General features: G+C 43.0%; 1 protein-coding gene across 1 annotated transcript; it reads right to left on the reverse strand.

Annotated features, from left to right (window-relative positions):
- Positions 1-934: 934 nt before the first annotated feature.
- IL15 (interleukin 15) lies at positions 935-73,004 on the reverse strand. The gene is made up of 7 exons (XM_074993274.1): positions 72,706-73,004; positions 53,646-53,775; positions 8,686-8,795; positions 4,152-4,245; positions 3,530-3,571; positions 2,085-2,249; positions 935-1,257 (listed from the first exon to the last, which is right to left on the reverse strand). The coding sequence occupies exons 2-7, from the start codon at positions 53,706-53,708 to the stop codon at positions 1,150-1,152; spliced, it is 582 nt and encodes a 193-aa protein (XP_074849375.1). The 5' UTR covers positions 53,709-53,775; positions 72,706-73,004; the 3' UTR covers positions 935-1,149.
- Between the last annotated feature and the right edge of the window lie 71,175 nt (positions 73,005-144,179).

A 144,179-nucleotide genomic window follows, 5' to 3' on the forward strand; every position in this document is an offset into this window, starting at 1 on the left:
CCCCCTACAGTCCAGGGAAGGGAGGGGGGCAGTCCAGGCATGGCGAAACAGCTGGCACTTTCCTCTCTGTAGCTGGTTGCCGCATGGTTTCGTCCCATACCTTTTACCTTCCCACCAGCAGCCCAGAAAGGAAGGGTAATGGCCCAGGCATGGTGTAGCAGCTTGAACTATCCTCTCTGTGGCTGTGTCCCTGGCTCTCTGAGTCATTGTGTGATCTCCCACATCCCCATAGTTAGGCCAGTGAAAATTTCCCTTCCCCCAGCAGCCCAGGGAGAGTAGTGGGAGTGGTTCAGGCATGACAGTGCAGCTTGTGTCCATGTGGAGCAACTTGAAGGATCAGAGCCCTATTTATTACACTCAGAGTTACATGCTCTTCTGCTTCCCACAGTTTTACACATGGGCTGACTGCTACCTGGACTTGCAGCAGGGAACTCAGAGTGCTCCAGAGATTAAAGCATCAGACTGTACAGGATGAACTTAAAAGGCAGACGTGGTAGTTGCGGACTATAACATATTCAGATCCTCTGTACAAAGGAATACTCCAAACACAGTGGATTATATACATATTCTCAATTACAGTAGGCCCCTGACTTATGCAGAGGCTGTGTTCTTGCACAACCCTGTGTAAGTCAAATTTTGTGCTACTCAGGAGATCTAGGAAACTGACCAGTGCTGCTCACAGGAGACAGGACACTGACCAGCGCTGCAGCACTGGTCAGTTTCCTGGCTTCCCTAAGTGGCGGGCAGCCCAGAGCCAGGTGATAGCTCCCCATCCCTCTGAGTCTTGCTAAATCGAGATACACGCAACTTGAGTGTGTGCATCTCAGGGAACTACTGTACACCAGTTTAGCTTTCCTGGAAAATAAAATAATTGTAGTACAAGTTTTTATGCTTTTTAAGTAGCCGTCAAATATTGGGACATAGAAAGCAAATATGTATCTAAAATGTTTATAAAATATACATAATTTTAAAACAAAATAACAAAATAGGCTGCAGTACAGTTCAGATTATTCTTGGCTGAATTTTGTTTTTTCTGTCTTAAAAAGTTCTTAAAGTAGCCAACTAGTCTGGGTGCTTGAAGATGCCAGCAAAGTTTATGGAGTTGCCATTAAGCACTTTCAAAAAGGAGGTTGATTTAAGAAAGTGGGGTCAATATTTCAGCTTGCGTTGTGCAAACGCTTCAAAATTCTTTATAAATTCACTAAAACTGCTTTCTTCATACTCTTCACATTGTTTGCACACTATTTTACTCATGCTCTGCAAAAAAAAGGAAACAAAAGAATAGAAAAATGACAAGTCTTTGAACAATGATTGGTTTGATATTGAATTGATTTTGATAGACAAATCTTAGTACTTTCCTCTTACACAAAATCCCACTGCAGACAATTGCCTCAGGAGCCCTGCTGGAAGCTGCCACAGGATTTAAGTGGCCAGATTTTTAAACAAGGGCTTGCAGAGCTGCCAGTGACTTCAATAGAACATGAAGATGTTCAGTCTGTTTGTTTAAATGTCTAAGGCTACGTCTACACGAGCCCCAAACTTCGAAATGGCCACGCAAATGGCCATTTCGAAGTTTACTAATGAAGCTGATGGGAATAAGGGGACTTTGAAGTAGGCAGGGTCCTTTCGAAAAGGAGCCCCATCGGGACGAGACGCGCGGCGGCAAGGCGGGTCAATTTTGAAGTGCCGCGGCCGCCCGCATGCTAATGAAGCACTGAATATGCATTTCAGCGCTTCATTAGTAAACTTCGAAAAGGCCATTTGCATGGCCATTTCGAAGTTTGGGCCTCGTGTAGACACGGCCTAAATGTGGTCCCCTCTATGACTTTCAGATTGAAAATGTCAGCCATAGGGTACCAGTTTACACTTACAAACACACACTTGATACACTCTCTCTAAGTATTTGTATTGCTAACATTTCAGAAAACTTTACTTTTAGAAGAGCTAAATTATGTACTAAATAAATGAGTGGGTGGGTGACTCCGGGTCATACTGCCGTCATGCATATCTGACAGCAAAATTTATCTCAAGCCATTAAATACAATTTTACCGTCCTTTTTCTAAATACTGTAGATGGCACTTACCAAACTGTTCTGTAGACTTTTATTCTTTAATAAACTTTCTTTTACATTTGCCAGCACATTGTACACATACTGTTGGATTTTACATCCTTTTCTGATTTTACATTCATGGAAAATCACGTTCAGCTCTAAGAAAAAGCATTCCATCACTTGCACTTCACATTCATCCTACAAATGAAAAATATCAATGGCTTTATAATCAGAAGCGTAAAGAAATAGGTACATGTGGGATATTAATTTGCAAACCATCAGCTGATTTTGATCTATTGTGTATTTGTTTTGCCATGCAAATGTTTGTCAATATCATCCTGGTCATGAGATTTAACGTGTAACCTGGGTAAATTACAGTTAAAGGTCGGCTAGAACATAACCTGCTTGTTGAAGAATGTAAACACCAAGGTAGGAAGGGGAATTAATTAGGACAGTGGTTCTCAACCTGTGGTCCACAGATCCCTGGGGATCCGCAAGGGTATTGCAGGGGATCCGTGAAAGAAATAAAAGGTATATAAAAATCATCATAGAAAATAAGTTTTAAATAAATTGCAAACCTACACTCAATTATTATTTTAAATTAAGTATATTCCAATAATGTTACTAATTGCTGTTCAAACATCTATGTTGTGGCTTCCTTTTTCATTTAATGAAATGTATATAGTGGCTAGAATTGGCTTTGATGGGGTGTGGTGAATGGTTCGGGGGGATTACTGGGGGTCCACACTACTGAAAAGGTTGGGAACCCCTGAATTAGGATATAATTTGGGGTATAATTAAGAATAACGGGATGAAGCTAGTATTAACGATGCTTTGCTTTTATAGCAATTTGCATCCACACATCTCAAAGCAATTTGTTAAAAGGGAGTATCACTATCCCTGTTTTATAGTTGGAGAAAGAGAGATGGACTCATTTTTGCCTCAGCTCACACAGCAGGTCAGCAATAAAGCCAGGAACAGAACCCAGGTGTTCTGACTCCCAAAGCCATGCCTCATTCGCCAAACTACACTGCCTGGATTATTTGAAAATGAGATTGGTTACATGACCTCTTTGTTTGTGATGTAAACTGTATCCCCCTAACTGAAATAATATAGTGTGTAAGGTAATTATCCCTAGCTTTGCCTTTCCCCCAGTTAGATGCTAGCTGAAGATGGATGTCTATGCAGTTTATATCTTAACACTGTTTTAAAATGCTTTAGCAGAACACACAATGTTGGAAAATCCTGTCTCCTTTTGACAAAAAAGAAAGCTTTTTTTTTGTTGATAAAAATAATTGTCATTTTTTAACTGACTAACTTTTATAGCCAATGATTCAATAGGCATATTTGCTTATTACTTTTAATGCAAATTAAGCTTTCATCAAATGAAACATTAATTGCCTTTAGGTGGTTATTTTAGAAGAAATAACGATAAAATCCTTCAGCCAGTCTAGGTTAAATTTACAAAATGTACTTACAGGCATTTCTGAATATGCAGCATATAAACTGGCATCAATGCTCTAAAAGAAAACAGATTTGGATTTAGAAACAAAAATTCATGAGATTAGGGATAATAAAATCAATCCTACCACACTGCAGGAGAGTGGCCTAGATTGGTGCTCAAAAGGTCAATCCTACAAGGTGCTGGAGGTGGCTGAAGTCAGTGAATGTTGCTGAGATTCCCCAGCACCTGGAAGTGAAGGACATTCCTGGCTCTGAGTTCCAGCAGTACTTTTCAGAAGAAAGCTACTTTTTAATTCTTCTTTTCAGAAAAAAAAACCAACAACAACAACAACAACAACAAAAAACACCTTTCTTATCTTATCTGACTAAGAACTAATGCTTCACAGATTAAAAATGCATTGAAGGAAATAAAAATTGAAAAAGAAAACACTTAATCTGAGGGGCTGTAATGCAACTGTCCCAGGTGGTTATTGTTATCTACCCCCCTGCTTATTTTTATGTCTACGGCATTACATGAGCCCTCTTTACCTCCCTTCTCCCCCTCAGATACCTACTGTTTAAGCACTGGGCTAGAGAACCAACTCCAGGCCTTTTCCTACTCAAAAGGTTGTACAAAACAATTATTTATGAACTTACTTCCTGTTTGCCTTTAATAATACGCAAGTCATCTATAACTGCCTGCCAGGTTCTGTTTTCAGCTTCTGTTCTTGGTAAATATGCACTGATACAGCTAAAACAAAACAAGCATAAAAACAATTAGGATATTTAGTAACATGCAACATGTTTTCTGCACATAAATAATATAAATAAGAGTGGCTGGTAGAAGAATGGTATCATATTACATATACACCGTGGCTGTGTCTACGCTGAGCCCTAGTGCAGACAGTATGATGCAAATAAGCAGTCTCAAAAATGCAAAATGACAGGTCATTTGTATATCTGTGTGGCTAATGTGCACATTCATAAGGGTAATTTGGATATTCACAGCTGAAACCAAGAGGTGTAGATGTGGTTCTGCCAGCAAAATCCCCGTTTGTCAGCAGCCCTTATGCCTGATTTTTTCCAGGCATAAAGGGTTGCTGACAAAGGGGGTTTTTGCCAGCAGAACCGCATCTACACAGTTTGATTTCAGCAGTGAATATGCAAATTAGCATCATGAATATGCGCATGAGACAACGATATGCAAATGATCATTATTTTGCATTTTCAAGACTGCTTATTTGTATCAAACTGTCCACACTAGGGCTCAGCGTAGGCACAGCCATGGTGTTTAGCCAGCACAGACATGTCCACACAGCCTCTGCAGTACCGGCAACCCTTTCTGGTGGCACTGAACTCTCACATGGCTGTGGTAATGAGCTTTAGGAGTATTTGCAATCCTGAGCAGCTTACTTTGCATTCCTCTGCCAGCAGCAGCAGCAGTGCTGAGCAGAGCTACATGTAGACCTAGCCATAATGAATAATGTTTGGGGGACAGAAGGAAGAAATATGTCTTTGGCTGATAGACTTTTACATAAATGGCAGCTGGGTTAATCTGCTCAATGGTTTGAAATAGTCAAATATAATCACAGAGCTTGATCAGTGGGCAGGTAAAGCAGTCACAGGCATATAAGTACATACATAACCGTAGTGGGGCAGTATAGCCACCCCACTACCCAAAAGGGGAGGACCCCTTCTAGGAACCATTTTATAGAGAGGACCCCTCCGGGCAGCCATTTTGTACAGAGCCTGGCCCTTCCCCATCACCTGACCAGAAGTCAGAAGGTGGGGCCAGGCCTATAAAAGCCTGGGTTGAGGACTCAGTTGAAAGCAAGTCTCCAGAGGAGTTAGAAGATGCTCTGGGCTCTCTTCCTAGGAGACTGAGGACTTAGAATGGACCGAGTCTTTAAAGGAGTCAGAGGACAGTCCTGGGCTCCTTGTGTGGGTGTATGAAGGCTAGCTCAGTGATGCTAAGGCCTGGATTTGGCCACTTGGGCCCCCTGCTGGTCCTGACACCCTGTGGACCCCAGTGGGACCCTGAGGATGGACTGGAGTACCTGCCTTAGCCTGCACCTTGAGGCAGTGGGAGAACTGGCTTCAGCCTGCACCCTGAGACAGTAGAATCATTTGGCCATGTAGGCCTGGATTTGGGCTAGCTGGACCTGATCCCCTGTGAGCCCTGAGATGTCGGATGGACTTTAGGTATGTGCCGGGTGGGAGACCGGGAGTGGCCCGGGGGGGTAAGAGTATCATTAAAGGTCCACAAATTGGCATGTTGTAGTCTAGATTTCCCCACTGACCCATGCTGCAGAGTGTGCTGCTGCGACCTGGGCCAGGATATGGTGCAACAGGTGGGCCTGTTCCCCCTGCTCCCCACCCACTTTCTGGGTGGCAGTCTCCCCCCTCTCTGCCAGTATGGGCAAAGTAGCTGGTGTCTGTGTGCTGTCCTGCCCACAGCTATGGTCTGGGCTGCTGTGAGACTATTGTGTGCTAGGGCCTGGGCCTCCTGAACTGTTGTGGGTGTTTGCTGCCATACCTTGCTCTAGGGCTTGGGCTCCATTTGATGTGTGTGGCCCCACCCTGAGCTAGAGCCAGGGGTCACCTAAAAACTGTTGTTTACTGCCTGGGCTCCTTTTGATGGGGGGGCGAGCCCATCCTGAGGTAGGGCTGGAGGCCACCTAAAGACTGTTGTTTCCTGCCCTGTCTTGCTCCAGGGCTTGGGCTTTTGTGGACTTGCTGCCCTGCGCTGAGCTAGGGCTGGGGCCAACCAAAGACTGTGGGTTTGCCACCCCACCTTGAGCTAGAGCTAGGCCCTGACTGGAGCTAATTTCCCCCAGTGCCTGACTGAGGTGAGGCAGGAGGCTTGTGAATTGTTGTCTCTCACCTATCTGAGGCAAGGTGGGAACCTCGCCCCCTGCCCCCCCACCAAATGCGTGACTTGGGCATTGTTGGACTTTCATGGCAGTGGGGTGGGATGGCCACCCCTGACCTGGAAGGTGAGGAGCCCTTCTGGGAGCCCTAAACCAGCTACAATAGCCCATTTGTTCAATTTTTTTACCTCCATATGCCCCTTATTCTGTGCCCCTCTAATTTATCACATGGTTACCACTCCTATAGGTAAACAACCTTTGGTGAGAGTACTGTGAGTGAATGCAAAGCTGTATAATTTGCCTTTGTCACACACCTTTGTTTTACCTGGAGTCCACCAGCACTATATTTAATACTCCAAATGCCCAATAGCTCAAATAGCTGACAAAAAAATTAAGACCCTTTTCCAAAACATGTTTCATATGTGTATCTACATCATCCACATACACTGACCTTAGTCTGAGGAGCAAGGTGGGTAACCACCTGGGGACATGCCAAGCAGATGTTGGTCTGGTCACATGCCCATGGACATTCAAAGTATCCTCGGTTTGGGTGCCAGTGGTGGAACACTTTTATACCTGGTTGGTTTTTTTTTTATAAGAGGCACCCACATGTCCCACTGGTGTGTGTGGTTTTTTAACTAAAGCTGCGGAGTGCCTCTGAACATCAGGCCCTTAGGGCTTGATCCATAATCCAAAATTGAGATTCTTGTAACTCCTGCTCAGATACCTCAGGGTAAGGCGGCAGCTAAGTTTTTGCTGATAAAGTCCCTTAAACAGTTGGGCTGGATCTACACTTGCCCCCACATTTGAAGGGGACATGGTAATCAGGGTGATTACTCGTGAACTGTTGCAGGAAATAGGCAGCACTTCATTAGGCTGATTCGCGCCCCCGGCAACTCTGCAGTGTCAAACTTCAAAGTTCTGGCATGCATGTAGCTGTAGGCACTTCAGAGTCCCTTTATTCCCCCAAAATTGTGTGTGAGATTAAAAAAAAAAAAACTGGAGGAGTAAAGGGACTCTGAAGTACCTGCAGCTACACGCATGCCAGCACTTCAAAGTCTGACACTGATGCTGCCACAGGGGAGAATTAGAGTCATGAAGTGCTGCCTATTCCCCATAGCACTTCACTAGTGATCTCCCATCACCCTGATAACTATGCCCCCTTTGAAGCTGGGGGCAAGTGTAGACAAGCCCTTGTTGGGCTCAAATGTGAGAGAGCAAGACAATGACTCTAGTGATGTGGGCATTCACCCGGGAGACCCACATTCTGTTCTCCTTTCTAAAACTGCAAGCATTTTACACAAAGTGGAACAGCAACAACAGTTTGGGAGCTCTCCCCTGGAGTACCCAGGGGTTATGACATTCAGCTAAGAGGTGGCAGAGCTGGGTTCAGGTACCTGCTATAAAGTAGATAGAACAGGGACTTGAGCCCAGGTCTTCCACATCCCAGATTCACCTATGGGGGTTAAATGCATGTGGAGGGTGACAATGGCACCACCACCATCATCTGCTGCTGCTGTGAATCCTGTTCCTAGGCACCTAACTCTCTCCAAGCAGTGTGTAGGTACCAAGTCTCCCTCATCCCTAACTTGAAGCTGTGCATTCTACTATGTGACAGAGTGCTGAAAAATTCAACATTGCAATGCTGAGTCTAATGGCTTGTCCACCTAGCCAGTGATTGTGCAGCAAATGAGTATACAGTGGCCTAGCTTGCCATGCATGTAACATCCCAGTGGATGCAACACTTCAAAGGCTAGCACATCAAGCTGCACCCCAGCATTTTCACCGCACATTCCTGTGCAGCTAACTGTGTGTACTGGAGACTGTTACCCTGCCTTGCCACATACGCACTCGCCATGTAATACAACCCCTTAGTTCTCTTTGTGAATCTAAAGTCTCAAGTTCAGCACCCCAAACTCGCTTGATGTTTTGGAACATGTAAGCCTCATTCATAGCCACGACCACTTTGGCGTTTTATTTTTAGCGTGGAGGGAATGGGGAAGAGTGGGCCAAGCAGGCAGGAGCAACAATGTCTTTGAGCCTGTGGCAAAGGGGAGGAAACCACTTATGGATCCTGAGGAAAGAATCCAGCTTCATTCCTGTCGGGGAAGGCCAAAACAGCTTTGACTAGCAACTTGACTGAAAGAAGGATTTCAGTGGGGCAGAGCATTGGGTGGTGACCGAGCAATAGCAAGTGTGAGGAGGGTGTGCCATAGAACCTAAGGGGGTACCCACCTTTGTAAAGTGAAAGGAGATAACTGGGAGAAAAATATTACACAAATAAAAATAATTCGTTACTAGTTTTGTTTAAAAATAATTACCAAAGAACGAAGATGGTTATTCCAGTTGCATTATTTGAAACACTAAGAAAATGTCTCCTCAGAATAAGATACTGCTGGTAGTGGAGATGAATACGTCTCAGGTGTGTTTTCTGAAAGATACAATCCAGGAAGCAATAAGTTGTGTGGCACAATTTGACTTCACAGGATATTTTTAGTACAGATTTAATTACTCCATTAGGCAAGGCATCTAGTCACGACCATATTGTACATAGTGGATAGTTTGTACAGATCACACCACTCTAGCAGATGCGAGGGGCACAGCATAAGAAACAGGATTTTGTTCTGGATCATGGGCTTCTAGCTTTTTCCATAGTATGGATCACATTTGAATACAGATATTGCAGTAGAGACTACTTGTTTTTTTGATTCTGACTTTTTTGCAGACCACTTCTTTTCCACCCCTTTGTATTGCATAATATCCCTGCAGCAAATAAATGTGGGGAAAAAAAATTAGCAAAGGGATTTTAAAAGGGCTTTAAAATCTTTACCTTTTAATACAGTTTAGCAGTTGTGAAGAAGAATCGGGTGCCAGCTGGCCCTGGATTGCCACCCAGAGCTCCATAATTCAGAATTTGGAAACTGTAGTTAAATACTATTTCAAAATCAATCTCATGTAACTTGTTATAATTCTTTTATGGGAATGCACCAGCCAGGGATCGGGCCCTATATTTTATTGCTAATAGTAGTTATTTACCTCACCAGGTAATCATGAGGATAACTTATATTTGTAAAATTCTTTAAACACACAACCATGTTATGTAAGAATTAGTAATAGTTTTATTTCCAAGCTACAAAGGCTACGTAACTTCCAATTGTCTTAGTGGAAAACAATTCCAGGTTCCCAGAAGGCAATTATGTAAAATATCCATGCACAGATAATTTAATTGAAAAAAAGAACACAACAAATACTTCTACATGTTTTTGATTTGTTTAAATGGTTCAATATGGAAACAAATTACCACTGTGATTTATCTTAAACAAGCTTAATCACAGTGACTGGAAATCTGAGAACAAGAAGTCTTGTGGCACCTTATAAACTAAGAGATTTTCAAGCATAAGCGTTTGTGGGAAAAGACCTGCTTCATCAGATGCATGAGTGGGGGGAGGGTTTCAGAGGGGTATTTAAAGAATGGGGTCCCAGAAAAAGGGAGGGCCAGAGCTGACAAGGTCTATTCAGCAAGGTGGAAATGGCCCATTATCAATAGTAGGTATCAAAAGAGGAAAAAAGAATTTATAAGCCTTCAGTGAAAGTTGTATGCCAAAATATCATGTAACAAATTATCTGTCCACCACGCTTGTAGACTATAAGCTTAAAATCCTTTCAACTAGGACAGACCTTCTGTCATTACAACAGCTAAGCTGATGTGCTCAGTTGAAATGCAGTAGCCTGTCTATAGTTAAGGTTGCAATCAGTTTCTGCTAAACTTTGACTAAGAAATCAGTTTGACCCAAAAATGGTTACGTTTACTGTAAAGGCAAAAGAAAACACTTTGGTATAAATTTGAAGACAACTTCTCATTATTTTTCACTTACATGTCATAATATTAGCCAGTCCAAATCTGTAATTTTTGACTGAAGTTTTTGTCCATGTCTATTTCTCCTTCCAAACTATTTAAAAAATTAAAAACAATGTTTTCTGGTCTCCTCTGCTCTTTCTAACAAAATCATACTTTCACAATTTTAAGCAGTGGTAGGCTTTGATGTTGACGTGTCTAAGAGGCAGTATTATTCAAGGTCTAAAATTAAAAGAAAAAGGTGGAGGGGAAGTCAGAAATTGCCATGATTAGAAAACAGCAATAATGAAATTCCAAGAATTGGAAAACCACTCATAGATATGGGGGAAATGGTCATTGTTGACATCTCACCCATTTAAGACAACTTTTCAAAAGGAAATTTATTTTGCCTGCATTCCACACCAGAGACATTTTGTCCTTATGGGAGTACAAGTCATTGTCCAAATGAGGTAACCGAGCAACAGAAAACTGACTTAGAAAAGATGATGGAGGACCTGGGCCCTGCCAGTATAGAGCAACCATGCAATCTTCTAAACCTGCATCAGAGCCACTAAATCACAGGGCAGTCATACAGGTTGTTTCAGTTCCCTGTAATATAGGCATAGTGCTTAGCAGTGTTCCCTGTAACCTGTGCACTCCTGTGTTTGCTTGAGAGTGACTCGGATGTAGCCAGGCTAACTAGCAGAGCACCCACAGCTAGGTACTGTTTCTCCTAGTGGTGAACATTTGCACATGCCTCAGTGCACAAAAATTTATACAGCACATGGATGGAAAAAATCTCCATGTGGATGGAAAAGATTAGAGGGACCATTGCTGCTTACTCAAACTTCAACATGCTATGAGATCTGTAGATGACAAAGCAATCAGTACAGGGTAAATCTCGTAAGCAGATATTGGGATAGGGAGATATGGTCACCCTATGCATAACATGGGACAGGGAGATATGGTGGGGGGGAAGGCAGCTCCTCCCAGTTCCACTGAGCCTGAGGGAGCTGGCAAGTAGGCAGCAGCCACCAGTGCTCCTCCCAGCTCCCTGAGGCTTGGAGTCAGAAAGCAGGCGGCAGCCACACTCCGGGCCCCAACCTACCCTTAATTTTGCAGGGCCTGCTGCTGGCTCCCTCAGGTGTGGCTGTAGAACATGTGTACATGCTCTCCAGCCAGCAGCTGTGGCTGTGCCAGCAGGGGACCGAATACTGGACAACAAACCGTTTTTAAAAAATAAATGGGGAGGCCTTCCTGGTGCCTGAAATACAGGGCTGTTCCGCCCAAAATGGGATGGATGGTCACCTTTCATGTGCACTTCAGTAGTTCTGCTGCATTCATGGCACATAAAATTTCCATGCATGTTTATGTTAAAGTCACAGACCTAGGCCCTGAACTGGGAAACACTCTGTGTAACACCCTACGTAACTTGACTCACATCGGTAGTTACACTGAAGGGCCTCTGCAGGGGTTAGCAGTGAATTAATTACCTTTCTGCATTTAACACGGCACTTAACAACACGGGAGGCTTGAGCTTGATAGTAGTATCAATAATAAAGTAATGACAAAAAAATCCTTAGTTAAGGAAGACAAATCATAATGAATAATCCCATTGAAAAATCATAGTCATCTAGAAGAAAACATAACAAATTCCAGGTAAGGAAAACATATTAAAAATGCCTAACAATCTATGACTCAGAGTTATTGATGTTGAGCAACCACAGTCTCATAAAATCTAATCATTTGTTATGTGGTCAACATATCTGGACAGTGGGGCCAACAGCCACCAGTAGGCCCCTAAGGCAAAGTGTGCAAGGGGTGATACTCTGGGCAGAAAAGGTGATGCCTTGGGCAATCAGCTCTTAGTGCCATCTTGACTGACATGAGTGCCAAGCTCTCAGAGCTGGTCAGAGCAGCACTCCAGCAGCAACTCAGAGGGGCCTGGGACTCTGGTTGCTGCCACAACAGCAATGGTGATGGGACAGGGGCTTCAGCACCCTTTGGATGGTCAGGCCCAAGGCAACAGCCCTATTTGCACCCCTCCGCCCTGTCACCAGGCTTGTATCTGGACTAAATCAACATTTCTTTGCTTCCAAATCCTTGAGTTTTGTAAGCATAGTTGACAACTGCACTAGTGTCACGTGACATCCTTAACTGATTTTTGAAATAGAGTTTGGTTTGGAGTACATAGTGATTTTTCTAATTCCTCTAAAAAATCAGAGGGGGGCAGAGGAGAGAAGCTCCATGCACACCTTCATGTCTATTTCGTAGTGTCATCAGGCTTTCATAAATGCACAGAGTATCCCATTAGAAAGGGTATCTTTTAACATCTCATCCAATGCAGGATCATTTTGTATACAAAGGTATTAAATATTTATCTGAACTGTTCTTCAACATGAGTAGTGGCAGCTCAGCTACACAGTTTGATAAAACACTTCTTTGGCTTGAAATTATTGTTGCAATTTAAAAAAAATGCTTTGCTACTTTCAGGTTTTCATTTGTTTCTCCTAAACCAGTAGGTAATTCTTTTGCGTTATCTTTCTACTGAATTATCTCAATTTTGGATGAAATAAAAATAGGACTCCACAAGTAAAGCAAAGGAATAAATGATATTTAAATATTTGTCTTTCACCATGCTGCACTTACTGGTAACTACATAAAGTACCAGTGTCTAAATGTTTACAACAAAATCAACCCGCTAGTTAGTAAAAGCTGATGCTGCCAAAAACATTTCTGAAATGTAACATGAGCAAACTATTTATTTAAATTGCTTTCCAATTGGGAAGTTAAAGTGAAACACACAAAATTACTGCCAGAGTAAAATCTAAGACATAGTAGTAGGCTTTCTTCACTAGGTTTCTAATCATAATCCCATATAAGTCAGTCAATAACAAAATTTCCCCTCAAACTTTAATAGTGTAAGCCATAATTTTGCTAACTTTGTAGTCATAAAGACTTGAAGTAAATTAGACAGAAGAGGGATTATACCTATATACACCATTAATGTTTTACATTAGGGAAGCTACAGAAACTTAAGGTTAGAAATTTGTCTATCAAGCCATATATTCAGCCTACTCATATTAACTTTCAAATGCACGTCAAAGATGCCGTGGCCCAAATTCTTAAACATATTTAGGCATTGCAGTGCTCAATGACAGATAACTGATGTAAGGCTCTAAATCTTATTTTTAAAAGGATTTATGATCAAATATCCTGTGGACCATGGGTGGCATTTTTGTATCCATATGCTACTGTTTATATCCAAGAGAAATTTCAGTGCACTATCCTGTGATAAAGACATTCCCTTTGGAACAGTTAATGTGAGGAATATTACGTGTTGATCTACATACAATGGCCATGTCTACATGGGAAGCATCTGACAGATGCCACTGTCTGAGACATTTCCCGGCAGGACCTCTAGCAACAGTTGTCCCCCCTCCACACACACACAGACAGAGCAATCCACTCTCTCAACAGAGATCAGCCAGACTGCCTGGCCCTTTCTTGACAGAATGGCTGACTGGAAACTCTTCAAACAGGGCTGCCCGGTGAACTGTAAGCCCTGTCTGTTGACAAAAGGGCCCCAGGGCATCTACACGGCTGTTTTGTTGACAAAACACTGTCAAGAGGTGTTATACCTCTCCCTGTTCAGGTGTAGTGATGCCAGCATATGTTCTGGGTTTTATTGACAAACTGTCGTCAAAGCACATTTTGCATTTAGATGCACTGTGGGTTTATTCCAACAAAAGCCCAGTTTTGCTGGGAAAAGCTCCTTGTGTAGATGTGGCCAACAGGATTAGGTTCCTAGTCTCCTGTAGCAGACAGCCATCTACTGAGTAAATTTTGGGCTTCTAAGTTTCAATTTGAATGTCAAGGCTGTTCCCTCACTTGACCGTGGGGGGGAGGGGCAAGAAATCTTAATACGTTGCTTCTATAGGCTTCTGCTTAAGAGCTTCCAAAGGTCACAGATTCCCCGACCCTGGAAGGTTCTGCCACCACCCAAGTGAGAGAACGCCCCCACTTAAAACCCCGGAATAGACACTTGAGATGTCTCCTGTGAGGTGACCCCAAAGCTGTTAACCCCTGCTTAGGAGAGAGCTTGAAAACAAAAAAGAGGAAAAGTTAAGCTGCAATCTAATTAAGCTGTTTTCAGTTGTATGCATGGATACACACAGACTCTTCTCTAGGACACAATGAAATCATTGCCTTTAAAAGTGAGTTATTCACAGATCAAAAGACCAAGTACACAAATATGAGGGTTGCTCAGTGTTACAGAGCAACTGAGAAAGGAAAAAAAAAAACTTCCTTAAGATTCAGTTTGGAAGTTGCAGTGTACAGGGAGGGTACATCAGCCAATCACCAAACCCCAAATGAAAAATAACCTGATTGCATCTGACTAAACACTTCCTTTCTACTTACATATCTGTTGTGGCCTGAATATTCACTGGATGCATCAAGCCCTGCTTACGCGTAAAACCTCTTTCTCCTCTGACCACATAAGAGACCCCCCCCCTCAAGCAGGTAACTGGTTCAGGTCAAATGATACCTCTCTTTCCATTAGCTCACCTGGCTGCTTGCCAACAGAGACCCCACTTTTTCTGGGCTTAATGTAAAATAACAAGATTAGATTCCTCCTTGTCTCCTGCAGCAGACAGCCATCCATCGAGTAAATTCTGGGCTCCTAAGTTTCTGTTTGGACTTCAAACCCTTGCCTAAAAAAGGCTGGAAAGAGGCCTTGAAATGGAATAGGAACAAGAGGGACTGTAGCACACAAAGCAAGCATATGATATACAGTATTGTCTTTTCTGTCTTGCTGAAGGCAAGCCTCTCTGTGCTGAATAGTTTCTGGGAAACATCCTGGAGGTGATGAATGTGTAGCTAGGCCTTATCCAAAAGAAATGTTGAAGATGGAGAAGCATTTTCATGTATTGCTATTCCAGTTCTAAAATCAAGGAAATTACTTCATGTGGATAATCTATCTGGATAACCTTTGTGAATAAAATAGCTGGATGATCTGACTGCACTTTCACTGATCCACGTGATGCCAAATTGCAGGTTGCTGAATTCTTACCTAGGCTACTGGTTATCACCCACAAAAGGTGTGGTCTGCGGATGGGAAAGTAGACACCTGGCACTAGCCTCTATTTACAGTCCACTCTGCCTCCTTGGGACCAGGAGGCTGGAGTTTCTGGATTTTTCTTGCATCCTTTTCTCACTTACATGGTGCACATTAGTCTTTACCACTTCATCTGGTCCATGGCACAGGTTTGTAGTCTTTGTGTTCTATCCCTTTTCTTGTCAAACGTCTCTTGACAGTCTTTCTATGCTGTCCTCTTCCACCCAGGCTTTTTTGTATATCCTTCTTCTTCCACTCTTATCAATGTCCACCCCATCTGTCACTGAGAGTCTCAAGTTCATTTTCCCTCCTATTTTCTTCAGTGAATACTTTGCTTGCCCACCATTCACAGGAGACTATTTTCTACTATCTGTACCTTTCTTCCATTTTCAGAAGACCCGCCATTTCCAAACCATAGAAAAGGGCGGAACTTGGACTCTCACTCACACCACACACACACCCTCTCACTTTCCTTTTCAATTTGTTACGTAATTTCTGGCTCCGCTGTACTCTTACTACCTTATCACTGCACCCCACCTCAACCCATGCACACTGGGGTTTTCATTTGAGTTCTCCAGATCTCCTCTCTCAACAGTAACACAAAGCATACTTCCCAAGTACACAAACTGTCTTCTGATTCAGCATCTCTCCTAAACTTCAATTAAGAGGTCGTCTTCCACCTTCCCTACTTGCCTAACTTCAGTTCTACCAGCACTTACACCAATTCCCCTTTGATCATCTATCCCTTTTGACTGACTGCAGCATACATTAGTTTTCTCTCTCCACAGGTTGGTTTCCTGTTAATTAAGCACATAACTAGAACAAAGTGAAGAGGCCTTGGCATACTGCCTTGTCTCAGTCCTACCATCAACTCAAACTCCATGAAATTCAGTGTATTGTTGATGTCTTAGCTGCTGAGCTGAGAGTCCTCTGTCATCTCCAACATCTCAAAACTTCAAACACAAGTTCCCATGGAACGAAGTCATATGCTTTCTCCAGATCAATAAATGGTACATAAGTTTTCTATGACCGCTTTCAAACAAAATGCACACTGGTTATCTACAAGTTTTATTGTAAACCAGCAGAACCTCCTGTGGAAAACTACATTCTACCGAGTTTATGCTGATTATTTATGAGTAGTAAATACAGGCAGACCTCTAAAAGAGTAATTCCAGTAATCAGTGTAGCAAAGCTCCTTTTGAGATTGATTGTCCAGCCAGTGGTTGTGGCATGATTGTTTGTGATGACTATTTACGAACTGAATTGTCAACAGTTCCCAACCTAATTTGCTCTTGCAAAATGTGTCCACAAAAGTATGACACTGCATTTTTTGAAGCCTATTTAAGAATTTTGCCCAAAGGTTTCTGAAGGCATCTGGATCACACCAAACAATTATTAAACATGAGAATTTGCAATGTAAAATGTAATATTTCCTTTGAGCTTTTTCTCAAAGTCTTAGGGTTTGCACTACCATTTTATCTGCCCTTTCTTTATACTTAGTTGAAGGCCTGAGAGAAAGTTTGGGCTCACATCCACTAAGTTTTTTAAAATCTTACACTGGGACAGGAAAGTAATATTTAAAGTCAGACCTAATGGAAATACAGATAAATTACAAAACCACGTAGCAAACTTTTCTTCTAGCTCACTTCTTCCCAGGGCCAGACTTGCATTGAGGCGACATCTACACTAGAGTTTTGCCAACAAAACCCACAAAGCTTCCAGATTCCCAGGGCATTCTGTCAACAGCTGTGCCCTGCTCCTCACAAGGAATAACGCCTCTGACAGAGATTGGTTGACAGAAAGCTGATCTGGACATTCCAGGGGGTCTGGGGATCTCAATCTTTTTGTCCAGTTATTTCACTTTGTTAGAATCCAAACTGCCCAAAGAGGAAGGATCTTTTTCTGACTTCATACTTATAGCTTCTTGGTGAAAACAAGCTCCTCCTTTGAAGGACTTTTCTTTCATTCTCCATTTCCAGTCATGAGGCTTTTTCAATCAGTCATTTAGTCACAGGGTTATGCACAATGCAGTTGTTGGCTGCTATAGTATAATGGGCTACAGATAATTGAAAACAATGCAAGTAACCTCTTATTAGTTCTTATGAAGTTTAAATATCCCATATAATTTTATACATTTATCACTTATCTACACTTGGGGCTCTCAAACTTCATTGTACTGTAACCCTTTCAGGAAATGAAACTTACCACACATCTCCAAGACGAGGGCGGGGGCAAAGCATGACTTTGCCCAAGCACCAGCACCCCAAGTGGCAAACCCCACCACCTTGGGCAGAGGGGGAAAGCCCCATGACTTCAGTCCCAGGCGATTGGAGTTACCAGAGGTCACAGTGAATTCTCCACAGTGAATTTTTGAATCGAGATTGGCTGTTTCCCTAAAAGATACATACATACTAAGAATTACTTTGGGGAAGTTTTATGCTATGGTCCACAGGAGATCAGACTGCATGATTACAATTGCTTCTTCCAATCTATGAATCACTGACTAGATGCTCATTTCCTGTACTTAGCATGAGTCTCAAGACTATTCCTGAATCCTTTCTCCACACAAAGCACTTTTATGCTGTCTGTCTTTCCACCCTCTTTCATTGGAATTGATTGCCTCGTGTTGCACCAAGCCATGTCTTACTGTTCAAATCCCTGCCTAAGGGATTTGTACTACTTCTGTAAAACCCTGTAATGATAATCTTCCACAGATCCTTTTAAAATTCATGAGTTTCAAACTGCTTTGAAACTGAACTTTCCACTCTCTTATCTTGTCTCAATCATCACTGAACTGCACTGTCTGCCCAAATAGAGTGTAGGCTCCTGGGGTCATGGGACATGTCTTCTACAATACGTATTGTTTAATACCCAGCATAATGACTGGGTTCAACAAAGAAGTGGCACAAAGAGGAACACGAGAGAAACTGGTACTCTAGGAGGGAGTGCTATAAATGAAAATGATGACAAAGAAGGCATGAAAGAGGTTAAATGTGTTCTAACGTTGAGTAAAAAGATGGTATATGTTTTCTAATTGCTAGTCAAAAGAAATCCAAAATGAGATTTCAGACGTATCTTATTTTCCTACCACTGATTACAATTCACTGATAGCTTTGGTGCTAAATGCTATCCTGAAGCAGGGGTGATAAAATATTTTACTACATCTTACCACCATAAGTCTTTCTATATTTAAGAAAAGTCTTAATGATCTTAAAAAAAAACTGATGTTTTTTCAGAAGTCTTCCTCTGAAGCAAGCTTGCCTGAGCCCCAAGCCATGAAGCACATGTTAACTTTTTAAGCAGGTGTGTAGTGCTAACATCGAGCACATACTTAAGTTCTCTAGTAACAAAGAGGAAGCCGTGCTAGTCTATACACTAGCAAAACAAAAAGCAGTCAAGTAGCACTTTAAAGAGTAGAAAAATGGTTTATTAGGTGAGCTTTCGTGGGACAGACCCACTTCTTCAGACCATAGCCAGACCAGAACAGACTCAATATTTAAGGCACAGAGAACCAAAAACTTTCTGAGAACTTTGAGTCACTATAGGGGCTTGTCTGCATACTTGGCTCAATCTAATTCTTGACCTTCCCCCCCCACCCCGCCACTCTCTGATTTGCTCACCTTGATTATCTTTTTCTGATTTGTCCTCCTTGCTTACTGTTTTTGGTTCTCTGTGCCCTAAATATTGAATCTGTTCTGGTCTGGCTATGGTCTGAAGAAGTGGGTCTGTCCCACAAAAGCTCACCTAATAAACCATTTTGCTAGTCTTTAAAGTGCTACTTGACTGCTTTTTTTGTTTTGATACTTAAGTTCTGTGCTGGATCAGGGTCTTATTTACTATTACTGCCTATTTACAAAGAGCTTGAAATGACAGGCTGTTAAGGCTAATCCCACTCTGACACTGAGTGCAGAAAGAGACCTTAAAAATACCTTGCCTCTATAGGGTGCTGCTTAAACACTTCCCAGGGTCACAGATTCCCTGACATTGGGAAGTAGCTGCCACCACCAAGTGGTGTTTAAAAAAAGAAAAACCTTGATGTCCCCCTAGTGTAACCCTTCAAGCTCTTAAACCTCCCTTAGGAGAGAGCTTGAAAACAAAGGCGAAGAAATTAAGCTACGCTCTGATAGCTGATCTTTCAGTCCTAAGCATGCATTTACACAAACCCTTCTCTAGGACACAGGAATCAAATCATTGCCTTAAAAAGATCTTAACAAAATAAAAGACTAAAATATAGAAATAAAGTACACTCAATTGCTTGGATTAAAAAGGTGGGGGGGGGGGTAGATAAAAGCACAGAGAATCACTTCCCTTGGATTCAATTTAGAAGTTACAATATACACCCAACTTATGAGGAGGGTGCGCTCTTGGCAACCTCACATAAGCTGAATTTTCATGCAACTTGGGGATCCAGGAAACTGACCACCACAGCAGCACTGATCAATTTCCTGTCCCCTGTGAGCCCAGGGAGCTGGGGCCTGGCTTGCAGCTTGCAGGAGACCAGTTTCCTGTCTTCTGTGAGCTGCAGGGAGCTGTGAGGCAGGCTCCAGCTCCCCCACATTCACAGACAGGAAACTGAAGAGTACGCCTTCCAGTGGCTCCTGGCTCCCTCGAGCAGAGGGAAGCTGGGAAATGTAATGTACCAGCACTGGCTGGTTTCCTGGCTCCCAAAATGAGGTGAGGAGCCAGGAAATTGACCAGCTGCCTGGTTTCTGGGGAATGGGAAACCTTTCCTGTTGGCAACCAAGAGTCAGGCTGCCACCCCTGACAGGAGCAGCTTTCCCACTCCTGTCAAGGATGGCAACCTGTCAATGGCGGCAGCCAAGAGTCTGGAGCTGCAGCTGTGAAACCCCAAGATCACCGTATAGTGTTCAGCCAGCCTGGTAAGTCTGGCATCAAACCCAAAGTAAACAATCATCTGATCACATCTGACTAACATTCCCTTTATACTTACCTATCTATGCCGAGATCTCCTTGAGGCCTTCATATTTATTGAACTCCTTAAGCCAGCCCCAACCCCGCCCCCACCAGCTTAAACATCTCTCTCTCTTCCAGCCAGACAAAAGAAAAGCCTCTTCAACAGAACTGCTTCAGTTCGAAAGATCCCTCTCTTCCCATTGTCTCACCTGGCTACTTGCCAACAGAGAACCTACTCTCTAGCTGTGTCTACATGTGCCCCCTACTTTCAGATGGCATGTTAATGAGGCACTTCAGAAGATGCTAATAAGGTGGTGACATGAATATGCAGTGCCTCATTAGTATAACGGCAGCTGCACACAATTCAAAAGTACTGCTTTCAGAATGTCACCATCCATGGGACGGCGGGGTCTTAAAGCCCCTTTTTCCTATATTTGGTTTTAGGGAGAAGGGGGCCTTTTGAAGGCCCCCCCCAACTTCAAAAGCCCCATCTACATGGGCAGTATGCTAATAAACTGCATATTCATGTCAGCACCTCATTAGCATCTTCCAAAGTGCCTCGTTAATATGCCCCCTCTGAAAGTATGGGGCATGTGTAGACACAGCTTCTGGGTTTAACCCTTTACAGGCATTCATTCAAAATACAGGCATAGTCTAACCCATGAATTTTGAACAGAAATACCTCTATTTAGAGATAGTAGCACTCAGGCCTTAGAATCCAGTAGTTCAGAACCCTACAGGGTTGACAGGTCTCTTGCTTTTTCCATTAATATAAAGCTCCCCTTTCTAGCTGTGATACCATCAAATCAATTTATGGCCGCACATCTATACACATAGTACTGAACGTTGCCCATTATAATCCCATACCAATGTAACTTTGCATCTGCATATTGGTAATTGTGATTTATACATGAAATAAGGAAAAATTTCTTTCTCAGGTTCTTTTAAAAATGGTGATCTGAAGCCAAGTAGAGGAGTGGGCTGTGAGATAAAATCATGATGTAGGTCATGGGTGTCCAACCTTTTGGCTTGCCTGGGCCGTATTGAGTGAAGATAGTCTTGGGCCGCATACAAAATATATAATATAGTTAATGTATATAAATCACATAATAATGTTAAAAGTTTATGATCTTGTGGGGCCACATTACTAGATGTCCAGGGCCGCAGGTTGGACGCGCCTGATGTAGGTGGATTAGCTGACCAAATATAAGGCTGTCTACACTACAAAAATAACTTTGAAGTTGCTTACTTTGTAGTAAGCAACTTCAAAGTAGAGAGTCTACATACACCCTACTTCGAAGTTAAACTTTGAAGTAGGGCACTACTCCATTCCTGGGCTCCCTCCTTCAAAGTTAGGGTAAATGTGTGTAGCCTGACTACTTCGATGTAGTGCCCCACTTAGATGTTAACTTCAAAGTTAGTTCTTAGTGTAGATGCACCCAATGTGTAATGAACAAAGGTACATAGATTATAACCTCTTTGGGGAAGAACTGTCCTTGTTATATGTTTGTACTGTGCCTAGCATGATGAGACATGATGACCTCTAGACACTACCTTAATACAAATACATAATGCTGATAGTTTTCACAGGTTTTATTACTATATTATGGGCTTATTAGGACATAAAAGCACACCTGTTGTTCTTCCCCTTCATTCCCCAGCTGGACCCATGACAAGGAGGCTCAGAATGTTCTCTAGTTCCCTGGGCTAGTTGGCCAACATGGAAAGAAGCATTTCCTCTCACCACTATCTCATGCATGGTTCTACTCATCACTATAACAAGGCAAGGCCACTGGCCCAGATACTGTACTGTAGACTCTTCTACCATACTGCCAGAGCAAAGCAGCCTGGAATCACCATCTCTCTACTGCAAGATCATCTAAACATGGTGCACAGTCAACGGTGGCACCCATACAACCTCTCCATACTACTCCTTCAGAGGTGGGCAGGAGGGGCTCCTTTGCAGCCAGCAGATCCTGCTTTAACTAACATTTACAGGGCTAACATGGGGGGCACAGCCAGGCTATGATAAGTAGAGTATAAAAAGGGCCTTGTGCCACGTTTGCACAACATCCTGAGGTATCCTAATCGGTGATCTGTCTCGATGACTTCCATGTTTTCACTACAATAGGTTTACCTACAAGGAAAAGCATTCCAAAGGGGGTCTCACGATTGAGCAGCTAGTATTTTTGTTGTCTAGTCCCAATAGTATGTCTATGGAGAAGCACCCTATGCTTTTGGTTTCAGCACTTTCAGTATCAGTTACTATTTTTGTCTATATTTTGGCCTACAGCCAAATAGTACATTTCCCTCTGTATTGCAGTTTGTCCAACATGTCTCATGAGTCAATAGACTCAATGCAGAGTTCTTATCAAATAACTGGAAACACTACTGTTTGCAGAGTATGAGCTCATTACTTTCTTTCTGTAGGTAAGGACGTTTCATTTGTTTTATTTTCTAAATTCCTCCTGAAGTGTGTTTGTAAGATGGGAAGAACAATCCTACAGAGCAAGTCTACTGAATCAGTTATGTGTAAACATAAAAATTTTTAGTTTTGCAGATATGTAAAAAAGCCTGACATAAGGTTCTCTAGCTTCTCTCGCTCACCAATATAGTTTGTAATTTGTCTTTTTGAATAGTCATCCTATAGACACATACCTCACCGAAAACAAATTCCCATGAAACTGCAACTACTCAAAATAAATGATTACGTAAACAGGTGGAGCCTCTGAAAATATTGATTTCTACTTTGGTCTAAATTATTGGTCATAATAAATACTTCTATTACAGTAAACTCTTTCGTACCTTGCAGCCCTGCTGGATGTTTAAATAGTCTGGATAATAGAGAGGTGTACCTACCAAGTGTAAAGTTAGGCAAATGTATCCAAAATAAGCCTGTCTCATTGACTTTGTAAATCTGCTCCCAGGATAAATCCTAGTCTTGAACAATTTTCATTAACATTTCTCTATATTCACAAGCAGCATCATGATCTGCTGACTTTTGTTCTCCAGAGCTGTGTCTACACGTGCACGCTACTTCGAAGTAGCGGCACTAACTTCGAAATAGCGCCCGTCGCGGCTACACGCGTCAGGTGCTATTTCAAAGTTAACTTTGACGTTAGGCGGCGAGACGTCTAAGTCGCTAACCTCATGAGGGGATCGGAATAGCGCCCTACTTCGACGTTCAATGTCGAAGTAGGGACCGTGTAGACGATCCGCGTCCCGCAACGTCGAAATTGTGGGGTCCTCCATGGCAGCCATCAGCTGGGGGGTTGAGAGACGCTGTCTCTCCAGCCCGTGTGGGGCTCTATGGTCACCGTGTGCAGCAGCCCTTAGCCCAGGGCTTCTGGCTGCTGCTGCTGCAGCGGGGGATTCATGCTGCATGCACAGGGTCTGCAACTCGTTGTCGGCTCTGTGTATCTTGTGCTGTTTAGTGCAAGTGTGTCTGGGAGGGGCCCTTTAAGGGAGCGGCTGGCTGTTGAGTCTGCCCTGTGACCCTGTCTGCAGCTGTGCCTGGCACCCTTATTTCGATGTGTGCTACTGTGGCGTGTAGACGTTCCCTCGCTGCACCTATTTCGATGTGGTGCTGCACAACGTCGATGTTGAACATCGACGTTGGCAGCCCTGGAGGACGTGTAGACGTTATTCATCGAAATAGGCTACTTCGATGTAGGCTTCACGTGTAGACGTAGCCCAGATGTGTCAAGCTTTCTAATCCCCTGTAGAGTTTGGAAGCAGCCTTCAGAGAGAACACTTGGTTCATCAAGCTCCATCTTTTTCTTTATTTAAAAAAATTAGCTTTTTCTACTTTCACAGGCCCAGATACAGGAGCGCCTTCTAAACACTTCATCACAAACCATTCAAGTTACTCAAGCTTAGGTTTAATCAAAGTCAAGCTTCATGTAAAAGCTGTTGCTTTAGTGGACTCTGAACTTGTATAAAGGCTCATTAAACTACATTTCTGCGTATTGATATCACAAATGGTTGACTATTTTATCTTACTGAGATTTTTTTCTCCCCTCTCTAGATGACTGGCAATGTCTATTTTCTGTTGTATCATTTCTTTTTCATAGTTTGAGGTCTAGAACTTGCCATATTTAATGGATGGAAGGATTCAGTGCTATAAATCAATGTCAATAATACTAGAACCAGAATACAAATGGCAGATTTAAAAAGCAGAAGAAACCTACAATGCCAGGATAGTGCCCGGTGGCAGACTGACAAACTATGGCTAGGAAATTGCAATATTGGCTGCTGGTTGAACTCTGTTTTGATGCTGGTAGATGAAGTAATGAAATGTATCTTATGGCTAAAATGCTGGTTATTTGAGAATTCCAGATGATAGAATGCTGGTTTAAAACAGAGATGGTCATGTTGGTCTATACTCCAGCAAACCAAAGCAGCAGAAATGCAGCACTTTAAAAGACTAACAAAATGATTTATTTGGTGATGAGCTTTTGTGGTACAGACCCCACTTCAGATCAATTTAAGTGGCTAAAACAGAGTTTACTGCACTAGTGCAAACAGAAGTGGGAAGAAGTCCATTCTTATCTTGTTCAGGAAGGGTACAATTCAATATGACATTAATGCTTGGGATTAAATGTAAGGTATCTGCTTTCCTAAATTTGAAAATAAATCTATTTTCTTAAAGTAGTCTTGGGAAAGATCATTTGAGCTGATTAAATACTTTGGGGCTGAGTAGATGTCATAGATTGTCTGTCTGACTGCTTTCCATAAATAAAATCTGCTTGAACTGTATGTAGCAATGGCTTAATTTCAGTCACTAATTTTATTGCTAGTGTGTTTAGCATAAATATCAATGTCTCTATTTAAAACTGATATACAGAAGATTTCATCCCCAACTATGATACCCTGTTTTGTGTAGCAGTAGCATCATGCAAAGGTCCTGGGAAATTCCCATTTATTTTTTTCAGTAGCTTACCCAATGAAGGGATTTTCCCACTGGAAATTTTGGTGTGTGTTTTTTTTCCCCCTAGAATTATGCTGCTTACAGCACTTTCAATCTGAGTTTTAGGTCCCTTTCCCTAATTGATCTTCAGACAAGAATACAGCTGCATCTGTTCTATTTGCATATTGAGGTATGCACATTAGCTTACAGGTCTTCAAAGTTCATTTAGTAATTCTTAATTTTTGCTTTATGCCCTCTTTGGTTTTAATTTGACAAATAGCTTTCTTATGAGCTTTCCTTTAAACCAAAGCCAAAATCTTGTCTGTTTTATCGTCCTTTTCAAATAAAGCTCTCATAACTAGCTTTATTTGTCACTCAGCTTTCATTCAGCAGTATACTGAGTTCTTCCCTTAAATTTGTTAGTATACTATATAATTTTCCTGCAATTTAGTAACGCCTCCAGTCTTTCGACTTCACATTCAAGGAAGGCAATTCTTGCCAATAGTCTTTTAAATTGTTCTTCATTTCCAATAACTTAGCTTGGAATTGAGATAGAAGCATCAAATGTATATCCCAAAAAGTTTAAAGGACAGATTCTGGAATATGTAAAGTTAAATTTGCAGCTTTGTGTTTGTCCTGTACAAGTTTCATATAATCTCCCTTTTTTCATTTGTTTCTCTCCTATAATTTGTACATTGAATATGTCTAGAGGCATAACAAAATTGTTTCCCAAAATTAATGGTTTAATTGATTTGTTTGTGATGGATCCTGAGGCAACACTCTGCCAAGTGAAGTAATCAGCAACAAGGGCTGGATTCAATATCTAGGGGTTCCCAACAGAACTGGCTCAAACCCCCAACCACTAATCTGGGAAAACTTACCACCACCATGGGGCATGTCAACAAGGTAAGACTTCTGACTTGGAAGTTGTAGTGGTTACACTGCTACTGGCTGCTCAAAGAGCCTTATGAAGGTAATATCGTCATTCATAAAAATACACCTGTGCATTCTGCACTTGCTCAGGCTTTCGGTAGATGCCTGTAAAGTAGACTTAACTCAGCCCTCACCAAATACTTCAGGAATAATTGTTATAAAGATGCAAAGGAGGACATCTGACAATCCTAAAAACATTCTTTAGCCTGTGAACTGGCTTGTGCCATCCACTCATAGTCCAGCAATATCCTAGGACAGACCTCAAATATTCCTCCCAATATCAACATTTTAATAAGTGAGCCAGTGTAGACTAACTTCCAGATCCTGCAAACACATAAGCACTTAACTTTTTACACATGAGTGCTTCCATGACTTCAGGTGGACTACTCATGTATGTAAAGTTACACATAAGCATGAACAGAAATGGGGCCTGAGTTTTTAGCCATATCATCAAATTATTAAAAAAATCACAATTCTAAACTAGAAACTCATTCTTTCAACAACCTTTCTAAAACATGGGTATATTTTTATTTCATATTATCTTTAATGTGAAGTTTAAAAACATAAGCAATATTTTAAAGTTCAGCTCTGTTCTTCTCTCCTAGCTTTAAACATGAGATCTGCTGCACCCACAAGTGAAGAATTGTGGCAAGCCATGTTCGTTGCCAGAAGATACAGATGTAAATTGTTTGGGGGTACAGAATAACAACTGGATTCCCGTAAATAGTTCTGAGGGCTTGTGAAATATCATAGGGTAGGTCTATACAGCAAAGTTATTTCAAAATAAAAGCCATATATCCTAGCGTCTACACAACACAACCACTATTTCAAAACTTTGAAATATTGGTTGGATTGTTTCGAAATTGGTAAATCGCATTCTATGAGGAATAGTGCCTATTTTGAAATAGCTATTTCAAAACAGGTGCTATTAAGATAGGGAATAGAGCTTATTTTGAAACAAACCATAGTGGACAAGTCTACATGTGAGGGTTTTTTTCAAAAAAGCCAGGTCTCTTTTGAAAAGCCCCACAGAGCATCTACACACAATGCGTCCTTTCAATGTGAAATGAAATCTGTTTTCTGATTTGGAATAAAAATTCCTGCAGACAGAAATTAACATTTTTCATTTAGGTAAAATCAAACTTCATCAGTTCCACTTCCTTTCTTTACAAAAATGCAGCAGGTGGCAGTGCTGATTCTGAGGCTGCTTTCGTGCTGAAATTCCTGATGAGGTTTACCCTTTACATAACACCAGTGGCATAAAGGGGCACAAATCTACCTGTATTAGGAGGGATGCCCTACATAGCAAAACAGCTGTGCATTGACCCATCTCCCAGGCTTAGTACATAAGGCAAGTTGGGGTAGGTTGTGGAAAAGCAAGAGGAAGGAGAGGGCATGGCTACAGGCTCTTCTACCCCATTAGTGGACCCTAGCGGGCTGCCAGTAGCCAGCATACCTTATAGCAGCGCTAAGTTGCCCTGGAGCTGGATGGGCCCCTGGCATGCCTAGGAATTGGGTGGCTCAAAGATGAAGCAACTCAGATATGGGACCAGTAAACCAATATTTATTTCTTCCACAGGTCTGCCTCGCTAGTGTTAGAGGCTGCCAGGCTTCTGATCTGGAAGGGATCATGGGGTATTAACACTACCAGAGTCAGATTTTTCATTCCACTCAGCACAAAGGGCAGCAATTAGCCTTTCCCTATCTTGTGTCAGTGATCCCTTCTAAAGGGGGTTTTAAGGACTATACCTACCGGGCACTATAAATGCATGTTCCATTCAGTACATGATGCCGTAAGTAATAACAAATATTAACAGTATTTACTTGCCTTATAAAAATAGGATAAATGTCACTGGTTATGGTAAGTCAGTCAACAGTCATGCATAGGCCGGACAGTGATGCTGCCTAGAGTACACATCCACAAGATTGCTAACCACAAAAGATCGTCATCTTTCTCAAAGCTTCCCATAAAATGGACAGTCACTTAGGCTGCATCTACACTACAGTTCTGGTTCAAAAGAACATCTTTCAAAAGAGAACATCGACGGATGCTCTTTGGAAACAGAGCATCCACACACACACCAGCGGGGATCAAAGGTTCAGTCCCTTCTTTCAAAAGGCCCCTAGAACAATTTTGAAAGAGTCCCCACGTGCCAGCCTGCTCTTTCGAAAGAGCAGGGGCAGGAAGTACTACGGGCAGGGTCACATGGCGGATGAGCCCTTCTGGGGCCACCGTCCCCTTAAAGGGCCCCCCCGCACCTCAGCCTGCACATGCCAATGGCCAGCAACCCTGTCCCCAGGCAGAGCGAGAGAGAGTGAGCAAGAGGCATCGGAAGTGGCATCCCAGTCCCCCCGGGCAGCACCCCCTCCATTGCAGCCGTGGCCAGCACCCTGGCCACTGTGCTGCAGCAGCTCCAGGTAGCCACCCTCCTGAAAGCCATCCTCAGGGTGCAATGCCCCTAGCTGGTCCACTGGGTCATCTGCTGCCTGTGGAGCTTCCCCACAAGCAGTGGCTGGTGGGACTGGCTGGTGCTGGAGGACTGGGGCAATGACCGGTGGCTACAGAACTTCAGGATGACCAAGGGGGAGTTCTTTCGAAACTAATTTCAAAAGAGCGCCATGTTAGTGTAGATGCTCCGCGGCTTCTGTTGAAAGAACTCGGTCTTCCGATCCTAATTTCGAATGTACTTGCTAGTGTAGACGCACCCTTGCAGTTCATGACACGATCAGTCAGATCAAACCTAAACAACAGTCCAATTTGTAATAGCAAGCTCAGGGAACATGAGTTTAAAACTTGTATGCATCTAATGAAGTGGGTCTTTGCCTGTGAAAACTGATGCTGCAATAAATCTGTTAGACTATAAGGTGCCATAGGACTTCTCATTGTTTTTAAGTTTAAAACTGATTTCACGTTCATAAGAAATGTAAACTTAGCAGTTTGAGTCATCTTTTCCAGCTTCTTATCTCTGATTGACAGAGCATGAAGGATAAAGACTTATTGAAACAATTCTGGTGCACATTGCATGTACCAATAAAATAAATGAAGGTTCTAGCCTACAACTATACATATAAAATCATATAAAAATAGAGACAGGTGTTCTCCTCTTTCATGTTATGGACAATACTTAAACCCTGGTACTTGATTTGTCAGTTTTTATTGCAATTTTTGGGACCTCTGTACTTAGATGTCTGCACTGGAAATGCCATTGATCTGATGCTGTTGGTCTGTCCCACAAAAGCTCATCATCAAATAAATAAATGTGTTAGTCTTTAAAGCGCTACATTACTGCTATTTTGTTAGAATACAAGCTAACATGACTACCTTGTACTCTGAGTGGAGCATAGGTCATCTGCAAGTCTCCTCCACTTCACTTGGGGGGACTAAACTTCTAGCTGACTCCAGGAGTACCCCCACTCGTTTTCCTTCAGTCTCAGTAGATCTTCGCCAGGTTGTCCAAGGTATTCCTTTTTTACGTTTTCCTTGTGGGTTCCAAGTGAGAGCTTGAAGGACTTGCTGGAACCTCAGCGTGTTGCCTAGCCATCCCCACTTTCTTCTCTTGAATTGAACATCAAGTGGATTTTGTCCTGCTCTGTTCCAAAGCTCCTCGTTTGACAGCCTTGCCATTTAAAATGAAGGACCTACCTCAGGCATCTGTTTATGAATGAGGTCGCTTGTGATTTTTGAAGACTACTTTTGTACGCCAGGTCTCACTTCCATACAAAAGCACGTTTCACATTTGAGTTGAAGATCTGCAGTTTTGTCTTTGCAGATATTATTTATGACTGCCATATGGGATGAAGCAGCTGTTACTTTCCCTGTCCTGGCATTGATAACCTTGTCTGCTCCTCTGTCTCTGACGATAATACTCCCCAAGTAGGTGAACTGCTCCACATCTTCCAGGTCATGCGTTCCCAATGTGGTGGTGGTGGTGGTGGTGTTGAACTAGCTGATCCTCATTGTCTTGGTCTTTCCCTTCTTAATGCTCAGTCCAGTCACTGAGGCAGTTTTATGTAGTATTGCAACCTTTTATTCCATGCGTTCACGTTGTTGTGATAGGAGGGTGATATTGTCAGCAAAATGGATGTCCTCTAGCAGCTTAAAAGGTCCACTGAAATGCCCCATTGATGGCCATCTGTTGTCCTGCTCTAATCTAGTTCATTGTGATCGAGAACAGGAAAGGCACCCTTGTCACACTCCTGAGAGTATTCTGAAGGATTCTGTCAAGACACCATTGTGAACAACTGTGCATGTCAAGGGTTTGTACATTGAACATGTTATGAACAAAGCAGTAAGATTTCTTTGAACCACATGCAGTGGGGCTGACAGGCAGAGGCAAGGTGGAAGCGGGGCCCAGCTCCTTATCCAAGAAGAAGGGGAGCAAGGGTGGAAGGGGCATGCCTTAGGGCAGACAATCCTGTCCTCCATGCACCCTCAGAGCCATGTGCAAAGCAGCAGTGAAGCATTTCAAAGGGTCTCACAGCTCTGGCTGCTGCCTCTGAGCTCCAGGCCCCTTTGCAATGCTGGGCTCTGAGGCTACTGTCCCCTGTGCTTCCCCACCCCTCCATCAGCATGCCTGGCCACATGAGACACTACACATTATATAATGTACTTCCCAAATCTATTAGAATTTTGTCAGTTTTCAGCTCCTCCAGTTCTAGAAAAAGATTCCCCAAGTGTTGCTAAAGTCATTAAACTACATGAAACCTCTACAAGTATTCACCCAATCCAAAGCTATATGTGTTGGAGAAGTATGGTGTATTGGATTATACAATAACCTGTACAGAGCGCAGACAGATATCAAGTTTCAAGTAGTTTAGCATCAAAGCCACAAACTCATCAAATTTTGCATAGTTTCTGATCAAAATAAGTCTATTTCTTTCCCAAGGATTCTTATCCCACAAATAACTCCAGGCTTTAGGAAGCAGTGGTTTGTGGCCTCTTCATGCCCTGCAGCAGCAACCTAGCTCACTGCCCTACACGGGGAATTGCGACTGTGTCCAGAAAATTAAGCTCTTTCTACTTTCAATCCAATATATATTGAACTCTCGCAGATGGCAAACTCCATAAGCTGGAATGATTTTAGTTAGCTGGATGACCACTTATCCTGGGTGTGGCCAAGCTTCCCGTGGTCCCACAAGGTTTGTTTAAATCCATCTGTCTTGGCTCTCAGTGTTCTGTGCTGCTATTTAGCTGTAATTTACTCCTAGATAGCTGTGTCTACACGTGCACGCTACTTGGAAGTAGCGGCACTAACTTCAAAATAGCGCCCGTCGCGGCTACACGTGTCGGGCGCTATTTCGAAGTTAACTTCGATGTTAGGCGGCGAGACGTCGAAGTCGCTAACCTCATGAGGGGATCGGAATAGCGCCCTACTTCGACGTTGAACGTCGAAGTAGGGACCGTGTAGACGATCCGCGTCCCGCAACGTCGAAATTGCCGGGTCCTCCATGGCGGCCATCAGCTGGGGGGTTGAGAGATGCTCTCTCTCCAGCCCCTGCGGGGCTCTATGGTCACCGTGGGCAGCAGCCCTTAGCCCAGGGCTTCTGGCTGCTGCTGCGGCAGCTGGGGATCCATGCTGCAGGCACAGGGTCTGCAACCAGTTGTCAGCTCTGTGGATCTTGTGTTGTTTAGTGCAACTGTGTCTGGGAGGGGCCCTTTAAGGGAGCGGCTTGCTGTTGAGTCCGCCCTGTGACCCTGTCTGCAGCTGTGCCTGGCACCCTTATTTCGATGTGTGCTACTTTGGCGTGTAGACGTACCCTCGCAGCGCCTATTTCGATGTGGTGCCGCGCAACGTCGAAGTTGAACATCGACGTTGCCAGCCCTGGAGGACGTGTAGACGTTATTCATCGAAATAGCCTATTTCAATGTTGGCTTCACATGTAGACGTAGCCGATATCTCCTAGGAGCCCAATAAGCACTGAAAATTTTACTAATGTGCTACAAAATATTGACCTCCCATGGTCCAGCAAATTCTCCTCATCCAATTCCAATCAGGTCCTGAGGGTGCTGGACAAGAGAGGTTCAAACTGTATTTTTAAGGGTCTATGCTTCCTCTCTGTGTATCATTCGGCAGTACGAAAGACTCCACTGGGTCTTGCATGGTGTGAAATACTGTAAAATAGCAAATCCCAGGGCCCATAGCAGGATGGAGGAAACCTATGGTAAACTAGAAAGGAAAGAGTTGCCCCAAACTGAGCTAAGGTTGCTAACAAACTCTGACAAGTTCATTTAATGTTAGAAAAGGTTTACAATGCTCTACTTTATTATATGCCTTTATATTTCAATGTTACCTTCTGCAGAGAATACACAGAGGCTGCAAAATATAACAATCACTAACTGAAATCTATTATTTATAACTTGTTTTCTTTATTCTCTGCTTTGCTAATTAGCTGCATTTACGGCTATTTAATGGGAATAAATGTACGTATTTAAGCATTTACTACTTCCTACATTGCAAATAATATTCAGTGATATTTTAAAAATAGAAAAATAACAATTAAGACAACCTAGTTAACAAAAACAAGCTATCCACAGAAAACCAATTACAAAACAATCAAAGTGAAATAGTTTAATGCATCTTTAATAAAACCCTACCCAAAGTATATGGAATGTATATGGATAACCAGGTATTTTCAAAAAGTATGTTCTAAATTCACAGCAGAATATTGTGTGTCTAATCTATAGTGGCACAGATGATGCAATATATGGATTTAAAAAGACATAACAACCTACCATGCTGCAACAGAAGGGATGTTTTTCTGACTCTCCTACCTGCATTTGTGTGTCATCCCTGGGTCTTCAAAAGCTAAGCAGAAGTCAAAAAAGGCAGACATGAAGGTTAGTGTCAATAGGACAGCAGAAGTTAATCTGGCAAGTTTTGGAAGTTTTTGCAATGCTGTGCTGTTTGCTACACACTCCCAGTCTTACATTTCGAAGGTCACATTCTATTCACATTCGCTCTGCCTTAATCAGATTATTTGCTGAATCAGGGAGGAGTCATTTCTAAATTAGTGTTAAAGTTTTACAAATACACCACCCCATGCCATATAGACCAGCTTTTCTTAAGGTGGACTGATTTCTGGGCATTTGTTTGATTTATTTACCTGGCTTAGATTGCTGATTAACAGGTCAAATCTAGCCAATAAACCTAACTGAAGTGATATATCTGAGGCTATTAAACTATTTTTTTTTTAAAAATACACATATAAAGTATGTGATCTGGGTGGAATTTTTTTCTGTTAAAAATCAACTGCATTTGGCATTCTGGGTGCATATCCCATGAGCCTTTGCAGCAGAGGTGGGAGAATTCTGGAATTTTTTTCATTCTGTAGGGTGGGATGCCTATGAGAAGGTGGGTGTAAGCCAGTGGAATTGTGACCTTAGGGTCAAATTCAAAACCTGTCATGATTCCACTCTCCCTGTCCCATGATTCCTCTCCTTCAGGGCAAGCTAGAGCCATTTCCAAATAGCTGTCAGCCAGCATATACCCACCTCTGTGCTCTGTGCTGCATGTCTGGCAATTGTGAAGACACGGCAGCTGTTCTAAACTTTTTGTGAACACTCAGAGCCAAGTAACTAATGCTGCACCAATGAGTGGATGAAGTGGCTGCAACAGCAGGTTTTTTTGGCAGCAGCAAAAGACAGAGGAAGGTACCAGGCAATTGTTATGACATGAGCTCTTGAAGCAGCTTCACACAGTGCACAACCTCTTTGGAGCTCAGAAACCAGTGTCTACTGGGGGGCGGGGTGGAAATCAGCCCAAAAACTTGGTATAACCAATAGTGGCAACAGAACTGCGGAGTGGTGAAGGCAATCTATTTTTTTAATTTTTGTTTTTTAGATCTGTGCTTTGCAAACCCCAGCGCTGCAGCAACAGAGCACTAACATACAGTGGCCTGGACCCACTGAGAAACAGGTCACCACTGCCCTCGGGAAGCTGGCCAACTCTGAATACTATTAGCCTGTAGCCAATAAATTGGGCATAGGGAAACTGCTGGGGCCACTGTCATGCATGTGTGGTGCACTAGATTACAAAGCTCTGTAATACTCAGGAAGTTACTGATGGTTGTGTGTTCATGGGGCTCCCTAGGGCTATGTCTACTTGGTGGGTGTTATTTTGGGATATATGACTTGCCCTGTCTTTCTTATTGTTCTTCTGGTGCTGAACGTTGGAGCTCAAACTGATCAGGGACATTAGATGGCTCAAAAGAGCCAGGTTTCCCCACACAATTATTCTTGCTGCCCTGAGCTAGCGTCATGGCCTGTAGGATCATGGCTTTTGGGGCACAGTGAGAAACTTGCTGGTATTCCCAGTGCCCTGTATTATCCAGGGGCTGAAGAACATGTCTGGGTCTTGTTTGAGGGCACTAGATTGTTGGCATTCCCACAAACAATATGCACTTCAGCAGAGCATTCTGCTTCTGCATTGCCCTCAGGAGTTTCTCTGCATCATCTCCTTGTTTTTCTCTGAAGTCTTTTGTCAAGGTGATTTTTGGCCTCTGGCCACTTCAGTGTTCTTGCTGGACAGCTTCTGGTCAGAGCTGTAAATAGGGATTTTTGCACCTGGAGCAAAATACTTGTGCCCCCTTTCCTCCAAATTAAAAAATGCATCATAGTATTCACTAGAGACATGTGCCTCCCTGATTCCTGAGACTTCATCAAACTCCCTCCTGCTCCTGTCCACATCCCTGGTCCACCCCCCACCCCCGCCACTATCCTCTGGCTCTCTGAACCCCCTGCCACCTTTCTGCCCCTCACTGCAGCAGATGGTGCCACTGCCCAGCCCTTTGGTCAGTGTTCTCCCCTCCCCTGCAGGCTGAGGCCCTGGAGCTGGGGTGGGCAGAGCTCAGTGCTACCCAGGCTGGCTCCAGACAGGCACAGCAGGGTGCTGGAGAAGGATTCTCCCCACCTGCACTGTCCACATGCACATGCACACACCTTGTGGGCAGGAGCTGTGGCTCAGCCTGGTTCCAGATGCACATGGAGGCGGCAGCACCAGCAGCATGGGAAGGGGATGCCCAGCCTGCCCCTCCTCCCTTCCCAAAGCAGGAGGCAGAGCCCTGCAGCCTGGGAGAGGGGATTAACCCTTAGCTCTCAGAAGCTGCCCGCCAGGGCAGGGGCCAGCACAGACAATCTGGAGAGGGAGCAGGAGGGGCTTTGCAACTTACTGGAACTGTGCCCCTGATTTTGCTGTGCCCTGCTTGCCCTGCCCTCATGGCAGTGCTGCTGCTTGTCCTTATTGATCTCTGACTGCAAACACAGTCTGTAGTTTTCTTTTGGTTTTGAGGGGTTTGCAATGAGGTCTGAGAATGTTATCCTGGAAGCTCAATTTCTTTCTTCCTCTGCCAGTTAGCTGTTTACAAAGCTTTGTCCTTATGGGTCTGGCCTCAATGGGTGCCATGACTGGGGATGTAGGGGGAAACACCCAAAAGTTGTTAGCTATAATCTGAAGAAGACATGACAGCATTTTTAACATATATTTCTGATTTCCCCTCCCTGAGATATTTTTTCCAGGCTGTGGGGAGACCTCAGAGATGGTAAGTTGTGTGTGCATGTGAAGGTCTAAATAGTGATTTGTGTTCATGTATGGTTGGATGAGCGGTTGCGCCTTCAAGGATGTGGAGGGCTGGGAATTCTGCTCCCAGATTTAATTTACATCATAGACTGCAAAGCTAACCTTATATGGTGTCTGAGGGCTCAGCCATGGGGTGGGAGATATCTGGGAGCAAGTTGGATATTAATCCTTTCTCCATTCCCTTTCGGCTGTCCTGACTCTGAAGGCTGTTTCACAAGGTGTGTGGCAGAGAATGGCCTTTCTCAAAAAGGCAAAGGGTAGATCAGTGACATTTTTGGCCAGGATGGCTCCACCATAAGTGCTGCAGGGTTGAAAGGAAATTGTGAGCTGTGTCAGGGGCAGTGACTGAGCAGCTATACTACAATATGTTGGAACCAAACCAAGGCATTTCTTCCACTTAGATTCTGCTTCATCTCCCTTGCAGATGTGCTGAAGCACAGGGGAAAAGAGACTTTGGTTCTGCACTGGCTAGTTGAAGCCTTAACTGCTCCCAGTATTTTTCTGCATAAGCCCATGAAAAGTGAGTTGTGCTGCTATATTATCCTTTTGGGTAAACAATTTTTCTTTGAATCTTTGTTACAAGGCATATATAGTTAATCCCTCACTCTGGGTTGCACCCATAAGTAACATGAGTCACTCTGGCTCTTCTCATTTCAGTGCCTCATCATGCCTTGCCACTAACTTCCATGTGAGTCCCTCACAAACAGCATGCTGGCAGGCTGCAGCTGTGCAGAAACAGTCAGCCATGCATCAGTCACACTCTGGTTCCACAGCCTTGATTTTTTTCACTTGCAGGGTGACCCCAGCACTCCCAGTACTGGATTTTTCCACACAATGTGTGTTCTGCACTGTAGTGCCTGGACAGTCCACATATATTAGCTGTTGCCCCTTTAAAGAAGTCTGTATACAAGAGTGTGCCACCCTAAATGGAGCAACTCACGCAGTTCACATAGCCAGCTTCATTTCGACTATAGGAGAAAGCAAGTTTATTAACTACAAGGAGACAGGTTTTGCGAGACAACAAGTATAAGGCAATAATGTCAAACAGTTGCTAGAGGAAACAACAATAAAACCCTTAAACTAGACTTAGCTCAAGGTGAGGTTCTTTACCATATGTACTCAGACACATCACTGACCAAATTTTCAGGCCAGGATCTGCTGCCTACATACAAAGGGTGCTTCTTTAGGCCTTATAAATGAATGAGAGAGAGAGAGATGGATAGAGACATACCTTTGGTTTTGCTCCCCACTTTATAGTATAATCCCCCTTGGAAATACATTTTTCTTAGGCTTAATCCTAGACAAAGTTCCATCCTGCTGTAAGGATGGAAACAAGGAGGGCTTGGGGTGAAAGGAGTTCTATGTTCGCTAAGAGCCACACATTGGTTCGCATACCTTTCCTTGCCAAGGAATGGCCAATTGTCAGGCCCATCAACTTTGTTGCCTGGTTCGAGGCAATTTGTCTTTAAAAAAAAAAATGTTTGCCCAGACTTGTCTTGTAAACACATTTCAGATTCTACTTATAGCTTTAGATAAAATGTGGCTACAAGCATTTCACTGTGATACTGACCATGAGTTGTTAACACTCAAATAATACCTCGCAAGGCATGTTTTGTACAATATTAATACAACAGTATATCCGGTGGGGTGGGGTGGGGGTGAATGTAGGGGTGCATTCCATCACAGTATCTCATCAGGAACATGTTGCCTTTCTACTTCTACAGACATGTAGTGCCCATGACAATCACATGCAAAGTGAGAATACTAGCAAAGCTTATTTTTGCTCTAACCACTGTCTCAATAGACTAGTTTGCAGAACTGAATGCTTTAATTACTTAATTATGCCATGGGAAGGGAGAAGACACAGAGGTTGTGGTTGCATCATGCTCCTGGCTGACATTTTGAGCAGATGAACAAGGGTGGGGCTGTTAACCAATCAGGACAGATGTTGGGAGGGAGAAGGAAAAATACATAAGTTTGCACAGGCTTGTAAGCAGCCAGTGGCTGGGATTTTAGCATGAGACACAAGCTGATTGCTTGGCTGCTCCAGTTGCCTCTTTGAAAAGTTGTCTAGCGGTGGGTGAATTAAGGAAGTGGCACATCACGAGCTGGGGAAGGGAGAGAGGAATGGACTAGAGACTTGAATCATATCTGCCAAAAATAACTGTGACCATTCAGTACCCAAAAAAGAAGTTAGCTCAGCAGTACACCATAATAATAAATTGAAAAGACAGGTGCTTAGATTGCAAGGATTTCTCCTGAATTTCTGTGGAGAGCTCTTCATTGCCTTCCTTGTGGTCCTCTTCCAATGACTCTTGCTGCTCAGCCCAGGAAGGAGGGATCAGAGACCAGAAAGACCTTTGGTTTCAGTTGTTTTATAACTGAAATTCTGTTCAGCTCTGCAAAAAAATGGACAGGTTCTATGTCCATTTCCTAACTGTTTCCTGGCATGCACGTTTTTTATTGCTTGCTATATATGCCTGACCCAAGAGCTTGCTGCACAGCTCTTCCATAGAAGGCAATGTGATGTAGGATTTCAGCATGGCTCCAGGAGGTCTGCTTGACGCATTGTGGGAGTCACTAAACCAGTAGCAAGCACTACAGAGTGCTCTTCACCCAGGCAATATACACTAAGTTTTTAGCGACTTTAACCTGGGTGAGCATGACTAAAGCTGGACAACTTTCACTATATAGTGTGTGTGGCTTGAAAAATGAAGTCAGGCTTAGAGCATGCAATGGATGCATAGGAAAAGCCATTGAAGGTACCACAAATGATAGAGGAGAAGGCATTTCTGAACAGTTGACCACTTAACTTTTAAAACCAAATTTATTTATTATCACTGTTACAGTTAGTCTCAGTTATCCAAGACTTTGACTTGTTAAACAGGACCCACCCCTTCCAAAATGGCAAGACAATCCAAAATGGACAGATCAAAAAAGCAGGGCAGGTGAACCCAAGTATGAAGAAATCAAAGGTGACTTCTCTGAGTGTGCCAAAAGAGCCAAGAATATTGGGGTGAATAATTTTATTCAACAACCTGGGCATTTCACACTAAAGAATGGAGAGCTCTGTTACCAGTACAATGATATTATGAAACCGAAGAGACCCTTAACACATGATACTTTAAAGGTTATTAAGGACATGGGAAAATATGAATTACTGAAATTTGCTCATGAAAGTTAAAGAACAGCAAAACAGGCTAAGGCACAAAAATGCTCGTCAGCTCCAGATCTTCAGTGTGCCCATCCCAAATAAAGTATGTCACCAAGTGGGCATAGATTTGTGTTCTTTGCCCAAAAATCCTGAGTGCTACATGTGTACTTGTGTTGTAGGAAACTATTTCTCCAAGTGGCTAGAGGCAAAGCCTCTAAGGAATAAGAATGCTGAAGTAGCAGCACTTTCCTTTATGAGCTGGCTTGCAGATTTGGTTGCACCAAATTAGAAATTAATGACCAAGAGCATGAGTTTGGTAACAAAGTTTCAAAAAAATTACATCTTTAGCAGAAATAAAGCAAAGGGTCACCATTGCTTACCACCCATAGGCAAATGGCCTTGTAGCATGTGCAAATGGAACAATTCAGGGTGTCATGCTAATAGTGTTGGAAGGCGAACAGAAGGAATGGCCAAAGGTGCTACGGAGAGTCCTGTTTGCATTCTGGACATCACTGCTTAAGTCAACAGGTGTTTCACCTTATGAACTTACGTAGGCCAGGAAGCCTGGGCTGCCCATACACTGCCTAGACAATGATGAAAGTGAACATTGAAATGAGATTTCTGTTGATCTTGATTTAATGGAGTGCACTTTAGATGCCAGTGATATCCAGGATCACTTGATATCAAGCAGGTACAAAAAATTGCAAAGGAGGCGGCTGCTGAGAAGGCCGTTAAGGCACAAGCAAGACAAAAACAGATTACGAAGAATGCCATAAGCAGCAAGAAGGCTTCAAAACTGGTCAAAGTGCTCCCCTACAATGTGTGAAGGGCAGAGAGGAAGGGAGATAAAGGCCAGCTACCCTACTTGGGGCCTTATACAGTCATGGGGGAGGGGGGTGGAAATCAAAGGGTTTGTATACCTTAGCAAATGAAAAAGGAAATACACTGCAGAAAGAGCCTCCAAACTCACCACCACCAACAAACCCTGCAGGCCCTGATGTATCATGCAGTGAGAGCCATGATGACATGTCTGTCACTCCCAGGCCTGGAACTACCCATGAAAAAAACATTGAATCCTGCAGACTTCAGAATTTTCTTGCAGATGTCAGAATTATGGGTGAGAGTCAGGCCAATAAGCCCTTCATTCCCACCTCAGCTACTTGGTAAAAAGCTGCAAATTCCAATGGCACAACCAAAGAGCTATGGAAGAAATTAGCAAAGTTGAGTCCACTATATAATAGACAAGATTATTGGTGATAGCAGGGCTATCAGCATTGTCTAAAGATTACTACACTACAATCGGGGCTGCTGCTGTGAATGTGATGGATATCAGAAGCTTTTGAAGCCTTGGTCAATCTTCCTGCGAAGGAGTACTTGCTCCAGAGCCAGACGAAGTAAGACACGTCTGGGGTACAGATGTTGACCTCTTTGCACCTGCCACAGTTCTTCCAACTCCCATAGCTGTCTGTTACCAGCCATCAGGAGCGTTGAGGAAGAACTGGTATTTTTACAGACCAGCAAAGGGGAACATTGACAGATTTGACACAATCGTGTATGCAGAAAAGGAGCCTTGCATTTATTTCTCCAGTTCTGGGACTTGTTTTGAACAGGTGCTAGAAGCTACCGGTATCTAATCTCCTCTCTCTTTTTCTGCACTGTCCTATGAAATAAATGAAAAGAAGGAATCAGAATCCTAGAAGACTAGGATTGGAGGGGACCTTGAGAGGACATCGAGTCCAGCCCCCTACCCCAATGGCAGGACCAAGTACTGTCTAAACCATCCCTGATAGATATTTATCTAACCTGTTCTTAAATATCTCCAGCGATGGAGATTCCACAACCTCCCTTGGCAATTTATTCCACTGTTTGACCACCCTGACAGTTAGGAACTTTCTCCTAATGTCCAACCTAAACCTCCCTTGCTGCAGTTTGAGCCCATTGCCTCTTGCTCTAGCCTCAGAGGCCAAGAAGAACAAGTTTCTCCCTCTTCCTTATGACACCCTTTTAGATACCTGAAAACCGCTATCATGTCTCCCCTCAATCTTCTTTTTCCAAACTGAACAAGCCCAATTCTTTCAGCCTTTCTTCATAGGTCATATTCTCTAGACCTTTAATTATTCTTGTCGCTCTTTTCTGGACCCTCTCTAATTTCTCCACATCTTTCTTGAACTGCAGTGCCCAGAACTGGACACTCTAGTCTAGCTGAGGCCTAACCAGCGCAGAGCGGAAGAATGACTTCTCGTGTCTTGTTCACAACACACCCTGTTAATGCGTCCCAGAATCATGTTTGCCTTTTTTGCAACAGCATCACACTGTCGGCTCATATTTAGCTTGTGGTCCACTATAACCCCTAGATCCCTTTCTGCTGTAGTCATTCCTAGGCAGTCTCTCCCCATTCCGTATGTGTGAAACTGATTGATTGTTCCTTCCTAAGTAGAGCACTCTGCATTTGTCCTTATGAAACTTCATCCTGTTTACTTCAGACCATTTCTCCAATTTATCCAGATCATTCTGAATTATGACTCTATCCTCCAAAGCAGTTGCAACCCTTCCCAGCTTGGTATCATCTGCAAACTTAAGCGTACTTTCTATGCCAATATCTAAATCACTGATGGAAAATATTGAACAGAACTGGTCCTAACATAGACCCCTGTGGAACCCCACTTGTTATACTTTTTCAGCAGGATTGAGAACCATTAAGAACTACTCTCTGGGTATGGTTATCCAGCCAGTTATGCACCCACCTTATAGCAGCCTCATCTAAATTGTATTTGCCAAGTTTTTTATAAGACTATCATGCGAGACCATATCAAATACTTGACTAAAGTCTACATATACCACATCTACCGCTTCTCCCCTATCCACAAGGCTCATTATCCTATCAAAGAAAGCTATCAGATTAGTCTGACATGATTTGTTCTTTACAAATCTATGCTGGCTGTTCCCTATCACTGTTCACAGGAAGAGTGTGAACAGTCATTTCTTTGTGTGTTTTATTTTTCTTAACTTTAGTGATTCTCACCAAACAAGCATGATGAACTATATAGTGAAAGCTACCCAGGCACAGCTTGCTATGTAGCGATTTGTGCCCAGGTAAGCTGCATGATATAATGCCGGGTGTCTTCAGTCATGAGGCACTATATACTGCAGCTTATCTGTAGTGCTCTGTAACTGCCACACGTATACTGCAAAGGCTGCAGGAGTAGTATCACTGAAACGCTGATGTATTGGAATTCAGGAGCAAAGAGGATGATGCTAGTGCAATGCTAACACTGCTAACACTTGGAAATAACAGTGCCAAACTTCTTATTGCAGATACAAATTGAGTATCTCTCTACTGTCTGAAATCTATTTCATTCTTTTGTTTTTTCTCTGGTAGATGTGGAAAATCTTTTGGAAAAGACTCGGGGATTATGAGTACTATATATAAACTATGAGCATAGATAGACTATTAATAGACTGAGTTAAATTATATTACTTGGTTAAATACATAATAAACCATAGAATTGCAAGACTGGAAAGGACCTTGACAGATCATCTTGTCCAGTATTTTTAAAGTATGTTCTGTGGAACACTGGTGTTCTATGAACAAGTTTTAGATATGCTGCGAGTTTCTGACATTTTTTTGATCTCGTACACTCAAGGTGTATGGTAGCATACATTTTCTGTTAAAACCAGATACAATATTACCTTGTCTTTGTTATACCTGATTTGTTTCTGCTGTATATGTTGCCTGGTGTTTGTGTTTTGTGTTCTGACAGCAACTTTAAGAAAACTTTCATAGGTATTCCATGATCTCAAAAAAGAAAAAAGTTTAAGAAACACTGATCTAGTCCAATCCCCTGGGCTAAGTTTACACTGACCCCTTTCAAAAGGGGCATGCAAAATAGCCGATCAGAAATGCAAATGAGGCACTGATTGCATATGATTCCTTTCAAAAGAACTCCCTCTACATGTCCGTTTTGGCTTTCAAAAACAGCACTTCCAGACCAGCGAATGGCCTCTATTATGCAAATGAGGTGTTGGATATGCAAACCAGTGCCTCATTTACATTTTCAGCAGCCATTTTTGAATATCCCTTTTGAAAGGGAGGGATCAGTGTAGACATAGCCCTGCAGTGTAGCAGGACTAAACCCTATCTAGGCCCCTAATAGATGCCTAACTCAGAAGAGGGTAAGTGCTGGCCTGTAGCCTGGATCCAGTCCACCAGGGTTAGTCACTAGTGGGCCCCCACCCCTATATTCACCTCTGCCTCTGCAGGTATCAGGTGATCACTGATCTTGCAGGAGCAGGTGGCAGTTGTCTTCCTGGGAATACCGGTGGTGGGCTGCAGCTTTTTTACTGCCCGCTCCTGGTCTAACTGGTTCTTAGAAACCTCTAGGCCATGGCTACACTAGCCCCCACCTTTTGAAAGGGGGATGCTAATCAGCCACTTTGGCAGATGCTAATGAGGCGCTGCTATGACTGTGCAGCACCTCATTAGCATGATGATGGCCATGTGCATCTTGAAAGTGCTGCTTTCAAAATGCACACCACCGGTGTAAATGGGGGGGCCTTTCAAAAAGACACCATGCCCCCCCCCCAGATTGAAGCCCCCTCTTCCCAAAACCAACAGGAAGAAGGGGCTTTTGAAATCTGGCGTGGCCTTTTCAAAAGGCTCCTGTCTACATCGGCGGCATGCGTTTTGAGACATGCACAGACACAATTATGCTAATGAGGCATTGCATATTCATAGTGCCTCACTAGCATCCCCCTTTCGAAAGGGGGGAGGCTAGTGTAGCCACAGCCCTAGTGATGGAGATTTCATAATTTCCCTGGATAATCTTGTTCCACTGCTTCACCACTTCTACAGTTACAAAGTAGTTTCTGTATCAGAGGGGTAGCCGTGTTAGTCTGGATCTGTAGAGCAACGAAGGGTCCTGTGGCACCTTATAGACTAACAGAAAAGTTTAGAGCATGAGCTTTCGTGAGTTAACTCACTTCTGAAGTAGTGAGTTAACTCACGAAAGCTCATGCTCTAAACTTTTCTGTTAGTCTATAAGGTGCCACAGGACCCTTCGTTGCTCTAAAGTAGTTTCTGACATTTAAGCAGCATCTCTGGTTGCAATTTAAAACTTCTTACTACTTGTCCTAGTCTCAGTAGATAAGGAGAACAATCTATCACCTCCTTATAACAGCCTTTTAAATACTTAAATTTCTGTCCACCTCAGTCTTCTCTCCTCCAGAGTAAATAAACCCATGTTTTTAATATTTCCGCATAGGTCACATTTTTCTCTCTTTTTCTCATGGGTCACAATTTCCTAGACCTTCAATCACTTCTGTTGCTCTTCTCAGGACTTTCTCCAATTTGTCTACATCGTTTCCAATGGTGATTGGTGTGGTCTCCAGAACTGGATATGGTACACCAGGTGAGGTCTTACTGGTGCTGAGCAAAGTGGAAGACTGACTTCTCATGTCTTGCTCGCACCCATCCTGCTAACACTGCTTGGTTTTTGTGAAGCTACAAACTAACACGGCCGTCCCTCTGAGGCTACTCAGTGTATGATGTTCACTTTTTTTGGTAACCTTGCTGACTCTCATTCAGTCAGTGACCCACCTTCGGATCCTTTTCTGCATAGTCCTCCCTAGACAGTCATTTCCCTATTTTGTATTTGTGCAATTGATTATTCCTTCATAAGTGTAGTACTCACATTTATCCTTCTTGGATTTCATCCTTTGTATTTCAGACCATTTCTCCAGTTTATCAAGATCATTTTGAATTCTAAACTGGGGCTTTAAGGATGTAATGTGGATGTATATATGATGAACAGTGACAAATATAATCTAATCTCAAAAAAGTACATTGGCATTGGAAAAGATTCAGAAAACAGCAACAAAAATGATTAGTGGTTTGGAACAGGTGCCATGTGAAGAAAGATTAAAAAGACTGGGACTTTTCATCTTAGAAAAGAGGAAAACTAAGGGGGTCGGGGGGACAGTGATAGAGATCTGTAAAATCATGGCTGGCCAGTTAAGCTGGATATACAGCTGCTTCACATCTTCAAAGCAGTGCAAAGCAGTATAGTGTAGTAGTTAACCTGGCTTTAAATTTGCAATTGATTTTATTGGCTTAGAGGGTGATTTTTTTTTCCAGAGATAGAAGTTGTGTGAATGGAAGGGCAATGTTCAGCACAATCTCCAGCTCCCACTTTAAGGGATAACCCAATCCCCAATGTTTCTGATTTAATTTCCCCAGCTTGGTGTGTAGCAGAGTTGATTCAGAAGAGTCAGGGGAAGTTGTCTTTCAAGCACTGAAGCACAAGTTAATATGCATCTATGGAACTGCTGAACAGCAGTTATAGCTGGGCCAAGTAAAATGTGCAGTCACCCTCATATCTTTGAGCCATTACAACCAGCAGAATTGTTGCATAAAAATTAGCTCTAGAGAGCGGATGTCAATGGGCTTAGTTGCTTCTCATGGGTTATCCCTCCTAAGTGTTATCCCTTCTCATGTATTAGCCCTGTTATATGAGCTGTTGAACGGACCTTCCCCATAGCTTACAACACCAATATTGTAGGCAAACTGTTAAGAATGTAAACTTAAGTTTCACCCTAATCTTTTCCAAAATCCCCTATGCATGAAACGTTAATCAAGCTTAACTATTGGGAATGTTTGAGGAATTTGTTTAATTTATTATTGCATTCATTTGAGACAGAAAATCCTTTCAGACCCCAGTGTTGACTTTAAGCTTACTGACAGATGTTGAGAGCAATTTTCTGTTGAAATGTCACCTTATTTCTTTATCGCTGTTCAATGTTTAGGTCCGCAGACTTTAACATACTTACATATGTATAACAGTATGGGGTTTTACCTTATCTACCTATAGGATCTAGAAAATTCATTCATTCTTTAGCTCAAAGAGAAAATGCTGTAAATTTGGGGAAGTTACAGAATATTTTCCACAAGTGAATCCCAGCTTTAAAGTGTGGAAGTGTAATTCAGCCGCAAGTGTAGAGTCCACAATCAGGGCCTCCATAATAAATAGAGCATATTTTCAAAACTTTCTTTTAAAAATATTGAAACCATTTATAAATTATAATCAGATATTGGAATTAAAATGGGAAAATAATCAGTATTGGGAGCAGTGAGCATGTTGCCATTGAATCTTAGTACAACTGAGCCCTCATTTCTGCAACTCATAAGCCCTACCACAATACAAATACTGTAGTACGCAACTGTAATATAAAATATGGTAATACCATTTATTAGACTGCTTTTTAAAGGGCTTGGGTGATTTTTTTCAAGGTGACTTGCCTTCTAAGTCACTTAATTGCTTTTGAAATTTGCCATTCTTCATCTTTAGAGTGGCACTTCAAGTATTTCTGTCTGTTTTGTTCGGCTGATTTCTGGGATTAGCTAATGACTGAATAATCAATGAATATATTTGTCCAGGGAATAACACCTACAGTAGCTGTGTTAGAGCTCTATCTGCTTTTTAAAGGGATTTAATATTTTAAATGAGAGGAAAGAGAATCCGTAACTGACAACCAGAGATACTGATATCTAACAGCAGCCTAACACAGCCCTTTATCACATTTGCCATTTAATGCAGGGTCTAATATGTGGCAACTTGCATAGGTAAGAACCTTCTCAGCATTGCCAAAATGCAGACTATATATAGAAACCACATCAAATGAGCACACAGAGGCAAAAACATCCAAAATGGTGAAAACCACTCTGGGGATATGAAATTGTAGAACTTGTGTGGAAAAAGTGTATGTTCAGATTTCTCCAACAGATGCCAGTCTTTAAAGGACACAAGACACCATTTCATTTAAACAAATTCCAGGCTGCAGAAAGATTGGCATATCTCTTGTGAATGATCAATAGTTTCTGGCAATTGATGTGTACTGTATGTAAATACTAGAAAAAGAACAACACATTACTCAAATGACATACACGACAGGGTTATATGCAGGATTAACACGTCCACATTATTACAAGATTTCTACAAATCCAGTACTGCAGTTCAGTTTTTAATGAATTGTTTGAAAAAGGATCATCATCAACAACCATGGGCTCGGCGCCTGTTGGCGTCTTATGCCTCTCTCACTATTTCCTTCCATCTGTCCCTGTCCAGTGCGGAGTGGCTTAGTTTCTGTAGCGTAGGTCCGCACCAATCTACTGTATCGTCTACCCATTCTCTGTGGGGTCTGCCTCTCCCTATTCAAGCCAAATACCAAGGTATTGACTTTTTGTTTGTCATTCATTCTGCAGATATGCCCAAATAGCTGTAACTTGTGCTGTATAACTTTCTACAGTAACAGCAATGAAGGGTCCTGTGGCACCTTATAGACTAACAGAAAAGTTTTGAGCATGAGCTTTCGTGAGCACAGGCTCACTTCATCAGATGCTGGTCTTGGAAATCTGCAGGGCCAGGTATAAATAAGCCATTTATTTACTTATTTATACCTGGCCCTGCAGATTTCCAAGACCAGCATCTGATGAAGTGAGTCTGTGCTCACGAAAGCTCATGCTCAAAACTTTTTTGTTAGTCTATAAGGTGCCACAGGACCCTTCGTTGCTGTTACAGATCCAGACTAACACGGCTACCCCTCCGATACTTTCTACAGTAGTTTCTCTTTCAGCTGTATCTTGCTATATAATTCCTTGTTGTGACCGCCTGCATCCATCCTATTCTCAGGGTCTTTCTAGAACAACTCCTCTCGAATGCCAATATCCTTCTCTTTGAATCTTTCATTATTACCCATGTTTCACATCTGTACAAATGCTGCTGAATACACACATTCTCAATGCACTCAGCTTCCTTCGTAAACTAATCACTTTGCTTTTCCAGATCTTATCCATTGCCTCCTAACTTGCTGTTGCTTTTGCTGTTCTAGTCGCTATTTCCTTCTTACAGTTTTGATCATACTTCCTGTTGCTCCCCAGATACATGAACTTCTCTACATTCTCTAGCTTGATCCCACCTACACTGATCTTCCTATTTTTATCTCCAAATAACGTTGTTTTCGTTTTATCAAATTTCATAATCAGTCTGTACTACTTTCCTTCTTTTAGCACCTGCACCATTCTCACTAGCTTCTCTTCATCTTCCTCGATAACTGTATCTGCAAACCTCAAGTTGTTTTAAGAACGGAACTTTCTTATAACTAATCCTCTCCCTCTTATGTCATTAAGAATGCACATTAACTTACAAAGCCCAGGGCATAACACCCACTCATTTACTGGGTCAGCCAGCCCCATTAATTTTCAAAAGTAGGAAATTTATTTTAAATTTTGTTTTGCTAATCTATCTTTTGGATAAACATATGACAAGTTCAAGTATTTGGGGCTCCTACAGCTGGGTATCATCTAAGCCAGGAAACATGGAATAAGTCACTGACAGATGACATATGATCATTTAACAGCAATCCCACTGTTTAAGGGTTCCAAGGCAGCAATAATTCCATTCTCCTCTCTCTAAAGCAGCGCCCACAACAACCCACAGTCATCACCTTTTTGCTAGGTAAAGACCAATCTCTCATCAATATACCAATTAGCAGTCTGCAGCAATGTTTGCTTGTCAAACTATCAAACCCTTTTAAGATGCATGAGCACAGAGGCAAAACAAGCTCTGCATTTACATTGCCATGCCCTTCTCAACCTTGGTTGTTATTTCATCTTTGTACAAGAAGGGACTGAGGACTGATGATTAGGTAAGAAGGGGTAGAGTTTACTTTTTGTTAATGTGGCATAGAATCCCAAAATGCTACCAACTTATTTTCTGGAACAGATCAATTTGAACTACCTACTGTAAATCACAAAATAAGTAGGGGATTATATAAAATGCTAGTCCATACAACTCAAATTAAGTTGGCAATCTCATGAGCAACAGGACTGTGATGTGGAAATTTCTGTGAGGATTAATATGATTCAGTCATTAATTTTCATAACTATTTTGGTCATTTCTCCCTGGATTGCGTTAATGTCATGATGAAAACTGGAGTTCATGGAATATTTCAGATGGCTTTAGAATTAAGTCTTCAGTAGCCTCAAAGTTCTCTTCTGGAAGTCTTAAAGTTTAAATGAGTGTCAGAAAATTCTAGAACCAGCATAATTATGACAGGATACTAAATCGGAGCTGAAGCGAGGGTTGGGGACAGAGGGGGCAAATTTATATTTAATTATGGCTACATCTACACTAGCATTCCTCTTTCAAAATAAAGAGGCAGAAGGGTTCTTTCGAAGATAGGGATTACTTTCAAAAGAACTGCATCTACACTGCTCTTTCAAAAGAAGCTCTTTTGAAAACATGCAAATGAGGTGCCAGATATGTAAATCTGTGCCCCATTTGGATTTTTGATTTCCTTCATTTGCATGCCTCTTTTGAAAGAGGCATGCTTGTGTAGACGTAACCTCTGTGAGAGAGAATAATTGAAGAAAGTCTTTTTGCAAGAAACAAAATGACCAGACTCGCAGGTTCAAAGATAAGGTCTATTAAATATACCATTTTACATTTATTTAGTATCTTAAATCAAAAAGTCTGTGGAAGAAATTTTCAACCATCTAATTATCTCACCAGTACCTCTTGAAAGGGGATAGGAGATAGCTAAATGATCTTGCTACTGAAATGTAGCTCTGTCTGTGGGGAAAATAGCACTGGTTACAAAGCACAATATTGTTACATGGCAGGCTAGGGATACAAACCAAAGTAAACTGCCAAATCTTTGGTCCCTTCTCTGGCTGCTGCAAGACTGGCCCATATGGAAGGCAGAATGTAGTTACTGGATACTAAACAGGAGTTTGGTCAGAACATTAAGGCTCCTAGTTCTCCTCTTGCAAAATTTATCATGAGATGTTGAAAATGCAAAAGTAGGTCAAACACATTGTTTTATGATGCAACAGAGTAACTACTTTTCACAGCAGTGCACAGTGTAATAATATCCCTGGATCAAATAGGCAAAGAGAAAAAAAAATCAACTGCTGAATCATTAACATCCTCCTATTTGCATCCCTTTGTTTTTCCCTGGAAGTCACTCATCCAAATACAATTGGACCTCCCTGGTCCAGCACCCTTGGGGTCCAGCCAGTCCCCAGTGCAGCAGTTTGCCTGACTAGGGGAAATCAATGCTGGTCTTTCTGCTGTTGGCCTCTGGATTCTCTTGGGAGAAGTGAGGGGGCTGCCAGCCTTTCAGTTGCCAGGCTCCCCTCTGGCTGGTGGACCCTGCTGCCAGGCTCCCTTCCTGGCCACTGACCCCCACTGCTAGCCCCTGCCACCAGAAATCACTCTTGGCACTGGCCATGCTCCCTGCTGCCAGGCTGCAGGCCCAGTTCTGCTCCTGGCCTTGGCTGTTAGATCTCCCAGCCACTGGCCTGCCAGCACAGCTCCACCCCTGGTTCAGCTGCGCTCCCAGGCCCCAGCCTGGCTCCACTCCTGGCCACCAGACTGCCAACCCAGCTCTGCTCCTGGCCCTGCTGCACTCCTGGCTTCTGGTCTGCCTCCACTTCTGGCCACTGATCTAGCTCTGCTCCCAGTCACACGCATCTGTGCCACCTGACTCCCTGCTTTCAGCTGCTGAGGGCTCTCTGATCCAGCAATGTCCACGGTCCTGCCAGGCCTGGACCAGAGAGTTTCCACTGTATCTACAATGTCTAACATAGTTTGCTTGGAAACTGTGTGGCTTCAGACCAGACATTGCGTGCAGCATTTCTCAATGGTGTTAAGGTTATCTAATCATTTCCATGTCCCTGTTTTCACTTGTTTATAACTTGAACAAAACTAAACCTTCAAAGTTTTTCCATGATTTCAGACTGTCCCATGTCGAGTTTTTGGGGAGGTACAAAGGGAAGAGGGAGTTTAAATAAACAAAGCCATTTTCAACAATGAGGTCAATGGGAAAAATAGCAAATAAAATTCCCACAGTGTTTTGAACTGTTCTAGCATCTCAGTGGTTTGAAATAAGAACTTTGACATCTGGGAAAAGAATAGTTCTGAGGTCAGTGGTTCACTGTCCTCATGAAAATTCATCCCACTTTTACCAAGTTAAAAGCATGCAGTATTGCCACTTCTTTGCATGTGCAATAGAAATGTCACTTCTGAGAGTTCACATTCATACTGCATCATTCTGAAATAATGACTCACTGTTTGTATGTCCACGAAGCACTCAAGTAAAATGGTAACAGAGAGGAAGCTGTGCTAGTCTATACACTATCAAAACAAAAAACAGTCAAATAGCACTTTAAAGACTAGCAAAATAGTTTATTAGGTGAGCTTTCGTGGAACAGACCCACTTCTTCAGACCATAGCCAGACCAGAACAGACTCAATATTTAAGGCACAGAGAACCAAAAACAGCAAGCAAGGAGGACAAATCAGAAAAAGATAATCAAGGCGAGCAAATCAGAGAGTGTAGGGGTAGGGGGGAAGGTCAAGAATTAGACTGAGCCAAGTATGCAGACGAGCCCCTATAGTGACTCAGAAAGTTCCCATCATGATTTAAACCATGTTCATGTGCCGAATTTGAATATAAAAGCCAGCTCGGCTGCTTCTCTTTCCAGAACGGTGCGACAATTCCTCTTCAGTAACACACATACCTTTAGGTCATTGACAGAATGCCCCATTCCATTAAAATGTTGACTAACTGGTTTGTGGATCTGGAGTGTTTTGATGTCTGTTTTGTGCCTGTTGACCCTTTGTCTAAGGGAGTTAGAAGTCTGTCCAATATACAAAGCATCTGGGCATTGTTGGCACATGATGGCATATATGATGTTACTAGAGGAGCATGAGAAAGTGTCCATGATTCTGTGAGTAACCTGGTTAGGTCCAGTGATGGTATTTCCAGAGAAGATATGTGGACAAAGCTGGCAGCGGGCTTTATTGCAGGGAAAGGTTCCAGGACTGGTATTCCTGGGGTATAGACTGTGGCTGTTAGTGAGGATCCTCATGAGGCTGGGAGGTTGCCTGCTCTCTCCTACAGACATGTCACCCAGGGCCTTCTGGAGTATAGCATCCTGATTAAGAATAGGTTGTAGGCCTTTAATAATTCATTGCAGTGGTCTGAGTTGGGGGCTGTAGGTGATGACCAGTGGTGTTCTGTTCTTGGCTTTTTTGGGCCGATCTTGGAGTAGCTGGTCTCTGGGTATTCGTCTGGCCCTGTCGATTTGTTTTTTTACTTCTCCTGGTGGGTAATTCAGGTTTATGAATATTTGGTAAAGTTCTTGTAGTTTTTGGTCTCTGTCAGTTGGATCAGAGCAAATGCGATTGTACCTAAGAGCTTGACTGTAAACAATGGATCTAGTCACGTGTGCAGGATGGAAACTAGAAGGGTGTAGATAAGTATAGTGATCAGTAGGTTTTCGGTACAGTGTGGTACTGATCAGGCCATCCTTGATTAGTACTGTAGTGTCCAGGAAATGTATCTCTTGCATGTTGTAATCGAGGCATAAATTGATGGTGGGGTGTAGATTGTTAAAGTCTCTGTGGAATTCTTCTAGAGCCTCTGTACCATGGGTCCAAATCATAAAGATGTCATCAATGTGTCTTAAGTAGAGGAGTGGTAATAGGGGACGAGAGCTGAGGAATCGTTGTTCCAGGTCAGCCATAAATATATTAGCATATTGTGGGGCCATGCGGGTGCCCATAGCAGTTCCACTAATCTGGAGGTATAAATTGTCCCCAAAACAGAAGTGATTGTGTGTGAGAACAAAGTAACAGAGGTCAGACACCAGATTGGCTGTGGTGGCATCAGGGATGGTATTCCTGATTGCTTGTAATCCGTCTTTATGTGGAATATTAGTGTACAGAGCCTCTACATCCATTGTGGCAAGGATGGCGTTATCAGGAACTTTTCTGATGTTTTGTAATTTCCTCAGGAAGTCGGTGGTATCTTGGATATAGCTGGGACCATAGGGTTTGAGGAGAGAGTCCACGTAACTGGATAGTCTGGTGGTAAGGGTGCCAATACCTGAAATGATAGGGCGTCCAGGGTTTCCAGGTTTGTGGATTTTTGGAAGTAAATAGAATAATCCAGGCTGCGGCTCAGATGGTGTGTCTGAGTGAAAGAGGTCCCGAGTAGCAGCAGGGAGTTCCTTCAGTAGTTGTAATTTCCTTTGGAATTCCAAAGTGGGATCAGCGGAGAGAGGTCTGTAAAATGCGGTGTTGGAGAGTTGTCTGGCTGCCTCCTGTTCATAGTCTGACTTATTCAGGATGACAACAGCACCCCCTTTGTCAGCTGGTTTGATTATGATGTCTGGGTTATTTTTGAGACTCTGGACAGCATGGCGTTCAGCATAGTTGAGATTGTGTCTCATTTGGCATTGTTTGTGTATAATGTCAGCCTGAGCACGGTTGCGGAAGCACTGTACGTAGAAGTCCAGACTTTCACTGCGACCCTCAGGAGGAGTCCACATAGAGTTCTTCTTCTTTTGTTGTTGGTAGGGGGGTCAAGAGAGTCGGAGTAAAATGGTTTCTAACTTCAACTGCTCTTTTTCCCTCTATTGAAGACTCTTTGGCCAAGGATAAGCAACCTCCTTATCTCGAGGTTTATTAATAACAAACCAGTGAATGAGAGGAATAAAACTGAAAACAGATATTACTGTGCTAAACAAAGAGCAGTACTAACCATTAAATAAACTAAGAACATTCAGCACTCTTTGAACCATTCTTGTGTAAATGGGTAATAGGTAGTGACAAAACATAAGAGAACCAATTTTCTCATCTGAAACAAAATCAGGGTTAATTTAAAGTTCTGAATTTAGAATCTCATACAAGTGTCCCATTTGGAACTGCTAAAGTGCTTCCCAGTTTTATACCATTTTGGAAGATGATAGTATATAGGTAAACTCAACAAATGTGACTTACCTGAGTTCCTAGACAGTGCCATGCTCCATCAGAGTTCCACTGTGGCCATGCAAGCACCAGCATGATGCCTGCTGGGACATCACTCAAATCAGAAGCGGAGTAGCTACATTAGAAAAGCTCATCTGAGCCCCTAGAGGTGGGGGTGGGGGGAAAAAACAGTAAGTTTAATGCTGGGCTAAACTCCATCCAGAACATTAAAACCATTGTGGGTATTCAGAACAGCCAGTTAAAAATACGGAAATTTTGTAGTTTGGCTGTGCAAGTCATCTTTAAACTTCCCTACTGTTGGAAAAACATGAAGGCCGTGGCTACACTAGCACCCCGCCTTTCGAAAGGGGGATGCTAATAAGGCGCTACCATGCATATGCAGTGCCTCATTAGCATAAAGGCAGCCATGCGCATTTTGGAAGTTCCACTTTTGAAACACGCGCCGCTGGAGTAGACAGGGGGCCTTTCAAAAAGACCCCCTGGATTTCAAGAGCCCCTTCTTCTCATTTGGTTTTGGGAAGAAGGGGCTTTTGAAATCTGGGGGTCTTTTCAAAAGGCTCCCCCCATCTACACTGGCAGCACGCCTTTCAAAAGCAGGACTTTCAAAATGCACACAGCTGCCATTATACTAATGAGGCACTGCATATTCATGGCAGCGCCTCATTAGCCTCTGCTGAAGTGGCTCATTAGCATCCCTGTTTTCAAAGGAGGGTGTTAGGTTCGCCACAGCAGCAGGGTATTGATTGACTTGGTTACGTGGATAACAGCAGCCCCCACTGTAGGTTTGCCCACTCCAGACTGCTTGCTCACTGGCCGGTAGCTGGCTGGAGCTGCAAACTTTCACACAGCTATTGCCACTCGCTTCTGAGGTGTCAGAGCAGGGCTCATTTTGCTATTACTGTTCTTCAGGATAGGGGGAAAACAATTCACAAAGTTCTGTGAAAGTGGCCTTACACATGTGGCTGTTTTGTTGCCACCACTGATCATCTCTTACCCACAGAACAATGCGGTCCCACCAGTCTCAGCTTGTTTCGCAGCACCAGAACTAGCGTGCCATGGTGTACAAAGCATCATGTGCAGCCACTATCTCCCTGTTCCGCCTCTCCCGTGTTTCACATTCATCTATGTCTGTGTCCTCCTCAGTCTTCATCACTCTGAAGACAGCTTAGGCTTTGCACATACCACAGCATAATACGTGTGGTGCTCATAACAGTGTGAGGTTGGACGAGTTCCATGATAGCTTTGCGGTGGCACCTGCACTGATACCTGGTGAAAAAAGGACCCCAAAACACTTTTTGCCATTGCTTTTTCAAAGGGAGGGGGAGGAGATAAGTACACTGTAGGAGGCTGACGACACACCAGAATCACCTGTGGTACTATCAAACACGGGGAGCTTAACCCACAATGCAAGGGGGCAGTAGGAACTGTGGGATAAGTCGAAGCGGCCAGCCCTAATGAGGATGCACTCCATTGACTTCATGTGCCTGTACGAACATACCCTCTGTTTTATAAAATCAGGTACTAAATAATTGACCTTAATCTCCTACTATAGATGTACCCTAGAACTATTAATGTCAATAGAGGCTCATGCTTGATGCAGTGGCAGAAGCATTTCCCTAACAATTTTGAAACGTTGCTTTTTGTGTGCACACACATCTGCATTGTGCAATTGTAGGAAAATTCTTGCTATAATCACTCTATCATGAAAGAAGCTAAACACAGAGTGAATTAAATAATTATGACACAGGAGCAGATAGGCCATGTCGTTCTTAAGAAGTGACCCATCATTTTTTCCACCAGCTTTATTTAATCAGTTCTTCTGTAGCTGTTTGGCAATATAGCAGCTGCCCAGCCAGTATCTCCTAGGCTGTGTCTACACTTGCATTCCTCTTTCAAAAGAGGAATGCAAATGATGGAAATTGAAAATGCACATGAGGCAGTGGTTTACATATCTTGTGCTTCATTTGCATAACCTTTTCGGAAGAGATTCTTTTGAAAGAAAGCAAGCAGTGTAGATGGGGCTCTTTCAAAAATAAACCCCATTTTTGAAAGAACCCTTCTTCTTGAAACAAAATAGGAAGACAGGTTCTTTTGAAGATGGGGTTTATTTCTGAAAGTCCTATCTACACTGCTTGCTTCCTTTCTTTCAAAAGAATCTCTTCTGAAAGAAGGTTATGCAAATGAAGCACAAGATACGTAAACCAGTGCCTCATTTGTATTTTCTATTTTCCCCCATTTGCATTCCTCTTTTGAAAGAGGAATGCAAGTGTAGCCACAGCCCTACGGTCTTCTTAACAGCCAATTCCCTTTTGTACTTCATTTTTCTCAACTAAAAACAGTGAAATAACAAGTACATTTAATTTGTTTTAAAGTCAGCTTTTGTTTCTTTCACTCTTGGGTTCCTATGCACATGTCAAAGAGTTTGGGAGAATGTTTATTTGTTTAAAATATTTGTTGACATTTTAATTTAAACATTGATGGAATAGTGGTCTTGAAATTTGTAAATGTCCATTTTCTAAAAACTAAACTATGAGAAGTATTTCGTCTGAATGCAGGACCATAAGCACAGTGGAGCGAGCAGGGCAGCTGATCAAGGTGCAAAACAGTGTAGGGGTGCTCTGTCCATGCCCTACTATGCAGGGCTGCTCATCCCTTAAGGGAGTCTGACCATCTATATGAAAACATCTATGGGGCAGTCACATGCCACTTGAGCCTTTAAATAATGTCCTCACACTATCGATGGTTATGTGTCACCTCTGAATGAAACAGCAATATGATGGGGGGGAAAAATAGCAGGCAGCACATCTCTGCCTGCTTGCTTCAGGCACTAAGATGCCTGCTTATGGCTCTGATGGAGAGTTCCTTTATCTTGTACCAGCTGTTTTTTTTATGGTTAGGCTTAATCACAAAGTCAAAACTACTGCAACAAGGGTGCAATGGGAAATGCCCCCATCCCATGAGAGCAAACTTAACAAGCATTCCTACACTGAGTCAGTGACACCTGCATAGTATACTGCACCTGGAGAAAAGGAGCTTAATAAGTTGAACGTGGCCAGAGAAGAGTGGGGAAAATTGGCCCAGTGGCCCAGTCCAGAAATTCACCATTTTCTTTGAGGCCAGAGGATGTAGTTTTCCTATGTACTTTTCAAAAGAACTTGTATAACCAAACACAAATAACAATCCATCACCTTAATAATTTGTTCTTAACCATAAGATCTACAAAAACAAAGGACTCAATAGTCTAAGACCTAAAGCTTGCGTTAAACTCAGTGTTTATACAATTAATAGGTAGCCACAACAACTCTAGCAAACAATTACTATGATTATACCACATACCAAAATACTGATTAAAGCATTATATCAGTGCTATTGTTTGGCTTGAACTGGAGTACGACTGGGTTCTGAATGGGGCTTTTGCAATGCACTTCAATGGGAGCAGGCCCAGGGAAAGCAATGCACCTAAAGATGCCTAACCCTTTTTATAGTAAACTTCTGTAGTCTTGTGCTTATAAATTGGCCAAGCTTTTACTATTTGGATGAAAAATTCCATGCTGAGTGAATGCCTCACGCTGACTTACTTTTAAAAAAAAAAGTTCCATCAAAAAATATTCAGTCATTTCCAAGAACAAAATTAGGCAAAAATGCATTGTTTGGCAAAGTTTAAAGTCTTCAGAAGTTTCACTGAGATTCCATAGCAGCTCCTATTTCTCAGCAAGGATTTGAAATTTAACTGCATGGAAAACTTGCATAGATTTGGCAAAGTTGTAAGCCTTTGAAAATTTTAATTTCCACGTGCTCAGTAAAGTAAGTTTGTTAAAGCTTGCAACTGAAATTCCCCAAAGATTCCATCCCAAGTTCCAGGGCTGAACAAGAATTTGCACGTAGTATTTCTGTCTGGACGTTAAGGGTGCTGTGGTGCCAGGAACTGGAATGCTGAGAAAGCAGACCGTCTCCTGCGCTCTCACTGAATTCTCATCAAACAGCCAGCATGGGGGAGAAGGACCTGAGTATTGACAAATGATTAATGTAGGAGCTGGGCAGGAGACTAAGGCTGCATCTACACTATGAGATAAATTTGAATGTAAGGCAGTCAGCTCGATTGTACCACATGACTGTCTTTCCTGTAAATACCATTAGCTCGATATTGGGAGCCCTAATATCGAGGCTACAATGTCGCCGTTACCTGAGGGGGTAGAGCGTCAAGCTTCAATTCAGAAGTTCAATTAAAGGCCAGCGTGGAAGCGCCGCGTCTTATAATCAAATTTACTAGCCTCCAGAGGTGTCCTGTATGGAACCCATAATGGCCCTCAGTGCTCCGCTCTGGCCACTGCTCTCCAGTTTGAGGTAACAACAGGAAGACCGTGAACTTCAAAGCGGGAGCAGCAAGCCTGTGGCTGTGGGCTCATGTTAGTATGAGAAGTTGCGAAATGCCTTTCTTTCTTTGCTATTAGCACTGTGAGCACATCTGCCCATTACAAATAGCCCCTGCAGGGAGTTTGTGGTTCTGTCTCTACACTTGTTTTTTTCTTCACTGCCTGGTGCCAGCCGCTGACCCACTGCGTCATGTGGCAACAAGGCTGTTTGTCAGGGTCATGCTTGCATAAGATGTCGAGAAACTTCTCCAGTGTTTTACATCTGTGCATGAATCCTCTGCTCTCCCCTACCAATACCACAGAGTCAGGGTCTTTCCTGCACTCAGCCACATCACATGGGTAGCCCCGACCCAGTAAAAGGATGTGTCTGCTGTTTGGTGCTGACCATGCTGCCAGGCACTGTGTCCTAGCTTGTGCGTGGTTAGGGCTCCAAGGGTGGGAAAGATACTCGAGGACTTGCAGTCACCTGGGGGAAGTCTCCCTGGGAAGTCTTTTCCCGGTGGCTGAGATACTCAGAGGACCACTTCAACTGGTTCCCCACATCCATAGCAAGGGACCACTGGGGCTTGCAGCCGCTGAGGAGAAGTCTCCCCCCAGCAGCAAAGATAGTTGGGTGGGGGGACTACTTCATCTACTTCAACATTCCAGCTGCAGCACCCCCCTAAATCCCACCAAAGTTTTTTTGGCAGCTTGCTGTCCATTGTGGACACCTGCAGGGTTGATATTTTGGTTATAACATCCTTTTGCTAACATCTCCTATTTGTCTTTATGCTTTGACCCCCTCAGAAACACAGGGGGCAGGGGCTAGTTGAAATTCCTGTTTCCATTATAAGTTCAGTGTTTGATATTTCCCTGCCACCCCCGTGTTGGCAGTGTCTGTGTAGTGAAGGGGAAAGTCAAAAATTCTGTTTCCCTGGACTTTTTTTATCCTCCTCCTTCCAACTTTGAGAATACAGTCCCAGCCCCTCTATTATTTTCAGGGATCACATGCAATGATGGCAGGTGGGACACTCAGTGGATGGCCATTTGAGAACACAGTCATTGCAGCCTTACAGTGCACCAGAAAGCCAAAGACTCACCCCTCAGCAACAATCTTTTCTGAAAAACTTGCCTAACTTCTCTTTCTTCAAGCTTTTTGTGGTCCCTGTATTATTTTCAAAAAAGTCAAATCTTTTTTCCTAGAGTTTTCTATCCTTTCTTCTAACTTTGAGAATACAGTCAGGATCCCTGTGTTACTTTCAGGGATCAGATGCAAGGGGGGAGGGGAAGAGGGACACTCAGTGGGTGGCCAGTTGAGAATTCAGCTACAGAAGAAAGACATTTCCATAAACTTTTTTGCTGTCTGTGTGGATGCCCTACTTTTCCTTCCTTTCAACAGGAAAAATGGGGATTTGCTTAGCTCTGGAGGGGAATGAGGAAAATGCAATGTGGGAAGATGATGTCCAAAGACCAGCGAGCATACCCAGAATGCTACAGGGATGAGGGAACCATGGGATAGGTTCCCACAATGCATTACTGCAACACTTGATTTTTGCCAATTGAGTGTGGCAGCAATGAGTTGACTCTGAGGAGCATGTGGGGAAGGGATGATGGTCAAATTCAAATTATTAATTCCAGAATTACAAAATCAATATTAATAAAGTTGAATTTCTCATAGTGTAGACAGTGCGAGACAGGAATTTGGGATGGGGAAGGAGAACAAGACAGGAACTGGCAGTGGGAGACGAGCTGGGAACTGAGGCAGGATGGATGAGATAGAGGGCAAAGGGGGACCAGGCTTTGGCGGGAAGAAGCTGAAGGGTTTGTAACCACAAGAGCACTTATTTTCCTTTCTTGCCATTTCTCCATTCAGGGTAGGAAAAGGGCTATAAAGCTCTCCCAGACTCATGCCTTTCCATGTAGCTGTCACGCAACTTGGTATCTCTTCTGTCTGCTGAAACACATGTGCATCTTTTCTTGTGGCTGGCCAACACTCTGTTACATATACCAGGATGGATGGAAATACAGTATATCCTGTATATTTTAACTTCATAAGCATACTTTAATCACAGGCAAATGGGGGTTCACTCCTGCCAATTGGACCAAACAGCTTTGATATGATGCTCAGGATAACTTAATGAGGAACCAAAGGCAGCAGCCAAGTTGTTTCACTCTTCTAAGATTGCTGTCTGTAGTATCATTTATGGTAGGTGGTCCTCCCTTAGTTATCAAAGCTTCAGCCTTATAAACTTTCAACCCACCTGTTAAAAACTGTACTATTTAAAGTTGCAAACGGTAGACTGTAGCTTTGCAAGTCCTGTAACACCTTAGAAACTAACAAAGTTATCAGATTTTTCATCTGAGGAAGTGGGTTTTGCCTACAAAGCTCATGACCTAATAAATTTATTAGTCTGTAAGGTGCTAAAGGCCTGCTTGTTATTCAAAGTTGGCTTACAGGAACTCTCAATCTTCTGCACATACCAATAAACCACCAGAGAACAGCCAAGAACTGCAGGTGTCTATAATTCTATGTATAAATAAATTTAAAATCATATAAAAATGTGAGGGGTCTGGGTTGAGGCTGGAGATGAAAAGTTTGGGGTGCAAGAGGGGCTTGAGCATAGTATTGGAGGAGGAAGATGCAGGATGGGTCTGGGAATGAGGGGTTTACAGTGCAGGAGGGTGCTCAAAGCTACAGCAGAGGACTGGGGTGCTGGGTGGGGTGAGCACTCTGGCTAGGGCTGAGGATGAGGAGTCTGAGGTGCAGCAGGCAGGCTGTCCCAGGACTGGTGCCAGAGAGGACTCACACCAGCAGCAGAACTTCTTCTCCCCTGGTAGCACACTCAACCCACACCACTGTCATGCACGGGTTCCTAGGGTCCCTCTCAGGTCCATAAGCCCCCTCACCTCCCCTGTGGTGGGCACTGGGGGGTTGTCATCACATGTGCATCCCTGCTGCTTCTGCTCACTGTAGCCTCACGGGGGTTGGGGATAGGCGTTCCCCTTGCCCAGCACAGGGAGAAGTGGTGACTGGGAGTGGGGGGCGGTCATTTGTGTTGATGGAGGGTCATTCTGGAAAAGGCAAGGGTCTGACCATCTAAGGCAGGAGAAGAGAGTTTGGGTCAGCCTGTCCTGGTAGGGGGAGTGGGGCTTACTGGTGGGTGGGTGGCCCCTGAAACCCTGCTGCAGCAATTGATGCTGGGAACCAGCAAAGTGGAGCATCACCCAGAGCTGCATACAGGTGGCAGCTGCACACTTCCCAAGGTGCATGCAAGGATGCTCAGAGGCAGTGTGTGGAGGCAGGGCCCAAGGAGAGAGCTGGCCCCAAACATTGGTGGCAGGGCACCATGGGCCCATATAACTCACCGCCCCTATGAACAGCATATTCCAAATCTGCTATTTTAGGATATCATCTAGCACAACTTCAAACAAAGAAGCTGTAACCGTATTCGATTTTGTCTATTGTAGTCAATCTATCATGCATCTGTAAAGCCAATGGAGCCTGGTCATTGGCAGGTGAAGCTGAGCCTGTGACCTTAGGGACTAAAGCCATGTACCTCAGCAGAGTGAAATAGAAGCCAGCTTGGTCTCAGCTACAGTGGTATAATAGATTTCTTTCTCCTTTGTCAGTGGCCTCAGTGCCTCTGGACTACACATACCCTGGAGAAGATGGACTTATCCTTCTGGAACTCCTCCATTCCACAAAACTCCACCCAATAAGTCTCTCAGTGTGTGACTGTCCACCTTCTGGAAATCCAGAAAGACCACAGCCACTGCCTTGTTTTCCCTCTGAGCTTACACATGGGGATTTGTAGACCAAATACAGCATCAGTTGTGCTCCTTCCCAGCACAAATCCACACCGACCCTTCCAAATTTCAATTGTTCCATATAGATGCTCTTTAACAATCTTCTCCTATGCTTGTATAGTTTTTGATGTCAACTTAATTGGGTGATAATTAACACATTGTGTAATATTTTCTTCATGTTTAAAAATAGTCACCACAAAACTTTAATGCCATTCATTTGGCATTCTTTCCCAAGAATGTCATTGAAGAGTCACTTGACAGCTTCCTTTCCCAATGACTTCAGCCACTTCATTGGTACGTCATCATGCTCAAGTGCTTTCTCCTTTTCTATTTTCTTAAGTGCCTCCAAAACCTCTTCTTCCTGCATGCAGTCTGTCACATCCCAGTTCACTTTACATGTTCTTAATTCCTCCTTCGAATTCACACCATTTGTTCAAATAAAGACTAGATTTGGTTGAGACACCATTTGTTTGCAATATTCTGTTCTCATGTCTTATCTGAGCAAATTAATTCACACCCTTCATCATTTTTGCTTTGGCCTTAGCAAGTTCATAGATGATCTTGTCTCCCTGATAGCCTCCCAGTCAGTTAACCTACACAGCAAAGTTTTTTTTTTTTTTTGAAACAACAGCCATTATTTTGAAATAATTTTGTGAGCATCTACACTACGCACATACTATTTCAAAATAAATTCAAAATAGTGGGCACGTTATTTCGAATTTCATAACCTCATCTTAGGATGTATAATGCTTATTTTAAAATAGGTATTTTGAAACAGGCACTGTTAAGACAAGGAATAGAGCTATTTCGAAATAAGCCATCATGGCATCCAATGGCACTATTTCGGCACTAACGCCATCCGTGTAGACGGGACCTTTCGAAAGGACCCCTCTGACTTCAAAAGCCCCATCTTCCTAAAACCAAATAGGCAGAGGGTGCTTTCAAAGTCAGGGAGGTCCTTTCAAAATACCCGTCTACACGGGAGCATGCATGCCAAAAGTGGCACTTTCAAATCACGTGCAGCTGCCAGTATAGTGATGAGTGGCTGCACATTCATGTCAGTGCCTTATTAGCATCTTCCAAACTCCCTCATTAACATGGCCCCTCCAAAGCGGGGGGACATGTTCAGACACAGCCATCTAGACATGCTATTTTGAAATAGCTGGGTGCTACTTTGAAATGCATTCTTGTGTTTAGCTGTGTTATTAGCTTGTGTTTAGCTGTATTATTTCAAAATAAGTTATTTTTGCAATAGCTATTCTGGAATGGATTATTTCAAAATAATACTGCTATGTAGATATAGTCTTACAGAGCTCTTGGCGGCCAAATTTTTGGCTTAGCAACACTTCTTCCGGACTCCTTTTTTGTTTCTATAGGTGCCATCTTCAAACCACTGGCCTACAATCTTAATGGTTACATTTTTCTTCTCAATGGATTATTTAAATTTGATTTATTTCCTTTTTTATGTACCTATCCAGACAGGCTGAGACCTGGTGGAAGGCAACAATCAGATGCAGCATTAAGCAAGTATTCCCAGCTCTTGCAACCTCTTTCTGTACGGTGGAAATAGAAGAGAAGATCCTTCACCCCTCACTCTTCTATTCTGCAAAGTAAATAAGCTCAAATCCCTCAATATATCCTCATATGTCATGTGCTCCAACCCGCTAATTATTTGGTTTCCTCCACTGGACCTGTTCCAATGCATCTGCATCCTTTCTATACTGGGGTCGGTGGGCAGAACTGGACACACTACTCCAGATGTGGCCCCATCATGCTGAAAAAAGAGGAAAAATAACTTCTCTACATCTGCTGGAAATGCTCCTCCTAATGCATCCCAATATGTCACTAGTCTTCTTGGCTCCAAGGGCACACTGTTGACTCATATCCAGCTTCACATCCACCGTAATCCCCAGGTCCTTTTCTGTTGCACTACTACTTATCCCCAGCCTGTAACAATGCTTCTGGCTTTCTTCTGGCCCAAGTGCAGGACTCTACACTTGGCCTTGTTGAGCCTCATCAGATTTCTTTTGGCCCAATCCTGCAATTTATCTAGGTCACCCTGGACCCTATTCCTACCCTCCAACATATCTACCTCTCCCTCTAGCTTAGCATCATCCACAAATTTGCTGAGGATGCAATCCATCCTTTCATTCAGGTCATTAATAAAGAGATATATTGGACAATGCCATCCCTAGAATCTACCCTTGGTGCACTCCAATTGCAACTGACTGCAAACCAAACCTTGAGCCATTGATCACTATCCATTGGGCCTGACCATCTAGCCAGCTTTCTATCCATTTAAGTCCATTTATCTAATACCTACTTCCTTAAATTGTGGGTAAGAACATTGTGGGAGACTGTATCAAAAGCTTTACTAAAGTCAAGGTATATCACATCCATTGACTTCTTGATGTCCACACAGCCATTTACCTAATTGTAGAAGCTAATCAGATTGGTCAGTCATGACTTGCCCTTGATGAATCCATGTTGACTATTCCTGATCACTTTCCCTCCTCCATGAGCTTCAAAATGGATTTCTTGAGGATCCCCTCCACAATTTTTACAGGGACTGAGGTAAGGCTGACCAGTCTATAGTTTCCTGGGTTGTCCTTCTTTCCTTTTTTAAAGATGGGCACTACATTTGCTTTTTTCCAGTCATCTGGGACCTCTCCTGATCTCCATGAGTTTTTAAACATAATGGCCAAAGGCTCCGAAATGACATTTACCAACTCCCTCAGTACCCTTGGCTGCACATCTATTTCTCCTACTAGTTCCTTCCTGTTTGTGAGCAGTAGATCAAGCTGCATCTGGCCCATGGTCAGTTCCGTCAGCACTTGTACCAATAAGTTATTCTCAACATTCTCCAAAAACTTCCTGTATTGTCTCTGAGACTCCTGTTTGCTCCACCTCGTGAGAGATTAATAATCATTGTAATGCCTAAGGGAGAGACATGCAGCTAACTGGCCAATGTTATCATTCTGCAGTTTTCTGAAATTACCAGCTCACTGAGTTCATGCTCAATTTCTCATCACATTAAGTAAAGAACAGGCCAATTACTGTGTCTCATTATTTGAAATACAAAACACATGTAAAGTAAGGGCCTGAGACTTTCTCATTATTCCTTCACATAACTACTCTTCTCTAGTGTGCTGTTTTCAGAAACTCTCAGAAACTCTTCAACTATATCACATTTTGCAAATGGAAATGTTGGCTTGACAGCTTCTACAGATTGTGACTGCTGGAGAAAGATTCAGATTGGGCAGCAGCTGTACAATCTTCCCCACACTGCCCCCATTAATGTGCCACAACCTGAGTGCAAGTAAAAGTGCAAGGCATAGATTTACCAAGCTCACTGAGTTCTTACCTCTCTACTGTGACTGCAGCAAGGGGGAAGTTAGTGCCATTTATGATGCTCAAAAATAGATGGTGGCCACCAAACTTTTTGATATATTATAATGCCTAAAAATGAAACTAGTGGTAAACACAACTCCAGGTACTTCTTTATTTAAGCATCTTTCCAAAGAAATAAAGAATTAAAATTCTTAACGCAATGTATACACCACCTTTTCCTGTCTGTTAGAGGTATTTTTACAATGAAGCCTTTTAAACATCATTCTTCATTGGGAGGAAAAAAAACTATTTTCCAGCATTGCCACTGTAGATAACAATTTAATGGCTACACTGTAAATTGTGATTTATGTGGCCTGTAATGGAAACAATCTCTAAGGCTGCGTCTACACGTGCACGCTACTTCGAAGTAGCGGCAGTAACTTCGAAATAGCGCCCGTCACGTCTACACGTGTTGAGCGCTATTTCGAAGTTGAAATCGACGTTAGGCGGCGAGACGTCGAAGTCGCTAACCCCATGAGCGGATGGGAATAGCGCCCTACTTCGACGTTCAACATCGAAGTAGGGACGTGTAGACGATCCGCGTCCCGCAACATCGAAATAGCGGGGTCCTCCATGGCGGCCATCAGCTGGGGGGTTGAGAGATACTCTCTCTCCAGCCCTTGCGGGGCTCTGTGGTCACCGTGGGCAGCAGCCCTTAGCCCAGGGCTTCTGGCTGCTGCTGCTGCAGCTGGGGGTCCGTGCTGCATATACAGGGTCTGCAACTAGTTGTTGGCTCTGTGTATCTTGCACTGTTTAATGAAAGTGTGTCTGGGAGGGGCCCTTTAAGGGAGCGACTTGCTGTTGAGTCCGCCCCGTGACCCTGTCTGCAGCTGTGCCTGGCTCCCTTATTTCGATGTGTGCTACTTTGGCGTGTAGACGTTCCCTCGCTGTGCCTATTTCGATGTTGGGCTGAGCAACGTCGAAGTTGAACATCGACGTTGCCAGCCCTGGAGGACGTGTAGACGTTATTCATCGAAATAGCCTATTTCGATGTCGCAACATCGAAATAAGCTATTTCGAAGTTGGGTGCACGTGTAGACGTAGCCCAAGTGATTATCCTATGCTGCCTTTGAAAACATATCTCTCTATTGCAACATGACATATCATACAATGAATGGCAATGGTGCACAGATTTTATTATTATCTACCTATCAGCAAGGATGACAGTTTAATTATACAGTACCTCTTCTTCTGCCAAATAACTGACATCCAAATATTAATGCTGGTTTTCGTCAACTTCTTAGGGGAAAAAAATCACTTAAACTTTATCCCCTCATCGTCCACATTAGCACTTTACTTAATGACCAGAAGACTGAGACTTCATTTGAGGATTTCTATTACACGTCATGTAAGTTACAATCTGAATGGGCTCTGCCATATGATGAACTGGAGGAAAAGCCCTCCAGACCAGACCATAATTGCAGACATACCCACTTAGCTTAGATGATCAGCAGACAGTCCTTGTTTGCTGAAGTAATCAATTTTGGCTGGTTTCAGGTTAAAATTCATTTGAATCTTGAATGAAGAGACAATGAAATGTTACACTTCCTGTAAAGGGCAGGCTGAACTGAGTGCAGTGTTCCCTAATGGGAACAGAGGGTCGATCTAATGTTTAATTCACTCACTAAGTGGCAGAAGGCAGGGTGGAAGTAATGTCAAATCCATGTGAAAGAAAGAGTGCTTGGGGCACTTCTTACCTGGTGCTGCAGACACTGCTAGAAGAGTTCTAGACGCTATTTGATTCTCCCCTTCTAGTGTTTAAAGACAGAGATAATCTGACTCAACTGAGGCTGGGTCTACACTAACCTTGAATATCGATAGCTGCTACCCAATTTTAAATATGTCAGCTGTGTACCAAAAATAGATTTTGCAGCCGTTGATATTTGTTCCTGTCCTCACTGCAGAATGCTGAAAGGAGCACTCCTCCCTTTGGCGTTCCTTAATCCTTGAAGCTCACAAGAAGTTCCAGGGTTGACATTGACCCCAGAACGTGCCATTTCATGCATGCCTCTTCTGGAGCAGAAGATACAAATGAGGCGCAGATTAAAATACCTCATGTCTCACCAGCATATTCCCGCGAGATCTTGCTTCCGGAAGATCCCCTTCCAGAAGCAAAGCTGCCATGTATGTGGAGAGGCTGAAGGATTTGGGCTTATTTAGTTTGCAGAAGAGAAGAGTGATAGGGGATTTGATAGCAACCTTCAACTATCTGAAGGGGGTGCGCTGTAAAGAGAATGCCATGGAGATGGGGCTGCTTTGGAAGGAAACGGGGGTCCTTCTGAAGGAAATCCCCCTTCCAGAAGACCCTGCTTCCACAAACAGGATGGAGAGAGGCTGTTCTCGGTAATGACAGATGGCAGAACAAGGAGCAATGGTCTCAAGTTACAGTGGTGGAGGTGGAGGTTGGATATTAAGAAAACTATTTCACTAGAGGGTGGTGAAGCACTGGAATGCATTACCTAGAGAGGTGATGAAATCGCCACCCCTAGACGTTTTAAAGTCCCAGCTTGACAAAGTCCTGGCTGGGATGATTTGGTTAGGGCTGACCTCCTGAAGTCTCTTCCAGCCGTCTGATTCTATGATTTGTTTCTGTTAGAATAGATAAGCAGGCTTCTATTCCAATCCAAGCACTGTGCATCTTTTCCTTTCTCCCAGACAAATCAATTGTTCCTGTTCTTGCCAGCTAACATTTTCACCCTCAGCACTAATTATGGCAGGCCTATTGCTAACTGTTGGACAACTTAGTCGAAGTCCAACTATGTTGTTTTAAAATAACATTGTGCATACTAGTGGAACTTCCACCTAACCAAAGTTAGTAGATGAAGAATTTGTCCAACATAGAATGTCACAGTAACAGGTGTTTTTAAGAGACCTGGTGAAATATTGTTGCTACAAAGGAGGCTGCATAACTAATTTTACAGATAAGATGCATTGCATGAGACTCGACGATCAGTTAGTGGAAATTTATCTGGAGTGAAAGACTCATATACAAATTAAACTTCCCCTTCCACTCACTAGCCATCTAGTTTTGTGAAAAGCATATATATGCTTACAAAATGTCTTAGGGGTTTGAACTTTTCTGTGCTGTGTTACTTACAACTGTTTGGCAGCCAAATAACTAATATTTTCTAGTAGTCTGAGTCCACGATTGTTACCAACTAATGACTTAGCTGGAGTAAAATGTGATAAATAGCCCCTTTTGTTTAAGGCTATATTTGGCTGCCAATATACAAGCTCAGACAAAAAATTCATTCAGCAGCTAGTTTTAGATGTAATTTGAGCAGCTATTCCTTCCTTAAGACTGCTGAAAATAAGATAACCTCTCAATTTCCACATTTTAATACAGCAAGTGAGTGCCCTGGTTCTGATGACCCCGCTCTCTATTGGCACAGCCCTCCAGGTTGGAAATCCATGTGTTGCAGAAAGAACAGAGTCTGTCCAGTTCAGGGAGCCTACAGACAGAAGGGGGAAGAAGTGAGCAAGGAGCCCAACCCCAGGCAGGAAAGAGAGGCACTGCTGATTCCTCTGGGGCACTGTTTCCAAAATAAAGTGACAGTCCTGAAAACATGTGCCTAGTTGTAACCATGTGAGTAGTCCCATTGACTTCATGGGCTAGTCTTATGTTCACAGTGACATATAGGCTTAAGTGTTGGCATGATTGGACCCCGACACAAGAAGTATGCCTTAAAATTTTGGAAGAAATGTCTTTCATATCTCGCTAATTTTTTAAAACCCTACACTAAGTCCTCCAGGCAGTCCAAAGGGTGCTTTCCTTGTGTTATATAACTGATTCATTTGCATATGAATCACGCTTGTAGTACTAGCGGAGTCGCTTATGCTTGTGATTTTGACTGCACCCAGAGCCAATCTAGCAGTGACGCAAGAAGCCGTAGCCTTCCCACAAATTTCATCTCTGCCTTGGGCAAAACCTCCTCTGAAGGGGCTGCTTTCCCCCCCGCCCTGCCTTCTAAGGCAGAGTGGCTGACCAGGCATGCAGGAGGAAGTAATCAGGATTCTTCCCATTACCATCACTGTCACAGGAGGGAGGGGAGAGAAACAGGGATCACAAAAAGCCCAGCAGCTCAGGATGACACTTTGCCTCCCTTTAGCATTTCTTGTGATCAGGGAGGCAACTCCCCTGCTGCTCCTCTCTCTATGCCTAGCAACACCTGGCCAGGGAAAGAAGGGGGAGTAAATAGACCCCACGGCAGCTCACCTAGGCCTGGGAGAGTAGGAGGATGTTTCCTAGAAGCTTCAGGAGGAGTAGAGAGGAGGGAGCAAGGCAGAAGTGGGGTAAGAATGCCTGAAGCAGGGACCATCACCTGAATACATTTGGGAGCACTGTTGACAATGCTAATTGTCACATACACACGCACACAATGGGGATGAAAAGGAAGAATTCAAAAATCCAGACAGCCCAAAACATAACTTGAAGAATAATTTCCAGAGAGGCGGAGGTGACTCACTTACGGTTTTTTACCGTCTGAGGCTGGCAATACTGGGATTGTGCCTTTTGGTTTACTCTATAAAATAATGAACATGCTATTTGTAATGTGTTTTTGTTTTTTAAATAAAGATTCTGCTCTTGTAAATGTTAGAATACTGCCCATTCTCAGGAATAGACCTGACTTGTAACAGCTGAAGGCAAGAGAAGCTTCATGTTACAACAAACACAATTCTGATGCAGTGTCTACAGAAACCAAGTATAATATCATTGCCAATTACATGAATACAAAAAGGGAAAATATTACATTAACTCATACAAATAAGGATGTTTTAAGTGGATGAAAACTAAACACACACCCACATTAATGTGTTTGGGCAGTCTCTGCTTCTTGGCTTTTTGTCCAGTAGTATGTTTGTTAATCTCTGCTAACGGAGCCATAATTTCTCTAAACTGACACTTGGTAAGATGACTTCACCTACATGTCTGGCACAAAAAATGGAGATTCTTATGAGTCTTATTTAAAACTGATCTATGTTGGATCCAGGCCGTACGGCTGTCTTGCTAATTTCTCCACTAAGCCAGCTGAGTTTAGAAGATTTCAGAAAATGGAAGAACATGCTCTGCCATAACAAATAAAATCATTCACTGATGTCAAAAACTGATGCAGCTATAGTAGAGAAGAAGACTGATATTATCACTTCAAAAATTTCAGCAGCAGATTTGAGAATTACTGATTTGAAAAATATAAGTGAAAAATATTAATTTATTATTGCCTTGTATGACTAATGACATCTTTTAGGCCAATATCCTCCACCATTGCATTTACAAATATCCAGAAAGCCATTCTTGTTAAGACTTCTAACTTCAGGGCCACGCCCCCATTTCTATTTCAGCCCAGCAGGCAGCAAGAGTAAAAGTAAAGTCACAAGTTCTTGTGGCTGAAAGAGCCATAGGAAATAGGTGTTTTGACCTGTATGTACTCTTCAGTCTCTCTGTATCCTGGACTCTCCAACAACATGACCAGCCTTGCCATGCATTACCCTCTCTGAAATGCTAAACATCCATATTCCCCATATAAATATATATGAGAAACAGTAACTTAGATGCATTTTGAAACACCTGTTGGCGTGGGAGGGTTTTGTTCAGTGCAGATCCTATTTCCTTTTCCAAGTTTTCGTTCTCCACACCACGTAGCAGAGGAAAGCAATTGATGCTTACAGAACAAATTGAAGATATAGAACTGCTTTAGATGTTGCGGTGGCAGGGTTCTAAAGTTTGGCCCAAAAGTAATTGATGAATACCTTCAAGATGTACTTGCATATCTCACAAAACTAGACTACTGTCAACTGAAGAAAAATAAGACCTCTCCATGTGGAAGTTATTTACAATGCACTGCTACTACACAAAGTCTGACCATTTTATGCTCAATACTTTAGAGAAATGCTAGTGAACTTGTCAGTCGCACAATGTTGAACATTAGAAATCCCATTTGAATCCCAACAAGCTATGATTTTCCCCACAAAGCATGAAATTTGCTTACAATTATTAGTTTAGTCTGTGTACTTAAGATGTCATTAATAATCCCATAAATTACCCCAGCCATCTTAAGATCTAGCCAAAACATTTGTCTTAACAACCTGCCTTCCGAGTGAATTCCTTAGGTGACTTTACTGCAATGCAAAGAATATTTACTTGCATTAAATTCAGTTGCACTATAGTATAGAGTGTCTCCGTATTTTAGGACAGAATGAAAGGGGATCACATTTGTATTTATTGCACCTGTCTTGTATTCAGGGAAGCCAACAGCTTTGCTGGGGCCCTGTGCAAGCTAGAGGGATGGTGTGGTCCTGGAAGGGGTGGAACTAGGGGCAGCCAGCCCTCAGCATTGCCTGGGCCATGGTGTGCCACTCCATGCCCTCATCCCCAGTCCTCAGTGCTGCCTGGAGCATGCACCTTGATGCTATGGCAGCAATTTAAAGGGCCCAATGCTCTGGGCACTAGCAATGCTGCTGTTGCAGCAGTGGTGGCTGGGAGCCCGGGCCCTTTTTGAATTGCTGAGCCCCAGGGAAGTTGGCCCCTGCCCCCCATTGGCAAGCTTGCTTGCATGAGGCAAATAAATGGACAAATGTAAATACAGGGAAACATGTAAATAATGGTCAAAGGGACTGATACGGTGCTGATCATTATGATCAGGTATTCAAATATCACAAGCTGGTTATCCTAACAAGGAACTATGAGGATACAGTCCATCAAATGTGATGTTGTAATCCATCTTAAAATATCTTAAAAGAAACAGGCCTAGGTAGACAGGCTGATACAAAAGGAGAGATTCCTTCAAAGACACTGTCTGGGCACGTGAATTTTTTTCCTTTGGATTTTATCCAGGTAATTTTGCAGGCATAAACCAGATGATCCAGGCCTTGTGTCTAATTTACATGGAGAGTACAACAGGAATTTTTTTAAAGGGCCAAATTACTAATGGAGTTGCCCTCTCTACCATGTTGTCTCACTAAGCACTCGGTACTATAGGAGAATCCATTAGCATTTCTCAGCACCCTCGGTGAGATTTCACTGAGGTTACAGGATCATGTGTTACATGCATTTTGATGTCTAACTACACCTTCTCATTAACTGTTAAGTCAAACCCCTGAGTTAGAGAGATGCCATTTACCAAAGTCATGCTTCTATCTCTCTTTAATCTATCATTGTTCAAAGGGACCCCTAGGAATACTGAGACTTTCTTTTCTCCACCTCACACCATTTACTTGGTGTATTTTCTCTTTGGTTACATTTACTGGCTGCAGTTGATGTTCGCAGTCTGCTTCAAGGCTTTCACAAGGCAGCAAGGTTGAGATTTTTTAACAGGAAAAGGTGACTGGAAAATTATAAAATATCAGTGGAGCAATCAGGGGCTGGAGACTATTGCTGGAAGAAAGTTCATTAAATTACACACCCACAGCTATTCAAAGTTTATCAGAACACAGCCCTTCAGTTACATACAGAGCTAAGTTACCCTGGGGAAACCAGTCAGAAACACAAGAATGGTGCCTATTGTTAAAGTCTGTAAAATACTCACAAGGCTGGGAAGTTTTCTGCCGAGAATTCCTCGGTGTGCAGAGCTCCCACTTGTGACAGCAGCTCACTTTTCCCCCGCTGCAGCTGAGTCCTGTTTCACTTTCGTTTGTTATGAAACTAACCAGGGCTATTTCAGTCTCAGCAGGATTCTCTTACTCCAGCAGGAAATTCTTGCTTCTAACCACTAGCAAGGGTCAAACTGTTAGGTTTGCAAAGAAAAGCAAGCAGAGGGGAAAGAGACAAATACTTGACGGCTGGGAGGTGAACAAAACACTCGCTGTCCAGGGCTGTCCCTGCTATTCACCCAGCTGGTCAATCCAGAAAGGGGAAGGAAAAGGTGCCACCCATCTATATAGAGTCACCTCCCCCTGCACAAAGTGTGTCCCTTCCAGTGAGAGCGTGGAGAATTGGAAGCTATTGTTTTAACTGTTTAAATTCTACCAGAACCAGACTACTCAAAAGCAGAGGAAGCTGGTCAACAATGCAAGGAAACCAAACAAATCATACTGAGATCCATATTTTAAAGTGGATTTTTTACAGGCTACAGAACAGCAATGGTGAAAGTGAGAAATAAATAAAATGAAAAAGTGGGAAAAAAAAAAAAAAGATCTACCAGCTGCAGACAGGGCTCTGGGAATTTCTCATCATAACAGGCTTCTTCAGTCTCTTCCTGGTCGCTGTGCCTCAATTAGGAGATGTTTTGGCAAAGCAACTGCCACATGAGGAAAAAGTTGGCCCAGAGCAAAAGAGGATCCCCTTGAAAAGTTAGAGCAAGGCAGAGACGTAGTGCCCCTGTCCTTCCAACTAAGGTGGCACCAGGCAGACAAGGCAGAGGTGACAAGTTTTGTGCATCTATATGATCTATGCACATTCAATTATCTCATTTGCAAACAATGTGGATGTAACCCTGCATTTCAGCTTTAAAATGAGTATAAAGCTAGTGCTAGTGAAATGCAGTAGCCTGCAGAGATGTAGTGTGGGAAATTCTCTGTTTATCTCCAGAGTAGCTGGAAGCCCTACTGCGTTTAGGGTCTCAACTGAAAACCTGAGTAGGTTTCAGCAGGAGACTTCCAGGGGAAATGTGCTGGAAGTCATCATTTGCTCTGAGCCTTGCAGGTATCATCTAATAAGTGAAGGTTTAAGGGGAGGAGGGGAAGGCCTTGTTTAGTTATTTACTAAAATCTGTAGTAAAAACATTCATTCTGTAAAAGCAAGTTGTGAGCAGTTAGCCGTAATTATGATCTGTCCTAGCCGTCCAATTTTAATTCTGTCAGTTTGTGGACCTTCAGCTTCACCTCTTTGATTTAAGCCCAAATATTAACTAGCATCTAGCAGAAGTAGGCAGTTATCTTCTTTGTGATGAAAGAACTGTCATATCAGAGACCTAGCTTCTTCTCTGTCTCTGCCTGGAATGACCATGGACACTCTCTCAGGTGCTCCCTTTATAAAATTTAGAAAACAATACATGTCTGTTTCCCAGGATAGGGATATACATCCTTGGCCACTAATAATTGTTCTACATGACACACAAATAGTAGCGCCAGTAGAAAATCAAAAAGCAGAACTCAGACCTCATTGTCTCCTAGAAATTCATGCCCAGCTTCTGCAGTCTGTGTAAGCAGTATCTGTGTTTCTCCAGAAGAAAGTCTGTATTGGGCTCTTGCTCATGTTTGTTTCAGTTAAGAGCAAGCTTGCCAACTGGGGGTTGAGGAGCAAAAGGGGTAACTGCCCGGCTACAATAGGGGAAAGAGTCAAGTTCTTGACGGCTGGGAGGTCAACAAAACACTCGCTGTCCAGGGCTGTCCCTGCTATTCACCCAGCTGGTCAATCCAGAAAGGGGAAGGAAAAGGTGCCACCCATCTATACAGAGTCACCTCCCCCTGCACAAAGTGTGTCCCTTCCAGTGAGAGCGTGGAGCTGCAATGGCAAGAGTGCGGGGCCCTTGAAATCACCGCCGGAACCCTGTCTGGCACATTCCAGGCAGTGCTGAAGGACAGGCGGCAGTGGCTACCTCCAGCCTTGCCCCCTTCCACCTGAGTCCCAACTATACATACAAAAAAATGGGGGACTTATTTAGCTATAACCACTCGAGCGACATCTTGGTGTCATTGTGGATAGTTCTCTGAAAGCATCCACTCTATGTGCTGCAGCAGTCAAAAAAGCAAATGGAATGTTGGAATTCATTAAAAAAGGGCAGAGAATAAAACAGAGACTGCCTCTATATAAATCCATGGTATGGTCACATCTTGAATACTGTGTGCAGATGTGGTCACCTCATCTCAAATAACATATCCTGGCATTGGAAAGGGTTCAGAAAAGGTCAACAAAAATTATTAGAGGTTTGGAACGGATGCCATATGAAGAGAGATTAAAAAAGACTGGGGCTTTTCAATTTAGAAAAGAGGAGACTAAGCAGGGATATGATAGAGGTCTGTAAAATCATGACATGGTAGAAAGTGAACAAGGAAAAGTTATTTACTTGTTCCCATAACATAAGCACTAGGGAGGATCACCTAATGAAATTGATAGGTAGCAGGTTTAAAGCAAAGTATTTCTTCCCTCAGCACACAGTCAACCTGTGGAACTCCTTGCCAGAGGATGTTATGAAGACTGGGAAGTAAGCAGGGTTCAAAAAAGAACTAGACAAATTAATGGAGAAGAGGTCCATCAATACTTATTAGACAGGATGGGTTGGAATGAAGTCTCTAGCCTCTGTTTGTCAGAGGCTGGAAACGGGTAATAGGGAGGGACCCACTGTTCCCTGTAAGCTGAGCACTTGGGTGGTTGTCCAGGAGAGATTCAGGTGCCATCCAGCTGATTGTCAGAGTGCCCACAGCATGTATTTCTATTGGTGGAGCACATATCCACCTGCCTCGGTGCATATACTTTTTTCTTTCACTCATGGACAATAAAAAATAGAGGGAACATTGGAAGGATCACTTGATGATTTCCTCTTCTGTTCACCCCCTCTGGAGCACCTGACATTGACCACTGTCAGAAGACAGAATAATGGGCTGTATAGACCTTTGGGCTGACCCAGTTTGACTGTTATGTTCTTGTTATAAAACCATACCTAAAATGCATTAGTAATATGTCAAAATTTTGCAGGTATCAGACAATATTATTCCCGCAACATTAAATTCTCAGCAATTGGCTTAATGATATGAAAATGTGCTTCTTAGTTACACAAAGGTCATTTTACAACACTACTAGCCATGGCAAGGTGCTTATTTAGAGTATAAATTATTTTGCTGGTACATTGATTACCAGCAAAATATCCCCGTTTAATTTATGCTAGTCTAATTTCCAGTGGATACAGACTATTTGGCAAGATAATTACAATTACTCTCACTAATGAGCAACTAAATTACAATTTAGTAATTTAAGTGCAGTAACAAAAAGTAACTTACAATGTGCATATGTGAAAGTATAAGTATTAATGTAATTTTAAAATATAAATGTGATTACTGACATAATAATATGAGCACACCAATTCAAAGTACCTTCTCCTTCCTCGCAGTTGTGCGACCACAAGAACAAATCAGGTTTTATTTGCGCTTCAGTTCCACAGAATCCAACGTCATTTTTGTCACAGAATGATGGGGTGGCAGGGTGGGGCCAGGAGAGGGCAGGCAGGAGTAAAAAGAGAGCCGAGACAAAGCTGGCAACCAAAGTAGGAACAGCTGAGGAGTAGGCTGCCCTAAATCAATCAGGTCCAGCTCATCCTACTCAGGAGCTACCTTTATAAGCTCTTCTCCACTCAGGGCAAGGGGAAGGTGGTGAAGGAGAGTTTGGGAGACGAGTGAGGAGAAGGAAGGAGGCTGAGAGAAACAGCTGAGGTCACAAAGGAGGAGAGGAGCCTTAGCAACCCAGGGGGGCTGTGTTGCCCCAACCCAGGGAGGGCCTGGAGTCCCACCAGAGACTTGGAGGAACTGGTCAGCTGAAGGAGCCAAACTGAGGAAGAGACTGGCTGCCATGACTACCACTCAAGGAAGGGGATATCAGGCAGAAGTGTCTGGGGGAAGTGGCCCAGGGAGAGAAGCTACAGGGGCCAGGGCGAAGTAAGCCAGCCCTCCCAGGTAGCGGCTGTCCAGCGTCCCTGGGCTGGAACCCAGAGCGAGTGGGTGGGGAGCAGGTTTCCCCCCAGACTGCCCCCTGCCCCAACAAGGGTAACGTGGTGCATACGGTGGGGCCAGTAGACTAAACAGAGGGCGTGGGGCCAAGGAATGAGTCTGACCACACCACGCTGGGTACAAGATTGGGCCCTAAAGCATTCCTAATATGAAAAAAGTACAGTCAGCATCTACAGCAGCCATGTTTTGCATATACGAACCATACAATCATGTGGGACAGCAGAGAGAACAGGAATACTGCTTGGTGTTTACAGGCTCCATATACAATGGGGTGCTGGTCCCTGACTTGGGTTCCTGGGCACTACCATAGTACAAATAATAAATAAACACAGAATACCAACAAGATGGGGTCATTCTCAGGGGTGCTCAAGAGTGGGAGTCACCTTGTTCCCCTGACCCTACCTCCAGCAAGAAAGACACATGCTCTCCCACACCACCAGCGTGTTAGTCACCCAGACAATGTGATCTGGTCTACACCAGTCCTTATATTGGCTTGCAGGTTAACGACAGGTGCACCCGGTCCCCCGTCTCCTTTGAATCATTTCCCTTGTAGTGTCCTGGTCCTTATCCACTGAACACTTATAGTAATACCAGGTCCGTTGTCCTCAAAGGAACGCTCTGAACACTTGATTCAGCTTAGTATCAGCTCCTTATGGAGTTCTACATCATGAAGATACATTTATAGTGAACAGTATCAAACATATCAGAGAGGTAGCCACGTTAGGTCTGTATCTTTGAGAACAACAAGAAGTCCTGGAGCACCTTATAGACTAGCCGATGTTTTGGAGCATAAGCTTTCATAGGCAAAGACCCGCTTAGCTGTGTTCATCTGTATCTGCAAAAACAAGGAGAAGTCCTGTGGTACCTTATACACTAACAGATATATTGGAGCATAAGCTTTTGTGCATCAGATCATCAGACAACGTGGATCTTTGCCCACAAAAGCTTATGCTCCAAAAAATCTGTTAGTCTATAAGGTGCCACAGGACTTCTCATTATTTCTTGTGAAAACAATCATACATTTATTATCAAAGGTCAAGGTTCAAGAGGTACAGAATAAGGCTAAAGTAAACTGAAGGGTTACATGTAAAACAAAATCAACGAACACTATCTAATGGCTAAACTTAACAGATTATGTTGGTTGGTGGTTACCTGTCTTGAACAGCCTTACCCATCCAAAACCTTTTACAGCACATCCAGCCAAAGCTGATTGCAATCCCGTTTTCATAGCTGTATATATGCTGTTTGTTACTGTGAAGGCGCAGGATAAATGGTGCTCTCTTGTCAGCCACTTATAGTCTAGGAAATCTTTGAAGTGCATACCCAGATAAAGCTCTTTTCCCATCACTGTTCTTTTCTTCCTCTTAAATCTCGCAACTATTCACCTGCACTTAACCCAGACTGATGATTGTGCATGAGCCAATATTGAGTTTATATTTCAAAAGGTACAGTAAATGCTTTCATATCCAGGAGCCCCAGGACTGGTAGGTTGCCAGATATTCAAAGATTCTGGATAACAGAGTGATATACCTAGCAATGCATACCACTAAAGAAAAACAGGATTAGGTATTAAGAAACAGACAAAAATGTATGCAGAGTGTTTATTTACCAACAACAGTAGTATTGTACACCATAAACTTATACAGTATTAGCTGTATTTATTTGTATTTACTTTCAGTGTACTGTACTTATGGAAAAAATGTAAACAGAAGTTACACACTTCATGCAATAACAATGGTTCTGCAAGATGTGTGCCCCTGTGGGTGCTCCACGGTAGGTATTGGGCTTACCCAGCACCACAGCATGAAGAATTTCTTAGCAGCACTCAGTGGGGCTGTGCATGCATAATCCCAGCATGTGCCATTCGCACTGCTAGGATCACATGCGCAGCTCCGCTCTCTCTCAGTCGCTTCATTGATGCCTTAACTATGTATGTTGCCCTGAGTAGAGGGGAGGTGTGTGATGTGGAGTGCCCATGGGGCCACACATCTCACAGAACCATTGTTACTGCACAAAGTGAGTAACTTCTCTTTCTTCTTCAAGGGCTGTCCCAGTGGGTGCTCTATGGTAGGTGACTGTAGAGCACTACCCCCTAGTCAGATGGTGGGTTTTGATTCGGTGTGACTGAAGACAGAACTGCATTAGGTACTGCCATATCTTTGTCTGAGTGAGACTGTATTGCATAGTGTGCCTGGAGCATCTGGTTACAGGACCAAGTAACTGCATGATATATGTCCTCTAATGGCACTCCCTTTAGGAAGGCTGTCTATGTCACTACTGACCTCATAGCATGTGCTCTTGGAGCTACTGGAACGGGTTTATTTCAAATAGAATAGCATTGCACTGTGCACAGAGATAGGCCTCAATGTACATTGGGTTGAAAGAGGCAATCCCTCTGGTCTTTCAGCAATGGGTAAGAATAGTCTTTGCAATTTCCTAAACAACCTTATCCTGTCTATATAGAAGGATAGGGCCCTTTTGACGTCTGGTGGGTGCAGTTTGGCTTCCATATGGGAAGCGTGAGGCTTGGGGTAAAAGGTAGGAAGGATATAGGTCCGTTGATGTGGAATTGAGAGGGTACTTTTGGCGGAAGGGAGGGAGGAGGTCGTAGGATCATTTCGTGTTTGTGGAAAACTGTGTATGGTGGAGACTCAGTCAAAGCAACTGTTTTGCTCACTCTTTGAGCTGATGTTATCACCACTAGAAACAGGGTTTTCATCATTAACAAAGCTAGTGAGCATGTAGCCATTGACTTGAATGCTGGTCCTATTAAGGTATGAAGGATCAGTTCCAAACCCCAAGGTGGAGGTACAGGTTTGCATGGAGGCGTGATATTTTGTAGGCCTTTTCAGAATCTCTTTACAATTGGATGGTTGAATACCGAAAAGCCTACTACCATTGGATGGAAGGCTGTAATCACCAATAGGTGGATTTGGAGTGAAGACAGTGATAGCTAAGTATCTTTCAGGTAAAGAATGTAGTCAAGGATCATGTGCAACAGGGCTTTTGTGGGTTGTACACCCCCTTGAGAACACCAGGACAAGAAGTGATTCCAGTTGGAGAGGAAAGTTTTGCGTGTTGTTTCTCGTCTGCTTTGAAACAGTGCATCTCTCACTTGTGGGGAGTAGTGGTGTTCATCTTCTGAGAGCCACACAGAAACAGGGCCACCAGATGTAGGGTATGTGGTCTGGGGTGAAGCATGGCATCCCCATTCTTAAAAAGTAGGTCTGGAAGACTGGGAAGCAGGTAAGGAGGACGAAGAGATAGACGAGAACCTAAGGGGAACCAGATCTGCCTGGGCCATGCTGGAGCTATGCAGATGATTTGTGTTCCATCTGTCTGGGTTTTCCTGAGGACTCCAGCAATCAGAAGAATGGGTGGGAAGGCATATAGGAGGTAAGTATTCCAAGAGACAAGAAAGGCCCTCTAATTCCCCAGAGATTAGTGGCCCTTGTTGAGTGCATTTGGAGTTCTCTGGTGTTGTGAAGAGATCTACAGCTGGGTGATCCCATATCTGTTTGGGGGATTAACACATCTACACAATCTGAAATGTGACACCGGGCATAATGGCAGCACTTACATTTTATGATGTTGTTCAGAGCCGTGTGAAACCAGCTTTCCCTTCATACCTGACATAACATTCTTTGGTGAACCAAGCTGTACACACTTGAATGAGTGGGTGGGGAGGGAGGGGCCTGGGTCCAACAAAGTTCAGGGCTGAGTCTTTCCCCCAGCCCTGCCTGCTGCCCCCGGGCAATTTAAAAGGGGCTGGAGGCCTGTGGTGGATTAACTGTTCTGGGGAACTGGGTTATTAGATTTTGTGGGACCCCTAGGTTCTGGGATGGGGCCAAAACTAAGGGGTTCATTGTGCAGGTTGGGGCTGCTAGGAAGCAGAGATTGGACAGGAGGTAGGGTCAGGGCCATCCTGATGGGGAGCAGGGCCTGGGCAACTCCCCTGACCCCCATGTACTGCAAGCCTCTCCCCTCCCCTGCTCCTTCCCCATCCCACTGGGGCTGGGGATTACCTGGGGCAAGTGGCAGGGTGGTGGCAGCAGCAGGGAGTTGTTTCTTTTTGGTCCCTCCCCCGCACTCACCACTTGGGTAGCGCAAGCAGCAGTGTGCTCCACTCCGCCACTCCATGTCCCCCTGGCCAGCTGAGCCCTGTCTCTCTGCAGGCAGGAGGGAGAAGAGTCCACTTCCTGCTGCCCTGGAGAAGCAGGGCTCAGTGGGCTGGGAGGGCACAGCACGGCACAGCAGAGTGGAGCAGGCTGATACAGTTTGTTCTATGGGTGGGGCAGCTCTGGGTAGGGCGCAGGAGTAGGCTGGGAGTGTGGGTGCAGGGTCTGGGCAGGAAGTAGGGTGTAGGAGTGTGCTGGAGTGGGCATGAGGGCTGGGGCTTCAGGTGCTTACCTTGAGCAGCTCTAGGGGGAGCACCCGTAGCTGTTGGCAACCCTGTGTTTACAGGCATCACCTCCTACCAGCCCCATTGGCTGCAATTCCCAGCCAATGGGAGCGGTGTGGGGGCGGAGCTAGCAGGTGAGCTCCACTAGCAGCAAAAGATGCGGCTCCAGCTGGGGAAGAGAGAACAGCAGCATGCAGCATGACGAACAGAGGCTAGGGACACCATTCCTTACCCATCCCAACTAATAGCCATTAATGGACCTAACCTCCATGAATTTATCTAGCTCTTTTTTAAACCCTACTATAGCCCTAGTGTTCACAGCCTCTTCTGGCAAGGAGTTCCACATTTTGACTGTGCGCTGTGTGAAGAAGAATTTCCTTTTATTCATTCTAAACCTGCTGCCTACTAATTTCATTTGGCATCTCCTAATTCCTATATTATGGCAACAAGTAAATATTTTTTCCTTGTTCACTTTCTCCGCGCCACTCATAAATTTATACACTTCCATCATATCCCCCATTAGTATACTGTTCTCTAAGCTGAAAAGTCCTAGTCTCTTTAGTCTCTCTTCACACGGGACCCTTTCCAAACCCATAATCATTTTAGCCACCCTTTTCTAAGCCTTTTCTAGTGCCGATATATCTTTTTGAGATGAGGTGACCACATCTGTATGCAGTATTCAAGATGTGGACTTACCAGGGTTTTATATAAAGGCAATAAGATATTTTCCATTTTATTCTCTATCCCTTTGTAAATGATTCCTAACACCCTGTTTGCTTTTCTGACTCCCGCTGCCTGGATGTTTTCAGAGAATTATCTATGATGACTCCAAGATCTCTTTCCTGATCATCTGTAGTTAAATTAGCCCCCCCACCCCCCATCATCATACTGTATGCATAGCTGGGGTTGTTTTTTCCAATGTGTTTTACTTTACTTTTATCTGCATTAAATTTTGTTGCCCAATCACTCAATGCTGCAGTCAGAGGCGCTGAGCCAATGGAAAATGATCAGCCTATCCCATCTTAAATGGTGAGAGAGGAAGATGTATTTTCAGAAGGTAGGAAAGGAATACTCGTGTGTAAACATTTGAAAACCTTGGCGGTGCTCATATTGCCCAGTAGCAAATTGCTTTTCCCCGGAAGTAAGGGGGAAGGAAGAAATTATGATTAAATCACAGTTCTGTCACAGATTTGTTCCTGGATGGTGCAGGCACTATCTCTTACTACAGGCTGACAGTAAACTAAGCCTAGCCTTTTACCTGACTTTCTATGTAAATTGTAATATTCAAAATCTCATATAAACAATGGTATTGGTAGTTGCCTGGGGCCAGTTATAGCACAGTAGCAAAAACAATCTATAAACATTGAATGGCTGTAGAGCAGGTTTGGATTTATAACTTGCAATACTTTTAAATGTATAGATTTACATTTATTGCAAATATATTTCAGATGTGAACATTTGCCCTAAGAGACACGAGCTAACTCCCACTTTATAGTCAGTATAGTATTTCATAAACTATGTTGCCTTCAGAATTAAGTGATAATGAATCTTATGTTACAGACTCTTAAAACTGGTTATTAAAAGCTTTGGTATCTTAAAAATGCTATTTAATTGTCTAGACACATCTAGCAGGACATTAATATTCTGACTTTCTGAAGTATGCATGATAATCCTGGCAAATTGCAATTTATCGAACATTACCATTAAACATGAGCAAGCTTCACTTGAGCTAGATTGTTTGAGCAAATGAAAACTGTCTATCATCACAGGCTGAAGACATACAATTGCTAAATTGCTAGAGTCACAGTAATAGAGTAATGGGAGATTACCGGATCATTTCTAGGGTAAATGGCAATATAAACAATAAAATAGGAATGTTTTGCCATTTGTGAAACATAGTAAGTACAGCTTGAACCTCTCTAGCCCAGCATTCTCTCGTCCAGCAACATCCGTAATCCAGCATAATTTTAGTTAGCTAGATGATCACTTACCATGAGTGTGGCCAAGTTTTTCATGGTTCCGTAATGGTGTTTACAGCCACTAGTCCTGGCTGTCAGTGTTCTGTGCTATTATTTTGCTGTAATTTACCCTGCACGTCTTCTAAGAGCCCAGTAAGCAGTGAAGTGTTGGTAATGCTGCTAGACAACACTGACCTCCTGTGGTCCAGCAAATTCTCTCATTCAGCACCCATCAGGTCTTGAGGGTGCTAGATTAGAGAGGTTCAACCTGTACTGTAGATAACTGCTACCTAACGCCCAAATCCTGCAGTCAACTCACCCAGTGACCTCTTGCACTGACACAGATGCCTACTGACCTCAAGTAAGACTCTGCAATTAGTTGGTTCTTGTCACAATTCAATAAATTAGACTTCTTTATGTTCTGATTCTACAAAAAGAAACTCTTAGTCATGTGCTGAATTCTATGCCTCTCCAGCAAGTTTAATTCAAGTGAATTCTCTCAAGTTAGCCTACTGAGAGCAAAATGGAAAAACTGTAAAGAACTTTCAAGATGCTATGTCCACAGGATGTTCACACATGCTCGTGTATGGTACTAAGACTTCTGAGTGTATGGTCTATTGTTCTTTGTGGTGTGGTAGACTTAGCTAGTCTAACAACTGGGCGTGTGGAGAGGAATTGGGAAGGCATGGAAGACTAATGGCACTCAGGCAGCGCTTATGTCTTTCGACACTGAAGACTGGTCGTATTAACAGCAGATGAGTTGCAATCACTTGAGCTATAGCTAATGCCTCTGATGAGTCAGCCAACTTGAGTTAGAACCACCAGCAGACTAGAGTAAAGGTACCTTATGTGTGGATGGGACTCCAGTTAGGAGTAACACTCAAACTGTAACAATAGCGATCATTTTTCTCCATCACAACAAACTCCCTACCAGGGCGAGAGGGGTGGGGGGAGGATACTAACCTACTAATAACTTTGATCTCAATAGTCTGTGCTGAAATTTTTCATACTGTGCATCTCCCTTAAGGATAAAAATATTTTGGAAAGTTCCAGCAAACTTGGTTCAACTTTTCAGCTATTTTCTAGCATGAGATCAGTAGAAATATGTTCTGCTTTTCAAACAAGAAAACTTCCCTTTCTTTGAGACACACTAACGCCTGAGCAGTTTGGACCTGAAATTTGGCTTTTTATGCCAGTGCTATACCTTCTGATATTCCTGTGAAAAACAGCCCGAATATAGCTGTGTTATAAACCTCTGAGAAATCTCAATTCACATATGATCAGTGCTTGTGATGGACTGTGCTCTGGGAAGGAATGACACCCTGCCAGAATAACAGATGCAACATCTGTCACAATGATCAACATGCCCACAGCCCATCCTCTGGGGGGGGTCTGCAGCAGCCACTCAACAGTCCTGTAGATGGGATGGTCTCCCATACTGATTAGCCATAGGATACAGGGAGAGCTGGAGAATTACCGGAGGTCTGGCATAGAGCAGAAGTAGGGCTTGGATCCCCTGCACTCACCGTGGCAGCCAGAGATGCAGGAAAGAAAGCAATACAGCAGCCTTGTCCACCGTGCTGCCAAGCACTTCACTATGTCAATTCTGTCCAAGTCTATGGGAACTGCAGATAATTAGCATTTATGAGTGATACTAATCAGTTATATAACAGCCTAAATAGTGATTGACATGCCTAAGTTTGAAAAGTTTGGCCAAAGCTTTTAATTGCGGGTTCTTACTCAGGGACATTTTCCGCTGAAGCTATATCAGATTTAGGCTACTCAGTAACATAGACACCTTAAAAATATCCTCAAACTACTTTCGAAAAGTGACCTTAGGCACTGAGGAGCCTAAGGCCCACTGCCTTTGAACAAGAGTCTCTTAATGGCCAGATTTTAAGAGGTTAAAAGGTTTTAACTCCCATGAAAATCAATAGGAATTAGATGTCTGGACAGCTTGAAGGATCTGAGCCTCAGCACCCAAAAAGCAAGAAGGAATCTGGAGGGATATTCAAAAGCATTTAGGCACCGAAATCACTTTGGAACAGGAGACTAGGCTCAGACCAACTGTGCACTTCTGAAAAATTTATCCTCAGAGTATATTATTGTTCTATTTCCATCTCACCTGCCACCAGGAAATACTGGAAAGTTCTGACATAACATTTGTCTTGCTTCGTGTCCTGCCTGATTTTCAGACCAAAAAGCTCTGAACCTCCAAACCTGAGCGGTGTTTGTAAGTACCTAATTTTAAACTAATACTGGTTGAACCTTGCTAGTCCAAAACTCTTGAGACCTGACCAGTGCTGAACTGGACAATTTGCTAGACCATAGGAGATCAACCATGGCCTGGGGGAGGCCTCTTTGTGGCTGCCTGGGGGTCCTAGATACCAGAGTCAGGGCTCCACAGCTGCCTCCAGCTGTGGTCCCAGCCTAGGACAGTGAGGGATTCAGACAAAGGGACTGGGAGGGCAAGGATTTGCAGTGCCAGACTGGAGAGATTCAACCTGCAGACAGTTATATCTATTTTTCTTTTTTAAATATGTGCGTAGGTGCCACTTTTCCTTGTTTCCCTCCTACTCAGAACTCTTATCTGGCTTTTCCCACCATAAAATCTCCATTCTCCCTCACTAACACTATAGCAGATTGCCAAGCAGAGGTTAATCCCCTTGAAGACCTGAGTTAGCATTTGTTCCATTTGTCACTTAGTAGGGATCTTTAGGAAAGTAAACCAGCCACCATCACCTACACCAGGCTGAGCATGTTACCCTTTTCAGATTAAAAGATAATTTTATGTATGCATAAACCATTTTAGTTTAATTTAGCAGCAGCCTTTGGTACACCTATGTGGAATATTTTTAAGTGACCAATGTCAAGCAGACTACTTGCTACAGAATGATTAACTTAGCTGCATGTGTTCTCTGCACCATAGTAACATGATGGAACATTCCTGTGATTTCCTTTAACTTAGACAGTTACTTTTCAAAAATAGTTATCGGGTTAAAATTGTACAGAAACACTGGAATGGCTAACTTACTGAAAACATATACATTACAGCTAATATGTGGTAATTATTACCTAACTTGTGGTAGGGATAGGTGAAAGGAAAAGTTTTATTATTGCTGATCGGTTTGGGTATTGTATCAACTCATAAAATGCTTTATAACTTTTTGAATAGTTGTACTTGGTAATAGCTCTAATAATATTATATCTGCAACTGGTTTTTCGTATATGTTTGCAAATTTCATTGTTAATAACAACCCTAATATGGTATTCATTGGCCTGTTAATTACATCTTCATTTAGAAACCCCTGCTTCCAATTAGCTTTAATGACAACATCAGAGTCATTTGTCTGTTCTGCCATTTTTACACAACACTTCCCTATTTAAACTACCTGCTGTTCTATCTTAATTAAATGTAATGACAGCAGCAGTGGTTTATAGGGGACTTTTTAACCTCATTTGATGTCAGACCATTTATAGCCACTTGAACCAAGCACTAAAAATGTTCAAATTTATCCAATTACCTTGAAAGGTAGCAGATTTCACTTAATTCATTTGATTTTAATAAAGGCAAAAACCCTGGTGAAAGATCAAACTATTTTATCTGGGAAAGTACATGGAAGTGTAAGTTTTCTAAACATGCTGCAGAGGTGGAAAAAAATCAGCAATATGGAGAAGAAAGAGTTTGTCATTCTATTATTAAATATCAGGTGATCAGAAAGAAGGAAAGAAAAGGAATTAGTGTAATTAAGGGCTCAGTTGTACTATTTTAACAGAGCATGAGGTAGGGGACAATTCAGCTGTCTTGTCTGAGCAATGCCAGGAGGTTGACAATTAGGGTTTGCCAACAAATTAACAAGCATGAACTCTTCAAGTGTTACAACAGCCTGAACATGGAATTATAAACATTGAGCATGCTAGCCTGTCTGCCACACAGGCAAGCTTGCTTTGTGAGAGATGGCCCATTACAACAGAAATCTTCTCCCCTCCAAGTTCAAATAGGAGGGCTTGGAGATATTGGGGGCTTAGGGCAGGAAGCTGGGGATGAGGTATGTAAGTCTCGGTGCCCGTTTGGCCTGAGTGATCAGTCAAAGCCAGGGCCTCAGAGAACTGTTTCCATTAAGAGGATAAATTGGCAGAGTAGATACAATGAGCAAGCAGTTTCCTTGCTCAGAAACTCCTCAGTCTGCCACTCCAGCAAGCTCTGTGAGCAAGAAGCCCTGTCTTTCTCCTTCTCCCAGGGCCACAGTCGCAGGTCTCCTCCAGAATTTTTGCTTCTAACATACCCTGGCTGCAAACTCAGTATTGTAGCCCCTGTGCTTGCAATCAGAGAAACCCTTCAGCCCCTACAGCTTAGCTTTAACCTGTTATGTATCTACCCTCTGTAGATATCTCTAATAAATAAAGGAGCTTAGCTGCTCCTTCCATTGAATAATAAAGAGCATTTGGCACATCCATTGATCTTCCTAGATTGTCTTCAGAGTAAGGACTCACTGGGTTGCAGCCCTTAGCACCTTTCAGAATAACAGTATTGTGGCCGAGCAAAGCGAATGAAGTTACGGGCTGCATTGGACTAACTTCTGTACTATTGACTTCACTATGTAGATAAAGCATCTAAGGCCACATCTACAGGAGGGGACAAGTTCTAATTAAGATATCCACGCAGTGTGCAGCGGCAGTTAGTAAAGCAAATAGGATGTTAGGAATTATTAAAAAAGGGATCGATAATAAGACAAAAGATATCATACTTCCCCTATATAAAACTATGGTATGCCCACATCTTGAGTACTGCGTGCAGATGTGGTCTCCTCACCTCAAAAAAGATATATTGGCATTAGAAAAGGTTCAGAAAAGGGCGACTAAGATGATTAGGGGCTTGGAAAGGGTCCCATATGGGGAGAGGCTAGAGAGACTGGGACTTTTCAGTTTGGAAAAGAGGCGATTGAGGGGCGATATGATAGAGGTATATAAAATCATGAATGGTGTGGAGAAAGTGAATATAGAAAAATTATTTACCTTTTCCCATAATACAAGAACTAGGGGACACCAAATGAAATTGATGGGTAGTAGGTTCAAAACTAATAAAAGGAAATTTTTCTTCACACAGCGCACAGTCAACCTGTGGAACTCCTTGCCCGAGGAGGCTCTGAAGGCCAGGACTCTATTAGGGTTTAAAAAAGAGCTTGATAAATTTTTGCAGGTTAGGTCCATAAATGGCTATTAGCCAGGGATAAAGTATGGTGCCCTAGCCTTCAGAACAAGGGCAGGAGATGGATGGCAGGAGATAAATCACTTGATCATTGTCTTCTGTTCTCCTTCTCTGGGGCACCTGGCATTGGCCACCATCGGCAGATGGGATGCTGGGCTGGATGGACCTTTGGTCTGACCCAGTATGGCCATTCTTATGTTCTTATGTAAGATATGGAACTCCAGCTATGTTAATTGAATAGTTGGAGTGCTCAATTTGAGGCACCCAGTTTTGAAAAAACTGGACTAAGTTTTAGTCCAAGGGAGGGATAAAAGCTGGGATAAAAGACAGCTAAAATACATGATGACTATTTTCCTAAAAGCAATGAGCTAGAATTCAGGATTTCCTGTTCTCCAGCCCAATATTTACACAGTAGATACTTGGTTATCTGGCATCCCTGTAGAAGAGGGGTTGCTGTATAGTCACATTTTCCATTTAGTCAAGCAGGGCCACTGGTAGGGTGCCATCCAATTCCCGAAGGCCGGGAGGCTGCCTTGGTGCTGCTAGCTGAACATGGTGCTGAACATGGAATTATAAACATTGGGCATGCTAGCCTGTCTACCACACAGGCAAGCTTGCCTTGTGAGAGATGGCCCATTGCAACAGAAATCTTCTCCCCTCCAAATTCAAGTGGGAGAGCTTGAAGATATTGGGGGCTTAGGGCAGCAGGCTGGGGATGAGGGTGTGCAGGAGTCAGGGTTGGGGGTTGAGGAGGGGCTCAGGCAGGAGGGGAGGGGTGAAGGAGTCAAGAGCAAGGGGCTGAGAGTCACGTGGGGAACCCTGTGGCAACCAGCCCAGCTGGAAAGCCAGCCCCCGGCAAGGCAAGTGTCCCGAGTGCTGGGTAACAGAGTGCCAGATAACAGGGCTTTTACTGTACATCCTAACAAATCATCTTCTGTAAATATTTTTTTAAACATCTTGTACAACAGGGTGGATGAGTAATGACTATTGTTGCAATCGAAACAGAAAGTCTGTGAGGAAGTTTCACAGCATCAAGTGATCAAAAGCCTAATGAGGAAATTTTTCTCTTAAAATTTGCACTGTAAATTTAGATTCCAGTAAGGTATTCACCCTTCTGGGTAGAATTTTCAATGATATTAGGAGGAACTTAATAGAAACAATGTGTGGCTCGGAAAAGAGAGTTTTGCCTATGGAGCTAATATTTTATGACTACAGAGTCCTATTTAATTCCTACGTTAATATGGGTGTGAAGGGACACACCTTCTGATTGGTGCGGAGAACTCTAAGAGCTCTTCTAGGCCTCTTCCATGCTACTGAGATGCACCTGCAAGGCTTGTGCAGCCTGGTGGAAGAGGAGCTGAAAAAGGTGAACTTAGCACAGGAAGAAGGCTGTCCTACTGAGGTGAAGTAGCTATAAGATATCTGAGGCTTTCCCGATAATATATCCCCAGAAGAGGGGTAGAGAGTAAACCCTCCGAAGGGGCAAAAGATTCTGAGAGGCTGAGTCTTTTTAAATGAATATACTGGGGCTGTCTGAAAGACTGGTCCTCTTTCCAGAGAGATTCCCATCTCTTGCAAGAGGAAGGAAGAAGGGAGAGCTTCATGGTTAGGTCAGAGAGCTCCCCTGAGGTGCTGATAACAGGGAACTGAGGCTAAAGAGTGGCCAGTGGGATGTTGGGGGGGGGAGGAATCCCAGGGAGTTCCATCCCCAACCACAGTGGAGCTTGCTTTAGGAAGCTTTGAGAAACACGTGGGCATTATTTTTCTTTTTACTTTCCAAAAAAATCTAAATTAAAGGATTTCTCAGTCTCAAATGACCTATTTAGAACCAGATTGTTCCCAGATGCTTTATGGGCGGCCACATTTGGCTTTCAGTCCCTTGACTGTTCCTTTTTAGTGCCAAAGTTTGAGGGGGAGGAGGGATCCCACAAGACAGCTGAGCAGAACTGACTAGACACACACAAGAGAGAATGGGGTATCATCATCATATGAGATATTGCAATAGTTCTGTTCCATTTGCACAGCTAACAGTTTTAGGAAACAAAATGTGTTAGGCCCTTCATTTTTTGATTTTATTTCATTTAGTTTCTTGGAATTTTTAGTGTTCACTACAAAATTTAAAAAGTAGTGCAAAAATTGACTTCCCAATTTTCTGAGTAAATATAATTTTCTCTGTTTTTGTTCTCTTAAAAGTTTCAGCCCTATCTACATTCTAAAATGTAGCTGGATATACTTTTTGGTTTTAAGCCATTTTTGCATGAATAGTTCATTAACTCCTCATTTGTTTTCAACGCTAATTAGCTTGCTATCTGTAAGACTGGTTTGGAGTGTTGGGGGCATGGTTTAGGCTTTTCTCTGCAGCTCCTGTTCATAGCAGATGCATTATGCACCAAGGCCCAGGGAACCTGGATGGAGGGGCTTCAGCCAACCTGGCCAGAGAGATGACTTTAGCTAAAAAAATATTTGGCACTGTTTAAAAATAAACATTAAAAGGTTGCTAAAGGTTTGAGCCAAAAAGGGTTTATTAACCTCATAAATAACTAGAAATCATTGAAAAGAAAGAAAATACTTCTTGCATTTTGAGAGAATTAGAGCACAGAACACAAGAAGGAACGTAAGTAACACAGCTTTCTGATTTCTTATAAACATTACCAGTCATTACACTCCCTCTTTCATGGAACCGGTGCTCACATCATGCATGATAAGACTATTATTCCAACCTTAATGCAAACTTCCCCTGTTCTATCCTTGAGGAATATTGCAATATCTGATCGTGCAGCAATTTTGATTGTTTTTCAGTGCATAGCTTCTCAGCAGGCTCCCTCTCAGTGGAAAGTAAATTGACTTTACTACAGGATGAGGAATGCCTGGCCTTTGTCAAAGCTTGTTTCTTTCCCCCCGGCCCCCCTCAGGAATCAATAAACTCGTAGCTTCATCTAGAGCTAAAGTAAGGGAGGGTCTAAAGGAAATATCTGTGCAGCAGAGTGATGTTCTGATGGCTTACAAGAAAGCCCGGTAGGAACAAATCAGAGTTAGAGGCTTTGAGGCTAACAACTTGAAGCTAGTATTGTGGGTCCTCAGCCCTATGTTATGATTTATGGTGAACACTAGCAAAAATGACTGAAGCAGATTATACAGGAGAAAAGTTACATTTGTTTGGGTGAGCAGGATTTTTATTCCCAAGGTTTCTTGGCAAGATGAGAAAGTTATCTCGATGGTTTATTTACTGCTTATGATAGACATTGGAGCCTACTACTATCATTTCCATCTGCACCAGGCAAGGTCACATTATCACCAAAGTTATAAATTGAGAACCCCAGTCTCCTGTTCTCTTTACTCTCCCTAGAGATAGGCCACATGGCAGCCATATAGAAGTCTAATTTGGGAAAACCAATCTTCTCTACTTTTCCAGGGTGGCAATAGATGACATTAATGCAATCCATGTTCTCTATTGTACCAATAAGGCACAGTGTAGAAGCCTAATCCCCATAATAGTGAGAACTTATTTGTCATGCCCCCATGCTTTATGAAAATTGACTTATGGGTATGCACAATTCAAAGATGTTTTAGACAAAATACCTCATGTAACATATCAGTTTTAAAGCTACAGTCTGCTGAATGTGCGTATCTTATTTTATGCATGTATCATTCTTGTATGTGATGTTAGAAATATGAAGTGTAGATCTTTTTATAATTCTAAAGGTGCTAATGAAAGCCATTATTGATGCTCTGGAAACTTAATGGCTTTATGATCCAGTCAACAATCCGTGAATAGTTCTGGTTTTCCTGTAAACCTTGATTATAGTTTGTTGTGCCAAGACAGGTGATCAGGCCACCTGATGCTGAGCCCCATTTTGGATCTTGCACTTTCTCACTTGAAGTGAGAAGCTTGAACTGAGCGCAAAGAAATCCTGCCTTGGTCAAAAGGTATATAAGGGGTAGGGCATAAAACAATAGAGGCAGTCACCAGAAGCCAGGAGACCCTCTACCTCCGAGACTTACAATGTAAGATGCCTGATGGAAACACCTGAGATTGAACAGAAGGAAGACAGGGCCAAGATAGGAGGGTAAGAATTTGCATATAATAAGTTTTACTGCATTGGGATTACCTGTCATTTTTTGTTTGTTTTTAATCTACTTTGATCACACTGTTTTCACTTACAACCACTTAAATCCCACTTTTTATACTTAATAAAAACACTTCCGTTTATTCTGAGTGTAAATAATTGTTACCTGAGGGGAAGCAACCTGTTTCATTGATAAAGAGGGCTGACCTTATAAGCTTTCTCAGTTTAAAACTTTTTCAAAGAGTAAGATGGATTTATTTGGGGTTTTAGTGCTCTTTGGGGCTGTATTCCTAGATGCTGAGCCCTTACAACTGAGCTGTGGGGGGACGAGAACACCATTGCTGTGCCTTGGCTGGAGGGAGACCAGAGCTTCTGACCGAACAGGACAGCGTGGTGGGGAGGTCCAGAGGGCTGGAAGGCGGGCATCAGTGGCATGGTCAGTACAGCAGGGGACAGTCCTAAGGGGACTTCTGTGATCCAGCCTATCGCAGCATGCATATGGGAAAAGAGACAACACACCTATATGTCTTTTTTTTAATCAATGAAGCACTGGAGTGGGGTACTGAAGCTTATGGCTAAGGGGATAACTCCATTCCTAGCACTCTGTCTTGACAATCTTCCCTTTAAAAAAATCTCTGCATTGTGATAAGCACAGGCTAATTTCATTATTGATTTCTGGCTTTAAAGTAGCTATCCACATTCCTTAATAAATCCCAAGGGTGATTCTTTTCTTCTCTAGTTTTTATGTATTTGGCATCCTGACTTATCCTGCATATTATATGTTATACCATAAAAGTTCTATCAGAGGAAATCTAATAAAAGAACTGAGATATTGATAAATATTGAGGCGCTAATCCCAAATTTAAATTACATCCAAGAATGCTTTTCCCAACCTTTACTGCTTCATAGGGGAATGTTTCCTAACCTGATCATCCTTGTCCTGTATTTCCACCTTTAGTGATAATAGTAGTCTTCAATATAAGATGAGAAGTCTAGTTTCCACTTTGAAACATTTGTTCAGTTTACTAGTAAATGCATATCCTGGCCAATCTTTGAAGATTTAAACTTAAGATATAGGGCCAGCTAGCAATACTGCTTTGATCTTACTCACAGTTAGATCAGTGTCAGCTATGCTGTAGTTCTGTAATCAGTCTGCTAGAAAAAGTTACCATAAAAACCACATGCTGTGCTTGTTTGTTATGATTCACTAGTAGCTATCCTTCCTTTTATTGTGTAATTTGTGCCAAAGCATGACAAACTGTTTTGGGAAGTGTATTTTATATGGTACATGCAAAACTGAATAATAATTTTCAGCTTAATTATCATAATAATTAGCATGACATATTGTAAAACATGCCTTCAGTCTTAAATACCAAAGGAAACATTTACTCGTAAAAATTCATGCATATAATAAAGCCCTGATCCAAAAGTGTCACTATAACTTTACCTGAAAAAGCTACAGCAGTGAGCATGTCATCAGGATTGCACATTTGTAATTATGGCACTAGAAATAGCATCAAAAAACACACATGGCATCAGCTTCCCTTTCTGGTGACCCAAGGCTGTTTATCTGCCCTCTCTTATTCATTGCACTAAATTTGCTTTTGTTATTTCGAAATAACTTTGCGAGCATCGACACTATACATGCACTATCTTGAAATAAATTTTGAAGTAGCAGGTGAATTATTTTGAAATTCATTAACTTTATTGCAGGAGGAATAACTGTGATTTTGAAATAGGCACTGTTAAGACATGGAATAGCACTATTTCAAAATAATCCATAATATCATCCAATGGCACTATTTCAAAATAGGCACTATGTTTCCAGACATGCTATTTTGAAATGCATTCTTGTGTGTAGCTGTGTTGTTTCAAAATAAGCTATTCCAGAATGGCTTGTTTCAAAATAACACTGCTGTGTAGACCTAGCTTTGGAGTGCATGACATCTGTGTGCATGGCTCAGCCTAAGACTATATAATTCTGCATATTGTGATATCTTTGACGATGGATCAGAGTAATACATTGTCAGCATGAGGCAGTCTGATACACGTCTCAAAAGAATGTACTGCCCCAAAATAGATTTGTTTTAGTCGTGCACCAAATGAACCTCTCTATTGAAAGCCATTCCTCTTAGAAAAAGAAAGCAAAAAACTTTTAAATATGCCAGAATAAAGAGGGGGGATTTACTTTATGTATTTTAGACAGTTCATATCGTCTTCCACTGACATTTGCATCAAAGAAGCAAGAGGCGAAAAATGCCTTTTCAGTCACGGGACACTCATATCACAGGATTGTCCCCTACAGTTTATTTCCTATTGCTTTGTTCTGTCTGGTTTGAAATGTCTCCAAAGACTGCTCCAAAGTGTCTTAACTGTTGTTATCATTAACAATTTCCCCCTTAATGTTCAGGAAAATAAAGCATGTAATGTTTCATAGCCATAGGCCCATGCAAAACAACCCAAGAAAGCTTCTTTGACTCTCACAAAACAGATGCTGCCAGCCATGAAAAAAACAAAACAAAACAAAAAAAAGCCTTCATTGTGTTTCAATGACATTTACAAAAATACAATCAGAACAAAATCCTTTTGCAGCCCAGTGCAAATACTTAGCAACTAGTGTACAACCAAAAGTTACCCCAGTAAATCAGATACTTGTACTTTTGCAAGTTTCAATTATTGATGCAAAATGGAATTGGAAATCCTTGAGTTATCTGACTGGGATTTCTTCCATAGTCTCCCTGTCTGGCAAATTTTTCACAGTCACTTAGTGATTCAATTGTATTTCTTTCTTTGCCAAATTCTAAAGCTCTCTCCTTCTCTCTCATGTGGCAAACCTAGTTTATTGCATACGAATAGTGTTGATACACTTCATGGAGAACTGAGTTTAATTAGAGTATTTCATTGTTCTTTCAGTCTATGATATGTTATAGACTATCTACTGATTCTGCACTGCTGAATTAGGAAGAATAGTTCTCAATGATGTACTGCAGATTGTAGTTTAACTCTCCAAATAAAGTGTGTTATAGGTTCAACTTTTCTTGTCCACCACTCACGGGACCTGTCCAGTGCTGGACAAGAGAACTTGCCAGACCACCAGAGGTCAATATTGTCGAGCACATTACCAACACTTCCACTGCTTACTGGGCTCTTAGAAGACATTTGGGGTAAATTAGAGCTAAATAACAGCACAGATCACTGAGAGCCAGGACTGGTGGCTGTAAATCTTTATGAGACCACAGGAAACTTGGCCACACCCATGATAAGTGACTGTCCAGCTAACTAAAATCATGCCGGACTATGAATGCTGCTGGACAATAGAGTGCTGGAAAAGAGAGGTTCGATCTGCACTACATTTTGCTTATCTTTATTGTAAGATGCTTTGGGGTAATTTATGGACAGGAAAAAACACTTGCACATCACATTTGAGTTGTTGCTCAGATGATAAGCAGGCAGTTTATACAATTAAAAATTACTACAAAGCAGAAAAAAACTAATGCAATTCTCATAAAACATGCATCAGCATTTCCTGAACTGGGCTCCTCTGCAAAACACAGTGGCCGTTTCTACACAGGCCACTTCCTTCAGAAGTGGCATGCTAATACACGGAGTGAAAGATGCTAATGAAGCATGGATGAAAATTCCCCATGCCTCATTAGCGTAACATCACGTGATTTGGAGTCCAGAAGACCGTTCCTCCAGACTCCAAAACGTCGTGCAGAAGTGCAGCCCCAGGGGGGCTTCCAGAAGGAAGTCCTTCTTCCGGAGTCCCCTTCTTCCCAAAAATTTCCAACTGCTGGTAGAAAATACAGGACAATCTGTCCCTTTTCTAAAATAAGTAGGGACACATTTTTGGCATCCCAAATGCAGGGCCATCTCACCAAAAACGGGGCAGAGGGTCACCCTAGTGAGTGAAGTAGCTGGGCCACATATGGGGGGTGGGGATCAGCACACTGCTGTGTTCCCTAGGACAGAGAATGTTGCTGAACAACCTCTGGGGTGTGATATTGGAAGTTCAGTCAGGACCAGATCTGGATGGGATTCATGGAGAACAGCAGAGGCTGGATAGGAAGCTGACACAGAGGGGCATCCCCAGGCAGGACTGACAACTTTTCAATAGCAGAAAACTGAACACTCTAGCTGCCCCCTTGAGAGGCCATGCCCCATCCCACTTCCCTGAGGCCCTGCCCCTGCTCACTACATTCCCCCTCAGTGGTTCACTCAGGCCTGACCACTCACTCATTTTCACTGAGCTGTGGCTGGGTGTTGGTGGTAGGGCTCTAACTGGGGGGGTGCAGGCTCTGGTGTAGGGCCAGAAAAGAGGGACTCAGAGTGCAGGAGGGGACCCCAGCCTGGAGCAGGTGATTGGGGTTCAGAGGGGGCGTGAGGACTCTGAGGTGGGGCTGGTTAAGAGGGGTTTGGGTGTGGGCTTACTGTGGACAGCTCCCAATAAGTGGTGCAGTGAGACTAAAGCACGTTCTTTGCCTGACCTGGGTCCATCCTGCACCCAGGAAGTGGCCAGCAGGTCTGGCACCTAGACAGGAGGAGATGTTAGCAAGCTCCTCACACTGTTCTTGCCCAGAAGCACCCCATATACACACACACCCTCGAGCTTCCATTGGCTAGGAACCAGCCAAAACAGGGGTCGTTAATCAAAATAGCAAGAAGAGCCGTTTCTTCTAACTCTGTAAAAAACTCCGTAATTCAAGAGCCACAATGCATGTGAACACAAGGCAGGCCTTAATAAATAATATCAAACCGTACTTTTTGTCACCCCTTTTGTAACAGCGCACACACAATGATTTGAAATGCGATACATGTTTACTGCAGGACATTCACAAACATTTTACGTGTTCTATGTCCTTACACTTTACGTGTGTGTTTGTATGACTGTCTTCCTGACTTTCACTCCCAAACCTTTTCTCTCTCTCTCTGGAGGACACTGGGGGAGTTATCCAACATTTCGAGATCCCATATCACTTACTGTTTAGATATGAGTTGTTCATTTTGGGGCTTTTAGATGTTCCCTGTTTATCAAAAATAATCGGGAGGGGTTTTTTTTCACACTTTGTAATCACAGAGTCAGGAGCCACAAAGAAGTCTTTAAAGTGCTGCGTGCGGTTGCAGACCCCTGAGCCAGCGGAAGTGCAGAGCTAGTGATCACGACAGGGGCAGCGCATGGAGCTCCATGGCATCCCTGCCTAGGAACCAGACTTGTTGAACACTTAGACCCTGCAGCACCGCCAAGTGGACTTTTCATGGGCTCATCAACAATGCTTATCAGAGCAGCCAGGGTCCCATTAAAAAAAAAATGGAAATGAGGTCACCCTGCAAGCCTTTGCACTATATTCAGTATTGGCCCTCTGCCAGAGGCTCTCTTGCACTTCTGCTTCACTCTGTCTCTAATTTAAGATGAACCAATTTCAGTTCAGATGACTCAAATGAGTCAGTTTAGGCTGCTTTTGATTTCCATGGGTCATTAAAAGGAGGGAAAGGGGGGATTCAATCACTAGATCAATATGTCTGAAGACAGGACATTGGATGTGGCAAGCCACCATTCTGAGGTGGTGCTGAGCATCCTCTGTCTCTGCTTGTTTCTGGCTGGTGCTTGTTTCTGGCTGGTTCCCACTCACATGCTCAGGATCTAACCGATTATCATGTATGGAGTCAGGAATGAAGCAACGACCTTAGGGAAGTGGAGGGGGAGTTCACCTTTCTCTACAACATGTGTCTGTGGTGTGGGTCACTTGCTAAGATTATCTGGGTAGCTCATTTAATCATTCTTCCTAACATGTGGGGAGAGGAGGGGGTTTGTAGCACTGATGCACCTTGGTCCTTACTATACTCTGCCCCAACCTCATAACAGTCCAGTCTCTGGTGAGATAATTTCAATTGCTGAGTTTAGTGCAAATGCTGGTCACTCTTGGTGGTCTTGATATAGAAGAGTTAAGACTTGATTTGGTGGTGCCTTCTGGCCTCAAACTCTGTGGCTCTAAGATAAGTGTAACAAAAGAAAGTAATATAGCAACGAGATTCTTCTTTTTACGTACAAATAAGTTGAGGCACAGAGATGTTGCGAATTACTTAAAGCCACACAAGAGGCACCTGACAAAGCACGATTAAATCTCAAATCTCCAGACTCCCTTTCTTGTAGTTTAACCACCTTCCACAGATGTGTAACATTATCAAAATGCAGCATAATCATATAAATCCAGTAACAAAATGAAAGAGGACCTGGAGAGGAGCTGGGAGTGCTAGGCAAGTTCTTGAAATAAATGATGTACAAGGAGATCTTTCTTATTTAAAAATCTCTGATTTTTCTCCCAGGTAAAACCCTAGCAGGAATACAGAGGATGTTGTTAGTCTGTTCTTATTCCTCATACATTCTAAGAGCAGATACTTCGTACAGACCCCTTAAATAGGTTGGACTACTTATGCTATGAGTGCTATCAAGCTGCTCATATTAAAGCAGTTAAAAATTGATGTCTCTCTAACTCAGCCTTTATTGGGCAAGAAAATTGCAGGAGGGCAAACATCACTAGGTTACTATGCAATAATAAAAATTGTGCCCACCAGAAATGGTCAAATCCTTTAGAAAAATCTACTTTGTGTTTACAATAGAACCGAAATAGGTTCAGGTCTTTTCTCTCATCACCGATACCCATTGCAAATAACCCAGATGTTAACCCAAACTGCAAATCAGAGAATTTCAAAGATTTGAAGAGCCATGGAATTCACACAGCTGGACAGATATTTGATGAAGAAACATTTCTCTTTTAGAGACAAAAACTAACTTCAACTGGTCCACTCTCTCCAGGAACCAGGGCTTTCAAGTCAGACAGTGTTTCTCGACTTTCTAGAAAAGCTGTTTATTCAGAAACTAATTTTAATAGAAGCAGTGAAACTGGTCAATTAGGAAACAAAAAACTTAAAATGTATAGGAAAGCTGTCTGCAAAGATAACAAAAAAATGTCCCTGTATGACATGCTGGGAAAAGGATGTGGCTAGACCTATTACCCCAGAGGAAGAGGCTCTAATCTGAAAGAGAAGACCAGCGACTTCAGTCTTTCTCACAACAGAAGAAAATTTCTAGAAGAATGTTTCAGTGGTACCTCGTAGCTGCATGGAGATAAATGTTATCAAAATTCTGGTAAAAGAGGCAATTTTATGGGCATATGGGTGGACATGTCCAGTCACTAGAGAGTATTGGGATGCTAAATATTTAAATAACTATCACAAACTGTGAGATGCTGCTTACCCAAATGAGCCCCTGCTAGTCTTCCTATGAGAAATGACTTTTTTTTGCAAGTGTAGCCTCTTTCCTCCCTAGGCCACTTGGGAGCAGGCAACACCTATGTGCCTGGTCACCTGATGTTCTTAACATTAAAGGAGATCCTGAATATCCCAGTGATGATGCTGGATAGGTGTGAATCCTCAATCCACCTCTCTGCTGCTGTCCCTTTTCTGTTCAAGGAGTTAAACTGCTGATGCTTCCACCAGGCTGTCCCCGTTCCCACCTAATGACATCCCTTGCAAATCTCCACAAATAAACTCAGTCTAATAATAATCTATGGCATTAATCTAACTCAAAAATATCAATTATAAATAGCATACTTATATTACACTTAACACACCTTTAACAACTGAAATAGGGTTTAATAAAGGAAGAGTAAATATCACTACTAATTTAAATCCCCAGGGGCAGTTGAATAACATCAGTTAACAAATATGGGATAATAAAATGTATCTAACTGGCATTTACATTGCTACGATTTACCCCATCCCTGAGCACACAGTCTTCTGGATTTCAGAGTCCCAGATGCCTGCAGGGGTGCACTTGAAAATTTGCAGCTGGAGACAGCACTGTGTAGGTTCTGCATATCAATCCACCTAAAGGCAACCAGCTACACAACCCCTCTGAAGACTGGAGCTGGCCCTACAAAATAACCATAGGTCTGTTTGACTTGGAACCTCTCTTCAGACTCTGACTCTCTTCTATGCCCCACAGTGGTGAGAGTTACTCACCGCTCTTTCACTGCAGATGCATCATAGCTCTAGGGCAGGGGTGTCCAACACATGGCCCATAGGGCAGAAGCTTGTCTGCAGAACCTTTTTATCTGGTCCACAGATGGGCACCATTTTAAAAAGGTGTCTGAGCACTCTGAGCCGCATGTGGCTCTTTAAGGAGCCATTTGCAGCTCACACTGCTGCCGCCCTGCAAGGGAGTGGCGTTAAGTCTGGGGGTGGCTTGGGGCTGCAGGGGGGTTCAGCCTGGGGGTGGCGGCAGAGGTCTGGGGCTGAGAGGGTTTAGCCTGGGGAGGGCAGGTTTGGGGCTATTTTGTGTTCAGCCCCCTGGAACATGTAAACAATTGCCTTGTGGCCTCTCATGAAAAAAGGTTGGCCAGCCCTGCTCTAGGGAAAGCCACCAACAGCAGCCAAAGCTCCCTGCTTGATCAAAACTCCAGGAAGCGCTAGCTTCTTAGCAGCAGCTCCTGGTATGGACAAAGCTCCACCCAGGCAATCTGGTTCCTCTCCCCAGACTGGATCCATGACCTGATCTCTCTGCACTGCCTGCAAAAGTAAAGTTCCCCCTCTTTTCCCAAGGCATCATGAGATTTGTAGTCTTTAAGGCTAGATTGCAGCACACAGTATCTTCCCACCTGAAATGCTCCCAGTAAAATTCAGAGGCCCCTACAGTAGAGCAGGTGGATGAGCTATGCAAGTAAGTGTACTTTGAGTCCTAAATAAAAGGTAACCAAATATCCAAGTATCCACCAGTCCTCCGATTGCTTAGCTGGGTATGTAACTGGTGTGTTACTTTTTTCAGAAGCACAGACTCTCATTTTTGAACCATTCCCTCAACAGCTGGGCTATTTTTTCCCTCAAAGAGAGGCTACCAGTAACAGATCAGCTACTAGCAGATGAGAGATTAATTTTTCAATTCCTTTTATGTAAATAATACTTCTGGTCAATTTTTTTAATTAAAATTTGATAAACCTATCTGATCTCTTCAATGTGTTTACATAGGCATTTCACTAAATGTAATAAAATCTCTAGAAATGACATAGGTGTTGTGATGATGCTGACTCTGTAAAATGGAATTGCCCTGTTGATGAGGTATGACTATATTCCTGTATAATGTCACTGGAAATAAAAGCTAACTGGTGCTTCGTTTCTGACATTCACTAGTCAAAGCTTCCTAAAAAAATCTGTTCTTTTACATGCAGTAACAGATACCACAACCAAGTCGCCACACCTTCCTTCAAAACAGGACAAACAAAATTCTACTTCAGCAGAACCTCAGCGGTTTGAACATCTCCGGAATGGAGGTTGTATGTAATGCTAAACAAAAAGTTACGCTTGTTCATTCCAAAGTTTAGAACTGAGCATTGAACTTAATACTGCACTGAAACTTTACCTGTGAAACAAAAGTGCTGCCTTCCCTGTTTTAGGGTGTGGGTGTAGATTATGTTTAGAATAAGCCACAAGTTTGGGTTTGATCTCAAAAGCAGATGTTGTTAAGAACAAGAAGTCAACATCCACATTACAGTTGTGAATTTACTAGTGGGAAAAAATTGTAAGATCAAATCCTGCTGAGGAAAAGAAGGAAGAGAAGGCACAAGGCTGTCTCCAGCACACGTTACAGAACAGTCGGCACTGCTCCTTTTTGGAGAAGCAGTAATGGAGCGGTATGATAACTCAGGTGGTTAACCATCGATTTCAATGGGATGGCTGCTTTTTTTACCTCTGGATACTTGAGTCCTATCAAGATGCAACACCTTTGTACATTTACCCAAGTAGTCTTCCAGAAGGATACTTTGATGTTCACTTAAATACATTTTTTTGTAAACGAACTATACTTTTACTCAAGTAACTTTTTGGGTACTTTTTCCAACACTGGCTGCCTACCTGCTTCTCCCCATTCATCCTGCTGGGATCCTGGATCCTGACAGGAAAAGAAAGCCGGGGAGAGCAGAGTCATGCCAACGGACACAGAAATATACTTGTCTTTTGAGATCACATCCAACAACAAAAGACAGAAAATGACCTGCAACACTCTGGACGGACACACACAGAGATGCTTGGATGAACCAGGGTGAGTAGTGGAAAGAAGCTGCATACTTCATATATAAGCAAGCTGTAAAGCACAGATACTTCTACCAACTTGCTAATCCTTTGGCTCATGAAGTAGATATTCAGTCTCCTTATCTTACAGATAAACCCATGCGAGATAGAGTGAAGTAGCATAAATTGCTCTTGGGGAGATTCTTGGTATCTCCCAAGCTCCTCTCTCTGATTTCAGCCAGGTCTACTGCTTTCTTGGGAGTGCACCAATGTTCCCTCTAATCTTTTCCATCCATGTGCAGAATAAAATACGTGCACCAAGCCTATGAAAATGTGCACCACCTGTAGAAACAAAACCTCTAGCAGGGGGCCCTGGGAGGCATTTGAACCTCTCCTGAGTGGACACACAAGTGCATAGCTCATTGCTCACTTTCCAATTTGTAGCCTTCTCCAGGGCTTCCACAGCAAACGCACACTATTGTCCAGCCCATTCAAAAATATGGGTCACCTCCTACATGAGAACAGCTTAGAAATCATGAGATACTTTTAAATATAGGTGGGGTGCTTTCCCTCTGGTTTCTGGGCCTACAGCAGCACTCATTTCACTTTGTCAAGCTTTTCCCTGCAGTCACCTATGATAGAACATTTCTCTGGGGTAACAAAAGCTGAGATTTTCATGCCAGATCCCCCTCCTGAAGGTGGAGCTTCAAGACAAACATCAAACGCTGCAAGACTCATAGATAAAAGTCAGAAGAATTAGCTATACTATGCAGACACTGCTTGTGAGTGGCCCATTGCCAACCTTGTGCCTACAAAGGATGGCCAAGTTCCATCATCATTGTTACTTATTATTTATATCAACATGGCATCTGCAAGCCCTAGTCATGACAGAGATTCCCTGCCGTCTTCCTTTGGTCAGTTTCCAATTTGGCCACTACACCCAGAGCCACCGCCACACGAAGCAGCTGCAGATACCCTGACAGCAGCTGTTACTCCCATCAACTGAACATCTTTTAAAACTTTCAGTTCAGGTGAAAAATTCCTATTTACATATATTTATTTTAATTATCTATGCTAGTGGAACCAAGAGGGGTAGCCATTTCTATGCCGATCTTTTTAAAACTGCCCCTGATGATTACCAGATTAGGTACCTCCCTCCCTGCATGTGTTCCACTGCTCAGAATTACTTTGGATGGGTGGCTGCTGATAAGCTCTGACACAGAGATGCACCAAGCAAGCCATTTTCAAGGCATAGCGCACGCGCGCGCACACACACATACACATAAAGATAAAAGAATTCCTGTACCAGAAACCACATCTACAGCTTTAGAGCTTGTCAGCTGTCATTAAAGCACAGTAAACAATGATACCAGTCCATTATGTTTAAGGGAACCTGCCCCAGAAGCCTCATTACTAATTTCAGTCTGCCTTACATGTTCCCCTTTGCCCACCCTGGGACCACCATCCTGAGGGAGAACTGATTCTTTTAAACAACCTTTTAGGACCATGCAGTGTGAAGACTGCTTTGTTTGCTATAAAACACTGGAACTTTGTTCAGCAATCTGCCAATAGAAACAATAACAAGGAGCTGACTCTTTATCTGCCTGTCAAGACTTGCATCACTGTACAATTTGAAAGAACCTGTCTCAAGCAAGCTGAAGTTGCTGTTTTATTCTTATGTCCATTGCCTGTTAGTGTTCTGCCTCTTGCTTCCATAATTATGTTATAAACTAATATGGCTATGGGATGAGTTGAAACCTGAGTGAGACTGATAGGCATGAATGCTCCTAAGACATTGTAAGGAGGAATTCAAACCTAGAGCAAAAAGAGTGTATGAACCCAGGTAGATGTTTGTGTGTGAGGGTGGAGGGGCAGTGTCTGTGCATGTGCCTAGCCAGCTATCCAGACTGTCCTGGTATTTGAGTCTCACTGATTCAAAGACACGGGACTCTGTACATTCTTCACAAATAGACAAAGCTGCACCAAAGAAATACCTGGCATCGCCAAGTTCCACTTTCAACCCAACTAATCCCCAGGGAGCCAAACTTTGAGGAGCTGCACAGCTCAAAAGTGGGCAATAGTTATATGACATGCAGCCATTACATTTAGGCTGTGTCTACACTGAGATAAAATTGAATTTATTAATATAGCTTTTGTAACTCTGGAATTTATAAATTTGATTTTGACTATCTCACCTCTCCACGGGCGCCGCACAAAGTTGACTTATTGCTGCCACGCTCAACTGGCGAACATCAACTGTTGCAGTAGAGCATTGTGGGAACCTATCCCACAGTTGCCTCATTCTTGTAGCATTCTGGGTATGCTTGCTGGTCTTTGACATCATCTTCCCACATTGCATTTTCCTCATTGCCCTCTCGTGCTAAGCAAACGTCCATTGTTCCCGTTGAAAGGAAGGAAAAGTAGGGCATCCGCACAGATGGCAAAAAAGTTTACAGAAATGCCTTTCTTCTGTAACTGAATTCTCAATTGGCCATCCACTGAGTGTCCCCCCTTGCGTGATTGCATCAATCCCTGAAAATAATACAGGGACCTCAAAAGCATGAAGAAAGAGATGATAGGAAAGAGACTTGCTGAGGGGAGAGTCTTTGGCTTTCTGGTGCACTATAAGGCTTCTGTGCACAGGCTGGGTTCTCAAGTGGCCATCCACTGACTGTCCCCCCTCCCGTGAATGCACCCAATCCCTGATGATAACACAGGGACCCTGACTGTATTCTTTAAGAGAAAGAGGATAGAAAAGTCTAGGAAAAAAGAATTTTTGACTTTCCCCTTCACTACACAGACATTGCCAACACGGGGGTGGCAGGGAAATATCAAACACTGAACTTATAATGGAAACAGGAATTTCAACTAGCCCCTTCCCCCATGTTTCTGAGGGGGTCAAAGCATGAAGACAAATAGGAGATGTTAGCAAAAAGATTTGTCAGAAATGTCAAAGCAGCAGGTGTCTACAATGGACAGCAAGCCCCAAAAATATTTTTTGGAGGGGGGCTGTGGTCCACAGCTGCAGAGCCAGTTGAAATGTTGAAGTAGTTGAAGTAGTCCCCCCAAATATCTTAGATGCCAGGGAAGACTTCCCCTCAACAGCAGCAAGCCCAACTGGTCCTTTGCTAGGGCTGTGGGGATGGTTCAGTGGACAGCCAGATGAATTAGTCCCCATGAATATCTTAGCCACCGCGGGAGACTTCCCCCACCCCCAGCAGCTGCAAGCCCCCAAAATTCTTTCCTGCCGGTGGAGAAAGGCCCCGAAAATATTTGGGGGGGCAGTTGAAGTTGTCCCCCTGAATATCTTAGCCACCAGGGGAGACTTACTCCGCAACCCACAGTGGCTGCAAGCCCCTGAAATTCTTTCCCACCATTGGAGCCCTAGCTGCACACAAGCTAGCACATGGTGCTGCCTGGCAGCATGGTCAGCACCCAAACAGCAAGCATGTCCTTTTATTGGGTCAGGGGCTATCCATGTGATGCGGCTGAGTGTGGGAAAGATGCCGGCTGCATAGCACCTGTGGGGGAGGGAGCAGAGGTTTGAGCACAAATGTAAACCGCTGAGAAGAATTTTCTTAGCCTCTTATGCAAGTATGACCCCCACAACAGCCTTGCTGCCACATAGTGTGGCAGGGCAGTGGAAGGCACCAGACAGTGCAAAAAAACCAAAAAAACAAAATCCATGTGTAGGGGCAGAAGAGGTGCTCTTTGTTGTTGTGTACCATCCATGTAGCTTCTATGCATCTGCATCCCAGTAATTTATTTTGAAAGAGTTGGTGCCAGGCTGAAGTAGGCGGGTGAATGTCAGAGGAAGGAGCCAAAAAGTGGTTCCCCTAAGAAGCGAGAGAAATGACTGGTAGCTTATTTTAAGAAACAGTGATTCTTGCCTTTATTCTCCAGCCTGCCATTTGCAATGGGTGTACTTTTCAATCAGCCACAGCACCAATGCAGCCACCAGGCAACCTGTTATCCACCTCCATAACAATTTAATTTTTTCCTCTCTTCCCATTTTTTGAATAATGCCTCAGCCATGTTATAGGACACTTACTAATGAGACAGAAGAGCATTCCCTGAGTTATAGACAAGAACTTGTTGACACCAGGTGAGACTCTGAGTCTGAGGATCTCTCTTAGCAGCACCTCACTTGTGTTAATATTGGCTCTGTGCAGCTGATTTTATATCTTTGACTTCCCAATACATGCTCTCACTTCCCAGTACAAGCCAGCAACAGAGAGGAGGCACAATAATAAAATTGCAATCTACCATAATAGAACAATAAGAATGGGGTCCTTTTTTTAAGTTCGACCATGGGGTAAAATAATGGACAAAATATAGACAAGAAATCCCAAAATTTTCAGACTCAGTGGAGCTTTTTCAAGGGATGAAATAAAAATATGGGTTAATTATCTGCGAGCACAGTGGGCCTCAAACTTTTTTTCCATATCATGATCCTTTGCTACAACAGAAGAAAGTTTTGGGACTTCCCTCTTCTTTAGCCATAAAGGAAAGTCATGACTCAGGGACAGAAAGCCCAAACTTTTTTCCTTTATTTGTACCAGTTCAGAGGCATAATTATAGCATCTATTCTTTGGAGAATACAAAAACACAAAACTAAGCATACATTTCTTCATCACAGGAAGCACAAAATGGATACACATCATCATATGACACTGTTCTCAGAAAAACAGTTGTAAGCCTTTTGGAAAATCCCAGTTACATGTCCACTGAGGACCTGAGTTCTCAGTCATCCCTCACACAATGCCCAGAAAGACCAAAAGAGCTGGATTTGATTTGTTTTTAATTATCAAATACCTTGTAAAAATGCTCACTCAGAAAAAAGAGAGTTTGGAAAACTCATACCCTGTGGACAAAGAATCAGAGAATGGGAGATTAAGCAGATCAGATGGGTTTTTTAGCGCATTGATAACAAAAGAGGTCGCTAGAAGAGGGAACTTCAGTGTCTTGTTTTGTTTTTTAATCTCGGTCTATAACAGTATAACTTTCCCCATTGGCTCAAGAGAATGGGCCTAAGCCAGCCTCAATTACAGGACAAGCCACACCTAATTACAGGACAAACCACACCCAAGCTACACCTGAATCAGGTGCTCCCCATATAAAAAGAGAAGACAGGGGGTGTTTGTAGAGAGTAAGAGGGCTCTTACAGGGTACTGAATGAGCAGGAGTGGGAGAGTGGTCCCCAAGCATAGAGTGAACTGGGAGAGCCCTTGCCCTGGTAAAGAAGAGCCTGTGAAGACCAGCTAGGTGGGTTATCTGTTGTTATTTTGGGTTAATTGAGACATATGTTGAACTGTTTGATCTTTAAATATACTAAAGAACTGAACAAACTGGACTCCAATAGGTGACTTTTTGAGCTGTTTGTGAAGGGGCCCTGAAGAGAGAGCTGTGGTGTGAACCCTGCCCATGAGAAGGCTTGTAAGTGGTGGCTACCTGTGCTATAAGGTTATCTCTGACTCTTGAATTCTGATGTGTGGTAATGCTGGAAAGGTTAAGGAATAGCTGATTTGGATGGGGTGGGGGAAGGACTAATAACTGGAGCAGAGACATTGGGAATTTGGAGAATGAGAAAAGGAGCAACTTACTAGGTAACGCATAAGCATTGAGGTGGCCTCTTCCAATATATTTCTCTTCTGCAGCTCTGAATTTCTGCTTTGATACTAGCTTGAATATAATGACTGCTCTGATCTGTATTTGGAATGTAAAAAATAGCTGCTAATTTTCTAAGGTTCTTATGACAGAAATATCTACAATTATTGGGATTTATATAGCCAGATTCCTCAGGCTTTTCACTTTTTTTTTTCTTTCAAGGAGCATATAAAATGTGAGGTATAAGTCTTGTGCTAGCAGATCAACAAGCTTTTTAGTTTTACAAGGCTCCATTATTCCAAACTCTTTTTTTTTTTTTTTTTCCAATTTTTTGTTTTTAAACTTTCCCCCATCATATTGTGCACTGCCCTGAATGACTTAACACTAACTACAGGTTGAACCTCTCTAATCCAGAACCCTCAGGACCTGACCACTGCCAGACAAGAGAATTTGCAAGACTATGAGAGATCAATGTTGTCCATCACCAACACTTCCACTGCTTACTGGGCTCTTAAAAACATCTGGGGTAAATTACAGCTAAATAACAGCACAGAACATTGAAAGCCAAGGATAGTGGCTGTAAACAAACATGAAGGCTACATCTACACTAGTCCAAATCTTCAAAATGGCCATTTTGAAGATTACTAATGAGTCACTGAAATGCATATTGAGCGTCTCATTAGCTTGCTGCCGGCCACAGCCCTTCGAAATAGCCATTTTTCGCTACCGTGCTGCTCGTCCAGATAGGGCTCCGTTTCGAAAGGACCCCGGGAACTTCAAAATCCCCTTATTCCTATTGGTGACGTGGCTGGCAGCATGCTAATGAGGTGCTGAATATGCATTTCAGCGCCTCATTAGTAATCTTCGAAATGGCCATTTCGAAGATTTGGGCTGGTATAGATACAGCCTATAGGTACCTCGGGGAAACTTGCCAGACCCATGGTAAGTGGTCATCTGGGTGGCTAAAATCGTGCTGGATTATGGATGTTGCTGAACAAGTGTGCCGGATTAGAAGTTAAAAGTCAATGTTGCTGTGTTCAAGGGAAAGTCCATCAATAATGTGACTTACAAGAAATAAGAAACACTTTATAATAAGAGTGATATAAGTATTTTGAGTGAAGTCCTTAAAGACTTAATATCTTACTGTGGAGTTAATCCTTGCACAGTAAAATACTCTTGAGAGAGGTGGCAGACCTCTTGCCCTGAATATAATAATTATTGTCTAAATTTAGAGCACAGATTATGCATCTAACTACTGTAAAACAAAAAATGGTAAGAAGGTGTCTGCGTGCTAATGCTTGCTCATCTTAATACTAAGTTTGTCTTGTCAATAACACTTTGTCCCTCACAGAAAGTGGTGAAGCCTTCAACTGTCTTGCATACCTGCATCAGGCTCTTCTTTGAATATTTCTTTATTGGAAACCAAATTGTCCTGGAGAAAAGTCAAGTTAAATATTTGAAGACTTACTCTCGCCATTGTGCAAAAAACTTAGTTTCTGAACAGCTGCTTTCACAACTGGTGGTAATGTGACTCTTGAGGTTCAACCCCAACCAGTAAGGGTATTCCTTGCCTATCCCGTACCCCAGAGTGTCTTAAGTCCTCCACTGCTGTAGCACCTCAGGGTCTGGAGCCTGACAAACATGCAGTTCTGTGACTGTCTGTATACTTGTGCCCCATTTCTGTACTTTATCCTCAGCAGCTGCCTCCACTACACAAGTACTGTTCTGTTTTCAGCCAGTCATAGTTAACACTGGCAGAGCCACTCAATACATGCTCAGTTGCCAGTTTCACCCAGATTATCTGTGCCTGGCTACATCCAGTTCTCTCATGGAGTATTTGGGCAAGAGCCACTCCTCCTGTGAGACAAAAGCACAGTGATACAAACAATTTTACTTCAATTCAAGGACAGCACTTAATTTGCTTACTTTAAAAGTGATTCATTTATTTAATCAAGAAATTAGTGGTTTGGTTTGAGTTTGAGTAGGAGGGATAAAGACATACATGGTTATAAACAAAAATAAAAGTTAAAAATGCTTTCTACTGGTTAAGAGGAACTTAATAAGCTACAGTCTCTGACCAGCAATCTACCAGGAACAGGCTTTCATCCACAGCTGCTGACCTTTTTTTTTTTTTTTTTTTTTTTTTTTTTTTTTGTCTCATCCTGACTTTCCCAAGCAAGTCAAGGTATTTTCTTCCTGGGTGAAAAAGACTAAGCTTCTCTTTTTCTCCCCAAATGTGGGGCTTTTCTTGTGCCAGTACTGGCCAGTAGTGAGTCCTGGCACCTCAGCAGTCATGAGACTGGCTGGGGGGGGCAGCTGCCTGATTACCAGCAACTGTTTTTTAATACAAAAAAGGCACTGCCCAAATGTATGCCCTGTCTTCAGGAAGGAATCTGGCATCCTGCGGCTCTTTGGGGTGTAGGAGCCATATTAATTCTTTCATCCTGATCATGAACTATAAACCCCCACTGGTTAGCTTGACGGCTGTTTACTGGGGTCTGGGGGCTGGGGTCTGCTGTCTGGACTGGAAGTTGCTAGCCTCCGCCTGGTGTCCAGGAGCCCACACCCTTGTCCCTGCTAAATCACCTTTTATACTGTTTCTTACTTGGGGGTTCAATACCTGGCCAATTGAAGCATTTGTTACCCAATTTGGACTTTCTATTCTCCCAGCCTGTCAGAACATGTTATGAGATTTCCTCTGTCCTTGGTAATTTTTTGAACTCTCCCCGCCCCCACCCAGACCTTCTGATATCGCACAACCAGGATTTTGTCTTTGGGGGGCTTCCAGCTACTTGTCCCAGATGGTCTCTTTGGGGACTTTCTATCTACTTGTCAGGATGTTTTTCTTTGGGACTCTCCAACTACTTGTCAACTTTCTGATTTCTTTTTCCTGGCCTGGTTTCAGACCACCCTGCCGTTATATGGTAGCGTTCCAGGATGGAGTGTGTGGTCATTCTGCCTTGTGAGTGAGGCCCGGCCACCAGGTGCTCGTGCTCCCACACTACGAAGCCATCTAAGGTCACTCAGAGTGTACTGTAAGAAATGTGACAGCCAGTGCCTAAAGCGGGTGGTTATTTCAGTATCTATATTCATCAAGACAGCACATAACAGCTTCTGCATTTTCTTACTGGCCAATTAAAAGTCCAAATAAAACACTTCCCTTAAAAGCACCTAGTCTCAAGACACCACCCAGACACTGAGCCAAATAAAGTTCTAACAATCCCAAAGGATCAGGCACATTACCATGCAGGTCAAGAAATATTTCAGACCTTGTTACAAATCCATTTACAGCCAATTCTTACTAACTAGACTGAGATTCTTTTTTTAAAAAGTTTTTCTTTGAAAGATGAGTATACATACAGACATGACTCCAATTCTTGGAGTTCAGTTATATAACAGAAATTATGATCTTGTAGTTGCAAAAGTTTCCTTAGAATGTATTCCATGGTTATTGTCCAAAATTCATATCTAGCGTGATTCCAGCCAGTGACTAAGACCTCAAGCAGACCTGAGACACTAAATCAATATTCATTAAAGGGGCACCAGGATATCCTGGGATCTCATTTCTTATGCTTTGCATCTTTCCCCCTGAACATCTGAGCAGATATGACAGAAAAAAGATCCTGGCCTAAGGGACTTTATACCTTTTGCAACAGCCTCTTGTTGGAGAGCACAATAAGCTTTTGATATAACCTTCTGTCTCCCAAACTTCTTGGCAATTAACACAAGGCAAATTTATCCATTAAACAGTTCACATACAGTTTGCTTGCAGCCTTCAAAGAGACAAACAATAACACTACAATCAAGTAGTATCATAAATTATAATAGTCCCTTCTGATTTGCAATAAAAGCTGTAAAATTGTCTGTATTTATCATACAACCTGAGCAAACACCTACCACTTTATTGCTCTAACAAAGCAAGTTTGCATTTCAAAGTGCTATCTATTCTAACCTAAGGTAGCAGCCTAACTACAATTTACACATCTTCTCAACAAGACTTTAAAGGTCAGCCCTGGGTCATTCAGCCTATGATTTGGTTAATCCATTCTGGCCATGTGTGCGTTTTAATCGTATGAGATCCCAGGATATCCTAGTACCTATTTGTTTTAGGAAGAAGGGGCTTTCGAAGTCGAGGGGTTCTTTTGAAAGGCCCCCATCTACATGAGCAGTGGTGTTCTGAAAGTGGCAATTTCGAATTGTGTGTGGCTGCCATTATGTAAATAAGGCACTGTATATTCATATCAGTGCCTCATTCGCATCTTCTGAACTGCCTCATTAACATGTCCCTGCCAAAAGGAGGGGTCACATGTAGACACAGCCAGGAAGGTTTTTTGTCTGGACTTAACGCTGCCAAAGGTTTATGGAGCCATAAAAGGAAGAGGAGAGAATCCCCATCATTATCTATTAGTGGGCTGTGGGCAAATATAGAGCTCAGGCCCCCTGTACATCTGAAGTCTCTGGGTACTGAACAAAGATGAGAAACCTATTTGTGCAAGGATTGCAACTTGCTGAAATGAACAGTAACAGAAAGAAAGCAGAGCTAGTCTATATAGTATCAAAACAAAAAAGCAGTAAAGTAGCACTTTAAAGACTCATAAAATAATTTATTAGGTGAGCTTTCATGGAACAGACCCACTTTTTCAGACCATAGCCAGACCAGAAGAGACTCAATATTTAAAGCACAGAGAGCCAAAAATAGTAATCAATGTTGACAAATCAGAAAAACAATTTATCAAGGTGAGCAAATCAGAGAGTAGAGGGGTGGGGGTCAGGGGTCAGGAATTAGATTAAGCCAAGTATGCAAAAGAACGCCTATAATGACCCAGAAAATTCACATCCCTGTTCAAACCACGTGTTAATGTGTCAAATTTGAATATAAAAGAGTTCAGCAGCCTCTCTTTCAAGACTGTTGTGAAAATTCCTCTTCAGTAAGATGCAGATTTTTACTTCATTAACAGAATGGCCCACTCCATTAAAATGTTGGCTGACCGGTTTGTGGATCAGGAGTGCTTTTATGTCCGTTTTGTGCCCATTAACTCTTTTTGTCTAAGAGAGTTTGAAGTCTGTCCCATATACAAAGCATCTGGGCATTGTTGGCACATGATGGCATATATGATGTTAGTTGAGGAACATGAGAATGTGCCCGTGATTAGGTTCAGTGATGGTATCTCCAGAATAGATATGTGGACAAAGCTGGCAGTGGGCTTTGTTGCAAGGAAAAGTTCCAGGACTGGTGTTCCTGTGGTACAGACTGTGGCTGCTGGAGAAATTTATGCCTCGATTACTCCATGGGAGAGAGACATTTCCTGGACACTACAGTACCAATCAAGGATAGCCTGATCGGTACCACACTCTACCGGAAACCCACTGAGATGTGTGTGTTAAGTTTTGTTTGTAATTTTTATATTTTATTGCTTGTACTTTGTCACTTAGATCTATGACTATAAACCAGCTTTACTAGTTTTACTATAGATCAGTTCAGTGTCATGCTGAAATAAGAGTTTATCAAACTCTATTTAAACTTGTAGCTACAATATAGGGACTACTTAAAGGCTGTCAACCAGCAAAGCATTTAAGGTTACAGGGCAGGCAGTGACACAGTTACTGGGCTGAATCGCAAAACAAATTTCATGATGAATTTCAGTCCATATGAGAAGCTCCTTCTTCTCATGAAATGCTGCTGCTCTTTTCTTGCTAGCTGTTCTGAAAAGTCTGGGGGGGCGGGGGGTTGGGAATCATATTGTCTTACCAGATTGTCAGCATATTCAAAAGGTAAGGGAATGTTTTCTAAGAATTCTTGCCCCACCTCTCTCCCCAGTTTTATCATCAGTAATAAGCTGTACTCGCCTAACTTCTTGCTGGCTTTGCAGCACTCAGCCACTCCAGATCCTGTTATGCAGAGATTGGGGGGTGAGGGGGAAACAAAAAGGAAAGAGAAACACACACATCTGTGGTAAAAAGGGGCTGTTGGTAACCATACTGCTTTTCCACCTCCCTGGAAATATTTACTATTAATATTTATCATTGATTTTAGCAGCTTAAATAGTAAGGTCAGGGTTTCAGAGAAATTGTTTTTCTAGTGACAGTGCTCTGAATTCTTTGGAAAAACTGCAGTATCACTTCCTTGCAGGCAGCATTGAGTGAAAGGGTGGAGTAGTGCTGAAAGAGGCTCCGTATATTTGTGGTTGCACTGGTGGCCAGCTGGCTAAGAGAACAATTTGTCTTCATCTGAGAGATTTGGCCTCAGTGGATTATATGGAACTTTGTTATATTAGGAAGCAGCACTGCAAAGACTGGAAACTGCCCGTGTCTGAAACACCAAGCATTCTTTTGTCATAATGTCCATTTTGCAGCAAAAACAACAAGAAGTCCTGTGGCACCTTATAGACTAACAGATATTTTGGAGCATAAGCTTTTGTGGGCAAAGATGCATCTGACAAAGCGGGTCTTTGCCCATGAAAGCTTATGTTCCAAAATATCTATTAGTCCATAAGGTGCCACAGGACTACTTCTTGTTTTTGAAGATACAGACTAACATGGCTGCCTCTCTGACACCTTGCAGCAGCGCTTCTTTCAGAAGGTTAATAGTATCTCCTTTCCTCGTGCAACAATAGCAGGGCTCAATAGCAGCTATCAACATAGTTTGTGCAATACTAATACTTAACATTTTTAAGGGTGATTCTTTTATTCCATAAGTGCACCAGGGAATGAACTATTCTTTTCTGTGAAAAAGATCAAAAGTCACCAGTGCTGCTTTTGCATTTTGTTTTAAAAGGACCCAGGGGGAAAAGTATCTCTAAATCAACTGTCAGCTGGTTGAGAGAAGTTGTTACAGCAGCAAGGATTCTAAGTTATAATAGTAGTTGAGCTATTGACATTTTCCATTAGAAAATATGATGTCTGTTTGCCTTACAATTATCTTATTCTCCTAACTCTTGTCACGTATATGTCACTCAGGTGCAGATTTATCTTGCTAAGAAACTTAAGCTGTTTTGTTTGCTTTCATGCCCTTCATTTTTGGAGGTGAGTTAGGAGAAGACCAACTTATTAAGCATTCTGAATCGTTATCGTCTGATACTTTTTCATTGAATTGTCCATGCATCCTTCTCTCTCAGCTGCATAACAGAAAACCATAAGCCTGGAATTCTTTGTTCTTTTAAATAGGCTATCAGTTTAGAATTGTAAAATGATGGAAAAAGTCTTCCTTTGTGATAGACCCCCCCCCCCCCCCATCTAGCCTGGTGCAGGGTTTCATACTACAGTCTGTATTATTTCAGGGCTCCTTTATCACAGCACGATGGTGCTGCCTGCTCAGAACTTTTTCCCAATTCACTTGCACCTTTCCCTTTGAAAGCCATTTTTCTTTTGCTGTTTTGGACAATATGATGGCGATCACCTCCCCCAGTCTCAAAGCCCATTGCATCAAGAATTACCCAGCAAGGCTGCAGAAATGCTGTATACTGGTAAATGAAATGGTCAGAGACTAGCTGCTGTATCCCATATAGAAGTAAGAAGAGAATAATCATCTTCCAAGTACTTGAGGATGACCTGCATGTGAAAAGGCATGACAGAAAAAAAAGAACAGAGAAACCATTTCAAGAACACGTCAGCTACATTTCACAGTACAAAAATTCCAACCCCCTCCACTTCTCCCATTTTCAGTAGGTAGTGTTACCTAAATTATACTCTACATTTAAAACCAGCTTTTGTGGGGGATTAGATCAGACAATAATAGGTATACAGTGACCAGTGATGAGTAAAATGGGTGACTCATTAGTGTTCTATTTGAAGGTCTCATTGTCAGAGACCTTGGATGCCTTTAATACCATCTGATGGTTTGGCATATATAAAAGCAATAATAGTTTCCTTCTTTTTCTGTGATATAGGTGTCAACATCACAAAGGCTCCTCTGCACTGGCATTCTTTTTGGTTGAGTCAATAGGTATGCTAAAATTTGGAGGGGCACAGAAGCCTTGGTTATGCTTCTCCCAAGGCAGGGGCATGTCTTGTTTAGAAGATGTCAGTGTAGACCAGTGGAATTCACCACACAGGGCAGAAAATGACCCGCGTGCCAGGTAGAATTTTAAAGATTCTAGGGCTATATATTTTGCTGTCATATTTTGCAAATCATCATCTTTTCTATCAAGCTCTCTTTGTGCCATGCCTTAAATCAGTCCTAAATGGGAACCAAAGGATTTCCTACTATAACGTAACCTTCAGCCTAGTCCTCCAGGAATTTGTGCATGTGACAAAGAGGGTTTGTGTATGGAGAAGGGAGTGGAAGGGAGAAAACTTGTTGAGGTTGGAGGAGGTTAGGCCAGAGTGTAATGTGCTCAGATGATCATAGGGCACGGGTCACCAACCCCTGGCACAGGTGCCAAGAGTGGCACACGAGCAGATTTTCATCAGCCTGCAAAGCAGGATCTCAGCCCCATTGCTCCTTTCCCATACAGCCAAGAGCTTGTTCAAAGATTAGATTATCCTGTGGATTAACAAAAGACCAATTAATGCTACCAACCAGCACCTAAATGTAAAAGTGCAGCGTCTTAATTTATATATTAATGAAGCTGTTGTAAGTAGGATTATTAGTGACTTTAAAAAGAATCACAGGTGCGCTCAAACCGTACATAGAGCTGAAAAGGTCCAATTTCAGCACTCCGCCTTGTAAAGTTTGCCGACCCCTGTCATGGAGCATACTGAAGAGTCCCTAAATAATCTTTCCAGCTGATTTGCGTTAAGAAAAGCCTGCAAATGCTCCAACTTAGGTTCTGAGTGAGTATATTCCCCATGAGCCCCTGGAGTAGGGATAGTGAAAAGATGGCTTATAAACATGTTTCCTTTCATTCCCTTCTCTTCCCAGGCCCCATACCTACACAAGGTATGAACTTTCTTCAGATGATCACTTAGGGCTGTGTGTTGGTACAGTGGAGACCAGATTGTATCTGAGGACTTTGCTGTGGCTGTTTAGTCCCAATTTTAGACAGAGAGAAGAGAGTTGAGCACTAGGCTAGCATCAGCCTGAATTACAAAAATTAACCAATTGGTTCAGTTGTTATAACCAATGTAGAGATTCCAGGAAGAAATTGTTAATTGGTAGAGAAAACTGATGGCCCCTTGCACTAAAAGAGACTCACTTGTGGAAAAACAATCTCTGGGAGCCAGGACCCAAGAAGTTTAATGCTGGCAGCAAGAAAAGTCAGTTATCAGAATGTGGGAACAATGTGTTTCAAATATCAAAAATCTCAAAGATCATGAGGGAGACGTGCTAGAAATCCTGGACATGAGTAGGCAGGATAAAAAATGTTTCTAATCAAGCCATAGTGACAACATACACTCATAAAAATGGTACTCATTGACAGAGTCTGTGGGGGAAAAAATCACTTATCAACTGGGAACTGACCAACCAACACATCATATGCCAGATTCCAAACCAAGCTCTTAAAGAGGTCAACCATATAGTGCCATGCTCTGACAAAGGAACTTAGTGACAAGCATTAAAGATAGGTTCTAAAATTCCCTCTAAAATGTGACTGAAAGAATACCCAGATGTGACCTACTCCTTCTTATGTGTGACTTTAATGCTAGAGTAGGATGTGATCATCAAGGAATGGAAAGGGTAATGAGGAAACATGAGTGAGCATCATTAATCAAAATGACAAGACTCACCGCATTGTGCTTGGTGTCTGACCTAGTTCTTCGGAGAACGCTGTCCCCTCATAACACATACATAAAGAATCATGGAATTCACCAGATGGCAAAACAAAAAACTAGATCAATCACATCAACATCTGCTTGAAATACTTGTAATCAGCTAAAGCCTCAAGGGTGTATCAAGCAGCAGATGTCAGCAACAACACAATGTTTGCATTGCCAAACTGAAATTACAACTGAGAAAGATCCACTTTAAATGGAAGGAGGCAAAGGACCAACTGTGTGGAACAGCAAAGAACAAGTCTGTGAGAAATACCAGCTTGTAATGAGTATCAGAGATGTAGCTGTGTTAGTCTGTAGCTTCAAGACCCCATTCTTTAAATACCCCTCTGAAACCACCCCCCCCCACTCATGCATCTGATGAAGCGGGTCTTTGCCCATGAAAGCTTATGCTCCAAAATATCTATTAGTCTATAAGGTGCCACAAGACTTCTTGCTGTTCTCGCAGCTTGTAATGAAGAACTTGTCTGAGGCCAGAAGTCCTGGAAGGCGAGACACTGACCAGACTTGCAGAAAAACAACCAATGCTTGGGCACAATGGAATTCAAGCTGTAGCAGTTACAGTTCCATATCAAGTACTGGAAAAGTCAATAAATGTAGCTTTTCATTAATGAAAGGAAACTCCTCCATGCTAAGATCAATGAAATATAGGGGGGAAAAAAGTAAAAGGTGTACAGGAGAGCAGACAAAGCACTTTAAAACAGTGCAAAAAAACAATAAATGAAGATACATTCAAGACCTAGTAAGTGAAGCTGCTGCCATAAGTCATCTGTAATGTGGGGATGTTAAAACTGGAAGTGGGCCAATAAAAAGGGAAAGGGGAACATAAGAACATAAGAATGGCCATACTGGGTCAGACCAAAGGTCCATCAAGCCCAGCATCCCATCTGCCGACGGTGGCCAATGCCAGGTGCCCCAGAGAAGGAGAACAGAAGACAAGTGATTTATCTCCTGCCATCCATCTCCTGCCCTTGTTATGAAGGCTAGGGCACCATACTTTATCCCTGGCTAATAGCCATTTATGGACCTGACCTGCAAAAATTTATCAAGCTCTTTTTTAAACCCTAATAGAGTCCTGGCCTTCACAGCCTCCTCGGGCAAGGAGTTCCACAGGTTGACTGTGCGCTGTGTGAAGAAAAATTTCCTTTTATTAGTTTTGAACCTACTACCCATCAATTTCATTTGGTGTCCCCTAGTTCTTGTATTATGGGAAAAGGTAAATAATTTTTCTATATTCACTTTCTCCACACCATTCATGATTTTATATACCTCTATCATATCGCCCCTCAATCGCCTCTTTTCCAAACTGAAAAGTCCCAGTCTCTCTAGCCTCTCCCCATATGGGACCCTTTCCAAGCCCCTAATCATCTTAGTCGCCCTTTTCTGAACTTTTTCTAATGCCAATATATCTTTTTTGAGGTGAGGAGACCACATCTGCACGCAGTACTCGAGATGTGGGCGTACCATAGTTTTATATAGGGGAAGTATGATATCTTTTGTCTTATTATCGATCCCTTTTTTAATAATTCCTAACATCCTATTTGCCTTACTAACTGCCGCTGCACACTGCGTGGATGTCTTCAGAGAACTATCCACTATAACTCCAAGATCCCTTTCCTGATCTGTCGTAGCTAAATTTGACCCCATCATGTAGTACGTGTAATTTGGGTTATTTTTTCCAACATGCATTACCTTACACTTACCCACATTAAATTTCATTTGCCATTTTGCTGCCCAATCACTCAGTTTGCTGAGATCTTTTTGTAGTTCTTCACAATCCCTTTTGCTTTTGACTGTCCTGAACAACTTGGTGTCATCTGCAAACTTTGCCACCTCACTGCTTACCTCATTTTCTAGATCATTGATGAACAAGTTGAACAGGATCGGTCCCAGGACTGAGCCCTGGGGAACACCACTAGTTACCCCCCTCCATTGTGAAAATTTACCATTTATTCCAACCCTTTGTTTTCTGTCTTTTAACCAATTCCCGATCCATGAAAGGACCTTTCCTCCTATCCCATGACCACCTAATTTACATAAAAGCCTTTGGTGTGGGACCGTGTCAAAGGCTTTCTGGAAATCTAGGTATATTATGTCCACTGGGTGCCCCTTGTCCGCATGTTTATTAACCCCTTCAAAGAATTCTAATAGATTAGACAGACACGACTTCCCTCTGCAGAAACCATGCTGACTTTTGCCCAACAATTCGTGCTCTTCTATGTGCCTTGCAATTTTACTCTTTACTAGTGTTTCTACTAATTTACCTGGTACTGATGTTAAACTTATCGGTCTATAATTGCCAGGATCTCCTCTAGAGCCTTTTTTAAATATTGGTGTTATATTGGCCGTCTTCCAGTCATTTGGTACCAAAGTGGATTTAAAGGATAGGTTACAAACCACTGTTAATAACTCCGCAATTTCACATTTGAGTTCTTTCAGAACCCTTGGGTGAATGCCATCTGGTCCTGGAGACTTGTTACTATTCAGCTTATCAATTAATTCCAAAACCTCCTCTAATGTCACTTCAATCTGAGTGAGTTCCTCAGATTTGTCGCCTAAAAAGGCTGGCTCAGATTTAGGAACCTCTGTAACATCTTCAGCCGTGAAGACTGAAGCAAAGAAATCATTTAATCGCTCCGCAATGGCACTGTCTTCCTTGATCGCTCCTTTTATATCTTTATCATCCAAGGGCCCCACTGCTTTTTTAGCAGGCTTCCTGCTTCTAATGTATTTAAAAAACATTTTACTATTGTTTTTTGAATTTTTGGCTAGCTGTTCCTCGAACTCTTTTTTGGCTTCTCTTACTACATTATGACAGTTAATTTGGGAGTGTTTATGTTCCTTTCTATTTTCCTCACTAGGATTTGACTTCCACTTTTTAAAAGCTGCCCTTTTCTCTCTCACTGCCTTTTTAACATGGCTGTTTAGCCATGGTGGTTCTTTGTTAGGTCTCTTACTGTGTTTTTTTATTTGGGGTATACATTTAAGTTGGGCCTCTAGTATGGTGTCTTTAAACAGTTTCCATGCAGCTTCCAGGGATTTTAGTTTAATTACTCTACCTTTTAGTTTCTGTTTAACTAGCTTCCTCATTTTAGTGTAATTCCCCTTTTTGAAATTAAATGCCAGAGTGTTTGACCGCTGCGGTGTTCTTCCCAACACAGGAATATTAAAAGTTATTATATTGTGGTCACTATTTCCAAGCGGTCCAGTAACAGTTACCTCTTGGACCAGATCCTGCGTTCCAGTCAAGACTAGATCAAGAATCGACTCTCCCCTTGTGGGTTCCTGTACTAGCTGCTCCAAGAAGCAGTCATTTAAGGCATCAAGAAATTTAATCTCTGAATCCCGTCCTGAGGTGACATGCACCCAATCAATATGGGGATAATTGAAATCTCCTATTATTACTGTGTTTTTTATTTTGATAGCCTCTCTAATCTCCCTTAACATTTCAGCATCACTATCACTGTCCTGGTTAGGTGGTCGGTAATATATTCCTAATGCCATATTCATATTAGAGGAATGAATTGTTATCCATAATGATTCTATGGAACATTTTGATTCCTTTAGGATTTTTACTTCATTTGATTCTATATTATCCTTCACATATAGTACCACTCCGCCACCCGCACGACCTGTTCTGTCTTTCCGATATAATTTATATCCCGGTATGATAGTGTCCCACTGATTGTCCTCATTCCACCATGTTTCTGAGATGCCTATTATGTCAACTTCCTCCTTTGATATGAGGTACTCCAGTTCACCCATCTTATTAGACAGACTCCTAGCATTAGTGTAAAAGCATGTTAGAAAACTACCACTATTTATATGTCCGCCTTTCACAGACGTGGTGGATTTTTTTATGCACGATTGTTTTACATCTGATCTTGCCCATATATTATTTCCCACGTTCCCTATCTGACTAACTTCTAGGGAATCCCTGTCTATGGAGCCTCGTGTAAGAGAAGTCTCCGTCCGATCCAGGTGCTCCCCCGCACCAATCGGCTTTCCCCCACCTCTTAGTTTAAAAACTGCTCTATGTCCTTTTTAATGTTTAATGCCAGCAGTCTGGATCCACCTTGATTTAGGTGGAGCCCATCCTTCCTGTATAGGCTCCCCCTACCCCAAAAGTGTCCCCAGTTCCTAATAAATCTAAACCCCTCTTCCCTACACCATCGTCTCATCCACGCATTGAGACTCTGAAGTTCTGCCTGTCTATCTGGCCCTGCGCGTGGAACTGGAAGCATTTCAGAGAATGCCACCAAAGATGTTCTGGATTTCAGTCTCTTTCCTAGTAACCTAAATTTGGCCTCCAGAACATCTCTTCTACCCTTCCCTATGTCATTGGTACCAACATGTACCACGACGACCGGCTCCTCCCCAGCACTGCCCATAAGTCTGTCTAGATGCCTCGAGAGATCCGCAACCTTCGCACCAGGCAGGCAAGTCACCATACGGTTCTCCCGGTCATCACAAACCCAACTATCTATATTTCTAATGATCGAATCCCCCACTACTAAAACCTGCTTCTTCCTAACAGCTGGCGCTCCCTCCCCCGGAGAAGTATCCTCGGCACGAGAGGATACAACATCACCCTCTGGAAGGAGGGTCCCAACTACGGGATGGTTTCCCTCTGCTCCCCTTGACTGCTCTCCTTCCCTGAGCCTTTCATCCTCCGTAACAGCCTCAGGACTGTCAGATTGGAGGTGGGACAGCCCTACTATGTCCCGGAAAGTCTCATCCACAAACACCTCTGCCTTCCTTAGCTCCTCCAGTTCAGCCACCCTGGCCTCCAAAGCACGCACTCGGTCTCTGAGGGCCAGGAGCTCCTTGCATCGAGCGCACACATACGCCACCCGCCCACAGGGTAGGTAGTCATACATACTGCACTCGACACAATAAACAGGATAGCCCCCACTCTGCTGCTGGGCTTCTGCCTCCATTTCCTACTCTAGTTATATATGAGGGTTAATTAAATGTTTCAGATAGAGGTTGTTATAAAGGATTTAGTTTAAGGGCAACAGAAGTCACTGGCTCCCTCCAAGCTCCCCCTCTAAACTCCCCTCTCCAAACTCCCTCCTGTTAGCACACACCCTGTTTGCCAGCACCCGGTCGCAAAGCTTCCTGGTCGCTTACTAGCAGGGTTTAAGTGCTTGGCCTCCCTGATAGCTCCTCCCTCTGCCTACAGCTCAGCCAATCAGCACACGGTGTTTCAATTCAAACCTAATCAGCTTCCAACTGCCTGCCTGCCTGCCTGAGCACACGGCCTTTCAAACAAACAAACAAACACACTCAGCTCAGCACTCCAAACAAACAAACTCCAAACTCCAAACAAACACACAAGCCCAAAACCTCCAAATATAAGCAGCCACTTACCCCAAGGTGCTTTAGTTTGCTCCTTCCTTCTCCTCCTCCAGGAGAGCCTCTCCAAACTCCCTCCTGTTAGCACACACCCTGTTTGCCAGCACCCGGTCGCAAAGCTGGAGGATGCTTATCACTGAGATAGAACAGAAAAAGACTGGCAGAACATTTCAAAGCACTTATCAAGTAACCTGCCCCAGCATCAAATTTTGAGAGTGAACCTGATTAACTTGATATTGATACCTGTCCGATGGACACATCGGAAGTACCAACTGCAATCAGGAACACAGGAAAAAACCACAGCAGTAGGAGATGATCAAATCACAGCAGACATGCTAGAAGTATTTGACACTACAACCCTAATGATATTGCCAGAGCTGTTCAATGAAGTCTGACGAAAAGAGCCCCTCATGACCAGTGAGAACACGGAATCAGGGCTAAGAAAGGGAGCCTTCACTGGGCTCTGGGAGCAGCTGGCTCCAGACCATCCAGAAGGGAAGGGAACTCAGGCAGAAAGGACAGGGCTGGGGTCTAGCCTCCCGCAACCTTCCATGCTGCTGGAGTTACAGCACATTCCTGGGGGGCTCCAGCTGCAATTTAAAGAGTCCGGGGCTCCAACTGCTGCCATTGCCAAGGTAGTGGCTACACTGTCTGGGAGCCCCAGGCCCTTTTAAGTCTTTGTGCCCCTGTTGGTGATCCTGCTTGGAATAATTGACTGAACACCCAAAGCAGTGATCTTATCTGTAACAACCATTGAGGAGATGACTTTCCCTTCAGAGAGAAGTGTCTGTGGTGTGATACGATGCAGGATGACAGGGACAGCAGATGCAAAGTTTGGGTAATAACAGGCCAGATTCAGGCAGATACTCACTCTCCAGACTCTTACAGAAGCACGTGTAGAGTGGGAGTTTTGGCAGACAGCACAGGCATACTTTGTGGATTATTTTTCAGATGTATGGAATTCCAGCTTAAGTTGTCAACATGAGCCGTGTGCAGCAACGCAAAGTGGCCTGCAAGCATGAATAACACAGTTGTGACTCATTGTGGAAGCTGGCACAAAACTGAACTGCATCCTATCTCTGGTAATGCCTTAGACCGGGAGTGGGGGACCTATGTCACATGTAGGCCAGATTTGGCCCACAGCTTGCCTGAGGCTTGGGGCTGCCTCACCCATCATCCAGCCCTCTGCGGGGTGGAGGGTGTGGACCCCGGAGGCCTACAGGCTGAAGTCAGGGAAGCCAGGTCTGGATCCAGCCCATGGGCTCTGCCTGGCTAGGAGGTGAGGGGAGAAGTACCTCCACACCCACAGTGCTGGCACTTCCCCAATCCACTGGCGGGAAGAATGGCAATGCAGGGGAGCATTGTCTGGAGGCTTTTCCCCTGCCCTTGTGATTGGCCAGGAGCAGTGGGGAGGGGAGTTCCTGGGAGCAGCGGGGGGGAGGGGCATGGAGCCATATGTGCCCCAGGGAGCTGAGCACCTAAGTGCACCCTACGACCCAGACCTTGCAACCCCACTTCCTGCCCAGATACCCACCCATGCCAGCTGTGTCTACACTTGCATTCCTCTTTTGAAAGAGGAATGCAAATGAGGGAGATACCTAAATCAGTGCCTCATTTTCTATCTCGTGCTTCGTTTGCATAGTCTCTTTTCGGAAAAGATTTGAAAGAAAGAAAGCAGTGTAGACAGGACTCTTTCGAAAATAAAACGTCACCTTTGAAAGAACCCCTCTTCCTATTTTGTTTTGTTTGCTTCAGGAAGAAGGGCTCTTTTGAAGACGGGGTTTATTTTTGAAAGAGCCCTGTCTACACTGCTTTTGTTCTTGCGAAAGAATCTCCTCTGAAAAGAGATTATACAAATGAAGCGTGAGTTATGTAGATCAGTGCCTCATTTGTGTTTTTGATTTCCCCAAATTACATTCCCCTTTCTGCCCAGATCCCATGCCCCTAACCAGCTCCTGTACCTCCCTTCCATCCAGACCCCACAACCAGCCCTGCTCCTGCGCCACCTCCTTCTCAGTCTTCCCTCCAGCCTGTTGGTGTGCTCCACTCTCTCCCAGCCTTCCCACCCCAGACCCCCAAACTCCCAGCCTGCTCATGCACCCTCCCTACAGCCCAAGAGTGCTTCCCAGCAGCTCCCTCCCACAAACTGAACCTCATTTTTGGCCTCACCACCAAGCCTAGGGGAGCCCATCAAACCTACTAGTCTGGACATTTCCTTTTTTTCAGCTGGAGAGAAACTCAGTGAGGTTTTTTGCTTTTCACTTGTGTGGCTCCTGACTGATTTTTCTTTGGGTCAGTGACCCCAACCCAAAAAAGGTTTCCCACTCTGACTTAGACCAGATAATAAAGAAGCGTATTAGCAAAATGAACCCTGCCTACCATGGGTGAAATGCAAACGTTTAGGCAGATTTTGCTGCTGATACTGTGTTGCTGAGCAACACCCCAGGAAAGGTTATATAGTACCAAAACAAAACTGAGAATTTTCAGCTGAAACATAGTCTTAATGCAAGCAAACAGTTGTAAGAGCTGGAGATCTATTCAAACATTAGAAACCTGGGGACTGAATCTGCTCAGACTTCCCTGAAATTAAGATATAAAACTGAATTCTGCTGCACAGGCCCTTGACTCTTAACAGTATAACATTAGCACTGACACAAAAGGAGTAAATCACAATGCCATATGAGTTCCGCCTATCTATGAATTAAAGCTGTACCATTTACTGCCCTATCTATCTATAGCTAAAGCTCTGTACAGATACCAAATATGTACCTGCATCTCTCTGCCATCCACAAATATGGTTTGCAGATAGCCACCTATTTGCAGGGGTCTGTTTGTGTCTTTAAGGAGTTGTATTTTGTATATAAAATAAGCTTCTATTCTTTATTCATTGTTTCTCTTAATGTGTTTCCCATAGAGGAATTGTATTGCTTTTTGACCTTTTTCTTGTTGATGTCCTAGTGAGCTCTGCATGCATTTCTTTGTTGCTGTACTATTGTTTTATGGAGGCAGAAACCCAGCTGAAAAAACAAGGTAGGGAAGAGCATATATCCAGTCAATTTGTGCAGAATTTCTCTTAGACAAAATGTTTCCCACTCACATATAACTTTATTGTTGGGATTCTGCTTCCAAAATGAGTTAGTTATCTTTCTTGACGACATTTGGCTCAGGCAATGTTATTCCAATGGTTGCTGGGAGGGAAACGTGGCAGGGGTGGCGGGCGGAAAAGGTGCCAACATCTAATAAATACATCTCTATCTGATCCTGACCTTTTTAAAATATTGGGGGGGAAAAGTGATAGACCAACAGACTTTTGTCATGCTGGAATCTCAGTGACTCATTTCTGATATCCAGGTTGTTGCTGTATTAGTTAACTAAGGCTTGGATTGCACTAAACAAAGAACAGATGTGAGTAAAAATAGAAATAAATTCTAATTGAATAGGGTTACACTGCCCTAAGCTAGCCAGATACACACACTTTATAAGCTGTTCTGATTTTCCTTGAAGAAAACTCTCCAACTGAGATGAGAACGAAATGGAAAAATGGACCGGGTACCTTCTTTGTTTAGCTGGTTTTTGTGCATTGTGCTACAACAGTGTCTATAGTCATTACTACTTCTAGTAACCCAGCGTTTCTCAAACTAAGTTGGCCACAGAACACTTCTGAGCTTGGAATATACTGATGAAAGACATACATGCTGGTTCGGCGTGGTAGAGGTTTCATACCAAAAGATTGCTGCATGTAATGTTCAAGTGTCAATTTAAGAGTTAGGGTTTTTAGACGTCTTTTATTTTACAAAAAAAAAAAAAGAAAATCCATCTGAATGAACAACTAATGTCCTTCCAATAGGAGGACAGTTAGCAACCGTATAATTAAGTATAAAAATTAAATACAAACCCAAACAAAACAAATTGGAAAAATTTTCAAATTGTGTCTTTATAAATTCGTTATTTTAACAGAAAACTACTGGGAAATAAAAATAACATTTGATTTTTTTTTTAAATGGGAAGACTGTTTTTGTATCTCTGTTTCAGCACGAGTTGCGTAATAACTATACTATTATGAATGTCTTAAATATTACTATACGTACAATCTAAATACTATTCAAGTACCTTAGCATTTTTGATACACGCAATTTATTATTTTAGAAGTAAAAATGTCACTAGCATCAATTTTTTTTTTTCACAGAACACCTATTCACATTGCATGGAACACCAGTGTTCTACGGAACACATTTTGGAAACCCTGCAGTAATTATTTCACTGTGGCTGTGTCTGCACTTGCATCCCTCCTTCGGAAGAGGCATGCAACTAAGGGAAATCAAAAATGTAAATTAGGTGCAGATTCACCTATCTGGCACCTTATTTGCATATTATCCTTTCAAAAGAGCTTCTTTTGAAAGAAAAAAAAAGCAATGTAGACATGGCTCCTTTGAAAGTAAATCCTAATTTTGAAAGAGGAGGAATGCAGGTATAGACGCAGCCTATATGTTTGGGGACATTGTTCTAGGTTATCAAGAAACAAAAGTATAGTAAATGCTACTAAGTTGTTGCATAAAAGCATAGCTTTGTGAAATAATTAGAGATGTTAAAGCCCAGAAGGTTTGGAATTCAGCCTTGGGTTATATAAGCACTGTGATGAGTCTAGACAGCTTAAAGACAAGACTTAGGCTGTGTGAAGGCAATCTAATATACAAGCAAATTGTTGGTGTTAGGCAGTAACATGCATTCATGTGAGTCTCATGGCCTGATTGTCTAGGGTAGGATTTTAACAAGTACTCAGCATTTGCCTAACTATTCTGCCTGAAATCACAGGAGACCCTACCTTCCCCAACCTATGCATGGGATGGCTATTTAGAAGATATTTTGCTGAATTTCCCAACACAGCAAGAGGAACTATGAGGAGAGCCATATGCAGTGTGGCCATCAGCCTGGCTGGGCCCCTGGGCAAGACAGTGGGAGGCCTTGCTCTGCACTCCTAGAAGGGGTGGGGCCTCAGGTGGAAGGGCCTCAGCACCGCCCAGACTGTGGTGTGCCCCCTCCCCCTGCACTCAGTGCTGCCTAGGGTGTGTTTTGCAGCACTTTAAAGGGACTGGAACTCTGACTGCTGCCACCACTGCAGCAGTAGGGATGACAGCAGCTGGGAGCTCCATTTCCTTTTGTATCACCGGGCCCTGGGCCAACTGCACTGGTTATTCTCTGCTCCCCGGTCAGCAGGCCTGGCTGTACATGAGTCAAACTAGCTGGCACAATCCTTGTTAATAACTCACTTATCTGTACGACTTACCTGTCCTTTCACTTTAGAATGTCAACATCTAATGCCAAGATTTTTACCTAGGTTTTTATGAGGTTTTCCATGAAGTACAGTAAAAAAATAAACACTTAAAAGTTGCAGTGAGGAGGTCTGGCTGACAAAGGCAAGCAAATAAAACCTGTTCCTCCCGTAGAATAGCTTGAGGAAACAGGGCTGCTGAACAAATGTCAGAGATGCATAAACCACTGATCTATAGGCGGTAACTGGTATTTGTTTACCACAGACAGAATGTACAAAGCTGTACAAGAGGGAGAGGTGGAGTGTGGCAGTTCGTGACTCACCACTGTGACACCTTTTCCTGGTTACTCCAGGAGTTTGCTTAGTTCAGCCTCTAAGTGCCTCCTCCTAGCAGTGTCTTGCTCTCTGTTACCCTTTTGTCCATTCTTCACCCCTCCTCAGGACCCTCATCCCTCCCAGACCACAGCACCCTTCCCACAGGGTACTGCCTGTGGTGGTTCTCCCCTCTCAGGGAACCCCAATCCCCGGCACTCACCGTGAGCTAGCCATCATCTAGCCCCCTGCCTCAGGGTAACTGCAGCCTGAAATGACTACACATTGCTAGCAAGAGGATGGTGGAACATCTACCCTGGCTACTCCTCTGCAGTTCCTGGGCCCCCATGACTGGCTTCAACAGGGAGTTTATTTGGGTTTGAGCTGCTCTGGCTCACTCTGCCTTCACCCAGCTCTGCTGTGTCCATGCTAACAGGTAGCTACATCCCTCTCCCTCCAGAGCTGGAGTGAGACTAGCTCCAGCTGGCCAGAAAACTTTTTGTACAGCCCTGTCAGGCTACCTCAAGCCCTCTCTCAATTGGCTCCCAATCTCAGCCCTCTCCTGGGGCTGTTTTAACCCTTTGCATTCCAGTGTGGGACAGCTTCCCCCTTATACACCCTTCCTCTCAAAATCCACCCCTGGGGACATGGGGGGGGCGTCTTTTGTTCTATGCAACCCAGAGATGCCCCTCCAGGAGTTCTTGCCTCTCTTCCATTTCTCTCACCTGCTTATGCACCATGGCCTTGTAATCTCTGACCACGACTATCCCATCTGGCACTGGGCCTTTTGCACGGCTTCCAGTCACACACACAGGCCAGACTCCTCTGGGCCCTTCACAAATGTCTATGTCTTTCACAGGCATTACAAGTCCCCCCTTTTGGCTGCCAGCCTCATGGCGCTGGCACCAGGTTTCTCCCTCACTTTCTAAATTACTTCCTTATTAGTTGCCACAGGGCCCACCGTTCATCAAGCAGCTGACTCATCTGTACCCATGGAGTTCAGTGCACCTTCCAGAACCCCTCTCTGGTATCATGGATCCCTCACAGCAGGGATGCGCTCTGTCCCCAGAGTTCTTCAGCCCCTCTCTACCAGGACACTGACACTGGGTCCAACCGGAAATATCAAAAGAGGCCTTTGTGAAGAAAACCTCTGTATATCCTGATTCCGTCATTACCACTTTCCATTACTCAGTCTCTCAATGCAGATGCTTTTACCCAGTCCTCACACATCCTCTTGTGTCATGGAGCTGCATGTATATACATTATCCACCATTCATAGCAGTTTGTGACTCACCAACATGGTGCCTCCTGCTGGTCACTCTGGGAATTAGCTCAGACCAGCCTCTGAGAGCCCCATGCTGGTAGCGTCTCTCCAGCTATTACTTTTTTGTCCAGTCTCCACTGCTCTTCAGGATCTGCATCCCTCACGGACTGCAACATCCTTCCCTCCATACAAAGTACCTTACATAAAATTATATCCAAACTTCAGTTCAGTAGGTTGAATGTGATAGGTACAAAGCAGAGCGGCTTCTGAAATAGAACACAATTTTTAAAAAAAAACAATGAAATTGAGGTAAAATATTTTAACACACTACATAATTAATCCTTACAACTCTTTGCTACTAAATATCAAAGATCAAGATTTTAATCACATCTAAAAAGACTTGGATGAGGAGATCAACCGTTCTATTCGAGTATATTCACTAAATACTTGGTACTGATATAAGCCCTTCTGCTTAAGGTCTAAACCAAACGTTAACTGTTGGATTAAGAAGAAACAAATGGTGATTTGATTCATCTGTTCTGTTAAGCCTGTGCTGCTCCATTGATCGCTTAGGTGGCACAGATGTGGACTGAAAGCAAAACTAAAAAAAGTGGAAAAAAATAAATGTTTTCCCAGTAGTGGAACTAACCTATTACACACCACCTGGTGGAAATCTGTTTGTCTGCACTCCTGGGATGTCAGAGGCAAATAGCCAGAAGGAAAACATATCCCTAGTTACCTATTAGTCAAGCAAAAATGTAGATCTCCTGAGCAGAAGAAAATAGGTTCAAGAAACTTTCATTTTCTAATTTCTTTGGGTCTGTGCTTTGCTTAGAAATTTTGTCAGGGTGAATTTTTGCCTTTAGAATGTGTGGTGCTTTCCCCTGAAGATTACCAAGTGAAAGTGAGCTCTCTTGACACCAAAGAAAACATTTCTGCCACTTGTTACCAATGGTACCATTTTTTTTTTCTGCTGATCTCCAGGAGTTAGTTCTTAAGTTCCACAAGTGTTCATGCACAATGGACAGTTGTACAATCTTTTACTCTGGGGTCTTATTTTATTAGTGTCACAAATGATGTAATTTCTCAGCAGAAACAGGATGCTTGGAACTGGTAGTTTTAACACCCTCCTTTTTCCCTCTTCCTGCCTCCCCTCCATTCATCAAACAGTTTATATATGGCTTTTCTATGTATGCTTTCTTCTGAAATGCTGAGAAGCACATGTGTAGCTTCCTTTAAAAAAATAGGATGCTCAGACTCCAATACCCTCCGGAGGAGTGAAATTGACAAAAAAGCTCAGAGCTTGCTTTGTCACCCCTGGGGCAGGTGGGAGGATCCAGCTAGAGCCCACTTGCTATGTGGCCTCTTGGCTCTCCACTCCCAGATGGGCTGCTGCCCTGGCTCCTGACTCAGAACTTGGCTGGGCTGTACTGAGGCTCTTCAGCTCCCCACTTCTCTCCTTGGAGCTTGGCAGCTTCTTGGGCTCTGGGTGCAAAGCTCCCTGCTGGGAAACTGGGCAGCCATCCTGCTCCCAGCAGGCAGTGGAGAGCACAGAGGGGCACCAGGATAATCACTGCAGTGCCTATAAGTCAACCTAACTTAGTGAACTTGTTTGTAGTGTAGATGTGCCCTAAGACTGATGATGATTACAAACTCATCTTTCAGTTAACATACTTAAGGATCCATTAATCACTCAGTTGCCCTTCTGCATGTACTCTTCCTCTTGCAGTACGGCAGGTGTCGTGCTTTGCGCTATTATTCAGCTCTCCAGCCAGACTACTAACTCCTCCCTTCCTGGGCAACCAAAAGAGTACAGAACAAAACAAATCCATGTTCTTTGCCCTTCCCAGACCACAGCCTTGAGCCATGCTGCCACTTGTTTTCCTTGGTCTCCATTCCCTTTTTTCCACCTTCTGCACCTCCCAAATAAATGGTTCCTTTCCCTTTCTTGTGGGCTTCTCCTCACCAACCCAAATGAGCCCAGGTTCTCTCTTTGCCCCAGGTGTTGGGCTTAAAGTTTAATCCTTGGCCTATTCTGAACAAAACACTGCCCTGTGGGCACCGTCTACTGCTGCTCTTCCCATATGCCTAAATCATCCCCTCTCACCATGGCTCATCAAAGTGGCCTAAACCCAGACCATGCTTTCCATTCTCTGAGGAGTTCCTACTCCACCTTTCTATCTATGGGCCTCCTCTCAGGCACCTTTTTGACAGCCTCTCCTCAGATGGCCCTCTAGGTCTCTTGTTAAAGACAACAACCCACATCTTGCCCCATCCCTGATTGCCACAGATTGACAAAAAGCTTGACTTATATAGTTCTGCTGCCATATGGTCCTGCCCTGTGTCTCTCAGGTATAAGTTGTGGCCTTTGGGTTATATTGTCTGTGCAGCTACATGGCAATCATTTCATTCAGAGCTCACACTTGTGTATGCTAAGTCCTAGTTCTAGTGCAATGGACTTGATTACAAGTCCCTTCACAACCTATTCCCCACCTACTGATCATCTCTTATTCAGTGTCAAAAGGTCGACTATCACTGTTGATTAGCCTATGATGTCAGTCTCCATTGCCCACTTGTTAAATTTTCAAACAGGAGCCTTCCTACTTTCTCATGCTCTGTCCCTAACACCTGGGAGAAGGTCCCCTTAAACAGCTTCAGAACTAACCTTCTTCTAAGCCCTCCTGAACTCTTCTTTGCTGTGCTGCCTACAAAAAAAAGAAAAAATTCAGCATGATTAGGTTACTGGAGTGCTTACCTATAAGAACTATCTAGCTGCCCAATATTGTACCATGACTTCCTTGCACTCCCCCATTTATCTGCCTGCATGCAACAGCAGTCCATTGTCTTGTACTTAGATCTGGGGCTTTCTTGTGTTCACAAAAGGGAATCCTAGATGATAACTGGAGTTTCTAAGTGCTATGATAATAATAATATAAATGAGTAACGCTTGACAGCCAACTTAATTTGCTTAACACATCATATGACAGAAGAGAGGACTTGCCATGCATGCCTGAATTTGCACATTAGTTCAAATGACAATGGCTGAAAAACATGCCTTAGCCTCAAAAGCTGAGTATTCAAACTTTACCAGAGACACTTCAAGCATCCTATGCGGTGATAAGGTGAGCAAACTTCTTGCCATATATAGTTAACCCATTGGCAGATTCAAATAATCCCCACTATGCATGCCTTTTTCAAGAGATATTTTGACTAAATCTAACAAATAGCAGCTAAAATCCACAATTCTTATAGTCACTTGCCACACAAATCTGATATAATGCCAAGTCCCCAAGGCTGTTGATGAATCTCATCAGTGAAATCTTATTACCAGGTGGTCTGCCTCTGACAGAAAGTTAATCCCTCTGGAGAAGATATCATCAAGGTTCTACTCCTCCCTCCCCTAGACTGGAAAATCCCCAGGGGAGGAAGTGTTCCTGTAGTAACTTTGAAAGAAGAACAGAGACAGATTTCTATTACAGACAGTGTATTTTAGACAGCTTCCTAAACAAATGACTCATTTCAATCCTTCCTGAAAAAGAGCACTGGGTTTATTTTGAAAGAAACCACCAAGCTGATCAGTTTTGATCTGAGAAGCTATGCAAGGGCATTAGCCCACAGAGCTTTTAATCTTAATATATTTTGTGATATTAAAAAATTGTCACCAAAAACTGGAATGAGAATATTTTTAAACATAGTCTAGCAAGTTGTAAGGTCTACAGATGCTTTCTTCAGCATTCCAGGAGCTAGCACACTTCACGGGGGGGTTACAGAAGAGTGGCCCCACATGTTTGGATCATGAATACAACTTACCCATTGATACCAACATTTCAGATCCAGAAGTAAAACCAGAGAGGCTCCAGTTAGTGTTGAAGGGGCTGATGGCAGCTGCTATTGCAAGTATGTCAGGTGATCAGCTGCCCCAGTTCTGTAGGGATGTCCCTGATACTGTGGCTTTTGTCTTATATAGGTTCCTACTAACCCCGATCCAAAACCCTTATCCTGTCTTCCTATCTGGTTGCTCTACAAGTATATCTAGAGGCACCCATCCCTCTTCCTACTGGAACCCCTTCCTTTCCCCTACTTCTGGTTGCCAAAGGTGTAACTGACCCTTTCAAGTTTCCACCATATCAGAGATGCTTTCCCCAAACACAAAGACAGTGACCACTGCTTTATCCACGGATTTCAAATTTAAATGGAATTTAGAAAACAAAACAAACTCCCAACACCTTATCAGGGATATGTATGTCCCCTCTGTGCACCTCACTTCAGTCTGGTCTGTGGCAACATCAAAGGCGCTTGTGTAAATATATACAGTGAGGCTAGGCGATTAGAATAATTTAATGCAAACTTGCAAGAATGAATACAGAGCCAAGAAATCCACCCTGTCAAAGCTTTGCCTCAGCAATATGAGTGGAAATAATATAACTAAAATACAGGTTATACTTCAAAGCAAAGAACCGCTTAAATTCTAAAGTAAGATAATTGCTTGAAAGCGGGAGGGTGGGAAAAATCTGTCCCCAGTAGCAGATGCACTTTATGTGTTCATAAACACTCTACAGCAGTAATAACATATCTGGAAGCAGTGAGCCGCTCCTTTTCATTAACTTTTGTCAGATGCTATTTTCAAAGACCCTCATTTGTCCTCAGAGAGTGGCTAACTTTACATGCAATCCTGCTTTAGCAAAATCCTCCCAGCTTCTTTAAAAGCCACCTGCTGCGCTGGTAGTGAACTGATAAGAAAGAGACATCTAAAGGCAACTCAAGGAAGTGAAACATTAATACGTAGTGCTTGAACAGCCAACACTTCTTGATTTATAATCAAGGGAGGCATTTCTTTCACAAAAGAAAACTATGACTATAACATTATAGTGTTTTGGGTAAGTGCTGTGCATTATAGCTTACAACACAAGACAAGGGTAGCCTGTATAAATGTCTGACAGCTGCAGCCTGCTGTAAGATCCAGTCTAATATTTAAATCCCTTAAATAAGAGTAATCTGAGTTCAGTTCTTTGTAGAGACTTTACCATGTTTAGTATTGTGTGTCATCACTGATGATCTCTTCCTCAGGAAGGTGTAAGAGTGAGTTAATATGTCAATGTACTATGCTTTCTGAGGCAGAAGGTGTTGGGCTTATTTAGTTTGCAAAAGAGAAGAGTAGAGGGGTGGGGTTGGGATTTGATAGCAGCCTTCAACTTCCTGAATGGAGGCTCTAAGGAGGATGGAGAGAGGCTGTTCTCTGTAGTGATGGATGGCAGAATAAGAAAAAATGGTTTCAAGTTACATTGTGGAGGCTTACGTTGGATTAGGGAAAACTATTTCACCAGAGGTGCAACTACACTAGGAACTAATTTTGAACTTAACTTCGAAGTTAGGCACAACATCGAAGCAGCCAGCAGAGAGTCTACAAGCATTTTCTCTTACTTTGAAGTTAAATTTGAAGTAGGGAGCCCAACTTCAAAGTCCTTACTCCATTCATGAGAATGGAGTAGTGTCCTACTTCGAAGTTTAGAAGCAGGATGTGTGTAGATGCTGAACCTCAAAGTTGCTTACTTTGAAGTTGTACTGCAAAGTAATCAACTTTGAAATTATTTTTGTAGTGTAGGCACAGCTCAGGAGCGCGGTGAAGCACTGCAACGTGTTAACCTAGAAAGGTGGTAGACTCTCCATCCCTAGAGATTTTTATGTCCTGACTTGACGAAGTCCTGGATGGGCTCATTTAATTAGGGTTGATCCTGCTATGGGCAGGGGACTGGACTTGATGACTTGAGGTGTCTTCCAGACCTAGGATTCTAAGCTATAAGAATGAGTTAATATGTAGATGTATCATAATTTCAATATGAGCTGGAAGGGAAGGTACTAGCCCAGCACCATCAAAGCCATTGGTTTCCAAAGTAAAACTTTCACAGTGCCTGCAGCACTATTCTCCATGCTGTTATCTGATGTAAGTTTAAAGACAACTGTTGGCTGAGATTCAAGTGCTGTCAGAATACAAAAGGTTCCCTAATTGTAACAGATGCTTTCCTGGTATTTTAATATGAGGCCTATCCTGCTGCTGCTCAGTGTGCAGGATTTCTTTGCTTTTCCCTATTTGTTAATGTCAGTGGAAAATCCATGATCCTAAACATGTTAACGGCTTTACTGATATAATCTGAACTGCTTCAGTCCAAAGGGGAGTCACTCATCAAACAGCCTCTTTGAAGGAGTTTCACTTCAAGGTTAGTGGTCTGCCTTTCTATCATGCTCTGAAATGGCAGCATTTCACAAGAAAAAGTTACTTTTTAATTTCAGCATTAGTGAAAAGTTGTTTGTTTTGTTTTTGGTCAATGACTACACTACCACTCAGGGCTTTCTTTCCGGTGCAAAGCACCAGAATCCGTTCCAGCACCTTTTTCCTTTAGAATACCAGAAAAATGTTCACCGCCTGTCTTGCAGCAGTGCAGGGGCAGGGCAGGAGCCCCCGCCGGTCCGGCAGGAGCCCTCCACCAGTCCTGCAGCTGTGCAGGGACAGGGCACGTCCCCTGCCGCCTCACAGCAGCACAGGGACTGAGGCATTAACATTGAACACTCTAACCCCTATGAGGAATCATCAGACTTAAGTTCCAGCGTGTTTTTTTTTCCTAGAAAAAAAGCACTGCTACCTTTATTTCAATATAACTTGTGTTGCTCAAGTGTATGCATAAGCTCCTCTCCCCATCCCCACAGCAACATGAGCTATGCTGACCTAAGTGCAATTGTGGACGTTGATGTGACGTCAAAAGAGTTTCTCCCTGTCAGCATAGAGTGGCTATGCTAGAGAGCTTAGATCTGCACAGGTGGACCAGCTCTCTAGCGTAAGCATAACCTTTGTTGACAAATTGCTCTGAGGGTGGGGTACTTCCTTTGGCATTAACAACCCTTCTGGGAAATTCTGGCTTCTCTCAAAGGTGTGGTAGTTGGAAAATGTTGCTTTTATACTGTGTGCAAAGGAACTGGCTCTTGAACAGCAATGCACGCTTTCATTTCAGACGAAGTGGAAAAATGTAGAAAAAGTTAAAAGGAAAAGACAAAGCAAAGAAACTTTGGTTTAGTCACTCATGTTACTAAATTATTCATTGATTTTTTTTTCAAAGAATGTTGACCAACAACTAACCTTTCGTATGGAAAGATGGAGACTAAAGCAAAGTCCTGGGTCAGTGCCAAGTTATGCAATTGCTGTGAGTGCCATTTAAGCCTCTGCAATTCAAGGAAATATAAAGACAAAGGTATTTTATACATCAGCCAGACTTCTACCCAGTCTGTAAACAGGGTTATTAAAACACAGCTCCAATTCAGATAAGTAGTAATCAAAAGACTTTAGCTTTTGAAAGTTGTTCAGTAGCTTGTGTGAAAATGTTTGTTAGACTGCTCCCTGCTGAACAGAAGTTTATATCACAAACACCATCATAATTAGTACCATTCCTAGTGAGGATCACAGATTGTAATGTGCTTTCAAAGTGAATTACCCTTTCATAGCTAGAGATTATTTCCTCTGACCACTGCACAACTCCCATTCACTGCCCTTAATATCCCTGTTCTCTTGAGAGAATTTAACTCTCCAAGGCTGTTGGCCAGCTGGTAAAATGCACAAGTGAGTAAGCAAACTAACACATTAAAGCACATTATGAGCTAATCAAAAACAGCAGGTTTAAAAAAGAAAAAAAAAACTGATTGGGGAAAGTGCCTCTTCGTAGGACTCTCCATGGGTGGCCTGCCTAGAATCTTAAACAAGGGGTGGCAACTTGCAAGGTTAGTGTGCGGAGCAAGGATGGGGAACCATTTTCGGGTCAGGGACCACTGACCTGTAAAAAAATCAGTCAGGGGCCACAGAAGTGAGGAACATTTAGGGAAAAAAAAAAACAACCCGCCTCACTGATGCGGTTCATGGCTGTATGGGGTCTGGGCGGGTCGGCAGGGAGGGTGCAGGAGTGGTCTGGCTGTGGGTGATTTGGGCCAGAGCAAACAGCAGGAGCAAGCTGTGGATGGGGAATTATAAAAGAAAGGTTGGGGTCTGCATGGAAGGGGTGCGTGAGCAGGCTGGGGTGTGGATCTAGGAGAGAGGAAGGGCACAGTAGGGTTTGCAGTGTGGGGTCTAGAAGAGAGGGGTCAGAGTGGGGATGAGGGGTCATAGAATCATAGAACACTACAACTGGAAGAGACCTCAAGAGGTCATCGAGTCCAGTCCCCTGCCCTCACAGCAGGACCAAGCACTGTCTAGACCATCCCCAATATATGTCTATCTAACCTGCTGTTCAATATCTCCAGTGATGAGATTCCACAAACCTCCCTAGGCAATTTATTCGTGTTTAACCACCCTGACAGTTAGGATTTTTTTCCTAATGTCCAACCTAAACCTCCCTTGCTGCAGTTATGCCCATTGCTCCTTGTCCTATCCTCAGAGGCCAAAGAGAACAATTTCTCCCTCTCCTTGAACCCTCTTTGAGGTACTTGACAACCATTATCACATCCCCTCCAAGTCTTCTCTTTTCTAAACTAAACAAGACTGGTTCTTTCAGTCTTCCCTCATAGCTCATGTAATCTTGACCTTTAATCATTCTTGTTGCTCTTCTCTGGACTTTCTCCAATTTCTTCACATATTTCTTGAAATGTGGTGCCCAGAACTGGACACAGTATTCCATTTGAGGCCTAATCAGCATTGAGTAGAAAGGAAGAATGACTTCTCTTGTCTTTGCTTACAACATTCCTGTTAATACATCCCAGAATCATGTTTGGTTGTGTGTTTTTTTTTTTTTTTTTTTTTTTTTTTTTTGCAACAGCATCACACTGTTGACTTATATTTGGCTTGTGGTCCACTATGACCTCTAGATCCCTTTCTGCAGTACTTCTTCCAAGAAAGTCACTTCCCCTTGTGTATGTATGAAGCTGATTGTTCCTTCCTAAGTGAAGTACTTTGCATATGTGCTATTAAAATTTTTCTGTACAGTTTGTCCATATCATTTTGAATTATGACCCATCCTCCAAAGCAGTTGCAACCTTCCCAGCTTGGTATCATCTGAAAACTTAGTAAGCATATTCTCTATGCCAATATCTAAATTGTTGATGAAGTCTTTGAGTAGAACTGGTCCCAAAGAGACCCCTGAGGAACCCCACTTGTTATGCACTTCTACCATGACTGCAAACCATTAATAACCACTCTCTGAGAATGGTTATCCAGCCAGTTATGCGCTCACCTTACAGTAGCACCAGACTTGTATTTGTCTAGTTTATTGATAAGATCATGCAAGAATGTATCAAATGCCTTAAAGTCTAGGCATACCACCACTTCTCCCTAATGCACAAGACTTGTTAACCTAACAAAGAAAGCTATCAGATTGGTCTGGTATGATTTGTTCTTTACAAATCCATGCTGGCTGTCACATATCACCTTATTTTCTTCCACAAGTTTGCAAACAAATTCCTTAATTACTTGTTCTATTATCTTCCCTGGCGCAGAAGTTAAACTGACTGGTCTGCAGTGTCCTGAGTTGTTCTTATTTCCCTTTTTTATAGATGGACACTATAGTTGCCCTTTTCCAGTCTTCTGGAATCTCTACCAACTTCCAGGACTTTTCAAAGATGATAGCTAAAGGCTCATGTACCTCCTCTATCAGCTCCTTGAGTATTCTATGATGCATTTCATCAGGCCATGGTGACTTGCAAACACCCAACTTTTCTAAGTAATTTTTAACTTGTTCCTTTTTTCATTTTATCTTCTAAACCTATCCCCTTCCCACTTGCCTTCCATATGTTAGGCATTTCCTCATAAGACTTCTTGGTGATGACCAAAACAAAGAAGTCATTAAGCATTTCTGTCATTTCCATGTTTCCTGATATTGTTTCTCCCTCCAAACTGAGCAGTAAGCCTACCATCCTTGGTCTTCCTCTTGCTTCTAGTACATTTATAGAATGTTTTCTTGTTACCCTTTATGTCACTAGCTAGTTTGAGCTTGTTTTGTGCCTTTGCCTTTCTAAGCTTGCCCTGCATACATGCACTGTTTGCATATATTCATTCTTTGTATGTTGTCCTAATTTCCACTTTATATAAGACTCCTTTTTGATTTTGAGATCATGCAAGATCTCCTGGTTAAGCCAAGGTGGTCTTTTACCGTACTTTCTCTCTTTCCTACACATCAGTATAGCTTGCTTGTGGGCCCTTAACAACATCCCCTTGAAAAATTGCCAACTCTCTTCAGTTGTTTTTCCTTTTAGTCTTGCTTCCCATGGGACCTTACCTACCAGCTCTGAGTTTACCAAAATCTGCCTTCCTGAAATCCATTCTTTCTATTTTTCTGTTCTCCCTTTTGCCATTCCTTAGAATCATGAACTCTACAATTTCATGGCCATTTTCTCCCAAGCTGCCTTCCACTTTCAAATTGTCCTCTATCTGTTAAATTCAAACCTAGAACTGCTCCCACCCTAGTAGCTTTTCCCCCTTCTGATATAAAATTTGTCTTCAGTGCAGTCCAAGAACTTACTGGATAGTCTGTGTCTTGCTGTTTTAGTTTCCCAATGTGCGTCTGGGTAGTTGAAGTCCCCCCCCCGCCCCATCACCACCAAATCCTGTGCTTTGGACAATTTTGTTGGTTGCTTAGAAAAAGCCTCATCCACCTCTTCTACCTGAGTAGGTGGTCTGTAGTAGACCCCTAGCATGAGATCACCCTTGTTTTTTACCCCTTTTAATCTAACCCAAAGACTCTCAACACGTCTCCTGCATCCGTCTCCACCTTAGTCCAGGTACATTTTAAATATATAAGGCAACACCTCCTCCCTGTTTACCCTACCAATCCTTCCTGAGTAAGCTGTCCACTTATACACCAATATTCCAATTGTGTGTATGATCCCACCAAGTCTCTGTGAGACCAACTATGTCATAGTTGTGTTTATCTATTAGGACTTCAAGTTCTTCCTGCTTACTACCCATACTTCTTGCATTTGTATATAAGCACCTAAGATACAGATTTACTGTTGCATCCTAGTTCTGCCTAGTTCCTCTTTTTTCTCTTCTGTTATAGCCCATGATCTTTCCCATTTTCAAGTCAACTCCCAGGTCTGCAGGTTTTACTTACCTCTGGGCTTTGGTCACCTATCCCTATCAAACCTAATTTAAAGCCCTCCTCACTAGGTTAACCAGTCTGGATCCAAATTTGCTCTTCCCATTCCTCAAAAGGTGAACCCCATCCCTGCTTAGTAGTCCTTGGAATAGCATCCTGTGGTCAAGGAAGCCAAAGCACTCCTGGCAATACCATTGTTGCAGCCAGGCATTCGCCTCCAGGCTGCAACTGTCTCTTCCCGAGCCCCTACCTTTGACATGAAGGATTGAAGAGAATACCGCCTGTACTCCTAACTCCTTCACCCATACACCTAGAGCACAGTAGTCATGCTTGATCTGCTCAAGGTTATGCCTTGCAGTATCATTACTACTGACATGTATGAGTAGCATAGGGTACTAGTCAAAAGGCTGGATAATCCTCAACAACTCTTCCGTAACGTCTCAGTTACAGGTTCCTGGCAGGCAGCATATCTCCAAAGAGGGCATGTCAGGGCAACAGATGGGTGCCTCCGTCCCCTTCGGAAGAGGTTTCTGACCACCACTACCCTACATTTCCTCCTCATAGTGGTAGCAAAAGACCTCCCAGCCTTGTGGGTACAAGACTCTTCTTCCTCTGCTATAGGAGATGATTCCTTATCTCCCACATCCAGAACAGCATAACAGTTTCCCAGCACCATGGTGGGAGGGTTGGGAGCCGGGGTGGAGCACTGCCTGATGACAGAAGTGACCAGCTGCCAGTGTTCCCCCCCAGCCATTTTCTCTTCCACCGTCCGGGTGTCTGAGTTGTGTAGAGTGACAGCTGTCTTATGCTCAGCTGTCTCCACGTGAACACTGTCGAGGCATTGCTTGTGGATTGAGACACTCCTAAGCTTAGCCACCTTCTCCTATGGCTCTCCCACCTGCTTCCTGTGAGATTCCACAAGCAGACTCCTTTCACACTGGATACTCTCCCCACCAGCCTGGATTTCACTAAGGGGGAATTTGCAAGTCACAGTCTGTGCAAAACCACACCAGTATCTGGGAACAGGCATGCGTGCATGCGTAGGAGGTCTGTCTGACTACAGCCACAGGTGAAGAAGGCAGGAGCAGCGCTGCCAGAGGTGTTGCAGGTCTTCCTAAACACAGAAGAACTCCTTCTGTCACACTCCCTAGGAAAATTCCCTGTCGGCAGCCCCCCTATCTGCTTCACTCCCCTGTTCACTCTGCCTATGGCTGTTAAAGCCTGCAAACCTAGGTAAGGCCTAGCCCCTCATTAGCCATACAAACACTCAGAGAGAGACTTTGCATAGCCATCTTGTAAGCAACTAAGGCAAAAGGAAAAGTACATTATTTACAATAAAATATCAATTAAACTTACAACACATGAGACAATGAGAAATTAATAGGTGTAGGTATCATTCCTTTGGAAAAAAACATAACATTTTTATTCTGCTCCTGTTTTTGGCTAAAAAAGTGAAAATTGACCTATTCAAACTGCATCATACATGTTACGTCATACATGTTAATTACATCATACATGTTACAACTGGCTAGTCATCTTCCAAGTGTCTTTTATTATAAAGGATGTTTATAACCCTCTTGGGTTCTGGGGTACGGGATTAGAAGGCAAAGCTGCCAATGGCTATTCCTATTACTCTACTGTTGACTTACTCTGAGTTCTGTCAATTACTTGTTTCTATTTATTCACCTGCAAAACAAGCATCAACAAATTTACTTTCTGCTAACACCCACTCCCCCGGTTCTGGATGCCTGTGCTACTCTCCCCTCTTTGCAGCTCAGAAACGTGTGTGTGTGTGTGTGTGTGTGTGTGTGTGTGGTTTCACCATGTAACCTCTGCTCTTCCTTGCCTCTAGATGAATTATTCCCAGGCTGTAAAATTTGCATAACATAATTATTAATAAATAGTACAGAGATAAAATAAGCATGTTCAATAGACCAAGGAAGTTGGTCATATGGTAATGAGTCCATTTAAATATCTGACCCTCAAGTTATGAGCCATCCAGGCTGGAGAGAATGGTAGCAGACAGAGCTAGGAGAAAGGAAACTATTGGTGAGAATTTCCATTCCTAGACCAGCATTTCCTGCAATTCTGGACATCTGGGACACAGCAATCAGTGAACAGATATAGTGAGAGTCACAGAACAAAAATTCAGTAGGAAAGAAATCCCTCACACATACCCGAAATGTTTTCTGCAATTTTGCAAACATCTGGCCCACTGTCCTTTTAGAGTGGGCTGGAACCGCTTAAGCAGGCATCTGCAACCAGTGGCTCCACAGCCACATGCAGCTCTTTAAGGCCTTCTTTATGGCTCTCAACCCTATAATTGCAAAGTTTACAAAAAAAAAAAAAAACCACACCAAACCACCCTCCTAATTATCTTCTATATTTTTGGTGAACATCTAAAAGCCCAGCAATGAACAACTCATATCTAAATACCAAGCAATCTCAAAATGTTGAATAGCTCCCCCTTTAATAGGTGCAGTGCATTGTGGGATGTGTGTGTGCCCTGTTCTTAAAATAGGGGTTACACAAAGTATGGTTTGATGTCATTTATTAAGAACTGTTCTGTATTCACATGCATTGCAGTTCTTGAATTATTGAGTATTTTTCCAAATTTGAAAAAAGTGGTGGTTCTTGCTTGTTTGGTTGCTGACCGCTGCCCTGGAGGGTTTATTCTACAAGCCTTGCCCTCACCGCTACAGAGTCCCTGGATTCTTTGGGTCCCCAGGTCAGCTCCTCAGCCCTCCAGGTATTGATTGCAAGTACTAAAAGACCTGGAAGGTAGATAGGCATGCCTTTGTGAATGTTTGTTTGGGGTGACCACTATCTGAAGGATTTGAACACCTGTGTTGGTACCAGTACATCATCTTTGAGGTAATGGGAAATCCATCACCCACCCTGCAGCCCTGTTTCAGCCTTGGATGGAGGCCTACACAACCTTTGTCATAAAGGGGATTGGGAGAGACTGGGGCTGAGCTTGGACGCTGTTTCTCCGTGACACATTTCCAATCAAAGGGCAATTAAGACTGGTTAGTGAATTAGAATGAGCTTCATATT

This window comes from Carettochelys insculpta, chromosome 4 (genome assembly GCF_033958435.1).
Source record: "Carettochelys insculpta isolate YL-2023 chromosome 4, ASM3395843v1, whole genome shotgun sequence".
In the NCBI taxonomy this organism is placed as follows: domain Eukaryota; kingdom Metazoa; phylum Chordata; order Testudines; family Carettochelyidae; genus Carettochelys; species Carettochelys insculpta.

Excerpts from the sequence above, each read along its gene's own strand:
- IL15 (XM_074993274.1), bottom strand. The coding sequence starts at position 53,708 with ATGCTGGTGCTTGCATGGCCACAGTGGAACTCTGATGGAGCATGGCAC. Across the intron at positions 4,246-8,685 it reads ATAACCATCTTCGTTCTTTG|CTGTATCAGTGCATATTTAC; the intron begins GTAATTATTTTT and ends GTTTTGTTTTAG. Across the intron at positions 3,572-4,151 it reads TTATTAAAGGCAAACAGGAA|AGCATTGATGCCAGTTTATA; the intron begins GTAAGTTCATAA and ends GTTTTCTTTTAG.